The sequence below is a fragment of the Coregonus lavaretus genome (genome assembly GCF_964263955.1).
Source record: "Coregonus lavaretus genome assembly, chromosome: 5".
Classification (NCBI taxonomy): domain Eukaryota; kingdom Metazoa; phylum Chordata; class Actinopteri; order Salmoniformes; family Salmonidae; genus Coregonus; species Coregonus lavaretus.
The window spans coordinates 32,480,587-32,624,765 of NC_139992.1; the positions used below are offsets into that span (position 1 = coordinate 32,480,587).

Here is a 144,179-nt window from a genome sequence, read left to right on the forward strand (position 1 = left end):
ATGTGTAAGAAGAGACACTTAATTACCGTATTATGATTTTAGACCCATATGTTTGTTAATACCCATATTGACAGAGAGAAGTGTGACACCACTGCATTTGTGTGAGAATTGATTGATGAGACAAACAGAGAAGAGGAAAAAATGTAGACCAGGCTAAATTGCATTCAAACAATTTTTTAAGATGTGATTGCGAGGTTGGGTAAGTGTTTGCGCGCACCTGTGTGTGTGAGAGAGAGAGAGGGAGAGAGGGGCCGATGGAGGGAGGGAGGGAGAGCCAGAGGGAGGTAGAGAGGGGGAGTGGGGAGAGGGAGAGGGAGAAATAAATGGTAATAAAGCTGGTTTTGTGGAGGGAATCTAAATGAAGCATTGAAACAAAAGATCTGTCTGCAGTTGGGTTTGTGGGAAAATCTAACAGCTTATTCAAGTCCAAAGACTGTGTGTGTGTGTGTGTGTGTGTGTGTGTGTGTGTGTGTGTGTGTGTGTGTATGTGTGTTTGTGCACGTGTGTGTGAGACTGAGCCAATAATAATAGGTAAGTCCATTTTTGCATTATTTACATCAATATTTACATTATTCACAGTTATTTAATTATGGGGGTTTGCATGATAAAATGTCTTATCAATTATGATGTTTGGATCAAAATGACAAAAAGTATTGCACGTACAGTTTTTGGCATTATTACATTGGTATAAACATGTCCAGACTTCAATCAGTACTTTAAAATACATTTACATTTGCATGAAATTCTGGAAGTAAATATATTTTTTAAATAGAAAATAAAAAGTTGTATTCGTTTTATAATATAATATTATAAATTTGAAGTGTTAGCCTTTGCACATTCTTTACGTTTACTTACCGTACTCTCACATAGTTTAGCATCGACTTGTTATAAACAAACTGTACACACTTTACGACATAACTGTATATTATATTGGATGGTCAACATTTGAAATAGGTGCAACATTTCAGGTGTGTATGTGTCCATACACATTCCAGCTCTATCCTAATGAACTGTTATTTTAGTAAAATTTAGACGATCTAATTTGAACAGGTGGAATATAAAAACAACTTTAGTGCGTTAATTTGACAAATTATATTACCTCATTATATATCATTAAAACCATGCGTTTCTAGTTTGTCTAAAGACATTATGTTGACTTGTGTTCATCTATATAGATTTGTTTTATGTTTCTGCTATGGTGATCTAATAAAAGTTTTGCCCTGTTATTTCAGTCATAATACATTACCCTTTATGATTAGAAATAACCTCAGTTATGAAGGTCATAGATAAGCAAATCAGGATATAAATCAGGATACAGCCAGAGGAAAGTCAGAATAACAGACATATTTCTATTCAAGTTTTAAATAGACATTTACAGTAATAACCCATACGATCTGTGAACTTCGGTATGTGGGCCAAAATAGCAATGCTCAATACAGAAAGTTATTTTCTGGACAGAGAGACCAGAGAGAGAGCGAGCGTTTACTTTGTGGAGCCGCTTGCGTTTGATGCCACTCGGGCCAGTAACTGTCTTGATATACTGTAGTCCATTTTGGTACAGTATTCTGAGGCCTGATCACTTCAGCATATGGGAACTCAGTCTTAATTATATATTTGAGCAGAGGTCCGGGGAAGCATAGGCCTGGGAGTGCTCCTGTATCAGTCAACGTGAAGTGAACTTCCACTGGGCAGACGAACTATATACAAACTAAATGCTAGTTTTTACTAAATCAAACAGTAATAGATTTCCTCTGTATTTGACCTATGTTGCTCTTATTTAGTTGCATTTCTGTGCCAAGTTCTATTTGCTACATTACTGTAAGCATTTGTTTCTGTGTTTGTGGTTTGCTTGATGAGCCTTATTGTACTTTCAGACTTTTTTGCAGGTTGATTGGATCTGGGGCGATGTGTAGAGACGGAACAGACCCTGGATTAAAGGTGAAATTATGTTTAATTTAAATAGCATATTCTTGGTTCTCAAGCTTATTAAGGTACAGTTTATATTGGTTTGGTATTTGGTTTGCTTTTCATTGTATGATTTCCATTGTACACTAAGTAAAATCAATGACACTATGCAGCTCTTTGGTTTAGCCTGAAATGAAAAGCATCTCGCCTCGTTTTTCAGTAGCCTGCAGTTACACAAAGTTAGTCAAATGTTTATGGTGCAGTTGTTTGTTTTGAATGCACCCTCGCACTCACAGTATGAGAGAAAAAATATCAGCTAGTAGACTGTGGTTACAGTAATGTTAGTGATCTGTACAGTACAGTAGAAGCTGCTCATACCCTGAATCTGCCAAAGAAATCAGTGAAAGAGGGAAAGTAAATCCAGTACCTCAAACGTCAGATGAAGATGAAGAGACAGCGGACTGCGGTTGGCACCCTGAGAAACAGTAGACAGTGCACCACAGTGGGTTGGCACCCTGAACTACACAAAGTCCCTATTGTCAGTGGGTGCACTGCAGACAGCACTCAATAGACCTACATGGCCTACGGCTCCAGTCCTGGGGGAAAGCGCCACCTGTTGGCCGTTTTGTAATATACAGCAGATTGACTTGGCTAGTTCTAGAATCATGCTTGTGTGATGAGTAACCTTGCCTTAGACCTGTAGACTTGTGTTAGCTCCCTTAGTGAATGCCCAGCCTTTAGCTCAGTAGGCTAACAGAGTCTTTTGGCATGCTGGAGACCCAGGTTCGAACCCCGGCCATTCAATATTAGTGTCACATGTTCAAAACATTTCCACTAAAATGGCCTGCCCTTCTGCACCCTGAAGAATGATGTCTGTAAAGGGAAATTGATGATGTGACATTAGAAATAGTACAATATTTGGGCTGTGAGTTTTGAGTTTTCTGAGAGTGTCCTTACCCTCAGTGGAGTCGTGAAGTTCAGCCATGGTTCAGCTCCTCTTCTCTACAATGGAAAATGAATCCGCTCCATTCATATAAGTCAAAATGAAAGCCACAGACTGTGGAGTGGCGGCTTCGTCTCGCTGGCCTAGCGGGAGGTTGCACAAAGCTAGAGGCAGAGCCAGGGTCTTGAAAGTGTGACACCTAAAGTTACACCTCCACATATTAGTATAACCCTGTTAGTATAGTATAATGTGCAGTTTCCTCGACACAGACCAAGCCTAGTCCTGATTTAAAAAGCATTGTCAATGGAGAATCTCTACTGAAATATCTTTTTAGTTCAGGACTGTGCTTAATGTGTCCAGGAAACCGAACCAATATAACCTAATACAGATACATATTATAATCTATTAGTATAATAGTGTAACCCTATTAGCTAATATGGTCTCACCCATCCAGGTTGGAATAGGAGGAGTAGCATTGGACTGACAGTGGATTGCTACGGAGGGGTACACTGTAACTGTGCCAAACAATGTTAGAAACAGTGGTACAGTCTATTGACTTCAATTGCCATGGGGTTGTGTCCAAACATTAGATTGGTCTCAGCTAAAGAAGGCATCTCAGGACACTGGCTGAGTGTGACAATGTGATTTCTCTTCTGAGTCAAAGCCCTGTTGTCAGTTACATTGATAACTTATACACTGAGTGTACAAAACATTAAGAACACCTTCTTAATGTTGAGTTGAGTTGACCCCCCCCGCTCCCTTTTGCCCTTAGAACAGCCTCAATTCGTCGGACATGGACTCTACAAGGTGTCGTAAGCGTTCCATAGGGATGCTGGCACATGTTGACTCCAATGACAGTTGTGTCAAGTTGGCTGGATGTCCTTTGAGTGGTGGACGATTCTTGATACACACGGGAAACTGTTGAGCGTGAAAAACGCAGCAGCGTTGCAGTTCTTGACACAAACTGGCGTGCCTGGCACCTACTATCATACCCCATTCGAAGGCACTTAAGTATTTTGTCTTGCCTATTCACCCTCTGAATGGCACACATACACAATCCATGTCTCAATTGTCTCAAGGCTTAAAAATTCTTATTTAACCTGTTTCCTCCCCTTCATCTGATTGAAGTGGATTTAACAAGTGGCATCAATAAGGGATCATAGCTTTCACCTGGTCAGTCTATGTCATGGAAAGAGCAGGTGTTCTTAATGTTTTGTACAGTCAGTGTACATTGATGCAGACTGTTAAGATACATTGACACAAATAATTTAACTCCAAGCAACACTGTTTCATCCCACCCCTGTGTAAAATGGGCCGCGGTTTACTTGACAAAGAGATCTGCGCCATGGGAATTATTTCAGCAACACATCAATCACTTATTCAAGTGATTCCGTATTGATTTAAATAACCTATCCTCAGAGACTGATGGACAGGGAGTACTGGATTTGTGTGGCATTTATGTGATCCCTGTCCTCCTATAAAATAGCCACAAGCTGATGTGAGAGAATGTGTGTGTGTGTGTGTGTGTAAATCGCGACTGTGTGTCAATCTCACTCCTCCTGAGGCCTGTGACTCACCTTTGTGGTTGTGACTCCCCCATCTCCCCGTCTCCCCATTCTGAGGTAAACCACAGTGCTGCCCACAGCCTATGTCACAGAGAAAACTCCCAGCGTTAACCACAACCTTTCACCTCTCGTCTCACCCTCTCCACACCCACAACACTAAACCACTACCACATTTAATACCTCCCTACTTGAGTCACTTGATAGTCTCCTAATAGTAACTCTCTAAAATGGCCTTGATTTGTCACTGTTACCTTTAAAAATCTTTATAATATAGACAAACACTCTTGATTTGAGTCTTGGAAGTATCACTTGCTTTTCAGCTTCACAGTGACATCAACAACATAAATAGAACATATCCCAATAGCTCTAATATGTAATTATATGTAGTCCTATGATTGAAAACATTATCAAAAACATTTCATGTTAACTGTGTTAAATGTGCCAACATGTGAGGCTTAAGTAATTTAGCTGTGTGGAACAGAGATATCGGACCCTGGTCTGGTCTGGTCTGCCTGGCTAAACTATAATCAAGGGCCTGGTTAATAATGTAGCAAGACAACAACACAGCAGGTGAAAGCTGTCCACTCAAGTAGCTGTTGTTAACACACTCTCCTCTTTTGGTCTTACAGATGGTGTGAACCTGAGATGGGTCAAGGAGGAACAGGAGGCAAAATATGAGGTTGACACATTGCACGCGCTGTGTGTGTGCGTGCTATTCACCTTTTCATGTCTGAGCTCTCACAAGGATCACTTTAAGGACATTTACATTTACATTTAAGTCATTTAGCAGACGCTCTTATCCAGAGCGACTTACAAATTGGTGCATTCAACTTAGGATAGCCAGTGGGACAACCACATCTTGATCACAGTAGGTACACTTCTTCAAACAAGCAGCTGTGAGCAAAGTCAGTGCAATCAGGGACAACTACATCTCGATCACAATAAGTACATTTCTTTAAACAAGTCAGTGCTAGCAGGTGAAATAAGTCAGGTGTTAGTTTAGACCAAAGACAGTGGTAGTAAAGGGGGGGTAGAATGATTACTATTAAACTATTCCAGGTATTCCTTAAAGAGGTAGGGTTTCAAGTGTCTCTGGAAGGTGGTCAGTGACTCCGCTGTCCTGGCGTCGTGGGGGAGCTTGTTCCAACATTGGGGTGCCAGAGCAGCGAATAGCTTTGACTGGGCTGAGCGGGAACTGTGCTTCCATAGAGGTAGGGGGGCTAGCAGGTCAGAGGTGGATGAACGTAGTGCCCTCGTTTGAGTGTAGGGTCTGATCAGAGCCTGAAGGTAAGGAGGTGCCGTTCCCCTCACAGTTCCGTAGGCAAGCACCATGGTTTTGTAGTAGATGCGAGCTTCAACTGGAAGCCAGTGGAGTGTGCGGAGGAGCGGGGTGACGTGAGAGAACTTGGGAAGGTTGAATACCAGACGGGCTGCAGCGTTCTGGATAAGTTGCAGGGGTTTAATGGCACAGGCAGGGAGCCCAGCCAACAGCGAGTTGCAGTAATCCAGACGGGAGATGACAAGTGCCTGGATTAGGACCTGTGCCGCTTTCTGTGTAAGGTAGGGTCATACTCTGTGAATGTTGTAGAGCATGAACCTGCAGGATCGGGTCACCGCTTTGATGTTAGCAGAGAACGACAGGGTGTCGTCCAGGGTCACGCCAAGGTTCTTTGCACTCTGGGAGGAGGACACAATGGAGTTGTGATGGCGAGATCATGGAGCGGGTAGTCCTTCCCCGGGAGGAAGAGCAGCTCCGTCTTGCCGAGGTTCAGCTTGAGGTGGTGATCCGACATCCACACTGATATGTCTGCCAGACATGCAGAGATGCGATTCGCCACCTGGTTATCAGAAGGGGGAAAGGAGAAAATTAATTGTGTGTCGTCTCTAAATTTCTAGCCTCTGCCTCTAACCCTAGGAAGCTCATTTACCACCTTCTCCTTCCTGCTGAATCCTCCTCCTCCTCCCCCTCCCTCCTCCCTCTCTGTGGATGACTTCGTCAACCATTTTGAAAAGAAGGTTGACGACATCCGATCCTCATTTATTAAGTCAAATTACACCGCTGGTCCTGCTCACACTGTCCTACCCTATGCTTTGACTTCTTTCTCCCCTCTCTCTCCAGATGAAATCTTGCGACTTGTGACTGTCGGCCACCCAACAACCTGCCCGCTTGACCCTATCCCCTCATCTCTTCTCCAGACCATTTCCGGAGACCTTCTCCCTTACCTCACCTCGCTCATCAACTCATCCTTGACCGCTGGCCATGTCCCTTCCGTCTTCAAGACAGCGAGAGTTGCACCCCTCCTCAAAAAACCTACACTCGATCCCTCCGATGTCAACAACTACAGACCAGTATCCCTTCTTTCTTTTCTCTCCAAAACTCTTGAGCGTGCCGTCTCTAGCCAACTCTCCTGCCATCTCTCTCAGAATGACCTTCTTGATCCAAATCAGTCAGGTTTCAAGACTGGTCATTCAACTGAGACTGCTCTACTCTGTGTCACGGAGGCTGTCCGCACTGCTAAAGCTAACTCTCTCTCCTCTGCTCTTATCCTTCTAGACCTATCTGCTGCCTTTGATACTGTGAACCACCCTCTCTGAGTTGGGCATCTCCGGCGCTGCTCATTCTTTGATTGCGTCCTACCTGACAGGTCGCTCCTACCAGGTGGCGTGGCGAGAATCTGTCTCCGCACCACGTGCTCTCACCACTGGTGTCCCCCAGGGCTCAGTTCTAGGCCCTCTCCTATTCTCTCTATACACCATGTCACTTGGCTCTGTCATATCCTCACATGGTCTCTCCTATCATTGCTATGCAGACGACACACAACTAATTTTCTCCTTTCCCCCTTCTGATAACCAGGTGGCGAATCGCATCTCTGCATGTCTGGCAGACATATCAGTGTGGATGTCGGATCACCACCTCAAGCTGAACCTCGGCAAGACGGAGCTGCTCGCTCCATGATCTCGCCATCACGGTTGACAACTCCATTGTGTCCTCCTCCCAGAGTGCAAAGAACCTGGACAACACCCTGTCGTTCTCCGCTAATATCAAAGCGGTGACCCGATCCTGCAGGTTCATGCTCTACAACATTCGCAGAGTACAACCCTACCTTACACAGAAAGCGGCACAGGTCCTAATCCAGGCATTTGTCATCTCCCGTCTGGATTACTGCAACTCGCTGTTGGCTGGGCTCCCTGCCTGTGCCATTAAACCCCTACAACTTATCCAGAATGCTGCAGCCCGTCTGGTGTTCAACCTTCCCAAGTTCTCTCATGTCACCCCGCTCCTCCGCACACTCCACTTGCTTCCAGTTGAGGCTCGCATCTACTACAAGACCATGGTGCTTGCCTACGAAGCTGTGAGGGGAACGGCACCTCCTTACCTTCAGGCTCTGATCAGACCCTACACCCAAACGAGGGCACTACGTTCATCCACCTCTGGCCTGCTAGCCCCCCTATCTCTACGGAAGCACAGTTCCCGCTCAGCCCAGTCAAAGCTATTCGCTGCTCTGGCACCCCAATGGTGGGACAAGCTCCAACACGACGCCAGGACAGCAGAGTCAATGACCACCTTCCGGAGACACTTGAAACCCTACCTCTTTAAGGAATACTTGGAATAGTATAAAAATAATCCTTCTACCCCCCCCTCCCACACCCCCTCATAAAAAAAATAATAATAATAAAAACAAAAAAAGTGGTTGTCCCACTGGCTATCATAAGTATAATGCACCAATTTGTAAGTCGCTCTGTATAAGAGCATCTGCTAAATGACGTAAATGTAAATGTCTGCGTAGCAATGATAGGAGAGACCATGTGAGGATATGACAGAGCCAAGTGACTTGGTGTATAGAGAGAATAGGAAAGGGCCTAGAACTGAGCCCTGGGGGACACCAGTGGTGAGAGCACGTGGTGCGGAGACAGATTCTCGCCACGCCACCTGGTAGGAGCGACCTGTCAGGTAGGACGCAATCCAAGAGTGAGCAGCGCCGGAGATGCCCAACTCGGAGAGGGTGGAGAGGAGGATCTGATGGTTCACAGTATCAAAGGCAGCAGATAGGTCTAGAAGGATAAGAGCAGAGGAGAGAGAGTTAGCTTTGGCAGTGCGGAGAGCCTCCGTGACACAGAGAAGAGCAGTCTCAGTTGAATGACCAGTCTTGAAACCTGACTGGTTAGGATCAAGAAGGTCATTCTGAGGGAGATAGCAGGAGAGTTGGCTAGAGACGGCACGCTCAAGAGTTTTGGAGAGAATAGAAAGAAGGGATACTGGTCTGTAGTTGTTGACATCGGAGGGATCGAGTGTAGGTTTTTTGAGGAGGGGTGCAACTCTCGCCCTCTTGAAGACGGAAGGGACATAGCCAGCGGTCAAGGATGAGTTGATGAGCGAGGTGAGGTAAGGCAGAAGGTCTCTGGAAATGGTCTGGAGAAGAGAGGAGGGGATAGGGTGAAGCGGGCAGGTTGTTGGGCGGCCGGGACGTCACAAGTCGCAAGATTTCATCTGGAAGGACCACTACGACTGTTCGTCAGAGACAAACCAACTGTCCTTTGGTGTGAGGTAGTAGGTTGTATAGTTTTAGGGTCCCACCCAAGCTGTCAGATGACTATACAACATACTGTCTTTCCTGAAGTGGCTGTAATATCATCACAGACTCTCCACGTGAAGAACCCTCGGCAAAAGCTGCAATGAAAATATACCTTTCGTGCATTCATTATTCCCATTATTACAATATTATTACATAATTGTATTATTATCCATTCTATATTTGAACAGGAAATGAGATTTCACTTCAGGTTAATTCACATTTTCTGGTTGGACTCCATCTAACCAACTGGTCAACTGGACTGTGCCTGGTCGATGGTTCATGGTGTTCGCACAGGGTGAGGTAGTAGGTTGTGTGGTTTCAGGGTTGTGATTTTGCCCCATCGGGAGTTAACTGTACAACCTACTGCCTTCCCTGAAGGGCAGCAACACAACACTACGAGCATGGCCACAATGGAGCTCACTGTCTACTGTGCTGTTTTTAAGTGGAGCGCAAAGTAAAGAAGGTAAGCTATCTCAAATGGCCTTGGTACTACTGCACAACATGTGCTAAACAGAGTATTTTATGTCTTGGAATTTGGAAATAGGCCTATTGTTTATCTACCTTCAATTTTGTAATAATCCATACTGTACTAAAAGTCATAATAAAAAGTGAATAGTCTTAGTCACGTGTGTCGATTCCTTTTGGTTGTCAATATTTGGAAGTATATAGTTATGCATGTTCCTAGAAATACTGTATGTGGCCATTTCTTATCCTGGACATGAAGAATGAAACATCTGCTTGGAGGATGGATCAATCAATACATTAAGAAGAATACATGTCAGGATACAAATAAATGTAAAACAAGGCCAACATTTTGTAATGTTGTCTTTGAAAGCTGCAGGGTTTGTGTCCCCTCTTTCTTCCCATCCAGATGCCATGGCATTTATAGCTTTTATGGTAAATAAAATATGCACACAGCCAGCCCAGACAGCCATTAGCCAGTGTATAGGGCAGTCCTCAGTCACAGATGCCCATGTCACTGCTCCAGAATTTACGACTGTCGGCTGGCACAGGCACACACAGTCCCAGACAGACAGAAGGAAACACGGCCGCAGGGGGAAATGAGGGTTTGAAGACTGCATTTTCTGTACAAGGACACAACATCTCCAACAGCACCCCATAACTATTTTAACTGTGTTTATTTATTAAATGTGAATGAAGTGAGTTCACGGGATGATTAGTTAATTGACAATGTCAATGACTTGCATAGTTGGTAACAACACTAAGTGGAGCCATAGATCATTGTATTTTCTTCAGTCAGGCAAGTTTTCCTTCCGCAATGATTTTACAGACTGAATGAAAATACATTTGTAGAGGTATATAGAAGTAAATTCAGCCATTGCAGCCCAAAAGAGACATCCATAATGATATGGTCAGGAAGCAAACTGGGTGCATTTTTGGAATGACCAGACTATACCAACAAGCAATTGTTGAGAGAAAGTTAAAAAGTGGACAGTCACTGTAGCCTATTGTCTGCTCCAGTTCATTTATAGTACAGTACACTTGCCATCGTGGAGATTATATATTTAGTTTATGTCCACATCTCAGTGGTTTTCTGTCTTTTTTTCTTTAAAGCTTATTTTAAGATTGACTGACATAGTTGACAGTGAATGAATGGCAGTCTAAAAACATGTTGGGCTATTCATGGAACATTTGGAAATGTCATACAGACACTTCACATTCATACATACACTGACTCCTCTTTCATTTGCTAACATGCGTTGCATGTGGCTTGATGGCTACTTGGCCTTCATCTGTCATTGTGCTTTTAAATTGAACAAGACATATTCCCTATTGTATTATTTTCTATTCAATTGCATATTGGACAGTGTTTTGCAATGCATTTAGTAGTGGGTGAAGGATTCTTTCTGTGAAAAGTTCACTTGGGGTTGATGAAACTGTAGGATAAATGAAAAGCTTTGGCATGTCTCTGTGGAGCTGGCCAGCGGGCATTCTCAAATCTCAATTATTGCGGTTTAACGATAGGTTTTTAATCAAATGGAAATCTCAACTGTGTGGAAGGGGTGTCTCTCACTGAGACCTGATTTCCTACTCACTGAAACCATAGGTGTGTCAGGAGGTGTGTGCTTCTCCGGAGCTGTATTACCGCATCATTTCCGAAAGGGAGTGTGATGGTTTTGACAGAGAGTACAGTAGTTTTGACAGAGTCAGTGGTGGACAGCACAGACGTATTTGTATCTTAGGGAATATATACACCGCCCCCTCCGATTTCAGTTCTGACAGTTGTATTCAGCACGCTTTGCAACCATATGGCGACTTTGGATTGGACAGTCATCGTTTAGGTATAAACCCTCTCTCTTACTAAACAATGTTGTTATGTAATATTGTGATAATAGAAAATGATCAAAGGCCTACTCATGATATACTGTTTGGATGAAGGAATTAAAAACGGCATGCTTTTAACCTCATTCTGATCGATTTAGATCAATATTTGTCTTTGGTGTCGTGTTGAATTATAAAATTAAACATTAGTCAGTTAAATTGGAAAGTAGAGAAGAAGGCAAAAATGAGAAACTTAATACAAACAATTTTCTTTCCTTTTAAAACGTATTCCTGTGTTCTGCATTGTAGAATTCCCCATCTAATAGGCTAAAAAGCATCAGTTCTGCTTAAGATGTTTATATTGTCACGTACACCGGATAGGTGCAGTGAAATTCGTTTTACAGGGTCAGCCATAGTAGTACGGCTCCACTGGAGCAAATAAGGGTTAAGTGCCTTGCTCGGCACATCGACAGATTTTTTATCTTGTTGACTCAGTTATTCAAACCAGCGACCTTTTGGTTACTGGCCAAACATGCTAACTGCTAGACTACCTGCCACCATCTTAGAGTTTGGCAATGGGGTGGATATCTGGTTACAATACCTTACATACAGTAGCCTAGGCTAAACTATATTCCTATAAAAAGTTGGCCTAATGCAAATGGTATTTACTGTACAAAGCATGCATTCATCGTTCTCAGAATGCCAGTGGTGTGACGGGAAACATTCCCAACCACTTCCTTGCGTACACCTGTTTTTGTCATAGTCTGGTAGCCTTGCAGGCTCTGTGTTTGTGTTTTGACTACTAGGCTACACAGACTATTTTCTTCGATGGAGCGGGTAAGTAAGGTTACTGTATCGTATCTGAAGATTATGCCTTTGTTAAATGTTTTTCATGACGAAATGGAATGTTGGTTGTTCAGGCCAAAGGGGGGATGTTTTATGATGTTATTTGAAATGTGCCGCTTGGAGGGTGACGCCCGAGGGGAGACTGGTGATTGGCCAGAAGAGGGAGTAGCCCCTCCCTTTGCATTGTTTATAAATAGGAGTTAAACGATGAGACGACAGAACGGCCATAACAATCTGGGAGGCGTTCTCCAGGCAACGCGTGTCTGTGAATTTATGCTGTAACCTCGTGGTATGAATAAAAACTTCTGACACGATGCAGCATAACGGACTTTTTGTTCATCAGCAATATTACCACCATTCATCATATACGACATAATGGCGCCCAACGTGGGGCATGGGTTTGCGTCTCCTCTTTGTTTCAGTCAACCGCCGGCCTAACTCTCTCTGAAGCATGGCCGAAAAAGGGTGAGTGTGTTCTTACCGCTTCGGAGTTTGTTAGATTGGATATGACTTGTGTACATTGAAGGGATGTTCCATATGACCTGGCCTCAGGTGGTGTTTGTTGCTGGTCGACTGAAGTCTGCTAAATTTATTTCATCGGAAACGACAGTTAATTGGAATTTAGAGCATTAAACGGTAGGATTTAAGTATTGAACGTGTATAATTCATTGGTAACGGGTGACAATGGGTTAGTAGAGAATAAAGGTTGGAAGACGTCTGCACCATTAGGGCACCGGGGGATCTGGAAAAGCCCTCGAATCGAGGCGATTCATAGGAATGGGCCATAAAATCCTTGCAACGCGTTATGTGGTGTATGGTTAATTCAGGGAATTATTAAGCTGGACGGATTATATGTATGTTATATACTCATCGTATGGTTGACGAACTATAATGCTTGGGGTAACCTCTCTATGATTATCCAGAACTTACGGCAACACAAAGTTAGAAGGAGATATTATTGATAATCATGGAAAATGATTGGGCCACGGTGCAGGGTGTTCATTGGTATAGCTAGTAGGCCACAGTTGGCTAGAGGCTGAAGCTAAGGCTTGATTGTTTCAGGCCACGTGGTACATCGTTGCTCAGGTTAATCGTTGTAAGGATAAAGTGGGAATCATGCTATGGTGTACCTTAGGCTAAGCTAAAGGCTAATGCTACAGGTTAATTGTGTTGTGTGCTACATGCTAACGGATATCCTTAGAGATTCCGTTGCGACGGGTGAAAGTCTCTTAAACTTGTTTATGTGTTTGTAAGTCAGGTTATATTTTTTGTGAGCGCTGGTAAATGTTGTTTGATTATAAGGGGAAATGGGAAGTTACAGCTGGCTGTTATTCTTTCTGTTTGGGGAGAGAGAAGAGAGAATCTTTCTTCCACGGTGAAATTGTATTGAGGAATGGGTATGCGCATGCGTTTAATTTTGCGACACTACAGTACCAAACGTGGGAGTTGGAGTTTATGGCACGAGATTAGGGAACGTTTTGTTTTACGGCACCATGAGGGGATGCTGAGACTCAAGTATGAGGTTAAAATGATATTTGCGCATGCGTGATTTTACGGGGTTAAAAACTACAACATGTGGTTATGTGCTAAGCCTACAAAGCACGGCATTATGGGTAAGGGTCATAGGTCCCATGTGACGCGGCAAGGGATAATAGTCACAGAATAAGAGAGATTTTGGGGAAAAATCTCTTAGGTGTTAAACGGTTGTTGTTCGAACGGGAAACTATTTGGCGAGATGTGGTAAAGTTATAAATCAAATATATGTTGACGGAGTATAATTAATTAAATTAAAAGACGATTAAAATTAAATGAAATGGTTTGGAGCGATCTATTTAGTAAATGATATTTGCGCATGCGTGGGATTCTGCAAAACAACACATTGGTTAAACTGCAGGGGGAGACAGAGGAACCCAGACGACGGAACAAATAGGCCCAGGGAGAGTTTAACACGAATCTTATAAGTTTATAAACGGCGGTGGGTTAAGATGAAACTTGTTTTGGGACCTATTAAATTTATAAATTAAATATATGTTGACGAAGTATAATGCATTGAATGTGGATAACTTGATTAATTGCATAAACTGCTGAAATCTTGTGTGTTTCTATGTTTTTTGAAATATGAGAGGAACATGGAATGGCGAGACGAGAGAGAGGAGGGGTGACGTCACATGACGTGACATCACATGATGCAGGAGAGGATCGGATCAGGCTAGTACACAAAATCATCCTAACCAGATATGTGATGTTATGACAATTTTACATCGGCTTGGCAAATACTATTTCATTAAAAATTGCATTTTGGAGGCTATGTGCATCACTGGGGTTTAATTACAGATGTGTTGGGAATCCAGGATGGATTGAGGATTCTTCTGTAAATTTATGATAATTAGAGCTAATGGAGCAAGGGGTTATGGGAATTGGAGTATTGTAGTATTGAAGGTTAGGCTTTGTTTATGGGTATTTTAGTCTGAAGATTACTAACTTGCATTTACTTGCATTTGATGGGTTGTGGTAATATACTCAACACTAATTGATAAATTGGTGATATAGGAATAAAAAATTGGTTTTAAATTATTCATAATTTTTAATTGAGTTTTTAATGGGTTTTTATTTTTAATTAAAGGGTTTTTGAATAAGGCATTTAATTGAATGTTTTTAATATTCATATTTTATTTTATTTAATTTTTTTTTGGGAGGAGAAAAAAAAAAAAAATTATTTTTTTTATTTTTTTTGAAGGTTGTTAGGGTTATATTAATAATTTAAGGGGGGAAGCCTATATAACTTATACAGTCTAGAATAAGATAGTTCACAATAAAGGAATATAAAAGGGTGTTACAATGGGGAAAAAGATATCAGGACTATGAGAGTCATTTCACGGGTGGAAATAGGGGTAATCCTTTAATTAAAGTGTTGCTAGGTTATCCGGCAAGTGAAACAAAAGTTGCCCTTCATTCTCAAACAAAAATTGATAAAATATGTCAGCGATAAGATAGGTTTAAAAAGTAGAGCTTAGGGATGTTTATTCTCAGCTTACAATGATCATCTAGCAGGGTGATTATGGCATCAGAGATGAAGATGAATACGAGCAGAAACAACGATGAAGATGAATTCAGAAGACTGAAGAAAATGGGATGTCTGGGAACTTAAGGAGATGAGGAGGATGAAGATGAGTGATTGAGAGAGGTCATGGGTGGATATGACTCTGATCAGAAGGAAGTGGCAAGAGAGGAAAGAAGGATACTGGAGACTTGATCTCTGATGAAAGTTGAACGAAGGAGACAAGAGATTCGAGTTCTGATGAAGAAAGTGATGAAGATTTGGAGATTAAAGGTGTTGTATGTTCAAGAGGATTTTATCCTACAATGACTGGCAAAGAAGAAATAGGAGATATAGACCGAGGCGTATCAGGCCTGGAGGAAGAGACGACTTTGGGAGAGGTAAGGGAGCTAGAGGAACAGCTCGAGACGCTGAAGATATAGAAGAGACAAGGAGAAAACCTGCGGAGAACATTTTTAATCCCAAGAATTGAAGAAGAACACATTGAGGTCAAAAAGAGCCCACTAGTAAGAAGATGATGGAAGATGATATTTCGAGGACAGAACTTGGAACTAAGGTTGAAGAATACTGATATGTCAACGATGAGAAGAACCGGACGAAGAAAACTCAAGCAAATACAACTTATAACTGGTGGTGGAGAAGAAGAAAATAAGTGTTGGTTATGAAGAATCAGAGTGAATCAAATCAACAATCACTGTTACAGCTTCAACTGAACAATATCAAAGGCAATTGTACCAGCCAAGGGGGGACCAGATGTTCCATATCGATCGCCAGTTTCTGGACAGACAAAGAATTTGAGAGGGAGAAGAACAAAGAAGGAGGAATATTTCAGCTACACTTTCAGCAACTTTCAGAAGACTAGTATAATTATGGACAGATTGGGTACTTTACCTGTTCATGCAACAAGTTAGGAGGAAGAACGGAGAACATTTTTAAGGAAGATGAAGGAGAAAGTGAAGATCACCTGTTCTAGAAGAGATGAAGGGGGGTGCATTGCTGAGAGCATCGATTAGAGAAGAAGAGGAAATAGCTAACAGTTGAAACAACTGACCATTAGAAGTGATAGTGAATAGGGGAAAAACTTATCGGGGTTCAGTCTAAAAAGGTTAAACATATCACTCTGTAAAATAAACTAATTAGGTTAGGATAGGGATTGGAAGTAGTAAAATAGTTTAATTACTCTTAGGGAATCAATTGAGCTCTGCTATAAAAGTCAAAGAGGAAGTAAAAGAGACATACTAATATTAGAAGATGCTGTTATGGCAGTGTTGGGAAGAGATGCATGGTGTAAATTGAAGTATTCAATCAGAGGCCCAATAGACGACTGACTGTCTGGGAGACTATTTTAAGAAGTAGGGTTTTTGGGGAGTCATTTGCTTAAAAGATAAATATCATAGGAAGGATGATAATGTATTAGATTGCCTGTTAGACAATCTGTCTGGGAAAAAACTTAATAGGGGTGACTGTTATTTTGGGTTACATTCTTACACTAAGAGATTTGAGGTTAGGCTAAAAGGTGTTTAGTCGGTTTTGCCAAGTCTGTGTGTAATGAGTCAGAAGCAGGTGGGGAACTTTCCCAATCACATATTCTAAAAATTTGGTGGTAAGAGATTTTGTCAATAGATCAGGGGAAAAGGTTTTAAATGTTATGAGAGAAAAGATTAGATTAAAATAAGTTAGGGGTAGGCTAGGTTGAAGGGACTCTGAGACAGTAAGCTAAGTTTCAAAGTTAGTAGTAAGACAGAGAGAGAACAGTAATGAATGACACTGTCCAGTAGGGAGATCAAGGTCATTATAGGTGTATTTTGTTATAATCAGGAGGTTTAAAGTTTAGAGGTAGAACTGAAAGGGGGAAAAAGTGACACTAGGGGTGATAGATGGAAGTACAAGGAAGGAGTTCAAAGTCTTATGGGAAAACTAGGAGTAAATAAGGACATTAACACTTCAGTTTATTAGAACAACAGGGAGAAGCAATTTAACTCTTTCAACATTGATAGGTATTAAAGTCATAAACATATTGCATTTGATTATAAGGGAACCAGTACAGCACCAATTTTAGGGGGAAAAATACTTATTAGGGTTTAAGATGGGGACGTTTCTCTCATATGGTGAGATAAATATGGAGAATAAGTATTGTTATCAGGACCAGGAGTAGAAGGAGGTATAGTTTGGAATAGGGTTAGGAGTGACTGTTCACTTATGTTGCGTAATATTATAGAGAAAGGTTAGGGAGAATATATGTGTACTTATTTAGGGCAAGCATTAGAATTTGTTTCGGTTAGGAATTATTGGTTAAAGGGCAATGTAATTCATAAAGTAACGCTTATAATGGAAGATTTGAAGTCTGTGGAAGTTTTCACAGTCATTGAGGGAGTTCAGGAGGAGTAGAACTGAATGGACAGTAGTCACTCCAACAGTAGATAATACACAGAGGATAATGGGAAATTTTGCACTAGAAGTAATTAGGGTTGATACAGCAGCTAAATCAACTACTTTAAGGGTAACTTTGGAAGGGATTAATGATACTATGGCAATAGCAAATATAGGAGTAGGATACTGACAACAATTGTTCTGAAATTAAAGAGGTAGCAAGAGGGACTCAGGAGGTTATGGTACGAATGGGGTTAAAATAGAGCAGATAGAAACAATATAGATTAATCTGAAATGGAGAATAGAGATTCATCATGGAAGCTGCAGTATGGGGTCTTTTGATTTTGATGACAGAGGGGGGGGGCATCTGATCAGTGCTGCTCGTTCCTCTGTTGTGAAAATTAGAGATAGATTAACTCATTCTGTAGGGTCAGTGAGGAATCTTGAGGGTTGATGTCTGTTGGGGATGCCAGCCCAAGACGTGTTAGACGGTCGCGCGGCCTCTGACGGGTGTGGGTAAATGTTATGCTTTGTCATGACTGTGGTATCGGCAACAGTCATTGACCGATAAAATAATGTAGTTGTCAGACCAGTAGGGTTTAAGTGTTCTTGGGTGAAAAGATTACCCTATGAGCATTGGTTAGAGGGAAAGTAAAATCAGGTAATTGCAAACCCTGAAGTATTCAGGTGAAATATTGAGGGCTAAAAGTTGTGTTTGTTCTAATAAAACATATGAGGTAAGGGGTATGTTTATGGAAAGATCAGATTGGGATGTTAGATGATAACTTTGGATAAGCATGACCTTAAGGGTAGTAATGACAAATAATAGGTTACTTTTTATATATCAGGTAGTAAGAAGAGCAGGACTTTGATGGTTAAAAGATTAGCTTTTGACTGACAATGTGACTATGGGAATTTTAGAGGATAAGGGGAAATTATGATAGAGTATATTCTTACCCTATGGGGGATAGGATGTTGTTACAGGTCAACGTTGAAGATTCCATATGAGGTTTTACCATTATAAGAGGGATAGCATTGGACACAGCTAAATCTAGGGTTAAAAGGGTGACATTACATTTACATTTCAGTCATTTAGCAGACACATGGCGACATGTCATAGTCTTCAAGCCTATCATTGAAGAATAAGTTTAAGGGAGAAGGGGGGACTTCATTCATGGTATGGTGTAACATTTGGGAAGATAATATTGATAAATATTAGTGTATTCCTGTGAGTCCAGATAGTTTAGATAATATAAGGGAAGCATTTGAAAGGATTTGGTTGCAAGATTAATTAGGCCAGTAGGGGCAGTGATGGGTCAGATTCTAGTAGTTTAAGCTTTGATAACACTGTGTGATGTTTGTACTGACTTTTGAGAAAGTTATGAGATTGAGATAGGTTGGAGAAGTGGTGCCTGGAGACAACACTCAGATGCCGGTGTTGACTGTTCCGGATCTGGACGAAGACGGACGAGGGGGTCTAGATGGACTACTGAATGGATAAATATCATTTTGGATTATTTTATGATTTTTCAAATTGGTTTTTCAATATTAGTATGATTTTTAGTGTGATTTATGAATCAAAGGGGGGAATGGATAATGTGATTCATGCATCATTTATGTATCATTTTTTTAAATTCTTAGGTGAAATGGAGGTTTAATTTGAAAGTGGTTGTTTTGCAAAGGATACTGTTTGGTCGTTTATTTTCTTGTCATTCCAGAAGCATGTGGGAGAAGCATGTGGAGATTGGAATACTCAAACAAAGACAATATGACTGGAGGAGAGGAAACAAGGATGGTGTGGCTGATTCCATCATCAACAAGTCCATTGGAAGAGGACACTACAGGAAGAGGAAGTGTAGTGGACTACATTCCAGTGTCTGCAATGAAATATAGACATATTTGATGTGTAATACATAATTGTGTCATATTCTTAGGTATTGATTTTAGTAGAATTATGTTTGATGTTATTGAATGCAGATGAGGATCGTAGATGCTTTTGTTTATTTCGATGGGGTTAGGGACAGAATGTTTAAGCAGGGAGAGATTCCCTTTCAGGTCCTATGGGTTGACCAGCCTGAGAGTGGATATTTATGGATAGGATTTTGTTTACATGGGTATTTAATTACATCATAGTTTCAAATGCATTTACATGAGTTATGAGGTTATCTGGAGTACCGACGGTGGTTGCCTGGGGCAGAGGGACGGTGAGAGAATTTTACTGTCTTGATTGATATGGATGGATGGCTGCTGGACAGTTTTTCGCTCTCACACTCCATAGAGATTTCTTCATGGGTCATAGTAATGTATTCACACTTCATAAACAGGTATTTCATAGAAAGGTATTTACACTCTAGAGGAGAATGTTTTTGGGTTTAAGGTTAAGAATATTCAATGAGATAAATGGTTAATAGTCATAATCTTATTCTGTTTGTTTTCGAGACGTTTATTTCGTCTCGAAAGGGGGGAATATCGTATCTGAAGATTATGCCTTTGTTAAATGTTTTTCATGACGAAATGGAATGTTGGTTGTTCAGGCCAAAGGGGGGATGTTTTATGATGTTATTTGAAATGTGCCGCTTGGAGGGTGACGCCCGAGGGGAGACTGGTGATTGGCCAGAAGAGGGAGTAGCCCCTCCCTTTGCATTGTTTATAAATAGGAGTTAAACGATGAGACGACAGAACGGCCATAACAATCTGGGAGGCGTTCTCCAGGCAACGCGTGTCTGTGAATTTATGCTGTAACCTCGTGGTATGAATAAAAACTTCTGACACGATGCAGCATAACGGACTTTTTGTTCATCAGCAATATTACCACCATTCATCATATACGACAACTGTATAGAAGACTTTTGACCTAAATGAAAGGTAATTGGTTTTAGCATACCTGATTCAGTTAATCTAGATCCTGATGACTACAGTATGTGCAGGTGTCTGGTTTACGTTGTAGTCATTTAGCAAACGCTTTTATCCAGAGCGACTTACAGTTGTGAGTACATACATTTGCATACTTTTTTAGTACTGGTCCCCCATGGGAATTGAACCCACAATCCTGGTGTTGCAAGCACCATGCTCTACAAACTGAGCTACACGAGACCATGGTTACCTTCTGTTAAAACAGGACAAGACAGTACTATGGCCCCACTGAACAAAAATATAAACGCAGCATGCAACAATTTCAAAGATTTTACTGAGTTACAGTTCCTATAAGGAAATCAGTAAATTGAACTAAATTAATTAGGCCCTAATCTATGGATTTCACATGACTGGGAATACATGCATCTGTTGGTCACAGATACCTTATAAAAAGGTAGGGGCGTGGATCAGAAAACCAATCAGTATCTGGTGTGACCACTATTTGCCTCATGCAGCGCGACACATCTCCTTTCGCATGGAGTCTATCAGGCTGTTGGGTGACATGTCTGATGAGTATGCAGGCCATGAAAGAGCTGGGACATTTTCAGCTTCCAGGAATTGTGTACAGATCCTTGCGACATGAGGTGATGGCGGCGGATGAATGGCACGACAATGGGCCTCAGGAACTCATCACGGTATCCCTGTGCATTCAAATTGCCATTGATAAAGTGCAATTGTGTTCATTGTCTGTACCTTATGCCTGCCTATACCATAACCACTGGGCACTCTGTTCACAACGTTGACATCAGCAAACCGCTCGCCCACACAACTCCATACATGCTGTCTGCCATCTGCCCGGCACAGTTCAAATCAGGATTCATCCGTGAAGAGCACACTTCTCCATCGTGCCAGTGGCTATCGAAAGTTAGCATTTGCCTACTGAAGTCAGTTACAACGCCAAACTGCAGTCAGGTCAAGACCCTGGTATTTGTATTTATTAGTGATCCCCAAGGCAGCAGCTACTCTTCCTGTGGTCCAGACACGTTAAGGCATTATATATACACTACCGTTCAAAAGTTTGGGGTCACTTAGAAATGTCCTTGTTTTCAAAAGAAAAGCAATTTTGTCCATTAAAATAACATCAAATTGATCAGAAATACAGTGTAGACATTGTTAATGTTGTAAATGGCTACTGTAGCTGAAAACGGCTGATTTTTTATGGAATATCTACATAGGCGTACAGAGGCCCATTATCAGCAACCATCAGTCCTGTGTTCCAATGGCACATTGTGTTTGCTAATCCAAGTTTATCATTTAAAAAAGCTAATTGATCATTAGAAAACCCTTTTGTAATTATGTTAGCACAGCTAAAAACTGTTGTGCTGATTAAAGAAGCAATAAAACTGGCCTTCTTGAGACTAGTTGAGTATCTGGAGCATCAACAATTGTGGGTTCGATTACAGGCTCAAAATGGCCAGAAACAAATAACTTTCTTCTGAAACTCATCAGTCTATTCTTGTTCTGAGAAATGAAGGCTATTCCATGCGAGAAATTGCCAAGAAACTGAAGATCTCGTACAACGCTGTGTACTACTCCCTTCACAGAACAGCGCAAACTGGCTCTAACTAGAATATAAAGAGGAGTGGGAGGCCCCGGTGCACAACTGAGCAAGAGGACAAATACATTAGAGTGTCTAGTTTGAGAAACAGGCGCCTCACAGGTCCTCAACTGGCAGCTTCATGTGATGAGGTGTGAATGAAGGAGTCAGGCACAGGAGGTAAAACACCGAAGTCCAGAGTTTATTCCGTTTACATAAATAAAACGCACCAAGCGTCAAAACGAAACTATCACAAGGGAAATATTCCACCTTGGCAATAACAAATGGAAGAGTAGCTCAACCGAGCTACTCGCTCTCACAATGAAACAATCACTCACAAAGACACAGGGAACAGATTGAACAGTTATACACATACTAATTAGGGGAATGAGCACCAGGTGTGTGTGATTGACAAGACAAGACATGACAAGTGGAGTGATGAGAATGGGGTCGGCAGTAGCTAGTAAGCCGGTGACGACGAACGCCGAAACCTGCCCGAACAAGGAGGGGAGGCAGCCTCGGCGGAAGTCGTGACGCTTCATTAAATAGTACCCGCAAAACACCAGTCTCAACGTCAACAGTGAAGAGGCGACTCCGGGATGCTGCCCTTCTAGTCAAAGTTGCAAAGAAAAAGCCATATCTCAGACTACCCATCTTAATCTTTTATTTTTATTGGCCAGTCTGAGATATGTATTTTTCTTTGCAACTTTGTCTAGAAGGTCAGCATCCCGGAGTCGCCTCTTCACTGTTGACGTTGAGACTGGTGTTTTGAAGGGTACTATTTAATGAAGCTGCCTATTTAATGAACACCCTCTGTGTTATGTTAGACACATAACTCTTTATCCACAATATAGCAGGGGGTGTAAAGCTATAACACATACGTTTTTCCACCAGCAGACTATGATCAATAATATCAAAAGCCACACTGAAGTCTAACAAAACAGCTCCCACAATATTTTAATCATCAATTTCTCAACCAATCATCAGACATTTATAAGCGTGCTGAAAGTCTGTTGTCAATTTGTTTACTGTAAAATAGCATTGTATCTGGTCAAACACAATTTTTCCAAAAGTTTACTAAGGGTTGGTAACAGGCTGATTGGTCTGCTATTTGAGCCAATAAAGGGAGCTTTAATATTCTTGGGTAGCGGAATGACTTTTGCTTCCCTCCAGGCCTGAGGGCACACACTTTCTAGTAGGCTTAGATTGAAGATATGGCAAATAGGAGTGGCAAGATCGTCCGCTATTATCCTCAGTAATTTTCCATCCAAGTTGTCAGACCCCAGTGGCTTGTCATTGTTGATAGACAACAATAATGTTTTTACCTCTTCCACACTCACTTTACGTAATTCAAAATGACAATGCTTATCTTTCATAATTTAGTCAGTTATACTTGGATGTGTATTGTCTGCGTTTGTTGCTGGCATGTCATGCCTAAGTTTGCTAATCTTGCCAATTTAAAAATTATTAAAGTAGTTGGCAATATCAGTGGGTTTTGTGATGAATGAGCCATGCTTATTAGTAACTGGAATAAGCAATTTCATAAATGTGTCAAGTGAAGCATCTGGTTGCTCCACATTACACAACACAGCCCAGCAAATATTCTTTACATCATCAACATAGGAATCACTACAAAACTTATTGTATGACCTCTTATACACTATATTAGGTCCAGTCTTTGGAACTTTGGTTTCCTAGATATGGCTTGTGATCACTACATCTGATGGATCTGGATACTGTTTTAAAGCAAATTTCTGCAGCATTAGTAACGTGATCAATACATGTTAAGGATTTCATTCCTATGCTGTTTGTAACTACCCTGGTAGGTTGACTGATAACCTGAACCAGGTTGCAGGCACTAGTTACAGTTTGAAGCTTTTTCTTGAGTGGGCAGCTTGATGAAAGCCAGTCAATATTTAAATCACCCAGAAAATATATCTCTCTGTTGATATCACATACATTATCAAGCATTTCACACATATTATCCAGATACTGACTGTTAGCACTTGGTGGTCTATAGCAGCTTCCCACAAGAATGGGCTTTAGGTGAGGCAGATGAACCTGTAGCCTTATTACTTCAACAGTATTTAACATGAGATCCTCTCTAAGCTTTACAAGAATGTGGTTCTGAATATAGACCGCAACACGCCCCCATTGGCATTTCTGTCTTTTCTGTAGATGTTATAACCATGTATTGCTACCTTTGTATAATCAAAGGTATTATCTAAGTGAGTTTCAGAGATATAAATATAAATGTAATCTGTTACTAGCAAGTTATTGATTTCATGAACCTTTTTTCTTAGGCTACATATGTTAATGTGGGCTATTTTTAGCACTTTCCTGGGATGTTTGATTGTTTTTATTGCTTTACTGGGATGCTTATCGGAAGTAGACATGCTCATGTTATTTATATTTGAGCTGATAGTGCAGTTTCAGCTGCACACAGTGGACTTCCTACTAGGACACACCACTTCAGTGCTAACCGTATATCTCTGGTTCATAGGCACATGATTACTGCATACAATAGCTGTAGGATCAACAGAGGCATTCTGAGCAGTTAAAGGGACATAAATTAGGTTACTTACACTGTGTCTGCCAACGCCTGTGGGATAATGTACATTTGCTGCAGCATTATGATAATTTAGCGACACAATGGTAGGGATTAACTGACCTGGGCTTGAGTCATAATAAATCACTGTCTCAACGCAACCTTGAAATGCGTGGACAGAGTCCAGGAGTCAAAATGATTTGGATGAACTCCATCATTCCTGTAGAGCATTTTCTGTTTCAAGAAGGTGTCAAAGTTATCTATAAAAGTGATTCCAACAGAGCTAGGATGACAAGAACGGAAATGAACTTCCCTTAGACGGTTTCTGACAGTTTTTGCAGAAATGTATCGGTTGTGCAAACCCACAGTTTCATCAGCTGTCTGGGTGGCCCCCACGGGGGGCCAGTATGAAAAATGTATGCATTCACTAATTGTAAGTTGCTCTTGATAAGAGCGTCTGCTAAATTACTAAAATGTCAATTGGGTCACAAAAAAATGTGGCTGGCCTCAGACGATCCCGCAGGTGAAGAAGCCGGATGTGGAGGTCCTGGGCTGGCGTGGTTAAACGTGATCTGCGGTTGTGACGCCAGTTGGACCTAAAACAACGTTGGAGGCGTTGTAGGTTTTACTTGTAGAATAGTAGAGTTTCGTAACAGAATTACGTAAAAATCTCCCTCAGTTTTTTATGTGACCAAGTTTTCCAAAAACTCAAAAGATGTCTGCAGAAAGAAAATATGTTTTGGTTATTGAACAACAGTAAGTGAAATGGATTAACACCTGGTAACAGAATGACATCATGGGTCCCTGATCTGTACTATACAGAAATGCATTATTATGAATATTTGATGTATTTATTGTGATGTATCCTGAATAGGTACACAAAGGTAGAAAATGCTATATCATCCTTTACATGTTTGGGTATTATCCCCCCCCCCCCCCCCCCCCAGTACAGAACAGCACATCACAGCAGAGTACAGTTCATTCAGTACAGTATACACTGAGTGTACAAAACATTAGGAACACCTGCTCTTTCCAAGACAGACTGACCAGGTGAAAGCTAGGATCCCTTATTGATGTCACTTGTTAAATCCACTTCAATCGTTTTTCACGGTCAACAGTTTCCCGTGTGTATCAACAATGCTCATCAATGACATCTAGCCAACTTGACATAACTGTTGGAAGTATTGGAGTCAACATGGGCCAGCATCCCTGTGGAACGCTTTCGAGACCTTGTAGAGTCCATGCCCCGACGAATTGAGGCTGTTCTGAGGGCAAAAGGGGGTGCAACTCAATATTAGGAAGGTGTTCCTAATGTTCTGTACACTCTGTGTAGTTTAGTACAGTACAATATAATAAAGTACATTATACTGTACTCTACTCTAGTGTGCTGTACTGTACAGTACTGTAATGTACTTTACTGTACTAAACTCTACTCTAATGTACAATACTGTACTGTACTGACCTGTACTCTACTTTTCTTTACTGTACTGTTCTGTAATGTGCTGTCCAAACTTTTGAAACATAGACAGCTATGATTGTTCAGATTTGGACTGACCAAATTTCAACTACTTGTTACTACGTCCAGTGTCGGTCAGTGCTCAGTGGTTGAGGACGCTGCCCACTGGCCACAGACGTCAATTCAACGTTTATTCCACATTGATTCAACGTCAAATGACGTGGAAACAACGTTGATTCAACCAGTGTGTGCCCAGTGGGTGGTTACAGTAAATGGAAAGAGAGGGGGCTCATGGGTAGGTGTCAGTAAAACTTTCATTAAAGTTCACAGAAATTACTATATATCTTAAAGATATGTGGGACACTAGGAAATATTTCTTAAACTTACAGAAGGCAAACAATTCTTCAAAATGTTCATATTAGATGGCACATTATTGTGTTTTGATGTATTTCTAATACCTTTAAAACAGTTTTCTGGTAGAAGTTTTCTAAGAGGACAGATGTGAACAGTTGGTTAATTGACTGTAGCTGTTGTTTCAGTCTCAGTTTTGGACAGAGCTCAGATGAGTTGGGTAAAGAGTTTGGGATTGAGCGTCTCGGTAGATTTACTTGGAAATGTGCTGTTGCTGGGAACCTCTGTGTCTGTCTGTATCAATCAGTGTTTGGAAAGATCATTAGTCATACTATGATCTACAATCATTGGTTGTAGCAAGAAAGTGGATGCTGTACCAGTAACTTTATCTAAAAGGTCTATAGCTAACAAATCTACCATAACAAGACTTAGATACAACTGCCTATTGTGATCAACATCTGACAAGACTTGCAGTAAACTGTCTCTTGTTTTCTTGATCAATTGCTGATCAATAACGATGAACCAAAGAACCCTAGACAGTATTATATGTCCAGAATATACCAACAGCTGCCTGCATACCTTCAAGGGTCATTGCAGGACGAAGTGTTAGCTACAGAAGGGGGATATTCACCCACAGTGCTATAATGTCTCCGGCAGGTGTTTCCAATCACAGAGTGAAGAGAGGCAGCTGTGTGTGTTTGAATTAGTCAGATCTAGTCCCACACAGTGGAACCACACATAGATAAATATATAGACATCTCTCTCTGTACAGAGTAACGGGCCATGGGGTATAGAGTTACCAACTCCACAGGATGGAACTTCACTGGAACTAGGCTACATAACAGAACCTGGAGGTGTGTTAGTCAGTGAGAAGGTCTGTGTGTGTATGTGTGTGTTTATACAGTATGTGCGTTGCGTTGCTTGCGTGTTAGTTTGTTGGGAGTTTGGGGTGGAACTTCACTGGAACTAGGGCTGTAGGAGACACGCACACATAACCTCTAATGTCCTTCTCACATTCCTGAATGGACATAAAAATACACACGTCCTCTGTAATAAGAGTGAGACGAGCTGACCCAAATTCCTGAAGTCTCTATCGCAAAAAGTCTGCTATAGACTTATTATATACAATACCTCTGATGAACAAGGGCAGAGGAATTTTATCAGGGAAATATACCACCACACACTCAAGGCTTGTGTCAAACAAAATGGTGTCAGGGAATTCATTGTAATTACACATAAACAAAGTAGGTAGCCTACTTCATGACAGTTACAGTGTATTTATGGCCTAATTTCCTTTCTCTGAAGTTCTAGAGATTCCTATCTCTCATATGATTTATATTTCCCATTTGCTTGCTGGAAGTCTTGCAATTCACTATATAATAGACTACCTGTACATACAGTTTAGATTACTTATAGTGCTTTCAACCTGGTCTCCATTCCTTTCTATTGTTTCGTTGTGTAGACACCCTCACACCAAATTCCTAGATGATATATATATATTATTTTTACATTTACAGTCATTTGGCAGACGCTCTCATCCAGAGCAACTTACAGGAGCATTTGGGGTTAAGTGCCTTGCTCAAGGGCACATCGACAGATTTTTCACCTAGTCGGCTCGGGGATTAGAACCAGCGACCTTTCGGTTACTGGCACAACGCTCTGCCGCCCCATTATTATTTAAGGATTATTTGGAATTGTACAAATTTGCAGCTAGAAAGCTGAAATGCAGCATACACAGGCCTACGTAAGTAAGTAAAAAAAAATACTTTAAATAAAAAGAGATATATTACAGTTAAGCAGCATTAAGCAGTCTCACAAAGTAAGGCATCGGGCTGTTGTAGTATCTGTCAGTCCAAGTAGGGGGAAGGTTCAGTTTGTGACTGGATCGGGTAGATCTGCCACTGACATGGCCTCTCGTCTGAGGCAGCCATTTGCAAGCTTCTGGGCAAAGGATCTGCCGAGGTGGGTGCAAACCCAGGTCATTGCAAACACAAGGACTGCAAACCCAGGTCATTGCATGCAGTCACAGGAGGTATAGGTGGGGCCCATGATGATTTTGGTTGCACTACGGAGTGCATGCCTGTGAGGGCTGCAAGGTGAGTGTATAGTAGATACTCAGACTCGGACACAGACATACTAGACAGAGACAGAGACAGAGACAGAGACAGAGACAGAGACAGAGACAGAGACAGAGACAGAGACACAACCATACAGTACACTAGACCTATAGGTCACTCAAAGACTTTTGTGAAATACTTGAGCTGTGCTTGATTCAGCTTGCCGGGTACGCTAGTCACAAAACTTTTAAGGCCCTGTGCAGCCAAAAATGTGATTTTCCTGTGTTTTTTATACACACACACACACACAAGTAATTTCGATGGTAATTTTAGGTAACAGTAAAAAACACAGGAAAATCACCTTTTGAGCACTAGTGGGTGCATAATATTGTTGTTTCTGGCTAATTAACATATTCTGAGGTGTGCCTTGTAAGGGGCTATATTTGTTGCACCTGTGAGTGAAAATGCTGTACCAATTTAACTCCTATGTGGTTATAGTGTCCCATGAAATTTAAAGGTACTACACGTATGATTGTTTTTTTAAAAATTGCATTGTAATTTCAGAATTTCCATAATATCTCTGCAGTGATAGTGGAATGATAGTGTTTCACAGTATTACTTACCTGCCTGTGTTGTGATTGGCTGTGATATTCACCTATTGATTTCTCGCGGCCGGAGTGACATCTGTTGTCAAAATGGGAAAGCTGTTTTGACTTTGTGGCTTTGTTATCTAATGTAAATCGGGTCAAACAGCCAATGTAGAAATCACTCTGACATTTCCTTATTGCTAAAATTGTACACTGTGCGCTCAATTTCAGTTTATGTGAGAAAACAAGCATTGAATAGTGTAGGGAATCATTGTACCATCTAAATCACTGTGATACAGTGCCTTGCAAAAGTATTCATCCCCCTTGGCGTTTTTCCTATTTTGTTGCATTACAACCTGTAATTTAATTGGATTTTTATTTGGATTTCATGTAATGGACATACACAAAATAGTCCAAATTGGTGAAGTGAAATGAAAAGAAAAACTTGTTTCAAAAAATTCTAAAAAATAAATAACGGAAAAGTGGTGCATGCATATGTATTCACCCCCTTTGCTATGAAGCCCCTAAATAAGATCTGGTGCAACCAATTACATTCAGAAGTCATATAATTAGTTAAATAAAGTCCCCCTGTGTGCAATCTAAGTGTCACATGATCTGTCACATGATCTCAGTATATATACACCTGTTCTGAAAGGCCCCAGAGACTGCAACACCACTAAGCAAGGGGCACCACCAAGCAAGCGGCACCATGAAGACCAAGGAGCGCTCCAAACAGGTCAGGGACAAAGTTGTGGGGAAGTACAGATCAGGGTTGGGTTATAAAAAATATATATAACATTTACATAAGTATTCAGACCCTTTACTCAGTACTTTGTTGAAGCACCTGTGGTAGCGATTACAGCCTCGAGTCTTCGTGGGTATGACGCTACAAGCTTGGCACACCTGTATTTGGGGAGTTTCTCCCATTCTTCTCCGCAGATCCTCTCAAGCTCTGTGAGGTTGGATGGGGAGCGTTGCTGTGCAGCTATCTTCAGGTCTCTCGAGAGATATTAGATCGGGTTCAAGTCTGGGCTCTGGCTGGGCCACTCAAGGACATTCAGACTTGTTCCGAAGCCACTCCTGCGTTGTCTTGGCTGTGTGCTTAGGGTCGTTGTCCTGTTGGAAGATGAACATTCGCCCCAGTCTGAGGTCCTGAGCCCTCTGGAGCAGGTTTTCATCAAGGATCTCTCTGTACTTTGCTCTGTTCATCTTTGCCTTGATCCTGACTAGTCTCCTAGTCCATGCCGCTGAAAAACATCCCCACAGCATGATGCTGCCACCACCATGCTTCATCTTAGGGATCGTGCCAGGTTTCCTCCAGACGAAATGCTTGGCATTCAGGCCAAAGAGTTCAATATTGGTTTCATCAGACCAGAGAATCTTATTTCTCATGGTCTGAGAGTCTTTAGGTGCCTTTTGGCAAACTCCAAGCAGGCTGTCATGTGCCTTTTACTGAGGAATGGCTTCCGTCTGGCCTGATTGGTGAGGTGCTGCAGAGATGGTTGTCCTTCTGCAAGTTTCTCCCATCTCCACAAAGGAACTCTGGAGCTCTGTCAGAGTGACCTTCGGGTTCTTGGTCACCTCCCTGACCAAGGCACTTCTCCCCCAATTTCTCAGTTTGGCCAGGCGGCCAGCTCTAGGAAGTGTCTTGGTGTTTCGAAACTTCTTCCATTTAAGAATGATGGAGGCCACTGTGTTCTTGGGGACCTTCACGCTGCAGACATTTTTTGGTACCCTTCCACAGATCTGTGCCTCAACACAATCCTGTCTCGGCGCTCTACAGACAATTTCTTCGACCTCATGACTTGGTTTTTGCTCTGACATGCACTGTCAACTGTGGGACCTTATATAAACAGGTGTGTGCCTTTCTAAATCATGTCCAATCAATTGAATTTACCACAGGTGGACTCCAATCAAGTTGTAGAAACATCTCAAGGATGATCAATGTAAACAGGATGCACCTGAGCTCTTTTTCGAGTCTCATAGCAATGGGTCTGAATACCTACAGTGAGGGAAAAAAGTATTTGATCCCCTGCTGATTTTGTACGTTTGCCCACTGACAAAGACATGATCAGTCAATAATTTTAATGGTAGGTTTATTTGAACAGTGAGAGACAGAATAACAACAAAAAAAATCAAGAAAAACGCATGTCAAAAATTTTATAAATTGATTTGCATTTTAATGAGGGAAATAAGTATTTGACCACTCTGCAAAACATGACTTAGTACTTGGTGGCAAAACCCTTGTTGGCAATCACAGAGGTCAGACGTTTCTTGTAGTTGGCCACCAGGTTTGCACAGATCTCAGGAGGGATTTTGTCCCACTCCTCTTTGCAGATCTTCTCCAAGTCATTAAGGTTTCGAGCCTGACGTTTGGCAACTCGAACCTTCAGCTCCCTCCACAGATGTTCTATGGGATTAAGGTCTGGAGACTGGCTAGGCCACTCCAGGACCTTAATGTGCTTCTTCTTGAGCCACTCCTTTGTTGCCTTGGCCATGTGTTATGGGTCATTGTCATGCTGGAATACCCATCCACGACCCATTTTCAATGCCCTGGCTGAGGGAAGGAGGTTCTCACCCAAGATTTGACGGTACATGGCCCCATCCATCGTCCCTTTGATGCGTTGAAGTTGTCCTGTCCCCTTAGCAGAAAAACACCCCTAAAGCATAATGTTTCCACCTCCATGTTTGACGGTGGGGATGGTGTTCTTGGGGTCATAGGCAGCATTCCTCATCCTCCAAACACGGCGAGTTGAGTTGATGCCAAAGAGCTCCATTTTGGTCTCATCTGACCACAACACTTTCACCCAGTTCTCCTCTGAATCATTCAGATGTTCATTGGCAAACTTCAGACAGGCCTGTATATGTGCTTTCTTGAGCAGGGGGACCTTGCGGGCGCTGCAGGATTTCAGTCCTTCACGGCTTAGTGTGTTACCAATTGTTTTCTTGGTGACTATGGTCCCAGCTGCCTTGAGATCATTGACAAATCCTCCTGTGTAGTTCTGGGCTGATTCCTCACCATTCTCATGATCATTGCAACTCCACGAGGTGAGATCTTGCATGGAGCCCCAGGCCGAGGGAGATTGACAGTTATTTTGTGTTTCTTCCATTTGCAAATAATCACACCAACTGTTGTCACCTTCTCACCAAGCTGCTTGGCGATGGTTTTGTAGCCCATTCCAGCCTTGTGTAGGTCTACAATCTTGTCCCTGACATCCTTGGAGAGCTCTTTGGAGAGCTCTTTGGTCTTTGGTCTTGTCTCCTGAGTGGCGCAGTGGTCTAAGGCACTGCATTGCAGTGTTAACTGTGCCACTAGAGATCCTGGTTCGAATCCAGGCTCTGTCGCAGCCGGCCGCGACCGGGAGACTCATGGGCGGCGCACAATTGGCCCAGCGTCGTCCAGGGTAGGGGAGGGAATGGCCGGCAGGGATGTAGCTCAGTTGATAGAGCATAAACGCCAGGGTTGTGGGTTTGATTCCCACGGGGGGCCAGTATAAAAAAAAGATGTATTCACTAACTGTAAGTCGCTCTGGATAAGAGCGTCTGCTAAATGACTAATATGTAATATGTTGGCCATGGTGGAGAGTTTGAAATCTGATTGATTGATTGCTTCTGCGGACAGGTGTCTTTTATACAGGTAACAAACTGAGATTAGGAGCACTCCCTTTAAGAGTGTGTTCCTAATCTCAGCTCGTTACCTGTATAAAAGACACCTGGGAGCCAGAAATCTTTCTGATTGAGAGGGGGTCAAATACTTATTTCCCTCATTAAAATGCAAATCAATGTATAAAATTTTTGACATGCGTTTTTCTGGATTTTTTTTTTGTTATTCTGTCTCTCACTGTTCAAATAAACCTACCATTAAAATTATAGACTGATCATTTCTTTGTCAGCGGGCAAACGTACAAAATCAGCAGGGGATCAAATACTTTTTTCCCTCACTGTATGTAAATAAGGTATTTCTGTTTTTCTTTTTAATACATTTGTAAAAATTTCTATAAACCTGTTTTCACTTTGTCATTATGGGGTATTGTGTGTAGATTGATGAGGAATTTTGGTAATTTAGTAGATTTTAGAATAAGGCTGTAACGTAACACAATGTGGAATAAGTCAAGGGGTCTCAATACTTTCAGAAGACACTGTATATATACAGGGGTGCAACTTTGGTTTTATAGAAGTGGGGGAGGGGGGAATAATAAATATACACTACCAGTCAAAAGTTTGGACACACCTACTTTTTTGTACTTTTTTGTTTTTCTTAATTTTGTACTATTTTCTACATTGTAGAATAGTAGTGAAGACATCAAACCTATGAAATAACACATGGAATCATGTAATTTAGTAACCAAAAAAGTGTTAAACAAATCAAAATATATTTTATATTTGAGTTTCTTCAATGTAGCCACCCTTTGCCTTGATGATAGCTTTGCACACTCTTGGCATTCTCTCAACCAGCTTCATGAGCTAGTCAACTGGAATGCATTTCAATTAACAGGTGTGTCTTGCTAAAAGTTAATTTGTGGAATTTCTTTCCTTTTTAATGTGTTTGAGCCAATCAGTTCTGTTGTGACAAGGTAGGGGTGGTATACAGAAGATATAAAGTTTCTTCAAGTGTAGTAGCAAAAACCATCAAGCGCTATGATGAAACTGGCCTCATGAGGACCGGCACAGGAAAGGAAGACCCAAAGTTACCTCTGCTGCAGAGGATCAGTTTATTAGAGTTACCAGCCTCAGAAGTTTCAGCCAAATAAATGCTTCACAGAGTTCAAGTAACAGACACATCTCAACATCAACTGTTCAGAGGAGACTGCGTGAATCAGGCCTTCATGGTCGAATTGCTGCAAAGAAACCACAACTAAAGAAGAAGAAGAAGAGACCTGCTTGGGCCAAGAAACGCGCGCAATGGACATTAGACCGGTGGAAATTTGTCCTTTGGTTTGGAGTCCAAATTGGAGATTTTTGGTTCCAACCGCTGTGTCTTTGTGAGACGCTGTGTGGGTGAACGGATGATCTCGGCATGTATATTTCCCACCGTAAAGCATGGAGGAGGAGGTGTTATGGTGTGGGGGTGCTTTGCTGGTGACACTGTCTGTGATTTTTTTAGAATTCAAGGCACACTTAACCAGCATGGCTACCACAGTATTCTACAGCGATACACCATCCCATCTGGTTTGGGCTTAGTGGGACTATTATTTGTTTTTCAACAGGACAATGACCCAACACACCTCCAGGCTGTGTAAGGGCTATTTTACCAAGAAGGAGAGTGATGGAGTGCTGCATCAGATGACCTGGCCTCCACAATCCCCCGACCTCAACCCAATTGAGTTGGTTTGGGATGAGTCGGACTGCAGAGTGAAGGAAAAGCTCAGCATATGTGGGAACTCCTTCAAGACTGCTGGAAAAGCATTTCAGGTGAAGCTGGTAGAGAGAATGCCAAGAGTGTGCAAAGCTGTCATCAAGACAAAGGGTGGCTATTTGAAGATTCTCAAATATAAAATATACTTTGATTTGTTTAACACTTTTTTGTTTCCTACATGATTCCATATATGTTATTTCATAGTTTTTATGTCTTCACTATTATTCTACAATGTAAAAAAAATAAGAAAAACCCTTGAATGAGTAGGTGTGTCCAAACTTTGGACTGGTAGTGTATATAGACTGTGTGTGTATGTGCTAGGGCTTTTCCTCCCTATGTTTGTTTTTGAGTAATCCTTCCTCGCTGAAGGATTGATACCCCAGCTGGGGATCCTTCTGCAGATATGTTATCTTCTTTGGCTCTTTGCAGGAGGGAGAAGAGAGGGCTCTTTTAATGCAGGAAACCACAATTTCCCAATGATTATATTGTCTGGTTTTGTCCTCTTTTCTCTCTTCTGTATTGTCCTATTAAATATTTGTACAGGTGGGACAAAGAGTTTTCCTGACGATGTGGTCTGACCAGGAAAAGTACACACAAAAAAAGTGATAGTTAGTACCAAGAAATTCTTCTTCATTTTGTCCCTGTAGGGGAACCCTTTTTTGGGCTATGGAGAAACTTTTCATATTGGTTCTTTGAATGCTAAATGTAATGTCAAAATTTTGATTTCCGCCTAAATAGACATACCCAAAAGTAAATATTTATAATGAGGGCCGTAAACAATACCTAGTAATGCTTATACTACCAGAAATATTAAAATCTAATCTTTCTGGTATGAAATAGTTATAAATTGCTGAGGTTTAGTCACTTTTGAGGACACAAGCTCAAGTACACACTACAAATATGATGCAAATATGCAAATATGAAAAATATTTAATTTTTTCATATTCAACAAAAGTGTTGGAATAGGATTTGAAATGGTTCAACTACTTTCTGAATATAGTAACAATCAAATTATAAACGACTTACTATAATATTTCACCTTTCTAATAACTGTAAAATAAATATGAGCATACTTAGTGACAGTTCAAAATTGGCACCATTTCATTTTACTGATGATAGAGCATTTTATGTCCAGCGTCCTCTGAGTGACCCACAGACACCATTTAAATGCCTGCTGACTCGTTACAACTTCAGCTTTAAGCACGAGGTGATTTCATCGTCCTTCTGTGATCAAGAGAAAGTGGTCTTGTTTAAATTCTACAAAATGATATTTTAAAAAATTATGTTGAGAGCTCTAAATCCATCGGAGAACATCACAGCGAGATGAGACGGCGTTTGCTGCAATTGCCAGTCACCCGTAACATATGCCGTATTGTAAGTGGAGCTGCGAGGTTCACAGCCAGGGCAATTCGATCCTTTGTCTGGATAGGCCAGAAAATATGACATGTCGCTCCCTATGCAAATTAGGTGTCCGATTTCACAAATCTTGGGATTTGAACTCACAACCTCCTGGTTGACAGCGACCTGAATTTCCTGCTACACCACCAGGTCTGTGGGTATGATAGAGAATAGAACCCATAGACATTCTGTCATTTGTCCCTATTGGGGAACCCTTCTGGGTGCAATGTAGAACGCTTTGATTTTTTTGAACCCTCACACAAGGAATCCTAGGTGAGTTCTTTGTTTTGCCCCTGTAGGTGAACCCAATTGGGTTCTACGTAGAACCCTCTCATGAAGAACCGTCTGGTTCCATGGTTTTATCATTTGTCCCTATGGGGGAACTCTTTTGAGTTCCATTTAGAACCCTCTCATGAAGAACTCTCTGGTTCCAGGTAGAACCAATGATAGGTTCTACAGTTATACTTATGGCACACTGTTACGAAACCAATAACTAGCCTACTGATTTTGCTGCACTCGTTAGGTCTAGGGATCTTAGGCCTAGCTACATGGTCTGTAACCTGATTTGATATGTGCATTAATGTTAAAAGTATATATACAAAAAGGAAAACTACAAACAGGCATGCCCAAACGTAACATTCAAAATCAAATGAAAGGCCTCATGGCCACCAAACAAACCAGCAGCCTCATGGCACTCCCAAATGGCACACTGACTGATGACCACTTAATTGGCAGCTCTTGTCCTTATCAAGGCTTGGCAGCATAGCACTTGGACATGGTTACTGCTGCCCTCTGGGGAATGGAGTGTGGAAGTGGTAGTGAGCTGTAGTGTGCCATCTAACCTACCTAACCTATTCCATAACACACACACTGTTAGGTACTCACATGGTACTGGTCGGCACCTTTAACGGTATATGTGCGCAAAATCTAGTATAATGGTAAATTTTTCAACCCAATATATTCAATATACACTGAGTATACAAGACTGACCAGGTGAAAGCTATGATCCCTTATTCATGTCACTTGTTAAATCCACTTCAATCAGTGTAGATGAAGGGGAGGAGACAGGTTAAAGAAGGATTTTTAAGCCTTGAGACAATTGAGACATGGATTGTGTATGTGTGTGCCATTCAGAGGGTGAATGGGCAATACAAAATATTTAAGTGCCTTTGAACAGAGTATTATAGTAGGCGCCAGGCGCACCGGTTTGTGCCACTCAATATTAGGAAGGTGTTCTAATGTTTGGTATACACAGTGTAAGGTACAATCATAACTGCACTTTGAAATGTAGGTGGGGTCAATGTGCTGGCGGGGGCTCATTAGCATATTTGGGGGCATGGTCTAAATATGTTGTATTTGTGCCAACCATTAGTGGAAGTGTTGTACCAGTTTAAGTTGTTTTATCATTACCAGTTCTACAGTCTTTGTAAGAGTGTGTGACAATAAAACGCTGCACTGTTAAGAGGTTACGGTGCATTTTTCAGGAACTTAATGGCAGTTGGTCACCAGGAAGTTCATGTTTATTTTTCAATAATATACTCACGTCGCCCCGCTCCTCCGCACACTCCACTGGCTTCCAGTTGAAGCTCGCATCTGCTACAAGACCATGGTGCTTGCCTACGGAGCTGTGAGGGGAACGGCACCTCCGTACCTTCAGGCTCTGATCAGTCCCTACACCCAAACGAGGGCACTGCGTTCATCCACCTCTGGCCTGCTGGCTCCCCTACCTCTGCGGAAGCATAGTTCCCGCTCAGCCCAGTCAAAACTGTTCGCTGCTCTGGCACCCCAATGGTGGAACAAGCTCCCTCACGACGCCAGGACAGCGGAGTCACTCACCACCTTCCGGAGACATTTGAAACCCCACCTCTTTAAGGAATACCTGGGATAGGATAAAGTAATCCTTCTACCCCCACCCCCCCCTTTACTCCAGCCCCCCCCCCCCCCCCAAAAAAAAAAACAACAACAACATTGTAATGTGGTTATCCCACTGGCTATAAGGTGAATGCACCTATTTGTAAGTCGCTCTGGATAAGAGCGTCTGCTAAATGACGTAAATGTAAATGTAAATGTAAAATAACTTCACTGTGGCTGATCTCTGCAATGCTCACTGACCTGGCAGGATGGTCACTTTGCTGTCAACCAATAGGTTGAGGTGAGGCTGAGTCCCAAGTATGTTCACCACAAAGAATGCTTAGTAGCTGTCAACTAATGTTAAGCTATCTTGTAATAACAAAAGTAAAGTTATTGGCAGCTAGTTAGAAATTAGGCAAACTATTAGATTTTGTGAAAAAAAGAAATCAGCCAAGACCTTAGAAATAAAATTGTAGACCTCCTTGGGAGCAATTTCCAAACGCCTGAAGGTACCACGTTCATCTGTACAAACAATAGTACGCAAGTATAAACCTCATGGGACCACGCAGCCGTCATACTGCTCAGGAAGGAGACATGTTCTGTCTCCTAGAGATGAAAGTACTTTGGTGCGAAAAGTGCAAATCAATCCCAGAACAACAGCAAAGGACCTTGTGAAGATGCTGGAGGAAACAGGTACAAAAGTATCTATATAAAATGAGTCCTATATCAACATAATCTGAAAGGCCGCTCAGCAAGGAAGAAGCCACTGCTCCAAAACCGCCATAAAAAAAGACAGACTACGGCTTGCAACTGCACATGGGGACAAAGATCGTACTTTTTGGAGAAATGTCCTCTGGTCTGATGAAACAAAAATAGAACTGTTTGGCCATAATGACCATCATTATGTTTGGAGGAAAAAGGGGAACGCTTGTAAGCCGAAGAACACCATCCCAACCGTGAAGCATGGGGGTGGCAGCATGCTGTGGGGGTGCTTTGCTGCAGGAGGGACTGGTGCACTTCACAAAATAGATGGCATCCCGAGGAAGGAAAATTATGTGGATATATTGAAGCTTGTGGAAGGCTACCTGAAACGTTTGACCCAAGTTAAACAATTTAAAGGCAATGCTACCAAATTCTAATTGAGTGTATGTAAACTCCTGACCCACTGGGAATGTGATGAAATAAATAAAAGCTGAAATAAATCATTCTCTCTATTATTATACTGACATTTCACATTCTTAAAATAAAATGGTGATCCTAACTGACCTAAGGCAGGGAATTTTTACTACGATTAAATGTCAGGAATTGTGAAAAGCTGAGTTTAAATGTATTTGGCTAAGGTGTATGTAAACTTCCGACTTCAACTGTATTTCCGCTTGCTCAAACCATTTTTCGGGGGGGGGGGGGGGGGGGGGGGGGGGGGATATCAAGTATGGTATAGCTGCAGACAGTGTGTTAATTATTTCATCCCACTTCCCTCGACCTTCCTCTGTTTTCTTATTCTAAATTTTTTTACAGAAATAAACACCAATACAGCCTGTATATCTTGATTAGATAAGTATCCACCCTGAGTCAATACATGTTAGAATCACCTTTGGCAGCTATTACAGCTGTGAGTCTTTCTGGCTAAGTCTCTAAGAGTTTTGCACACCTGGATTGTACAATATTTGTACATTATTATTTTTAAGATTCTTCAACCTCTGTCAAGTTGGTTGTTGATCATGGCTAGACAGCCATTTTCAAGTCTTGCCATAGATTTTCAAGCCGATTTAAGTCAAAACTGTAACTAGGCCACTCAGGAACATTCAATGTCATCTTGGTAAGCAACTCCAGTGTATATTTGCCCTTGTGTTTTAGGTAATTGTCCTGCTGAAAGGTGAATTTGTCTCCAAGTGTCTGTTGGAAAGCAGACTGAACCAAGTTTTCCTCTAGGATTTTGCCTCTGCTTAGCTCTATTCTGTTTCTTTTTATCTAAAATGACCTAGTCCTTGCCGATGACAAGCATACCCATACCATGATGCAGCCACCACCATGCTTAAAAATATGAAGATTGGTACTCAGTCATGTGTTGTGTTGGATTTGCCCTAAACATAACACTTTGTATTAAGGATAAAAAGTAAATTTTAATAACTTTTGTGCCTTATTGCAAACAGGATGCATGTTTTGGAATGTTTGTTATTCTGTACAGGCTTCCTTCTTTTCAAGCTGTCATTTATGTATTGTGGAGTAACTACAATGTTGTTGATCCATCCTCAGGTATCTCCTATCACAGCCATTAAACTGTGTAACTGTTTTAAAATCACCATTGGCCTCATGGAGAAATCCTGGAGCGGTTTCCTTATTTTCCGGCAACTGAGTTAGGAAGTGCGCCTGTATCTTTGTAGTGACTGGGTGGATTGATACACCTTCCAAAGTGTAATTAATAACTACACCATGCTCAAAGGGATATTTCAATGTCCGCTTTTTTTTACCCATCTACCAATAGGTGCCCTTTGCGAACCATTGGAAAACCTACATGGTCTTTGTGGTTGAATCTGTGCTTGAAATTCACTGATCGACTGATGGACCTTAGTCATTTAAAAATCATGTTAAACACTATTATTGCACACAGAGTGAGTCCATGCAACTTATTATGTGACTTGTTAAGGACATTTTTATTAATTAACTTATTTTGACTTGCCATAACAAAAGGCTTGAATACTTATTGACTCAAGACATTTCAACTTTTCATTTTCAAATAATTTGTAAACATTTATAAAAACATAATTCCACTTTGACATGATGGGGTAGATCAGTGACACAAATTCAGGCTGTAACACAAAAAAAGGTGGAAAAAGTCAAGGGGTTTGAATACTTCTGAAGGCACTGTATATGGCCTGCGCTACACGCATATGACAATAATCAGATGTTTATTGTGTTCATTCAAGTTTTTACCGTTATCTTTTTCACACATACACAGACAATTCTCCAGTGTTACATCAACACTGAGTGTTAAATTGAACACTGGTCCCGTGTCTATTCGGGTCCACACTTTTCAGTGTTAAATTAACACACTGCTTTGTGTAAAGACTTATTTGCATATTTGCCAGAGTGCCTTGCCTTTCGAGTGAATTGTAGTTACCACCCATGACTGTATTTGTTAGTGACAGAGACATGGTTGTTGCATTCGTCCATTTTTTTGTCTTGTGGCCTTCACCAAGTTAGATCCCTAAGTGAATGTTATTATTAAAATTACATTATTTAACGTAATGCTACACATATTTCGTAAGGCCTTATTTTGAGGACCTAGTTTGTTTTACCTTAATACAGTGTCCTGAAACTCAATATCAGGCTTACTGTCAAGCCTCCACCCGCTCCCCCTCTCCAGCGCTCGACTTCGCCGGTCTACGAACCACTGGTCCTGGCACAATCATTACGCACACCTGGACCTCCTTATGACCTTGATTACTCTCCCTTTAATTAGCCCTCAGTAGCCTCAGTCATCATGCAGTATTGGTTATGTCTCGTTCAGTACGCTTCTCCTGTTTTGTTTATCTGCCTATTATTATTATTAAATGTACCTTCTGCACTTGCTTCCTGACTCCCAGCGATAACGATACACCTACAAGTTACATTATGGTGTCTTGCAAAGTGATGTGTAATTTCTATTGGAATCCAGTCAGAGTGGGGATATTCAACATTAGACATTTTTATTCACCTGCAACTTGCATTCAAAATGACTGCCGGGTTGGGAAGACTAAGATATGAGACTACCTAAAGCATCTAAACTGGAACAACCATTTCCGTAACGGGTGCAACAAGTCCAAGTAACAGATTGGATTAGTTTAGAAAAATTGATGTTATTTATATTTCAGTAGCATAACATTAATTATTAAATCAATGTACATGCAAAAACATAGATATTGAAACAAACAAAAATCAACCTGCAATAGAGCATGCTGGGTAATATGAAAATGATAGGTGTGGTTTTGGTTTAACACTGGTTATTAACACCAACACTGGGGTTATTTTACACCAATGAGAGTTAATTTAACACCTGAATCAACACTAGAAATGTTACCCAAAAAAAATCAACACTAGGGAAAACTGGCCAATTGGCCGTGTATGATCTGGAGGACTACACTTGATGGCATGCTATGCGGAGGGGATGATACATAGCCACGTGCATTTTAGCAATTACTAAGTGTACTTGAATATGTATGGCCTAAGGCCTGATAAATATCTGATCTTGTGTCCAGCACTTATGGTCCTGGTTACCAAAATACTACTTCAGTAAAAGTCTAAAAGCATTTGGTTTAAAATATACTTAAGTATCAAAAGTAAATCTAATTGCTAAAATATACTTAAGTATCAAAAGTTAAAGTTAAAGTATACATAATTTCAAATTCCTTATATTAATCAAACCAGATGGCACAATTTTCTTGTTTTTTAAATTTACGGATAGCCAGGGGCACTCTCCAACACTCAGACATAATTTACAAACAAAGCACCCCCTAAAAAAAATAATAATAACAATAATAATAATAATAATTTTAAAAATGAAAAAGCATTCGTGTTTAGTGAGTCCGCCAGATCAGAGGCAGTACGGATGACCAGGGATTTTCTCTTGATAAGTGCGTGAATTGGACCATTTCTTGGACCGTGTCCTGCTAAGCATTCAAAATGTAACAAGTACTTTTGGGTGTCAGAGAAAATGTATGGAGTAAAAAGTACATTATTTTCTTTAGGAATGTAGTGAAGTAAAAGTTGTCAAAAATATAAATAGTAAAGTAAAGTACAGATACCAAAAAAAAACTACTTAAGTAGTACTTTAAAGTGACCAATCAGGACTCTTCTTTTCATAGTGCAGGTCAGGAGGATAATCTTGGTTCTACCAGGAAGTCGTCTTCATATAGAAATGGTTAAAGGTCCAATGCAGCTGTTTTTATCTCAATATCAAATCATTTCTGGGTAACAATTAAGTACCTTACTGTGATTGTTTTCAATTAAAATTGGCAAAAATAAACCAAAATAGCTTCTTAGCAAAGAGCAATTTCTCAAGCAAGAATTTTGCTAGTACTGTCCAAAAAAATCTAAAATGTGATTTTCCTGTGTTTTATATATATTTCCACACTATGAGGTTGGAATAGTACTGTGAAATTGTGAAAATTATGATAATGCCCTTTGAGTGTAAGAGCTGTTTGAAAAGACCGCCTGAAATTTCAGCCTGTTTCACAAATCACCTAGCAACCATACCAGCTTTAATTTGAGGGTATTGTCATACATATCGGGTGAACCGTTTAGAAATGAATGCACTTTTTGTACATAGTCCCCCATTTTAGGGGACCAAAAGTATTTGGTCCCATATTCCTAGCATGCAATGATTACATCAAGCTTGTGACTAAACCAACTTGTTGCATGCATTTGCTGTTTGTTTTGGTTGTGTTTCAGATTATTTTGTGCCCAATAGAAATGAATGGTAAATAATGTATTGTCATTTTGGAGTCACTTTTATTGTAAATAAGAACAAAATATGTTTCTTAACACTTCTACATTAATGTGAATGCTACCATTATTACGGAGAGTCCTAAATTAATCGTTAATAATGATGAGTGACAAAGTTACAGATGCACAAATACAATATATATATACAAAGTATGTGGATACCCCTTCAAATTAGTGGATTCAGCTATTTCAGCCATACTTGTTGCTGACAGGTGTATAAAATTGAGCACACAGCCATGCAATCTCCATAGACAAACATTGGTAGTAGAATGGCCTTACTGAAGAGCTCAGTGACTTTCAACGTGGCACCGTCATAGGATGCCACCTTTCCAAAAAGTCAGTTTGTCAAATTTCTGCCCTGCTAGAGCTGCCCCGTCAACTGTAAGTGCTGTTATTGTGAAGTGGAAACGTCTTGGAGCAACAACGGCCCAGCCGCGAAGTGGTAGGCCACACAGGCTCACAGAATGGGACTGCCAAGTGCTGAAGCGCGTACCGCATAAAAATCGTCTTTCCTCGGTTGCAACACTCACTACCGAGTTCCAAACTTCCATTGAACTCTGGAGCAGTGGAAACACGTTCTCTGGATTGATGAATCACGCTTTACCATCTGGCAGTGTGATGGACGAATCTGGTTTGGCGGATGCCAGGAGAACGCTACCTGCCCCAACGCATAGTAACAACTGTAAAGTTTGGTGGAGGAGAAATAATGGTCTGGGGCTGATTTTCATGGTTTGGGCTAGGCCCCTTAGTTCCAGTGAAGGTCAATCTTAACGGTACAGCATACAATTACATTCTAGATGATTCTGTGCTTACAACTTTGTGGCAACAGTTTGGGGAAGGCCCTTTCCTGTCTAAGCATGACAATGCCCCCGTGCACAAAGCGAGGTCCATACAGAAATGGTTTGTCGAGATCGGTGTGGAAGAACTTGACTGGCCTGCACAGAGCCCTGACCTCAACCCCATCAAACATCTTGGGGGTATGATACACTACATGACCAAAAGTATGTGGACACCTGCTCGTCGAACATCTAATTTCAAAATCATCGGCATTAATATGGAGTTGGTCCCCCCTTTGCTGCTATAACAGCCTTCACTCTTCTGGGAAGGCTTTCCACTAGATGTTGGAACATTGTTGTGGGGTCTTGCTTCCATTCAGCCGCTAATGCTCTTGTGACTGAATGCAAGCAAGTCCCTGCAACAATTTTCCAACATCTAGTGGAATGCCTTCCCATTAGAGTGTTATAGCAGCAAAGGGGCGGATCAACGCCATATTAATGCCCATGATTTTGAAATGAGATGTTCGACGAGCAGGTGTCCACATACTTTTGGTCATGTAGTGTATCATACCCCCAAGAATACTAACCTCTCACCATTACAATAACAGGAGAGGTTAGCATACTATGTGCACAGTCTGCACTGTAACCTCATAGTCATTGTTTCATTCCAAATCCAAAGTGCTGGAGTACAGAGCCAAAACAACAACAAAATTGTCACGGTCTAATGCTTTTGGAGCTCACTGTATAGCAACATAAAATTCAGTGCTGTCTAATTTGAGTATAATGAAGCCTGTTTCTTCGTGATGTTTTATGTTCTCAGATACAGAGAGCTGTGAAACCCTGTCTGCAGATGAAGAGGTCCCAATGAATGTCCCAAGAGAATAAGGATACGTCCTTGTATACCATGGGTTACATGTTAGCAAATGTTGTAAACATAAATACAGCCTTAGAAGTCACACACAATGTATAAACCTATTACATTTGGAGCAGGCCAACCCTGCTGGGTGTGCAGGCTTCTGTTCCAGCCCAGCACTAACACACCTGATTCAATTAGTTGATAATCAAGTGTGCTATTGCTAGGCTGGAATAGAAGTCTGCTCACCAAGTAAACACCAAGTAAACTATTTTCAGCAGACTTAACATGTGTAAATATTTGTATGAACATAACAAGATCCAACAACTGAGACATAAACTGAACAAGTTCCACAGACATGTGACTAACAGAAATTGAATAATGTGTCCCTGAACTAACGGGGGGTCAAAATCAAAAGTAACAGTCAGTATCTGGTGTGGCCACCAGCTGCATTAAGTACTGCAGTGAATCTCCTCCTCATGGACTGCACCAGATTTGCCAGTTCTTGCTGTGAGATGTTACCCCACTCTTCCACCAAGGCACCTGCAAGTTTCCAGACATTTCTGGGGGGAATGGCCCTAGCCCTCACCCTCCGATCCAACAGGTCCCAGACGTGCTCAATGGGATTGAGATCCGGGCTCTTCGCTGGCCATGGCAGAACACTGACATTCCTGTCATGCAGGAAATCACACACAGAATGAGCAGTATGGCTGGTGGCATTGTCATGCCGGAGGGTCATGTCAGGATGAGCCTACAGGAAGGGTACCACATGAGGGAGGAGGATGTCTTCCCTGTAACGCACAGCGTTGAGATTGCCTGCAATGACAACAATCTCAGTCCGATGATGCTGTGACCCTCCACCTCCAAATCGATCCCGCTCCAGAGTACATTCCTTCGACGATAAACGCGAATCCGACCATCACCCCTGGTGCGACAAAACCGTGACTCGTCAGTGAAGAGCACTTTTTGCCAGTCCTGTCTGGTCCAGCGACGGTGGGTTTGTGCCCATAGCCGACGTTGTTGCCCTCAGTCCAGCCTCTCTCAGTCAATTGCAGACAGTCTGAGCACTGATGGAGGGATAGTGCATTCCTGGTGTAACTCGGGCAGTTGTTGTTGCCTGTACCTGTCCCGCAGGTGTGATCTTCGGATGTACCGATCCTGTGCAGGTGTTGTTACACATGGTCTGCCACTACGAGGACGATCAGCTGTCCGTCCTGTCTCCCTGTAGCGCTGTCTTAGGCGTCTCACAGTTCGGACATTGCAATTTATTGCCCTGGCCACATCTGCAGTCCTCATGCCTACTTGCAGCATGCAAGATGAGCAGGGACCCTGGGCATCTTTCTTTTGGTGTTTTTCAGAGTCAGTAGAAAGGCCTCTTTAGGGTGGGTTGTACCAACATGGTTTAAATAAATCTAGGATTAGAGCTAATCTAGGTTTAAAGTGAAAACTAAATTTAGATTAGAGGAAGGATTTAATTTAACTAGGATTAATTTAAAACCTAGGTTTAAAATTTGGTGCAACAAGATTAATAGATAAACCTTGATTGAACCCAGTTTAAGAGTTAATCCATGTTGGTGCAACCCACCCTTAGTGTCCTATATTTTCATAACTGTGATCTTAATTGCCTACCTTCTGTAAGCTGTTAGTGTCTTAACGACCGTTCCACAGGTGCATGCTCATTAATTGTTTATGGTTCATTGAACAAGCATGGGAAACAGTGTTTAAACCCTTTACAATGAAAATCTGTGAAGTTATTTGGATTTTTACAAATTATCTTTGAAAGACAGGGTCCTGAAAAAGGGACATTTCTTTTTTGCTGAGTTTAGATCAGGAATCAGTGGAGCGAGGTTGGCCACCTCTGGTATTCACTTTTTTTCCCACCTGAAATTATCCTTTAGTAATAATGGCCTACTTGTTACTAAGCTGTCTAACCTTTACATATGATTAATCACCGATGACAATCCTGCAAAAAAAAGGGGAAGGGAATATATCTCTAATTGGTCAGTGTTTCTGTGTTGTATTCTCAAATGAACATTACCTTTTTGTTAAGTTGTAAGCTCCCCAATTAGTTTTATTTGATTGTCACTCTCTCAGGACAGCAGTGGTTTCCAACTCCGGTCCTTGACTACCCCCAACAGCACACATTTTTGTTGTAGCCCCAGACAAACATACCAGATTAAACTAATTGAGGGCCTGATGATTAGTTGACATGTTTAATCAGGTGTTCTTGTCTGGGGCTACAATAACAATGTGTACTGTCGGAAGTACTCAGGGACCGGAGTTGGGAACTATTGGCCTACAGTATGAAGCAGAGAATAGCTTAACTCACATTGTTTACATCTTGTTGAGCTATAGGTTCTCAATTTAAAAACAGTACGAGTAGACAGTCTATATGAGGCTAATCATTATACTAGATTTTGTACATGCCTTGTGCTGACATGAAATTTGTTTAGTGCAAATCCAAACCTTGTAATCTAGGTAGTGAAATGTCTGAAAGCAGGAGATGATGGGATCCTTAGCTTAAAACATACACACAACTACCAAGTTCAATGCCAGATACTTTTCTCCCAGAAGGTCTGAGGCACTTCAAAGCAAATCAAATCAAATCTTGGAGTTGCCACGGTGATAATGAAGATGGTTTGCCTAGGACTACCACAACATTGTCTATGCTAAATGTGTTATTATTTGACCCTGCTGGTCATCTATGAACGTTTGAACTTCTTGAAGAACAAGCTGGCCTTAATGGCCATATACTGTTATAATCTCCACCAGGCACAGCCAGAAGAGGCCACCCCTCAGAGCCTGGTTCCTCTCTAGGTATCTTCCTAGGTTCCTGCCTTTCTAGGGAGTTTTTCCTAACCACCGTGCTTCTTCATCTGCATTGCTTGCTGTTTGGGGTTTTAGGCTGGGTTTCTGCATAGCACTTTGTGACACCTGCTGATGTCAAAAGGGCTTTATAAATACATTTGATTGATTGATTTAAATTGTAAATGAAACAATAATAAGGCTATAAGAGATACATTTTATTCAATTGGGCAAGGCAAAGCAGAGATGACACACACAATACTTTTCATTTCACCCATACAACAATATAGCCCATTATTAAAGTACATTATGTTTACAATATCATAAACAATAGTCTTTTACATTTTCCAAATTACATTTGATATATTCATACATCAATAAATTACTGTGAAACTCTTTCTGTTTAATCAGCAGTTATTGCTACATCCTTCATTTGGTTTAAGGGGGCACTTTTGTCATGATGACAAGGTGAAGGTGCTCTCTACTCAAATAGCACAACAGAATCATTCAGATTGACCAAGGCACAGCATATGACAACCATTTTGTTTAACTGAAGGATGTCTCCTTCCATATCTGGAAAAGGAAGAAGTAGTATAATTAGAAACTGATGCTGCTGCAGCATTGTCATCTTCACAGTGGGAATCCAGTTGACATGGGTGTCTTGATAGAGGTCAGCTGGTGAACCTACAGTACATACCCAATGAAAAGCACACCTGATGTTAGAATATCACTTCAGGTCACCTATACCATCAGCACTCTTGATTGTTTGGTTGTTTTTAATTCATTCAGGTCTTTTAGTGTCATATTAAATCTATTGTTGGGCTGGAACAACAAATAGTCAACACAGCAGGTTGTCCTATCCCATTGAGGCCTTTGTTCTATGCTGTAATACCCATACATTTTCCCTTTTTATTACTAAAGTTCTCAACAAATTATAATTGGGTCAGTGCCACTGGAGTTTATTTGTACAGTAATATTCTCCTCCAGGCTAGATGGATGTCATATTGTACAATTTGTGTCTCGCCTTTTGGTAGGCCTAGATTAGATGGTTGCATTCAAGACAAGGTTATTTTTAATTGATCTATTTGTCAGTGTCAGCAGAGTAGGCCTAGGCTACCCCGTGATTTGTCGTATTAAAAAAGATTCTGCTGTCTCCAGTCATACACAGTGCCTTCGAAAGTATTCAGACCCCTTGACTTTTTCCACATTTTGTTACGTTACAGCCTTATTCTAAAATGGATTTTTTTGTAAAATATTCTCAGCAATCTACACACAATACCCCATAATGACAAATCGAAAACAGTTTAGAAATTTTAGCAAATGTATAAAAAAAAAAACTGAAATACCATATTTACATAAGAATTCAGACCCTATGAGACTCGAAATTGATCATCCTTGAGATGTTTCTACAACTTAATTGGAGTCCACCTGTGGTAAATTCAATTGATTGGACATGATTTAGAAAGACCCACAGTTGACAGTGCATGTCAGAACAAAATCCAAGCCATGTGTAATGAATACTCAGGGAGAAAAAGGTGTAAATTCATGCGCAGCGTGCGGCACATGTTTATTTCGCCTTCGCAGAAGGCAGGAATCGTGGTCACAAGCAGGCAATGGTCATACACCAGTAGGCAAACAGGCAGGTGAATCAAAACTAGGACTGAAGGCTATAACTGGTTCTCACAAATGAGCTAGGAAAAGGCTTAGTAGAGTCAAAACTAACAATACCTCACAAGGCACAAACAGAATGAACTGAACTAAATAAGGAGCTGATGAGACCAGGTGAGTAACTAACACAGGTGAATCAATGAACAAAAATGAAAGACAGGGCTACGTTCAAGAACACAAAGAAACAGGGCTACGTTCAAGAACAGAACGTTGACTAAGAAAATAAATTCAGAACATTACACCATGAGGTCGAAGGAATTGTCCGTATAACTCTGAGATAGGATTATGTCGAGGCACAGATCTGGGGAAGGGTACCAAAAAATGTCTGCAGCATTGAAGGTCCCCAAGAACACAGTGGCCTCCATCATCCTTAAATGGAAGGAACCACCAACACTCTTGGAACCACCAACACTCTTCCTAGAGCTGGCCGCCGGCCAAACTGAGCAATCGGGGGAGACGGGCCTTGGTCAGGGAGGTGACTAAGAACCCGATGGTCACTCTGACAGAGCACTAGAGTTCCTCTGTGGAGATGGGAGTGTGGTGGCCGAACAACAATGCTGCAATGTTGACAAGGAATCCGCTGACACTGTACTTTGATTATAAAGGTTTATTATATCAAAAGATTTCAGCATCAATTTACAGATTTCTGCAGAATCTGGAGAGCAACTAACCCAATCTCAAATATGATCACTCTCCTCGTCCCTTTGTTCAAACATGGTATATATCCTATGTAACATAAAATGGCGTGTTTTGAATAGACCAATCCCTGGCCTCCACATATCCGCATGTCCACTGTTTTAGGGGGCCCCTATAGTAACACTTTCCAGATGTTTCAGCAAAGCAAAGTAGAGTTCATTTAACCAACAATATGAAAACCTCAGCCAAAGCTATAAATGTTCAGATACTACATATTTCCCCCCTTCGAGACTAATTAAGTCTCGAAAACAAAAAGAATAGGATTATGACAAATCTTGTGTAACTTTAGCAATAAAACCAAGTTTATGGAGTGTGAACAAATTTTTATGGAGCGTAAGAGCGAAAAATCTGTCTGGCAGCTTTCTTTCCAAATATCCATCAATCAATCAAGACAGTAAAATTCTCTCACGGCCCCTCTGCCCCAGGCGACCACCTAAGTACTCCAGATCAATTTATAAATCTTTATCAATGCATTTTAAGCTATGGTGCAATCAAATACACATGAAAGCCTCAGAAAACAAAATACCATCAAAAACCCATCCACATTCAGGCTGGTCGACCCATCGGACCCTCCTGTGGATTCTCTCTGTCCCTGCCTAGACCCAATATCCCTAAGTGTCAAAGAAAAACCCAAAACATCTGACGTCCCCACATGTACCCAACAACAGAAAACATCATTCTTCAAAAAGTTAATACAGAAAGAATATGACACAAATTATGTATTACACATGCAAATATGTATATATATATATATATCATTGCAGACACTGGAATGTAGTCCACTACACTGCAGCTCCTCAGCAGTGTCGACTTTCAATGCAACATCGATGATGGAATCTGAACATTTCCACACCTTCCTTGTTCAACTTCCTCCAGTCCATTCATATTGTCCATGTTTGAGTATTTGAATCCCACTCTACACATTCCCCATATGCTTCTGGAAGAAAAGAAAACACCAACCAGTATCTTTTGCAAAGCAACACATGAAAATTAAAACATCAATATCAAAATAATATATAAAAATGATACATATATAAATGAATCACATTCCATTTTCCCCCTTTGATTCATAAGAAAACACTAAATATCACAACAATATGCTAAGAAATGTGAAAATTATCGCACAATAAGATATTCAAAATTTCCTAGAGTTACTTCAACCCTAGTTTTCATAACGTTTTGGTCTGACTTTTTTCCCAATTTTTGAAAAATCAATTTCACTGATTTATCCACAAAACTCTTTCCCATTATCTGAGGATATTCGATCGGGAAATCCCCACCTGCTTATGACTTCTTTACACAAAAACTTGGCAACCAACTGAGCTTCTTTTCGCTTGGTTGGACATGCCTCCACCCATCGTGAAAATCTATCTACAACCACCAGCATATATCTTTTCCCTTCAATTGGTTTTATCATATCAACAAAGTCGATAACCAACTCATGCATAGGACCTCTCGGTGTTGGAATGTAACCAGGAAGAACAGTCACACCCCTGCAAACATTATTTTTCAGACAGATTGTGCACCTGCCTATGACATAGTCAACCTTTTCAAGCAAATATGGTGCCCAAAAACCATACTCCTTTGTGATCTTTCTCCTAACCTCCACACTTGCAACATTAGCTAACCCATGTGCTTCCTGAATCATCAGACCTAATAGGTCTAGAGGCGGTACTATCAACCCCTCATGGTTTCTCCAAAGACCCATAGCATCTTTGACAGCACCTCGGTCTAGCCATAACAGTTTGTCAATCGTAGAAGCAGCTTCCTGCATCAAAATCACATCCTTAAGCGTAATTTTGTCTTCCAAGTCCACTCCATGAGTGACCAGAAAAACCTTGCCCAATTTGTCCACTCCTGTGACGGCTTTTGCAGCTTCATCAACAGCTTTGTTCCCTTGTGTGACTTTTGACACATCGGTTTTATGAGCTGCACACTTAGCTATCGCTATCTCTTTAGGCTTCATCATAGCATGCAACAGTTTCATTATTTGCGCATGATGTTGTATCGGAGAACCATCCGTTTTCTTAAACCCTCGACCTTTCCACACTGCTCCAAACAAATGACATACACTATGTGCATATGCAGAATCAGTATATATTGTTACTCGCTTTCCTTCTGCTAACAAACACACTTCTGTTAACCCCACAAGTTCAGCAAGTTGTGCGAACGCAGGCTGTGGTATTACTTCAGCCTTTTCAACAACAAATCCAATTCCTTGGGCTTTAACTACTGCATAGCCAGCACACAATTTATCTCCCACACGATAACAAGACCCATCAGTCCAATACTCCAGGTCTGCCTCACATAATGGAAGGGCTTGCAAATCTGATCTAAGCCTCAAGTATTTCTCTGCTTCTTGAACACAATCATGTGGCTCACCATCCTCTGAGGTTGGCAAATTCTCGGCTGTATTCACCATATCACACCTCACTAGAGTGACATCTTCCTGCTCTAAGCGCCTATGATAGTCTCTGAGCCTAGTCATAGTCAATGTATATTTCAGATTTCTGAGACTATGATGGGTAAGGATTGTTACTGGGTAACCCATCGTAACAGATGATGCTTTGTCATACATTAAATATACTCCCACCATTGCTCTATAGCACAGTGGTAGTCCTAGTTCTACTTCTGAATAGGCAGTAGAGTAGTAGGAAATAGGTTGAGGATTCGTCCCTGTACCTGTCAGCTGACAAAGAACTGCACAAGCATATTTACCTCCAGTAGAAGTAGACACATATAGCAAGAAATTCTTAGAGTAGTCTGGTAGTGTGAGTGCCGGTGCCTCTTGTAACTTCTGTTTGATCGTTTCAAATGCTACAAAGCCTTCCTGTGTCCAGGAAAGATTGCTATGGAGTTGACCATTCCCAGTATCCTTAACCATAGCTCTCAAAGGTAACCGTTTCTTTTGGCACTTCTACCAGACAACCGTCTGGCGTACATTTTATTGTACAATTCAATCTACACAATGCATCTATTCCCAACAATGCAATAGGTGTATGTTCCTATACCAGTATGGGTATTGTAGTTTTCTGATTTTTATAGCAGAGCTCAATTGGTTCTGTAAGAGGAATCAGCTGTTTCACTCCCTCAAATCCAATTGTCCGAATCAGTTGATTGGACATAGGAAGATGTGTAGCATCTTCAGGCCGAACACAGGTAAAAGCAGCTCCGCTATCCGCCATCACTTCCAATGGTCGGTTGTTAACTTTCACCTCAATTGTTGGATCTTTTTCCGGTCCTGATGCTATCAGCTGACACCCCCCTTTCGGATCTTCTGGGCACCTCTAGAATCCTGGCTCCGGGCCCCTAAAAGGGTTCACCGGTCCTCCAAATGATCTTGACTGGCCCCTGTATCTTCCTCTGAAATTTCCTCTGGTGTTTCCTCCTGGCCCATTACACTCACGGCCAAAGTGACCAACCTGTCCACAATTATAACACACTTCTGAAGATTGCTGGAAGTATGGATTAAATCTTCCTCCTCTTCCTCTTCCTAAACCTTCTCGTCCTCTTCCTCTCCAATTCTGTGTCTGTCCGGAAACTGGCTGTGGATATGAAACAACTGATCCCACTAGTGGTGGCTAGGACAATTGCAGTTGGAACTGGTTCGGTTGAAGCTGTAGCAGTGATTGTTGATTTGATGAACACTGATTCTGCATAACCAAAGCCTATTTCTTCTCCTTCTTCTTATTCTCCACCAGTTGTATTTGATTGAGTTTTCTGAGAGTTTCTTGGTCCTGTTTTTTCTGGTTGTGTTCCTTTTTCCTGTATAGATCCACTTGATGGGCTGTATGATCTGTATAGACACCTTTTGCCATGCTTCCAAGTCCAACCACCTCTGCCAGTTTGCTCCTTACTGGTGAGGGCAGCCCCATCTGCAATTTAGCTCGCAAAATTGACTGCTCTATTTGACTCACATCTGGATCATTTCTGGTAATATTTCTCCACACTTGATGAGCTCTTGACACATAGGCTCTCAGATTTTCTTGTTGTCCTAGGGGGTCAATCAGAATGTTGTCAGGATGCACATTTGTTGGAAACGTATCTTTCAGTGCTCTCCACAACCTATTTCTACTTGCAGCTAACAACTCAGGATCATTCACCGCAGTCCCCATACAGTGGGGAAAAAAAGTATTTAGTCAGCCACCAATTGTGCAAGTTCTCCCACTTAAAAAGATGAGAGAGGCCTGTCATTTTCATCATAGGTACACGTCAACTATGACAGACAAAATGAGGAAAAAAATCCAGAAAATCACATTGTAGGATTTTTTATGAATTTATTTGCAAATTATGGTGGAAAATAAGTATTTGGTCAATAACAAAAGTTTCTCAATACTTTGTTATATACCCTTTGTTGGCAATGACTTAGGTCAAACGTTTTCTGTAAGTCTTCACAAGGTTTTCACACACTGTTGCTGGTATTTTGGCCCATTCCTCCATGCAGATCTCCTCTAGAGCAATGATGTTTTGGGGCTGTCGCTGGGCAACACGGACTTCCAACTCCCTCCAAAGATTTTCTATGGGGTTGAGATCTGGAGACTGGCTAGGCCACTCCAGAACCTTGAAATGCTTCTTACGAAGCCACTCCTTTGTTGCCCGGGCGGTGTGTTTGGGATCATTGTCATGCTGCAAGACCCAGCCACGTTTCATCTTCAATGTCCTTGCTGATGGAAGGATGTTTTCACTCAAAATCTCACAATACATGTCCCCATTCATTCTTTCCTTTACACGGATCAGTCGTCCTGGTCCCTTTGCAGAAAAACAGCCCCAAAGCATGATGTTTCCACCCCCATGCTTCACAGTAGGTATGGTGTTCTTTGGATGCAACTCAGCATTCTTTGTCCTCCAAACACGACGAGTTGAGTTTTTACCAAAAAGTTAAATTTTGGTTTCATCTGACCATATGACATTCTCCCAATCCTCTTCTGGATCATCCAAATGCACTCTAGCAAACTTCAGACGGGCCTGGACATGTACTGGCTTAAGCAGGGGGACACGTCTGGCACTGCAGGATTTGAGTCCCTGGCGGCGTAGTGTGTTACTGATGGTAGGCTTTGTTACTTTGGTCCCAGCTCTCTGCAGGTCATTCACTAGGTCCCCCCATGTGGTTCTGGGATTTTTGCTCACCGTTCTTGTGATCATTTTGACCCCACGGGGTGAGATCTTGCGTGGCGCCCCAGATCGAGGAAGATTATCAGTGGTCTTGTATGTCTTCCATTTCCTAATAATTGCTCCCACAGTTGATTTCTTCAAACCAAGCTGCTTACCTATTGCAGATTCAGTCTTCCAAGCCTGGTGCAGGTCTACAATTTTGTTTCTGGTGTCCTTTGACAGCTCTTTGGTCTTGGCCATAGTGGAGTTTGGAGTGTGACTGTTTGAGGTTGTGGACAGGTGTCTTTTATACTGATAACAAGTTCAAACAGGTGCCATTAATACAGGTAACGAGTGGAGGACAGAGGAGCCTCTTAAAGAAGAAGTTACAGGTCTGTGAGAGCCAGAAATCTTGCTTGTTTGTAGGTGACCAAATACTTATTTTCCACCATAATTTGCAAATAAATTCATCAAAAATCCTACAATGTGATTTTCTGGAGAAAAAAATGCTCAATTTGTCTGTCATAGTTGACATGTACCTATGATGAAAATTACAGGCCTCTCTCATCTTTTTAAGTGGGAGAACTTGCACAATTGGTGGCTGACTAAATACCTTTTTTCCCCACTGTATATCTATTAAGTCCAGCTCTCTGAAACTACCTCATCCCTATATTGTTATTTATTTTGCTCTTTTGCACCCCAGTATCTCTATTTGCACATAATCTCTTGCACATCTAGCATTCCAGTGTTAATACTATTGTAATTATTTTGCACTATAGCCTATTTATTGCCTTACCTCCATAACTTGCTACATTTGCACACACTGTCAATTTATTTTCTGTTGTATTTTTTGACTTTATGTTTTTTTACCCCATATGTAACTCTGTGTTGTTTTTATCGCACTGCTTGCTTTATCTTGGCCAGGTCGCAGTTGTAAATGAGAACTTGTTCTCAACTGGCTTACCTGGTTAAATAAAGGTGAAATAAAATAAAAATAATAAAAAATGTCTTCCATATCTGGAATCCCAAGGAGATTAGCCAAAAGTCTCTTAATGTCTCCTATGGCAGACTGTGTTCCCACCATCATTTCTTCCAACTTTGAAATCCTAGGATATGCTCCATCTTGAAGAGTAGGCAGCTTCTCAAGTACAGTATATCTGACATATCGGTATCCTGCAAAGGCTTATACTCCAGGTTCTGTCCTCGAATTATCACTGGCATCATCTTCTTACTTCTGCTCCCTTTTCTTGTCCGCAATGTATATTTCCTCTCCAATTTTGGGGGATTATTTTTTCAGCAGTTTTTCCTTCTGTATCTTCAGCTTCTTGAGTTGTTCTTCCAATTCTCTTACTTCTTCTAAATTATTAGCCTTATCCAAGCATGATATGCATCGATCCATATCTCTTTCTATTTCTTCTGTGCTAGTCATTGTAGGATAAAATCCTCTTGAACATGAAGCACCGTTAATCTCCAAATTTTCATCGCTGTCTCCATCTTCACTTTCATCAGAGATCGAATCTCCTGTATCCTTCTTCTTCCAACTTCCATCACCCCTTCTTTCCGCTCTGGCCAACCTCCGTCTGATCACAGGGTCATATCCACCCATGATCTCTTCTGAATCCCTCTGATCATCATCATCATCATCAAATTCCATCCTCCTGAACCTCACTCTACCCTTAGTTTCCAGACATGTCATTTTCTTCTTACTTTTGGAGTTTGGATTCATCTTTATCGTAGTTTCTGCTTGTCCTCTCTCTATTATTCGTTCATCTTCATCTCTGATGCAATAATCACCCTCCTGAATGATCACTGGAAGTTGAGGATAGACGTCCTTAAACTCTACTTCTTCCTCGTAAGGTGGGGGTCTTTTTGCTGAATCCTTATGTGAGAAAGGTGTATTGACTTCTGCCATTAGTTTTTCTGTTACCTTCGCCTCTTTTGCCATTTTCTCTATACCTCTGTCTCTTTTATCTTTTCTATCTTTTATCAGTTTTTGTCCCTCATTTTAAAACAACTTAAGAACACCCAGCTCTCTTTGTCTCTTTTCTTTACGCTGTTCCCCTTTTTTCCCCTTCTTTTGATCTGCCTTATATGTGGACACAAGCATTTGCATTATTTTAATTACGTCTGGGTTAAGAGTCCCTTCCACTGGCCATGGTTGTTCAATGTCAGGCCAAGGTTTATGCCATTTTTCAGATAACCTTGCAATACCATTAACTAAAGGGTTATTATTTTGTACTACATCAACAGGAGTAATTACTTTCATAATTTTGATGTCCTTTTTCCGCATTGTAACAACTATTTTATATTCCTTTATTGTGAATTATTTTATTATTATTAATATTATTTTAAACTAATTAATTTGTAAACCAAAAAATACTTTAAGCTATGTAGCTTATCATTCCCTCCTATTTTTTATTTTTATTTTTATTTTTTCTACCAAATTATTGATTAGTGGCAATCTTACCACATCCGATAAAGAAAAGTAAAGGAAACTAGTCAACTTCAGAGCAATCAAAAAAGAAAGACCTGTAATCCAGCAACACTACAGCACCCACAAACCAATTGCTTAATAAGCACCCAATCACCTTAATTTTACAGAATAATCTCAGTGCTGGATTTCCAACACAACTCTAATCAAAACAACCCATGCACAAAAAAAATTACTCCAATGTGCAATTCTCAATTACATCAATTGATCAGTCTGCTGCCAAGTCCCTGCCAAATGGTCACAACATGAAATACTTTAGGCATACACAAACAGATAAATGCCCTTCATCTATAATATCCTATAAGGGAAAGTAAGTTTGTGGATAGAACAGTACTGGCCTTAATTGGACTGGATCCGGGACAGCCCACGCTGTCGCGTGACGCACTGGTCAGCACCTCCTCTCTCTTTGTCTCCTCCTTCTCGTCTCTCACACCACAGGAGAACAAAAGAAACAGACAAGAATTTAGTCTTTTATCTACTCACTGGGTTATTTCAACCATACAATACCCTTTTAGACATACCTATGTTCACATTCGCGCTAAGAAATAAGCAAACAGCTTAACTCAGGAATATTATAAATAGTGCAATAACAATTTTTTTTTTTTTTTTTTTTTTTTTTTAATCCGTCAACATAGCTCTCATTTATAAATTCAATGAATCTCAATCAAATAGTTTCATATTTAAGCAACAGCCGCTTTAACAAACAGAATACTTTATTTGTGTGTACTCAAAATCTCCCCCTTTCTTTTTTCAGCTATAAGTCTGCGTGTCCAAGCAACTCAGTGCAGGCAGGGCAGTGGCATATTCGCTCTGTGCAACTGTAAACCCTTAGAGCTCCACACATGCGCAGTTCATTTATTAGTGCGACTTCAAGGTGAGAGGAGCGCTCCCGCAAGTAACTTTTCTCTAAGTCAAACAGCAGACAGACCAGCTGTCCCTCCGTTCTTTCCAACAAACCACACCTACCACACAGACAACAGCAACACCGAACAAAACGCACAAACCAACACAAAACATAAAACACAAATCCTACTTCGAAGTTTCTTAACTTTACTTTAGTCTATTTTCTCTCCTCTTTCTTCTCCCATTCTACTCCAATCTGCAGATTCATAGCCATTTTCTTATCCATTACAAATCCTCTCTATACAATCATAACATCCTCCCGGGGGCTCATAGATTTTAACAAATTTGAAAACGTTCTCTCAAATGGAGACTCATAAGGTTTTAACCGTAATTAACAGATTTCCTTACAAAAAACTAAAACCCTGTTCTCAACCAAAACATATATATGTATATATATCTAACATAAAATCTTATCATAGTATGAGTCGAGCATATAACTCTCTGCACAATCCACACAGCTCAAACACAGCAGAGACATCTTTCTTTTGCGCACACACACACTCTCTTTCCCTCACACACACATGAAAACTATTCAATCAACAAGAATGCATCCATTCATACGGTCCCAAAAGCATGCTTCCGCCGCTCCTATTCCTTATTTTTCTTCCTACATTTTTGCTACCTTGAGTTGCAGATATTCAATGAGAGGCTATTTCGGACATATACCTCGTCAACTATATACCGAGAGGTAACATACAATTGAATGTGTATTCTACAACCTCACAGTCCCTTGGACTGACCCGAAAATCCACCTAGTGACTTTCCAGGATTTGTGGCCCATCTAATGATCGCCTCATTTTCCGTAGATCAGCGACGTCCTATTTAGTATACCTTTTTCCTTAGTTCCTTGTCTTATTCCTTTATTTTATTCATTTTCCCTTTAATTTTATTCAAGCCAATTTTCCCTGGGCCCAGTGTTATCAATTCCTTTTTTCCTTAGATCTTGTATTATATTCACACTCCCCCCTGTTTGCGTTGTTTCCAACGCAAACAAATTTAGAAATTTAGAACGGAAACTCATCACACAGCAAACAGCACGGCACACACACTGGTCCTTCACGGTGCGTCCCCCCAACGCACACACAGTCACACGAACTGACCAGCGCCCAAAGTTGAGAGAAAGCTCACCCTTATCTGCCGGACTCTGGAGCGAGAGTCAGCTCGGAGCCCATGATGGAACGCTGAAATAGACGCAACCCGTCCCAAAATCCTCGTCGCCAATTTCTGTGGTGGCCGAACAACGATGCTGCAATGCTGTGTTGACAAGGAATCCGCTGACACTGTACTTTGATTATAAAGGTTTATTATATCAAAAGATTTCAGCATCAATTTACAGATTTCTGCAGAATCTGGAGAGCAACTAACCCAATCTCAAATATGATCACTCTCCTCGTCCCTTTGTTCAAACATGGTATATATCCTATGTAACATAAAATGGCGTGTTTTGAATAGACCAATCCCTGGCCTCCACATATCCCCATGTCCACTGTTTTAGGGGGCCCCTATAGTAACACTTTCCAGATGTTTCAGCAAAGCAAAGTAGAGTTCATTTAACCAACAATATGAAAACCTCAGCCAAAGCTATAAATGTTCAGATACTACAGGAGAAACTTCCAGAAGGACAACCATCTCTTCAGCACTCCACCAATCAGGCCTTTATGGTAGAGTGGCCGGACGGAAACCACCCCTCAGTAAAAGGCACATGACACACCTAAAGACTCTCAGACCATGAGAATCAAGATTCTCTGGTCTGATGAAACCAAGATTGAACTCTTTGGCCTGAATGCCAAGCGTCACGTCTGGAGGAAAACTGGCATCATCCCTATGGTGAAGCATGGTGGTGGCAGTATCGTGCTGTGGGGATATTTTTAAGCGGTAGGGACTGGGAGACTAGTCAGGATCGAGGCAAAGATGAATGGAGCAAAGTACAGAGAGATCCTTGAAAATCTGCTCCAAAGCGCTCAGGACCTGAGACTGGGGCGAAGGTTCACCTTCCAACAGGACAACGACCCTAATCACACAGCCAAGACAACGCAGGAGTGGCTTCGGGACAAGTGTCAATGTCCTTGAGTGGCCCAGCCAGAGCCTGGACTTGAACCCGATCTAACATCTCTGGAGAGACCTGAAATAGCTGTGCTGCAACGCTTCCCATCCAACCTGACAGAGCTTGAGAGGATCTGCAGAGAAGAATGTGAAAAACTCCCCAAATACAGGTGTGCCAAGCTTGTAGCGTCATACCCAAGAAGACTCAATGCTGTAATTGCTGCCAAAGGTGCGTCAACAAAGTACTGAGGAAAGGATCTGAATACTTGTGTAAATGTTTTATTTCCCTTTTAAATTTTTTATACATTTGCAAAAATGTCTAAAAAGCTGTTTTTGTTTTGTCATTATGGGGTATTGTGTGTAGATTGATGAGGAAAAAAAACGACTTAATCAATTTTAGAATAAGGTTGTAACGTAACAATGTGGAAAACGTCAAGGGGTCTAAATACATTTTCCGAAGGCACTATATATACAAAGTACCCCTTCAAATTAGTGGATTCTGCTATTTCAGGCACACCCTTTGCTGACAGGTGTATAAAATCGAGCACACAGCCATGCAATCTCCATAGACAAACATTGGCAGTAGAATGGCCTTACTGAAGAGCTCAGTGACTTTCAACGTGGCACCATCATAGGATGCCACCTTTCCAACAGTCAGTTCGTCAAATTTCTGCCCTGCTAGAGCTACCCCGTCAACTGTAAGTGCTGTTATTGTGAAGTGGAAATGTCTAGGAGCAACAATGGCTTAGCCGCGAAGTGATAGGCCACACAAGCTCACAGAATGGGACCGCCGAGTGCTGAAGTGCGTAAAAATCGTCTGTCCTCGGTTGCAACACTCACTACCGAGTTCCAAACTGCCACTGGTAGCAACTTCAGCACAATAACTGTTCGTCGGGAGGTTCTTGAAATGGGTTTCCATGGCCGAGCTGCCACACAGAAGCCTAATATCACCATGTGCAATGCCAAATGTCGGCTGGAGATGTGTAAAGCTTGCCGCCATTGGACTCTGGAGCAGTTGAAACGCATTCTCTGGAGTGATGAATCATCCTTCACCATCTGGCAGTCCGAAGGACGAATCTGGGTTTGGCAGATGCCAAGAGAACTCTACCTGCCCAAATGCATAGTGGAATAATGGTCTGGGGCTGTTTTTCATGGTTCGGGCTAGGCCCCTTAGTTCCAGTGAAGATACATCTTAATCCTACAGCATACAATGACATTCTAGATGATTCTGTGCTTCCAACTTTGTGGCAACAGTTTTGGGAAGGCCCTTTCATGTTTCAGCATGACAATGCCACCGTGCACTAAGTGAGGTCCATACAGAAATGGTTTATCAAGATCGGTGTGGAAGAACTTGACTGGCCTGCACAGAGCCCTGACCTCAACCCGATCAAATACCTTTGGGATTAATTTGAAGGCTGACTGCGAGCCAGGGTCTGTGCCCGACCTCACTAATGCTCTTGCAGAAATGTTCCAACATCTAGTGGAAAGCCTTCCCAGAAGAGTGGAGGCTGTTATAGCAGCAAAGGGGGACCAACTCCATATTAATGCCCATTATTTTGGAATGAGATGTTCGACAAGCAGGTGTCCACATACTTTTGGTCATGTAGTGTATAAAGTGTAGTAAAATTGCATGAAATGTGTTTATCAAAGGCCACATTTTCCCTTGCAAAGGAAAGCAAAGTTTCTGATATAGCCTATAGGCCTATGCCACTACGCACTCAGCCATGCACAGTGATTAGATTGAGTTATATTAATAGCCTAATAAATTATGACTATCCAATCTACTCATCACATTAGGAATAATAGGCTTACATTAGGTAAAAACAATTGGTGACAAAATTGCTTCCCAAAACTTGAAACTCACGCGCTGCCTATGAGAGAGATGCATGCTAATAGTTAGACTACAAGTTATTTAGCTAGCTGGTTGTTGGCTAACTTAGTCCCGGTGTCTTTCCTGCCTCGTTAGAGCAGCTAAATACTGCACAGAAATTGACCATTGTGATGAATCAACTAGTTTTAGGCACTGTTATCGTGCAGCTTGGGGTAACCACTCAGCTGTTTTTGTCAGAGGATTGATGCGGTGGTCTTCTAACATGGCTGCCAGGAGGTGTCCTACGTGACCTGGCAACCCTCTATAAGAAAGAGTTCAAAATCGCTCTGCCAATAACAGCTAGTTTTCAGTTTTTCCCTCCCCATACAGACAGTGCTAGCAAAATTATTTTTTGAGAAATTGTTCTAAGAAGCTATTTGTTTCTTTTGACCATTTTAATTTAAAACAATCAAAGTAAGGTACTTAATTGTTACCCATAAATAATTTGATACTGAGATAAAAATGGCTGCATTGGACCTTTAAAAATAGGCAATATGGTGATCAGTTGACTCTAAAAAGTTTGTACTGTTTGTTTCTGTTATCCACATTTTAAAGTACTATCTTTGTCTTTCTGACAGGGATTCTTCAGAAGGACCATCAGACTGAAGTTGGAATATGACAAGTGTGACCGACACTGTAAAATACAGAAGAAGAACCGCAACAAGTGCCCAATACTGTCGCTTCCACAAGTGCCTTGCTGTGGGCATGTCCAACAACGGTAAGAACTTAGTCAGTCCCTGAGTGTCCCAGTATATAATAGTAGTATAATAGTATATAAAATAGTAGCGTAATAAAGCTCGCTAGACCACCCGAGAGGTGGGGCAAGTACTGGATTGAGCAGAATAGCGTGACACTGCCACCACCTTTGTTTGACTGGTATGGTCCAGCTTCAGAGGATAGGACACACCAAAACTCAACACAAAAATAGCAAACAATTATTTTTATTAACTACACAATTTCATAAGGCATGAAATGCTAGGCGACCTACTAAATTCCCGCAGTCTCTGTAACCCAATCAGAAGTGCTGCAATGACCCAAAGAAGGTGTAAGGCACACAGGCTATTAAGTGCGATAACCTGCTAAAAAGTGACGCTACACACACACTAGTAAGGTATATGGTTAAGGAGACCTGAACATCCAAGGTTCTACTACTACTTCACTGCAAACCTGGCCTAGCCCAATGAAATGCAATTGTACAAACATGCAAATTCACTTTGAGCTACGTCTGCAATCCCTGTTCTGTTCTGTTTAACAAGACTAGACCAATGAAAGAGGACCTAGACATAACATTGAACATTTAAATGTAACATTTAAAAACACTTAGCTCTCCTAGCTGACGGACCACCCATGGGGTCTGGGCGTGTGCACCACTGTTGGGCTGGTCGGAGTGGCAGACTGGCAGTGGATATGTATTCAACGTGCACTGAAAAGGCTACAAACCGGACAAGAATAACAACTAGGCTATACTCGGATTCAGGTTGATCGCCGTTGTCATGACTCTCCCTGGGTGTGGATCAAAGGCCTCACATCAGCTTGGCAAATGGCCGACAACAACCAGACCCTCTTACCCACAGGGGGGCTGTGCCGGTCTTGACACCTTAATACTGCCATAAATTAGAGACGAGGAGAATCTATCTCTAGCATTCTAGTATGGTGAAAGGAATGCCTTTGTTTCAGATACTTTTTGCCGCCCAAGAACTTCAACATCCAACAATGAACATTGGGACAATATATTTCAACATCCAAACATTGGGATTGATGAGAAATGGAATATGGAAAATTAATGTCTATTTTGTGATGTCATTAAAATGGTATAAAGGCATTATAACGAAAACATTGTGACTTGAAGAGCTTTTACACTGTGGATATCAGGTTTACATCCTTTACCTTGTGTAGAAAATATCAAGGAGGAAGACAATGTTTTCGTGAAGATAGGAATGTGATTTTAGCTTTCTAACAAAATCATAGTGATAATAATACTTTTGCCTCATAACTAGCCACGCCCGAGGGAGCTCAGAGAGCTTGTCAGGATGACGGAAATGCCCCTCTTTACCAGAGTGCCTAAAAGATTGAGACAAGAATTATCAAATCAGACTAGACGGACCTCAAGCTGCAGCTTTTGTCCATATTAGTCCCGACCCTGAAAATCAACACGAGGTGAAGATGACAAAGTTGCCTCCACTAACAATCACACTCAGACAATCAGAGAGGGGGCAAATTATTGTGGCCCTGGTGGCACAAAATAATCAAAGGTCTGACTGCACGGAGATGCTTGGGAAAAATGGTTACTAACAGGGGACCAGAGTGTTTGTGTCTCAGTGGAAGAGGGTGGATCTGATCTCCATCACCTAGGACTTGACATAGATTAATCAAATCTCACATTGTTGTCAATTTTTGCTCAATCTTGCATGCTTTCTCAAACAGCTGTAACTGTATATGCATTCATAAATCAGGTCCTTTCTTGAGTTGGGCTCTGGGATGTAACAACCGTTGAGCATCTGATCTTATTGTTGATTGTGGAGGAAAGGGGTTGAGTGTGTTAGAGTATGTGCGTGTGTGTGTCTATCCCACATCTGTTGCAAGGGGGTAAGGATGTTAGGGAGAACATAGGATGAACCACAATAATTGTTTGCTAAAATAATAATTGCTTGACAAAAATGTAATGTAATACAATGGCAATCCGGGTTATAGGTAACAATCCTACGCATGAACTGCTGACATTATTACGCATATTAATTGATAATGATGGAAATTAAGATATGCAAGATATTTGAATTTGAAATATACTTCTGAATTTGAAATATACTTCTCCCATGGGCAAAAAAACTCAAAGGGGGTGATGATATTAATTAACAGTAATTTCGATCCGAATGTGCAAATTGTCCAAACAGATCCGCAAGGTAAATTGATTATTTTAAATATGTTATTGGACCATAAACAGATATGGCTCATTAACCTTTATCGACCAAATAATGATGATCCACACTTCTTTGACAATATATATAATAAATCATAAACCCTGCAAGCAATACAATACTTTATTATTATGTGGGAGATTATAATACAGTTTTAAATAGCTCAATGGACCATAAAGGAAATCACACTACAAACTATCACCCTCATGCTCTTAAGGAAATTGTGAATGTCATGGATACATTAGAACTAGTAGATATATGGAGGCTTAAATATCCTGATCTAGTGAGATGTGGCAGAGACTCAATCAAGCTTGTCGTTTTTAATTCTTTCTTATGTCATTCTCGTTGGCACTAAAAGTTTAAAAAGTGTTGATAGGGGACAGAATGCGGTCGGACCATCATATAACTGGCATATACATTACTCTTCAACAATTTCCACAGAAATTTTATCAAAGCCTATTGGACGATAACTTGTTTTTAACTAGGACAGAGCAATTTACAACTGATTTTTTCCCGACATAACATAGGTACAGCAAATCCCCTTATTCTATGGGACACTTTTAAATGTGCCTTTAGAGGCCATGCAATTCAGTACTCATCTCGAAAAAACAAATAATGCAACAAATACTGTGGTTAAAATCGAATATACTAATTGATAAAAAACCATTATAAAAAATGTTTTTAAAAGGTATAATCTTCATAAATGATATCATAGGTAGGACTGGTGGAGTTATGTCGCACATGCAGCTAACAAAAACATATGGAAATGTCTGCTCTACCCAAAATTACAACCAAATAATTGCAGCATTACCGCAAAAATGGAAGAGGAAAGTGGAAGGGGGAAAAAGTAAGGAACTTGTCTGTCGGCCCTGCATTAAAGAACATAATTGGTTAAAGAAAATTGTGATAAATAAAAAAGTATACCAGTTTAATTTAAGGACCAAAGGATTGACAGCCGTCCCATATAGATTGCAAAATAGTTGGGAAGTGTCACGCCCTGACATAGAGATCTCTAGTTGGTTTGGTCAGGGTGTGAATATCTATGTGTAGATCTATGTTATCAATATCTATGATGGCCGGGTGTGGTTCCCAATCAGAGGCAGCTGTCGATTGTTGTCTCTGATTGGGGATCATACTTAGGTAGCCATTTTGCCTACCTATGTTGTGGGATCTTGTTTCAGTTTGGCTTGTTGGATGTTTAGCCTTTTGAACTTCACGTTACATTGCTTTTGTTGTTTTGTCGGTGTTTAATATAATAAACGACTATGTACGCATACCATGCTGCACCTTGGTCCAATCCTTTACACAACGAACGTGACAGAAGATCCCACCACCAACGGACCAAGCAGCGTGGCCAGGCGGAGCAAACATGCTGGACACAGGTGGGGAAGACATTTTGGACATGGGAGGAGATATTAGCTGGTAAAGGACCCTGGGCGAAGGAAGAAGCCCAGGCAGGAGAGGCTCAACGGCGACGCCGAAGGTGCCGACGACGAATGAGGCCCGAGAGGCAACCCCAAGAAAATGTTTTGGGGGGGCACACGGGGTGGTCGACGAAGCAGCAGGAGGCCGTGAAAAGGCTGACTGTGGAGGAGGAGGAGGCCGCTATAGTAGAGGCCCTCCAAGACCTGCAGCTCAGCAGTCAGAGAGGAGACCACCACATTGCGGGGGCTGTTAGCTCAGAGGGAGCAGGTGTTCTCCCTTCAGAGGGAGGCACTACAGGAGGCTCACAGGGAGAAGGAGTCAGTGGATGCACTGAGAGAGGAGTTGGCCAGGCAACAGGAGGAGCTGAGAGAGGAGTTAACCCTTCAGCAGCAGAGAGCTCAGTACTTAGAGCAGAGGCTGGCGAAGCCAGGTTGCAGAGCAGAGCCAGCTCCCCGCACTCGCTTTGAGGAGCGTGTGACCGTGCAGGCATCAGGCTATGCGCCGGCGTTGCGCACTGTGCCGCCAGGGCACCTTCACAGACCCGTGGTGCGGGTTTCCAGTCCGGTACGGCCCGTGCCTGCTCCTCGCACCAAACCAGTGGTGCGTGTTTCCAGTCCGGTACGGCCCGTGCCTGCTCCTTGCACCAAACCAGTGGTGCGTGTCTCCAGTCCGGCACGGCCCGTGCCTGCTCCTCGCACAAGACTAGTGGTGCGTGTCCCCAGCCCGGTACGGTCCAGTCCAGGGTCAGAGCAGTCCACTCTACCGGTGCCTAATCTAGCTCCGGTCAGCTGCTCCACTCCAGTGCCAGAGAAGTCCGCTACACCGGTGCACAGTCCAGCTCCGGTCAGCTGCTCCACTCCAGTGCCAGAGCAGTCCGCTCCACCGATGCCTAGTCCAGCTCCGGTCAGCTGCTCCACTCCTATGCCAGAGCAGTCCACTCCACCGGTCTAGTCCAGAGCCAGAGCAGTCCGCTCCACCGGGATCCAGTTCAGCTCCGTTCAGCGGCTCCACTCCAGTGCCAGAGCAGTCCGCTCCACCGGTGCCCAGTACGGGTCCGGTCGTCGACTCTCCCACACCAGGGTCCAGACAGGACTTGATGCATCGCGGGAGGACTGCAGAGCCAGAACCAGACGTCAACCCCTCTCCAGGGTCGGGGCCTCCCACACCAGGGTCCAGACAGGGCTTGGTGTATCATGGGAGGACTGAGAGGGGAAGCATCGCGCCGGGGTCCAGACCGGACCAGGTGTGCAACGGGGAGCCAGAAGAGGAGAGGACAGTAAAGGGTGACGTCGCGCCCGGAGCCGGAGCCGCCACCGAGGCTAAATGCCCACCCGGACCCTCCCCTAATGAGTCAGTTTTGCGGCCGGAGTCCGGACCTTTGGGGTGGGGGATACTGTCACGCCCTGACATAGAGATCTCTAGTTGATTTGGTCAGGTTGTGAATATATATGTGTAGATCTATGTTATCTATATCTATGTTGGCCGGGTGTGGTTCCCAATCAGATGCAGCTGTCGATCGTTGTCTCTGATTGGGGATCATACTTAGGTAGCCATTTTGCCTACCTATGTTGTGGGATCTTGTTTCAGTTTGGCTTGTTGGATGTTTAGCCTTTTGAACTTCACGTTACGTTGCTTTTGTTGTTTTGTCGGTGTTTAATATAATAAACGATTATGTACACATGCCACGCTGCACCTTGGTCCTTTACACAACGAACGTGACAGGAAGAGATTTTTGACGTACCGATTCCATGGCATAGTGTTTATGAACTGATACGCAAAACGACGCCAGATTCAAAACTTAGAATCTTTCAATTTAAATTATTATACAAAATTCTTGCTACCAATATAATTATATTTATATGGGGGATACAATCTTCCCAGCTCTGCAGATTTTGCTGCGAAGAGACAGAATCATTAGATCATTTGGTTTGGTACAGTCCATTTGTAGCTTGTTTTTGGACACAGGTCCAGGAATGGCTAAAGGATTGCAATATTTACCTGGAGCTAACCCTGCAGATAGCACTACTGGGTGATCTGAAAAGTCATAGTCAAACGATCAATAATATAATAATACTTTTAGCAAAAAAAAATATTTTCAAATGACAATCTGTAGAAACAATGAGAATAGAAGGGTTCAGAACTTTTGTAAAACATCACAGTACAGTTGAAAAATATATGGCAAATAGAAATCCAATATGGATGGTGTTAAGAGATAGATGGGTTGTGTTGAATGGAGTTGAAGGATGGGACTAATAACAACTAACAACAACTAATAACAAGATAACTCATGTAAAGCATACTGTGTGCATAATAAGTATATAGGTTATAGGTTGAGAGCTTTTGTGAAAGAGCACAGTTAGAAAGATATGGCATATAGAAGCAAACCGGATGGACATCATGAAAATGATCGGAGAGGTTGAGGGTAGAGGAAGTTCAGGAGTAAAAAAATAAATAATAGAATTATTGTAAAATTGACTGTGTCCATAAAATATACATAGTATGTATAAACTGGAAGTAGAGGCCTAAGCATTGTTGTTCACTAGTTTACTCCAATTAGGGAAGGGGTGGTGGGGTTGGAAAATAATAAAGGGAAATATATTTGAATAAATTATATGTATATATGTATGTATATGTATTTATATGTATGTATGTGTATATGCATGTGTAAGTATGTATATATATATATTTGCGAGAAGAAAAAAAACATACAGTGAGGGAAAAAAGTATTTGATCCCCTGCTGATTTTGTACGCTTGCCCACTGACAAAGAAATGATCAGTCTATAATTTTAATGGTAGGTTTATTTGAACAGTGAGAGACAGAATAACAACAAAAAAATCCAGAAAAACGCATGTCAAAAATGTTATAAATTTATTTGCATTTTAATGAGGGAAATATGTATTTGACCCCTCTGCAAAACATGACTTAGTACTTGGTGGCAAAACCCTTGTTGGCAATCACAGAGGTCAGACGTTTCTTGTAGTTGGCCACCAGGTTTGCACACATCTCAGAAGGGAATTTGTCCCACTCCTCTTTGCCGATCTTCTCCAAGTCATTAAGGTTTCGAAGCTGATGTTTGGCAACTTGAACCTTCAGCTCCCTCCACAGATATCCTATGGGATTAAGGTCTGGAGACTGGCTAGGCCACTCCAGGACCTTAATGTGCTTCTTCTTGAGCCACTCCTTTGTTGCCTTGGCCGTGTGTTTTGGGTCATTGTCATGCTGGAATACCCATCCACGACCCATTTTCAATGCCCTGGCTGAGGGAAGGAGGTTCTCACCCAAGATTTGACGGTACATGGCCCCGTCCATCGTCCCTTTGATGCGGTGAAGTTGACCTGTCCCCTTAGCAGAAAAACACCCCCAAAGCATAATGTTTCCACCTCCATGTTTGACGGTGGGGATGGTGTTCTTGGGGTCATAGGCAGCATTCCTCCTCCTCCAAACACGGTGAGTTGAGTTGATGCCAAAGAGCTCCATTTTGGTCTCATCTGACCACAACACTTTCACCCAGTTCTCCTCTGAATCATTCAGATGTTCATTGGCAAACTTCAGACGGGCATGTATATGTGCTTTCTTGAGCAGGGGGACCATGCGGGCACTGCAGGATTTCAGTCCTTCACGGCGTAGTGTGTTACCAATTGTTTTCTTGGTGATTATGGTCCCAGCTGCCTTGAGATCATTGACAAGATCCTCCCGTGTAGTTCTGGGCTGATTCCTCACCGTTCTCATGATCATTGCAACTCCACAAGGTGAGATCTTGCATGGAGCCCCAGGCCGTGGGAGATTCACAGTTCTTTTGTGTTTCTTCCATTTGCGGATAATCGCACCAACTGTTGTCACCTTCTCACCAAGCTGCTTGGCGATGGTCTTGTAGCCCATTCCAGCCTTGTGTAGGTCTACAATTTTGTCCCCGACATCCTTGGAGAGCTCTTTGGTCTTGGCCATGGTGGAAAGTTTGGAATCTGATTGATTGCTTCTGTGGACAGGTGTCTTTTATACAGGTAACAAGCTGAGATTAGGACCACTCCCTTTAAGAATGTGCTCCTAATCTCAGCTCGTTACCTGTATAAAAGACACCTGGGAGCCAGAAATCTTTCTGATTGAGAGGGGGTCAAATACTTATTTCCCTCATTAAAATGCAAATCAATTTATAATATTTTTGACATGCATTTTTCTGGATTTTTTTGTTGTTATTCTGTCTCTCACTGTTCAAATAAACCTACCATTAAAATTATAGACGGATCATTTCTTTGTCAGTGGGCAAACTTACAAAATCAACAGTGGATCAAATACGTTTTTCCCTCACTATATGGGGGATTGGAAGTGATGCAGACAATTACATTGATGGAATTACAATCTATCTGCATTATTAAAGCTGATCTACCCCCTATAAAAAAAGAAAATAAAGAAAATAAATCAATGTTACGGCTGAGTAGCTGTTCTAAGTACTGTATCTAAGAAGGTGAATTTAAGTGGGACCATCCTGTTACTCTCTTCAAGCCATCATCTACTACACTTCTCTCATCACCCCACAGGGGATCATCGACATGGCTGATTAGCCGTCCTCAGAAGACCACTTCCGGAACGAGTGAAAGTAAACAGACTAAGAAGAAGGACATTGTGACCACTTGTGGACAATCTGAGCCTTACATCTAAAAGGCCATCCGAAAGAGAAGGCCCAATCGACCCCTTCCCACAAAGGCCTGGGTCCAACAGAGATACACGATGAAGACCTCCAACACGTAAATACATGCATTGCGTTTCTTCCCAAACGGGCGGCAGTTCGGGGCAAAGTATTAGGATTACTGTGAGCGTAGGTCCATGTGTATCCAAATGTTTTCTATCTCTCTCTCTCTTTAACTCGCCATCTTTTGTAACAAGTGTCATATTTTGTTAGTCCACTAGGGACCCGTTTTCATTGTATTAAGTTTCTAATCCCTACCTATACGGTGTATGTGTTTTTGTGTATCTTGTTTTATCATTTTTTATTAGTTAGTAAATAAATAATGAAATAAATGTGTGTGGTATGGAATGATCAGTAAGAACCGGGTTCGTGCAGACTTAAAGAGTCTACGACTTTCAGAATGAGACTGATATGAGGTAAATTATTAATAAATGACTGTTAATTGATAAGAGATATCTAGATATCTTTAGAGTTAATTCGGGAAATGGTAACTCGTTAAACAACTTTTCCCGTGGTGCCCCAAATTCCAAATGAGTTAATTGTTACATGACTCATTTAATCTAGTAACAATTAAACATAGTAGGTAATTATTCGATACATAATAGTCATCACAATAATGACAGTCACGTCACGACACCGTAGGTTTTAGTCTGATTAATTACATAGAATAGAGGAGTGCACTACACTCGTGACGCGCTCTGTTTACAAACACTGATAAAGCTGTGATGGAAAATCTTATGTTTGTGCTTTTCTCGTAACCAATTTCTGTGTTCTTTGTTTGTGCTTTTCTAATAACCCATTTCTGTGTTCATGCAAGTGACCGATTGAATAAATCCTCACTATCAGTATCAGTATGCAATTTGTCAATATGCCCAGACTCTTGTTTTGAGAATGAAAGATATCTCAGTTTCAAGGTCTCAGCTTAGAGAGAAGAAGCCTTGTGAGGTATCGGTCTGTCACATGTGTCATGACTCTCTCCTTGGTGAGGATCAAAGGTGCCAGATCAGCTTGGCAAATGGCTGACAGATAGCCAGGTTCATTCGTCTACAACAGCAACACGTGCAAAACGACTACGCTAAACTTGCCACGGCTTTGAAAATAGAATTCTGTGGTTCTGCAACTCACAAACACGACAGCTCGCTGGCTAACACTGTCAAATAAGCTCGGAATGAACACCCACAATCTTACTATCATTGGTCTATTCACTGAAACAGAAATGGATTAGCTATTACTATTCAAACAAATGTTTCTGTTGAACATGTATGCCACCTTCATTACCTACTTGGGTCCTACAGCCCACGTTGGTTTGCCAATCTTAGACCTGAGAGAGCTTGCGAGCACAGCTTTTGAGACATCAAAAGTGCGCAACGCTAAGAGCCCTGTAATCTCGGGTTTGAAGATTGATCAGGAGCACCAGTCCAGTTAGAGGGTGCGTTATCAGGTATTGAAGCGTTGAGTTATGACGCACAACAACGGTTTCTACCGTGAGACCACGATACCAATACCCACCGCAGTCGAAATAACTGTAAAGTACATCGTAAAGTACGTTACCTGATCGTTACATTCCTACACCCAACCCACACAACGTGTCAGAGCACAAAACACAGACCGAAGCACTCTAGAAGTTCTACTAAGAGAAGTACTAAAGTGAGAAAAATTTGAGAAAAGGGAAAAAGTTAAGTCACTATGACTAGATATGGAATTGCCGGACAACAGGTCCGCCAGAATTAACACCCTTAGCAAGGACGTAAACAATCAAATGACTCCTGCTCTCACTCGAGACCCTATCCAGGGCCAACTCGATCAAGAAACAAGCCCACAGGCTTTGTCTATAGATTCTGATACAAATGTTGTGAATCAAAAGGTCAAAAACATCGCAATAGCCAATTCCACTCTAACCCTGATAAGTCGATCTGTCTTCTCCATGAACACATATGACACATCACGTAGTTGCGAACAACCACTCCACTTCGTGGGGAATATGACCACAAAACGCAACTCAAACAGCCCATACCTGGAAACAGTCCTGGAGGACTGCTTAACCTGTCTTGCGCTAATTGATTCGGGCTCAACAATGTCGCTCACCTCTCAAACATTGTTAAATTATCTCAAAATGGCTTTGAACCCAGCTGAACGTTGGTTAAAAATGGAATAATGCGACATTAAACTTTGAGGTGTCACTCAGACTACCTCGCCTCTCACATTGAGACTCATGCTGAAACTACACTTCCAAGACGAATCGCTTGTTCACCCTGTGTACGTTACCAGCCTTGAAAGTGAACCCCTGCTACTCGGAGCAGACTTGATGGATCGTTTGATTCGACTGGTGGATTAGAAAACAAACCAAGTATGGTCACAGGTAACCATGCCGTCTCCACTGACCACACTGTCTTCTCCGAATGCTAGCTGCAACACAGTAATTCACGAGGGGTATCTATCGAAAGAACCCCTTCGGAAAAAGATGTTTCGATACCTCTTGGTGCAGAATCTGACCCAAGGAGATATTACGATATCTCGACACAGTCAATCAGCAAACCTGATTGACCATTCATTTCATGATTTCGAGCCTGCGTCGAGACTACGTGCAACACTGTATGAGGCCGTCCGATCAGGAAACAAATCTAGTTGTAAACTTCCCCATGAGAACACAGAGGAGCGGAAAAGCCCCTCGATGGGGATAACCTTAGAACACATCTGAGATATTACTGAGGTGTACCACACTGGTTGTAAAAGAAGTCCAGTGGAATGTCCACCTCTGAAACAAATGGCAACAATAATCATTCCTTGCCATGTGTAGTTTCAACTACAATGCAACTAGTAAAATGCTCTAATCATGTGTTCCGGTAGGATAACATTTCAGAATAAATCGGTAGGATAACTGGTCCCCTTGGGTACCAGTACCAATACCAGCAACAGTTAGTTCAGCCACACTCAGTAAGAAGGTTAGAGACCTAACAAGTCGAATTGCCCTTGATTACAGCGACAGAGGAGTTAGTAGACACTCAGATTGCATCACGTGGAAGGGAATCTCCCAAAACATTATTCTGATGGTTAACACACAATCATTCTAAAAAATAAATAACGGAAAAGTGGTGCGTGCATTTGTATTCACTCCCTTTGCTATGAAAACCCTAAATAAGATATGTTGCAACCAATTACCTTCAGAAGTCACATAATTAGTTAAATAAAGTCCACCTGTGTGCAATCTAAGTGTCACATGATCTGTCACATGATCTCAGTATATATACACAGGTTCTGAAAGGACCAGAGACTGCAACACCACTAAGCAAGGGGCACCACCAAGCAAGCGGCACCATGAAGACCAAGGAGCTCTCCAAACAGGTCAGGGACAAAGTTGTGGGGAAGTACAGATCAGAGTTGGGTTATAAACAAATATCCGAAACTTTGAACATCCCACGGAGCACCATTAAATCCATTATTAGAAAATGGAAAGAATATGGCAACACAACAAACCTGCCAAGAGAGGGCCGCCCACCAAAACTCATGGACCAGGCAAGGAGGGCATTAATCATAGGGGCAACAAAGAGACCAAAGATAACCCTGAAGGAGCTGCAAAGCTCCACAGCAGAGATTGGAGTATCTGTCCATAGGACCACATTAAGCCATACACTCCACAGAGCTGGGCTTTACGGAAGAGTGGCCAGAAAAAAGCCATTGCTTAAAGAAAAAAATAAGTAAACATGTTTGGTGTTCGCCAAAAGGCATGTGGGAGACTCCCCAAACATATGGAAGAAGGTACTCTGGTCAAATGATATTTTTGGCCATCAAGGAAAATGCTGTGTCTGGCGCAAACCCAACACCTCTCATCACCCCAAGAACACCATCCCCACAGTGAAGCATGGCGGTGGCAGCATCATGCTGCAGGGATGTTTTTAATCGGCAGGACTGGGAATCTGGTCAGATTTGAAGGAATGATGGATGGCGCTAAATACAGGGAAATTCTTGAGGGAAACCTGTTTCAGTCTTCCAGAGATTTGAGACTGGGACGGAGGTTCACCTTCCAGCAGGACAATGACCCTAAGCATACTGCTAAAGCAACACTTGAGTGGTTTAAGGGGAAACATTTAAATGTCTTGGAATGGTCTAGTCAAAGCCCAGACCTCAATCCAATTGAGAATCTGTGGTATGACTTAAAGATTGCTGTACACCAGCGGAACCCATCCAACTTGAAGGAGCTGGAGCAGTTTTGCCTTGAAGAATGGGCAAAAATCCCAGTGGCTAGATGTGCCAAGCTCATAGAGACATACCCCAAGAGACTTGCAGCTGTAATTACTGCAAAAGGTGGCGCTACAAAGTATTTACTTGGGGGGGTGAATAGTTATGCACGCTCAAGTTTTCTGTTTTTTTGGTCTTATTTCTTGTTTGTTTCACAATAAAAAATATTTTGCATCTTCAAAGTGGTAGGCATGTTGTGTAAATCAAATGATACAACCCCCCCAAAAACCGCTAAGTAGGAATGCCTTAGATATGACATTAGACACAATGCCATGATAGAGTCATTTAGCCAAGACCGTGGACGTATATAGAATACAGTCCAATTAAATGATTTAAGGTGTGGTAACTATATTTTGTATATGATTTGTTTGTGTTTTCGTTCATTTTTACTTTCATTTTCTTTGACTTAGGAAGTGATAGTGCCACAACAAGTTCCCCATTCTTCTTGGGGAATAAATGTAATGATGTATTTCGTGAGTGGTGTGCATTGTTAACATCTGCCTAAGTTACTGCCCAGATCTACCAGCCTGGACGACCGGACGACGGGTCCGGAACGGCGATTCCCAACCCAGACATCCCCTGCCCATTCTTGTGGTGGTCTGCAGCTTGCAGAAACCCTACCAGGGTAAACCACCAGAGGGGAAGCGCAACGATGATCCACAACCAGGACATCCCGTGGTCATTTTTATGGTGGGTTGCACCTTGCAGAATCCTTCCAAGGTTGAACCAACCAGAGGGGGACTGTCATGACTCTCTCCTTGGTGAGGATCAAAGGTGCCAGATCAGCTTGGCAAATGACTGACAGATAGCCAGACCCCTCTCTCTCCCACAGGAGAGGAGAAGGGGGAGTTGGGCTGGTTTTATGACTTAACAGCGGGTCATAAATAGTTTGCAGAAAAGGACTCCTTTTGGTCTCTAGTATGGGAAGAATTAGATTTTCTTTGTTCCAGAGACTTTTGCAGAGACGTCGAAAAAGTAAACACTGGAACAATATTCCTAACATCCGAATGTTTGGAATGGTCAGTGGGGATCTAAAGAATAATCATGTCATATTGTTTATTATTTTGTGATGTAATTAAAAATTGTATGAACCAAATACTGTAACTTAGGAAGGACAGCCCCTTTATCTGTCATATTTCCATCCGATATGTTGTCTATGTGATATGAAAATGGATTAAACTATTTTTGTTAAGATAGGAATGTGATATTAGGAGTCATAAGAGATAACTTCTAATCATATCATTTGCACAGGAACTAGCCACGCCCCAAGTGCCATCAGAGATTGTGTCAGCAAGTAGGAACGCCCCTTTTACCAAGAGGGCATAAAGGCCTGAAAGACAAATTAACATTAGACAGGAAGCGTGGAGATGTGGCTACATGGCTTAAAATTGTTAGACCATAAAGACCAGAAAACATGAGAGTGGCGACTGCACCTTTAGAATGGTTAGAACTTTGAATGAGAAAGACCAGCCGACGTGAACCGCGAGCTCACGTTACAAATGGTTGAACCTCTACAGACCAGCCGACGTGCAGTGGGAGCTGAACGTTACAAATGGTTGACACTCTAAGACCAGGAAACGTGAGACTGTAGTCCATACGTTTGAAATGGTGAAACTCTGAAACTCTTGTCGTATCGAGTAAATGCTGGCAATTATTGCTGATGAACAAAGGAGTCCGCTCATACTGAACCTGGATCATAAGATTTATTCATATCACAAGCTTTCAGCATGAGTTACAGACTTGCAGGGTCTGGAGAGCAGTGTCCTCGAATTCTAATGGCTGCTCTGACTTCTACTTCGTCCTGCATATACTTATAAACAATGCAAACAGATGGGTTGCTCCCTCTTCTGGCCAATCACCAGTCTCCCCTGGGGCGTCACCCCACAACTGGCTACTTTTGACCTAACATAAACAACATTCCATTTCTTCATGAAAAACATTTAACAAAGACATAATCCTAATACACTACATTTCCCCCCTTCGAGACTAACTAAAAGTCTCGAAAACAAACAAAATAGGATTATGACCAGTAACAATTTATCTTATTGAGTATCTTTAACATTAAACCAAAAACATTCTCCTCTAGAGTGTAAATACCTTTCTATGAAATATGAATAAATGTTTATGAAGTGTGAATACATTACTATGAAATATGAACAAATCTTTATGGAGTGTGAGAGCGAAAAACTGTCCGGCAACCTTCGTTCCAAATCCATCCATCAATCAAGACAGTAAAATTCTCTCACGGTCCCTCTGCCCCAGGCAACCACCTAGGTACTCCCGATAAACTCATAAATCCCTATCAATGCATTTGAAACTATGATGCAATTAAATACACATGTAAGCCCCTGCAAACAAAACACTATCCAAAAAATGTCCACTCTAAGGCTGGTCAACCCATTGGACCCTACAGTGGACCTCTCCCTGCCTAGACTCCCTGTCCCTAAGCATCAACGAAATAAACAAAAACATCTAAGATCCCCACATGTATTCAATAACATCAAATATCATTCTACAAAAATTAATACCTAAGACTATGACCCAAATTATGTATTACACATGCAAATATGTCTATATTTCATTGCAGACACTGGAATGTAGTCCACTACACTTCATCTCCTCCGTAGTCTCCTCTTCCAATGTATTGTTGATGATGGAATCGGAATCTTTCCACACCCTCCTTGTTTCATCTCCTCCAGTCATTGTCCTTTCATATTGTCCTTGTTTGAGTATTTCAATCTCCACATATTCCCCCAAATGCTTCTGGAAGAAAAGAAAAGACCAAACAGTATCTTTTGCAAAACAACACTTTCAAATTAAACATCAATATCAACTAAGAATATAAAAATTATATATAAATGATTTATGAATCAATATAAATGATAGAATAATGAACTAGGATAATTATTCATTCATACACTTCCCCCCTTTGATTCATAAAATCATACTAAAATCACCCTAATATTGAAATTTTTTTTAAAAATTATCAAATGATCAAAAAGGATCTTTATCCATTAATACTCCATCCAGACCCCCTTGTCCATCTTCATCCAGATCAGGAACAGTCAACAACGGCATCTGAGTGTTGTCTCCAGGCATCACTCTCCAACCTATCTCAATATCATAGCTTTCTCAAAGGTCAGTAACAAATTACAAACCTCACACACAGTGCCAACAAAACTGCTATTAAAATGTAATCCATCACTGCTCCTACTGGCCTACCTGATCTTGCAACCAAGTCTTCGCTGACCATCCAGCTCCTTCAGATCTACCAAATGCATCCCTTATATTCTTCAATGCATATATAACCCTAGTGATAATATCTTAACTATCTGGACTCAAAGTATAACTAATATTATCAATATGATCTTCCCAAATATTACACCATACCATGGAAAACGTCCCCCCTTCTCCCTTAGATTTATCCTTCAATGATAGGCTTGAAGACTATGACATGTCGCCATGTCTCTTTTCACCCTATTTTCAACCCTAGATTTATCTGTGTCCGGTGGGACCCCTCTTTTAATGGTAGAAACCTCATATGGAAGCTTCAACGTTGACATGTAACAACATCTTATCCATCCATAGGGTAAGAATATATATGCTTTATCACCACAAACCCTCAAAATATCTCTAAAATTCCCAATAGTCACATTGTCAGGCAAAAGCTAATCTTTTAACCCTCAAAGTCCTGCTCTTCTTACTAACTGGAACATATAAAGTAACATATTTCTCATTACTACCCTTAAGGTCATGCATACCCAAAGTTATCATATAATCATCACAATCTGATATTCCCATAAACATACCCCTTACATCATATGTTTTATTAGAACAAAAACAACTTTTAGCCCTCAAGGGTTTCACCTCCAATGCTTCAGGGTTCGCTGTTACCTGATTTTTCTTCCCATTTAACAAATTCCCATAGGGTAATTCATTTAACCAAGAACACCTAAACCTAGGCTTAAACAAATGTTTTGACAACGACATTATTTTATCTGTTTACTGATCATTGTTGCTGATACAACAGTCATGACAAAGCATAAGATTGACACATACTTGATAGAGATCGAACCCCACGTCTCTGGTGCTGGAATTCTCAACAGACATGGACCCTCAAGATTCCTCACTGATATTACAGAATGAGCTGCTGGAACCAAAGATTCCTACCTGCCCATCTATCTCTAATTTTCACAACAGAAGAATCAAACCCATCCATTTAGTTTCTCTCTTCCCTAACGAGCGGTACTGATCAGATACCTCTCCTTGTCTGTCATTAAAATCAAAGACCTCATCCTGTACCTCCATGATAGTATCCTTCACTATTTCAGATGAATCTATATTGACTCTCTATCCGTATCATAAACCCCTGAGTCTCTCTTGCTACCTCCTTTAATTTCAGAAAAGTTGTTGTCGGTGTCGGTGTCATACTTCCTACATTTGCTATTGCCATCGTATCATTAATCCCTTCCAAAGTTACCATTAAAGTAGTTGATTTAGTTGATGTATTAACACTCTTAACTACTTCTAGCGGGAAAGTTACCGATATCCTCTGTGTATTATCTACTGTTGGAGTGACTACTGTAATCTACTCCTCCTGAACTCCTTTGGTGACTGTGGAAGCTTCAACAGATTTCACATCTTCCATTTTAAGCGTCACTTTACGAATTACATAGCCTTTTAACCAATAATTCTTAACCAGAACAAATTTTAATGCTTGCACTAGATAAGTACACATATATTCTCCCTGATCTTTCTCAGTAACATTACGCAAAATAAATGAACAATCACTCATAACCCTCTTCCACATCATATCGTTGTACAAAATATACTTCCTTTGACTAGGTGCAACAGCTTCTACTTCTGGTCCTGATAACAATACTTCTTCTCCATAATTATCTCTCCATGTGGGAGGAACGTCCCCATCCTAACCCTAATAACAGTCTTTTCCTCTAAAATTGGTGCTGGAGCTATTGCTTCCCTTATAATCAAATGCGATATATTTATGGCTTTAATAACTATCAATGTTGAAAGAGTTAAATTGCTTCTCACTGTTGTTTTAATAGACTGACGTGTTAATGTCCTTATTGTTACTTCATCTAGTTTCCCCAAAGCTTTGAACTCTTTACTTGTACTTCCATCTATTACCACTAGTGTCAAATGACGTAAATGTAACTTATATTCACTCTCTCTTCCTACTCTAAACCCTCACTTTCAAACTTTTGATTATAAAAAATACACCTATAATTACCTTGATCTCCCTGCTGGGAACTGTAAATATAGATACTCAATCACCCTCAATCTTCTCTCTCTCTTACTACTAACTTTGAAACTTAGCTTACTGTCTTAGAGTTCCTTCAACCTAGTTCTCCTAACTTATTTTAATCTAATCTTTTCTCCTAACCTTTAAAAACCTTTTCCACTGATTTATTCACAAAATCCCTTTACCACCAAATGTTTAGGATATGTGATTGGGAAGTCCCCCTGCTTCTGACTTCTTTACACACAGACTTGGCAAACGACTAAACACCTTTTAGCCTAGCCTGAAATCTCTTGGTGTAAGAATGTAACCCAGAATAACAGTCACCCCTTTTAACTTTATTTTTCAGACAGATTGTCTAATAGGCAGTCTAATAGATTATCATCCTTCCTATGATATTATCTTTTTAAGCAAATATGATTCCCAAAAACCCTACTTTTTAAAATCTTCTACCAGACAGCCGTCTAGTGTACATCTTATTGTACAGTTCAATTTACACAATGCATCTCTTTCCAACAATGCAATAGGTATATGTTCTAATATTAGTATGTCTATTTTAATTTCTCTTTGATTTTTATAGCAGAGCTCAATTGGTTCCTTAAGAGTAATTAGCTGTTTTACTACCTCAAATCCCTATCCTAATTAGTTAATTTTACATAGTGAGATGTTTAACCTCTTTAGGCTGAACGCAGATAAGTTTTTCCACTATTCACCATTATTTCTCATAGTCCTTTGTTTTCACTTCAATTGTTAGATATTTTCTCTTCTTCTCTAATCGGTGCTATCAGCTGACACCCCCCAGGTGATCTTCACTTGCTCCTTTATCTTCCTTAGAAATGTCCTCTGTTGTTTCCTCCTGACTTATTGCACTCACAGGTAAAGTGACCAACCTGTCCATAATTATAACAGTCTTCTGAAAGTTGCTGGAAGTGTAGCTGAAATCTTCCTCCTCCTTCTAAGCCTTCTCGTCCTCTTCCTCTCCAATTCTGTGTCTGTCCAGAAACTGGCTGTGGATATGGAACACCTGGTACCCCCCTTGGTGGCTGGTACAATTGCGGTTGGCCTTGTTCAGTTGAAGCTGTAACAGTGATTGTTGATTTGGTTCACTCTGATTCTTCATAACCAAAGCTTCTCTTCTCCACCAGTTGTATGATTGAGTTTTCTGAGAGTTTCTTGATCCTGTTCTTTCTTGCTGTTGACATATCAGGATTCTTCAAAAGCTTATATTCTAAGTTCTGTCCTCGAAATATCATCTTCCATCATCTTCTTACTATTGGCCTTTCCTTGACCTCAATGTATTATTCTTCTCCTCCAATTCTTGGGATTATTTTCTCAGCAGGTTTTCTCCTTCTGTATCTTCTCTTCTTGAGTTGTTCATTCAGTTGTGTTACTTCTTCTAAACTATTCGCTTTATCCAGGCATGATAAGCATCGGTCTATATCTCCTTCTATTTCTTCTGTGCCAATCATTGTTGAATAAAATCCTCTTGAACATAAAGCACCTTTAATCTCTAAGTCTTCATCTTCCCGAACCTCATTCTTCTCTTAGTTTCCAGACCTCTGGGTTTTTTCTTACTTCTGGAGTTTTGGATTCATCTTTCTGGTCGTTTCTGCTTGTCCTCTATCTATTATTCGTTCATCTTCATCTCTGATGCAATAATCACCCTGCTGGATGATCACTGGAAGCTGAGGATAAACATCCCTAAGCTCTACTTCCTTCTCATAAGGTGGGGGTGTTTTTGCTGAATCCGTATGTGAGAAAGGTGTACTAACTTCTGCCATTAGTTTTTCTGTCACATTCTCTATACCTTTGTTTATCTTATCGCTGGAATCTTTTATCAGTTTTTGTTTGAGAATGAAGGGCAACTTTTGTTTCATTTGCCGGATAACCTAACACTACTTTAGTTAAAGGATTACTATTTTGTACTATATCAACCGGTGTAATGACTTTCATAGCCTTGATGTCGTTTTTCCCCATTGTAACAACCCTTTTATATTCCTTTATTGTGAATTATTTTATTTTAGACTATATAGCCTATGGCTTCCCCCCTTTAATTATTAATATAAACCTAAACAACAAAAAAAATCAATCAACCAAAAATCAATCAACCAAAATATGAATATGAAAAAATTCAATTAATTTTTTTTTTCAAAAACCATTTCTAATTAAAATAAAAAATCAATTAAAAAATCAATTAAAAATTATGAATAATTAAAACCAATTTTTATTTCTATATCCTATCTTACCAATTTATCAATTAGTGGCTATCTTACCACAACCCATCAAATGCAAGTAGTCAACTTCAGACTACAATACTAAAAACAAAGCCTTCTAACCTTACAACACTACAATTCCCATAAACCCCCTTGCTCTATAAGCACCTAATTATCTTAATTTTACAGAATAATGTCAGTCCTTGATTCCCAACACAATTCCAATCAAACCCAAGTGATGCCAGAGACTCTAAAATGCAATTTTTAATGAATCAGTATTTGCCAAGCCTATGTGAAATTGTCATAACATCAAATATCCTGTAGGGGAAGATTTTGTAACCAGACCAGTACCAAACCCTTTTTGAGTTGATCCTCTGTCGCGTCACGTGACGTGATGTATACGTCAGCACCCCCTCTCTTTCTCTCTCCATTGTTCCTCTCATATGACAAAAGAACAGAGACACAGGAAAAGATTTTAGTAGTTAATGCAATACTGAGTTACTTCAACCATATTCAATATTCCCCCACTCACATTCGCGCTAAGACTTAACTCAGGACTAAATAGATCGCTCAAAAACATTTTTATTTTATTTTAATCCGTCATTTAATTAAATTCATTATAATCCGTTAACATATATCTAATTTATAAATTCACTACATCTCAACAAATAGTTTCATTTTCAAACAACAGCCGTTTAAACTAGAAGATCTAATTCATTTTCAAATCTTTCCTCTTTGTTCCCTCGTCTGTGTTTCTCTGTCTCCCCCTGCAGCCCAGTCTAGTAAAATCCCTACGCATGCGCGATACATTCAAAAATACTTTTTCACCGTGGAAGGGAGTTTAACAGTCCTGCTGTACCTCCGTTTTCCCCTCATAGTCAACAACATTTAACAGCGCTCACAAAACATAGAACCTGAATTACACACACACACAAACATAATTTAAGAGGCTTTATCCCATCGCAATGGGACCTCTAAGGACACCCGTTAGCATGTAGCACGCAACACAATTAGCATTTAGCCTTAGCATTAGCCTTTATGTACAATGTGGCCTGAACCAGCATTTAGCATTAGCATTAGCATTAGCCTTTAGCTAACTGTGGCCTACCCCACACAACAAGCATCCTGCACTGCCCTTTACTTTTGACTTATTTTCCTACCGTTTGTGCTACCGTGGATTTAATGACAATCTACCGAGAAATTACACCCAAGCGGACCCCCCGTCGGATGAAAGTCGAGCAATAATCACAAATCAGATAAATTCCATCAACCCGAGTTTTCTTTAAAACACACCGACTGCACATTCTAACGCGCAACCGGATTTGTCGGCCCATTCTAAATGGCCCCCCTGGGGTCTTACGCGGTACAGTGCTCTAATGTATGCACATATCTGCCTTAATTGTACATCTGCCATATCTGCCGTTAATCCCTACCATCGATTGCTCTAAAATTCCAAGCCTACTCTCCCCCCTTTTGCCCTGTCTACCAGTGCAACAATTGATAATGATTAGCCAGACCCCCGTTCTCAGCAATAACGCCACACGAGGCACATTTCGGTCGTAATGGTACATTCCTCCAGTGTACACAAGTAGTATCCAAACTAACAACCTCCAAAGCTTGTGAGAAAAAACTCACCCTTTTCTGGCCATGACTTCAGAACGAGTTAGCTTGGCGGCTACGAATGAAGCAAAGAAGATTTGCAGACCAGCCCCACGTTGGGCGCCATTTGTCGTATCGAGTAAATGCTGGCAATTATTGCTGATGAACAAAGGAGTCCGCTCATACTGAACCTGGATCATAAGATTTATTCATATCACAAGCTTTCAGCATGAGTTACAGACTTGCAGGGTCTGGAGAGCAGTGTCCTCGAATTCTAATGGCTGCTCTGACTTCTACTTCGTCCTGCATATACTTATAAACAATGCAAACAGATGGGTTGCTCCCTCTTCTGGCCAATCACCAGTCTCCCCTGGGGCGTCACCCCACAACTGGCTACTTTTGACCTAACATAAACAACATTCCATTTCTTCATGAAAAACATTTAACAAAGACATAATCCTAATACACTACACTCTCAATCTCTACACGAGAAGAAGACCATGCACTAGACCTTATCATATCAGTCTGCAGCTGTACATGTAAAGTAGTCTAGAACATTCACTAAAGACACGAGTTGGGAAGGACAATCCCATCTCAGACAACCGTAGGTACATCTGAAGTATCTATTCTAACGAACACTCCATTCAAAGACAAACCGAGTCTCACCGAAGTGGGATAGACACTCAAACCCTTTTTGAGAAAGTGGTTAAACAGAGAGACAACGATCAAGGACAGCTACGCGTAAATATGCATTGCATTTCTTATCCGAATGAGCGGTGTTTTCCAAATGTAACAACGATAAGTTGAATCTCTGGAGTTGTCTCTCCATTTCACTCTCTTTCTATTGACCCCTCCCATTTTGATAACCTATACCGTGTGTGTGTGTTTACGTATTATGTGTTATTATTTAGTTAGTTAGTAAATAAATAATTAAGCCAATTTGTGTATTGATAATTCATCAATAAGGTTAGGGTTCTTGCAGGTTCAAGGATTATGCGACGTTCAGAATGAGACTGATGAGGAACTGATTTAATTAGTGACTGTTATAAATATATATATATATAAGAGTTTAAGTCGGGAGATGGAAACTCGTTAAACAACTTCTTCCGTGGTGCCCCAAATTCCTAATGAGTTAATTGTTACATGATTAATTTAATCGAATGACAATTAAACATAGTTAGTTGATTTGATAAATAACAGTCCACATTAATGCATGTCACGTCAGGGCACATGCATGAACCAGCATTGGTTGGTCACATGAATGAAGCAAACGTTAATGATGAATTAATTATGAATGATAAGTAAGCTAAATCATGCAAATATAACTTGTTTGCAGTATATAAGAGAAATAACGGGACTGCCCAGGTAGAGCTCATGACAGACGTTCACTATGGTGCATCAAGTTTGTTGGAACCTCTCCAGTTAACTGTTAATAAAAAATTATTCATTTAAGATTGACTTCGAGTGTCCCATGTGTAGAATTTCCACGACAAAGCTTAGCCAATTAATTTGCATGTCCAACAACACGCTACAAAACAGTCTGTTCCCAAAAGCCGGGGAGATGACTCACACTCCTAGCAACCCCAATATCTTATCTGGTTTTCCAAATTCACCCTCACTACCTGTCTTCGTTGCCGGCTGTCCTATCCAGCAGCAAACGACAACTTCCCTCCGTTAAAGCGGTCTACAGACAATACGCAAACAGGGCCGACGGAGCGTAGTGCAGTGTTGCAATGTCGTTTTTCATCACAAAAGGGGTGGCTCCGTCAATCGGCGCAGTTTTTTTCCTACCTGGAAATTGAGACCCAACTTAACATTCCTTGCGAAGAGTGAGGGGCAGTATTGAGTGAGTTTTGCAACGTCTGTCCCGCCCCTGTGTCTACATCCCATATTTTCCGGTTTCCCTTAAACACAGAAGAGATGGACGTTCTGCTACTTCGCTTCTACTACTTGCAAGCTTCCTTTTATGTGCTTTTTATTTTGAGATTTGCTAAACGCAATTATGTCTGTCCAGTTTGGACAGACATAATTCTAACTAATTGGATTAGATTAGAAACATGTATGTTATTTATCTTTGTGTATCATAATATTAATCAATCAATGTACATACAAAAATACAGATATTAAAAACTATTCAAAAAAATCTACCTGCAGTAGAGCATGCTAGGAAATGTGATAATCATTACAGTTATTTTACAGTAATTTAGAGGTAATGGGCTGCCAGTAAGTTACTGTAAACGAAACAGTTTTATGGTATCAATGCCGCTACTGTAATCCATTGACAGTACCATTACTGGTACTGTAATCTATTGTAAGGGGAGAGTGAGTTGTTTGAATTTAGGCTAAGTGATGGTACAATTTGACTAATTTCCACAAGGGGCCTGCGTTTTACATGTAGCTCCTATTTTGTGTGTGCTTGGTTTACTTTTAACAAAGTTATTTATTTGTATGATGTGCCGTTCTAATTGTATATTTTTTCTTTAATATAAAACAGCATTGCCACAAAGAAAGCAATGTATATAAACTAACAAAACAGGTACCAATTAACTAAGACTAAAATATTACATGTATATAATAATAATTAGCAAAAACGTTTTTCTCTCTTGCTCCAGAGGATGAGCTTTGATTTTGTTACCCGTGTGCTTTTTGTGTGGCATTCTTTTTGATTGGTAAGTGAACTGCTACTGTGTTTTACATAGCTTTTTTTACGGTAATGTCCAAAATACATCCAATATTTCCAGTCTGTTAAATTTTACAGTGTACTACTAGTCATTGACTGCTCACTGGCGCCCCTCTCTGGCAGCCTATATCATGCACAACATTTAGGACATGTTTCCCAGACCCAGATTAAGCCTAGAGTTGGGTTAAAACACACTTTCAATTAAGATTTTTTTATTGAGAATGATTTTTAATCATGGACTAGGTTTAATCTGGATCCAGGAAACCGGTCCAGAATGTGTAATATACTATACATTACCAAACTATGCTTACAACACTGTATTATGTACGAACTAGGTTAGTCTTTCTCTCTTCTCTTCTTTCCGGCAGCCTTTTGTCATCCACGACATGGAGACACTCCAGCTGGCTGAGCGAATGGCATGGCTGGTGGGTGGAGGAGAAGGAGGTGGTGTAGGCCCAGATGGAGTAGGATCTGGGCCCGAGGAGCTCCAGGAGAGGGAGGCAGAGGCAGAGGCCAGGCTGTTCCACTGCTCCCAATGCTTCTTTGTGGAGACTGTGACGGAGCTTACAGAATTCGCCAAGTCCGTACCAGGCTTCCAGTGCCTGGACCTGAATGACCAAGTGGGTGACCAGTGTTAGGATTTTGTAGAACTTTATGAATGTGCAATGTGTGGTTCATGTTATGTTGTGTATATTGTATCATATTCCTTGTGAAATGTCTGTTGTTGTTTTTATGGATGAGTCTTCTACAAAAACAATTTCCGCCTGAGAATAGTTTTCTACTACTTCTACTAATATAATCTACATTTTCTTCTACTCTGCAGGTGACTCTGTTGAAGTACGGGGTGTATGAGGCCCTCTTCACCCTCCTGGCCTCCTGTATGAACAAAGATGGCGTCCTGGTGGCGAGCGGAGGAGGGTTCATTACCCGGGAGTTCCTCAAGAGTCTATGGTGGCCCTTCAGCGACATGATGGAGCCCAAGTTCCAGTTCGCCATGAGGTTGAACTCTTTAGCGTTGGACGACAGTGACTTGGCGCTGTTTGTGGCCACTATCATCTGCTGTGGAGGTCCAAGACAAAACACAGACCCTTTTGACTATGGTGCAGCTATGGCGGATGCATAGCCAGGCCAGTGCAGTACACTGTAAAAAAAAAATATATATATATAGTATTTGGATCAAACTAAAAAAATTGCTTCAACTGGTTACCATTAAATGAGTTTGGTTATTGAAAATATATTTCACAGCGGATTAGATGGTACAATGATTCTCTACACTGTACATCGCTTGTATTGAATTTTAGCACCCAGGAAATGGCAGAGCGATTTCTGCATTTTATACCTTAAACCTAATAAATAAAAAATACAAACTAATATTTCCTGTAAATATACCCCCTTTTTTTTATCTCGCTCCAATTCTATTTTTCACTTTGTAACTACCTATCCAAATTACTTCAACTTGGTTATAAGCAATTCAATCAATTCCCCACAAATCAAGATATTACAGCGGTTCAACAACATGAAATAGTGATTCCAAACTGATCTTTGGAGTCTTCAACAGAACAATCACATTTATTGGCCACAATATTGTAGCCAAATGATACCACCTTAACAATGGAAGCCTTAAACAGGCTTCTTAATGCCACGTACAATTATGCAAGTATTATAGATTCAATGCAGGCAGTGTACAAACACAAAACCATGAACTGGTGAATACAACAGAACAGATGAACTTGAATGACATCCACGGGTGACAAAAAATAATTGCTTTAAAGTCACGCCCCAAATAAGCCACGCCTTCCTCTTCTGATAGGTTGACGCCACTTCACTGCCCCATCGCTATGCAATGTGCATCTGCTTGTGTTGAAAGACATTTAGGAACTTTCATTCAATTTAAAACACCACATTGAACTGTCAATACATTGTTTGACTTCAAAAAATCTGAAAAGGTTAAACAAACCTAAGTCTATACCAATCAAACCAGATGAACTTTCATAGTGTATCACATGCACTTATGCATGTAGAGATGATAGATATTATATTTAAGTGATGAATACAGTAGACCATATTCACTAGAATGACATTCACTCTGACGGGTGCGCAAAAATAACATCCTGAAAGACCCCAATAAACCATGACTCCAACTCTTCCAATAGTGTGCAACTGCAGCCCGCAATTCAGGGCATTCCTGCTAGGAGGTCAAAAGGGAAATAAAAGTATTATCTGAGTTTTTTCACCCCCGCCTAGAGGAGTCCTCCTTGCTAGCTAGCAGAAGTGATGCCCGTAGCCAGTGTCCTTCGCTCCCGCCTGCCGAACTCCTTCCCTCACTGTTGTTAACGGAACTGCGGAAAACAGTTCCCGACTGGTGGGGCAAAGACACGGTCTACCGGTTGCCCCCGCCTCCCGCAAGCACAGCAGACAAGAGGCTAGAGCGACACTGTGCGTTAGCTAGCTTGCTAGTTAGCACACAGCATCGCTCCCGCCTGCTGGGTACCGGAGAAAGAAGTGCCCGACAGCCGGGGGCGAAGAACACTGTCTACCGGTCGTACCCGCCTTCTGTTAGTACAGCAGGTGTGAGGCTAGGGCGAAACCGTGTACTAGCTAGCTTGACAGTTAGTGACAGCGTGTGCTAGCTAGCTTGCTAGTTAGCTAGCACACGGTGTTGCATCCCGCCTGCTGAGTACCGGAGAAAAATGTGCCCAACAGTCAGGGGGTAAGGCCACTGTCTACCGGTTGTTCCCGTTAGCACAGCAGATGGGAGGCTAGGGTGACACTGTGTGCTAGCTTGCTCGTCAACTACCTAGCACACGGTTTCGCCTCTGCGTACCAGGAGAAAACCGTGCCCGACAGCCGGGGGCGAAGAACACTGTCTACCGGTCGTCCCCGCCTCCTGTTAGCACAGCAGATGGGAGGCTAGGGCGAACCGTGTACTAGCTAGCTTGATAGTTAGTGACAGCGTGTGCTAGCTAGCTTGCTAGTTAGCTAGCACACGGTGTTGCCTCCCGTCTGCTGTGTACCTCGTTAGGACTAGCTGGCTAAGCTACAGTGGGGGAAAAAAGTATTTAGTCAGCCACCAATTGTGCAAGTTCTCCCACTTAAAAAGATGAGAGAGGCCTGTAATTTTCATCATAGGTACACGTCAACTATGACAGACAAATTGAGAAAGAAAAATGCAGGAAATTACATTGTAGGATTTTTTTATGAATTTATTTGCAAATTATGGTGGAAAATAAGTATTTGGTCACCTACAAACAAGCAAGATTTCTGGCTCTCACAGTCCTGTAACTTCTTCTTTAAGAGGCTCCTCTGTCCTCCACTCGTTACCTGTATTAATGGCACCTGTTTGAACGTGTTATCAGTATAAAAGACACCTGTCCACAACCTCAAACAGTCACACTCCAAACTCCACTATGGCCAAGAACAAAGAGCTGTCAAAGGACACCAGAAACAAAATTGTAGACCTGCACCAGGCTGGGAAGACTGAATCTGCAATAGATAAGCAGCTTGGTTTGAAGAAATCAACTGTGGGAGCAACTATTAGGAAATGGAAGACATACAAGACCACTGATAATCTCCCTCGATCTGGGGCTCCACGCAAGATCTCACCCCGTGGGGTCAAAATGATCACAAGAACGGTGAGCAAAAATCCCAGAACCACACGGGGGGACCTAGTGAATAACCTGCAGAGAGCTGGGACCAAAGTCACAAAGCCTACCATCAGTAACACACTACGCCGCCAGGGACTCAAATCCTGCAGTGCCAGACGTGTCCCCCTGCTTAAGCCAGTACATGTCCAGGCCCGTCTGAAGTTTGCTAGAGTGCATTTGGATGATCCAGAAGAGGATTGGGAGAATGTCATATGGTCAGATGAAACCAAAATAGAACTTTTTGGTAAAAACTCAACTCGTCGTGTTTGGAGGACAAAGAATACTGAGTTGCATCCAAATAACACCATACCTACTGTGAAGCATTGGGGTGGAAACATCATGCTTTGGGGCTGTTTTTCTGCAAAGGGACCAGGACGACTGATCCGTGTAAAGGAAATAATGAATGGGGCCATGTATCGTGAGATTTTGAGTGAAAACCTCCTTCCATCAGCAAGGGCATTGAAGATGAAACGTGGCTGGGTCTTTCAGTATGACAATGATCCCAAACACACCGCCCGGGCAACGAAGGAGTGGCTTCGTAAGAAGCATTTCAAGGTCCTGGTGTGGCCTAGCCAGTCTCCAGATCTCAACCCCATAGAAAATCTTTGGAGGGAGTTGAAAGTCCGTGTTGCCCAGCGACAGCCCCAAAACATCACTGCTCTAGAGGAGATCTGCATGGAGGAATGGGCCAAAATACCAGCAACAGTGTGTGAAAACCTTGTGAAGACTTACAGAAAACGTTTGACCTGTGTCATTGCCAACAAATGGTATATAACAAAGTATTGAGAAACTTTTGTTATTGACCAAATACTTATTTTCCACCATAATTTGCAAATAAATTCATTAAAAATCCTACAATGTGATTTCTTGTATATTTTTTTCTCATTTTGTCTGTCATAGTTGACGTGTACCTATGATGAAAATTACAGGACACTCTCATCTTTTTAAGTGGGAGAACTTGCACAATTGGTGGCTGACTAAATACTTTTTTTCCCCACTGTAGCACACAGTGTCCTTTGCTCCCGCCTGCCAACCACCTGCTCTCGCCATTGATAACAGAACTACGGAAAACAGTGCCCGACAGGCGGGGGCGAAGGACACTGTCTACCGGTGTATGTTAGCTAGCCGTTGTCACCCCCCACCCCTTGTTCTGTGGGGTTTATCGGTGGCTGGCATCCAACGCTATTGTGCATTAATACCACCTACTGTACTGGAGCTCTCCCAGCCTGTCCAAACTTAAAAATTGACCAATAGAAGTATAATATAAAGAGAGGTTCCTGCAAATGCAGGAATGCCCACATGCAGGAACGGCTCGAATGCGGGCCGCAATTGCACCCTTCTCAACTCTTCAAATAGGCTGCCGCCACTACATTGCCCCCACAGCTATTCAATGCGCATGTACATGAGGTATGGAAAGTAATTTATAAGCTTTCATTCAAATAAAAAAATCACATTGATCTGTCAAATAAAGAAAAACCCTGGAATGAGTAGGTGTGTCCAAACTTTTGACTGGTACTGTATAACCTCTCACATATAGCATCATATAATATTAACTCCTGCAGAATAATGCATTTCTTGCAATAACATTATACAACAAATGTTTAATTTTGTCTCGGGAACAGTGGAGAAATATGATTTCTTTCTTTCAGCATCTCTTGAGAAAATGCGAATGCACGTGTAATGTGTTATCTTAGACACAGTTATGCAAGCAGACAGTATTTCAACCACATAAAAAATGCACCCAAGACGAACTGAAGACTTATCATAAACATCTTTTTTAATCAGCTTTTCATTTCCTTAAAACCGGTTAAACTGATGACATTTGGACAGGACCAATCTTTCCACTGATTTGGAGTTATTGCTTTTTTCCCCAGGTCCCTAAACGAAACAGACAATGTTACCGGTGTTAACTAGATTACTAATGCATTCATTCTATCGATGTAAGACATTATTCTGGTGATCCCTATTGTATTTAGTCTTCTAGGGGCAACAAGTTAGGCTATGACAGAAGAGAAGTTGCATGTACAGTTGAAGTCGGAAGTTTACATACACTTAGGTTGGAGTCATTAAAACTCGTTTTTCAACCACTCCACAAATTTCTAGTTAACAAACTATAGTTTTGGCAAGTCGGTTAGGACATCTACTTTGTGCATGACACAAGTACATTTTTCCAACAACTGTTTACAGACAGATTATTTCACTTATAATTCACTGTATCACAATTCCAGTGGGTCAGAAGTTTACATACACTAAGTTGACTGTGCCTTTAAACAGCTTGGAAAATTCCAGAAAATGATGTCATGGCTGTAGAAGCTTCTGATAGGCTAATTGACATCATTTGAGTCAATTGGAGGTGTACCTGTGGATGTATTTCAAGGCCTACCTTCAAACTCAGTGCCTCTTTGTTTGACATCATGGGAAAATCTAAAGAAATCAGCTAAGACCTCAGAAAAACAATTGTAGACCTCCACAAGTCTGGTTCATCCTTGGAAGCAATTTCCAAATGCCTGAAGGTACCACGTTCATCTGTACAAACAATAGTACGCAAGTATAAACACCATGGGACCACGCAGCCGTCATACCGCTCAGGAAGGAGACGCGTTCTGTCTCCTAGAGATTAACGTACTTTGGTGCGAAAAGTGCAAATCAATCCCAGAACAACAGCAAAGGACCTTGTGAAGATGCTGGAGGAAACAGGTACCAAAGTATATATATCCACAGTAAAACTAGTCCTATATCGACATAACCTGAAAGGCTGCTCAGCAAGAAAGAAGCCACTGCTCCTAAACCGCCATAAAAAAGCCAGACTACGGTTTGCAACTGCACATGGGGACAAAGATCGTACTTTTTGGAGAAATGTCCTTTGGTCTGATGAAACAAAAATAGAACTGTTTGGCCATAATGACCATCGTTATGTTTGGAGGAAAAAGGGGAACGCTTGCAAGCCGAAGAACACCATCCCAACCGTGAAGCATGGGGGTGGCAGCATCATGCTGTGGGGGTGCTTTGCTGCAGGAGGGACAGGTGCACTTCACAAAATAGATGGCATCATGAGGAAGGAAAATTATGTGGATATATTGAAGCAACATCTCAAGACATCAATCAGGAAGTTAAAGCTTGGTCGCAAATGGGTCTTCCAAATGAACAATGACCCCAAGCATACTTCCAAAGTTGTGGCAAAATGGCTTAAGGACAACAAAGTCAAGGTATTGGAGTGGCCATCACAAAGCCCTGACCTCAATCCTATAGAAAATTTGTGGGCAGAACTGAAAAAGCGTGTGCGAGCAAGGAGGCCTACAAACCTGACTCAGTTACACCAGCTCTGTCAGGAGGAATGGGCCAAAATTCACCCAACTTGTTATGGGAAGCTTGTGGAAGGCTACCTGAAATGTTTGACCCAAGTATACCAAATACTAATTGAGTGTATGTAAACTTCCGACTTCAACTGTATCTAAATATACACTGCTCAAAAAAATATAGGGAACACTAAAATAACACATCCTAGATCTGAATGAATGAAATAATCTTATTAAATACTTTTTTCTTTACATAGTTGAATGTGCTGACAACAAAATCACACAAAAATTATCAATGGAAATCAAATGTATCAACCCATGGAGGTCTGTATTTGGAGTCACCCTCAAAATGAAAGTGGAAAACCACACTACAGGCTGATCCAACTTTGATGTAATGTCCTTAAAACAAGTCAAAATGAGGCTCAGTAGTGTGTGTGGCCTCCACGTGCCTGTATGACCTCCCTACAATGCCTGGGCATGCTCCTGATGAGGTGGTCTCCTGAGGGATCTCCTGGAATCTCCTGGATCTCCTGGACTAATGCATCCGCCAACTCCTGGACAGTCTGTGGTGCAACGTGGCGTTGGTGGATGGAGCGAGACATGATGTCCCAGATGTGCTCAATTGGATTCAGGTCTGGGGAACGGGCGGGCCAGTCCATAGCATCAATGCCTTCCTCTTGCAGGAACTGCTGACACACTCCAGCCACATGAGGTCTAGCATTGTCTTGCATTAGGAGGAACCCAGGGCCAACCGCACCAGCATATGGTCTCACAAGGGGTCTGAGGATCTCATCTCGGTACCTAATGGCAGTCAGGCTACCTCTGGCGAGCACATGGAGGGCTGTGCGGCCCCCCAAAGAAATGCCACCCCACACCATGACTGACCCACCACCAAACCGGTCATGCTGGAGGATGTTGCAGGCAGCAGAACGTTCTCCACGGCGTCTCCATACTCTGTCACGTCTGTCACATGTGCTCAGTGTGAACCTGCTTTCATCTGTGAAGAGCACAGGGCGCCAGTGGCGAATTTGCCAATCTTGGTGTTCTCTGGCAAATGCCAAACATCCTGCACGGTGTTGGGCTGTAAGCACAACCCCCACCTGTGGACGTCGGGCCCTCATACCACCCTCATGGAGTCTGTTTCTGACCGTTTGAGCAGACACATGCACATTTGTGGCCTGCTGGAGGTCATTTTGCAGGGCTCTGGCAGTGCTCCTCCTGCTCCTCCTTGCACAAAGGCGGAGGTAGCAGTCCTGCTGCTGGGTTGTTGCCCTCCTACGGCCTCCTCCACGTCTCCTGATGTACTGGCCTGTCTCCTGGTAGCGCCTCCATGCTCTGGACACTACACTGACAGACACAGCAAACCTTCTTGCCACAGCTCGCATTGATGTGCCATCCTGGATGAGCTGCACTACCTGAGCCACTTGTGTGGGTTGTAGACTCCGTCTCATGCTACCACTAGAGTGAAAGCACCGCCAGCATTCAAAAGTGACCAAAACATCAGCCAGGAAGCATAGGAACTGAGAAGTGGTCTGTGGTCACCACCTGCAAAACCAGTCCTTTATTGGGGGTGTCTTGCTAATTGCCTATAATTTCCACCTGTTGTTTATTTTATTTGCACAACAGCATGTGAAATTTATTGTCAGTGTTGCTTCCTAAGTGGACAGTTTGATTTCACAGAAGTGTGATTGACTTGGAGTTACATTGTGTTGTTTAAGTGTTCCCTTTATTTTTTTGAGCAGTGTAGTTGACCAACAAATGGCATACCAAATGTCGGAAAGTATGATATGGCTTACCAAATGTTGGAAATTATAAGGAGAAATATAGTAGTGAAAGTAGTCAGTAGACTATGTGGTCCAGAACGGAATATATGCGAAATAAATTATGGTGAAATTATGGTGGATCGAATTGCGCAGGTTGCCTACTTTTTGAGTGATTTGTTTGACAATCAGATGAAACATAACACAACACCCATAATATGCGAAACTGAGCCTGCGCAGACCATGAAAAACAATGGTAAATGGTATAAGATGTTTACATGTCCACCCACCCCACCCCAACCCAACCCCCTATTTTACGCTGCTGCTGCTCTGTTGATTATTTATGCATAGTCACTTTAACTCTACCTACATGAACATATTACCTCATTTACCTCGACTAACAGGTGCCCCCGCACATTGACTCTGTACCGGTACCCCCTGTATATAGCCTCCTTACTGTTATTTTATTTTACTGCTGCTCTTTAATGATTTTTTACTGCATTGTTGGTTAAGGGCTTGTAAGTAAGCATTTCACTGTAAGGTCTACACCTGTTGTATTCGGTGCATGTGGCAAATAACATTTGATTTGATTTGATATCCCAGGCATTTTATTTGGGTTTCTCATAACCGGGAAACAAGCTTTTTCGGGTTATTGTAAACGGGATAGGATGTTTATATGCGTCAACTCAAAAACAGAATACTTGAGTATCCCGAATAATAACGGGATATCGGTGTGAATGTAAAAGTTGTCATAGTAGTCGATCATCTCTTGTTGTCATCTCTTCTTTCCCCCTCTCCTCAGACCGTCCAGGGCTGGTGAATGTGTCTAATGTAGAGCAGCTCCAGGAGAGCGTCGTCCTGGCTGTCCGGCTCCACATACTGGCGAACCACCCCGATGACACCTTCCTGTTACCCAAACTGCTGCAGAAACTGGCCTACCTGCGGGAGCTGGTCACAGAGCATGCTCAGTTGGTCCAGGAGATCGAGAAGACGGAGGACACGTCTCTGCATCCAATACTGCAGGAGATCTACAGAGACATGTACTGAGAAGGCGGGGGGATGAAGATGAAGATAACTTGTGGGACTGTGCTGGAATGGACTAGCTAGGAGGGGACGGGTTGGGTTGTGCTGGACTAGGTTGTGTTGGGCTAAAATGGACTGTGTTGGACTTGGCTGGTCTGGACCAGTGAAAATAATCTGTGCTGCTGTGTGGCTCAGGAGAGGTGCCTGGATGATCCCAGGTGCAAATGCATGGAGCCAATCTTCTAGCTAATTCATGTTAATAGAAATAACAGTATATGTGTATCCTTCTACATTGTGTTCACCAGCAATTGATCCCCAAATGAATACGGATATTTTAACAACCACTTATTGTACTGTACAATGGTAATATCCAGGGACTCAGAAAATGAGATATATTACTGTCATAAGGGCAGATAATGTCAGCATTTCTTTTTAACCATAAACAAATCCAAGTCTCTGTTAAGCTCCTTGATACTTTATTTTGTAAATATTTAAGGAATTTGAGAGTAAAGGTGAAAGGGACACCTGTATAAAAACAATGTATCCTTATCTCGTGCATTTGCGTGACCCTCAGTTTTTTCCAATGTGTCTCTTTATATACCACTATCAAAATAAATATGTTGCTCATACCATATTCACATAATCCATCATAAACTACCTGGCAGTTTAGCGTTATGTTTTTAACGTAATAAAGTACACTGTGTGTTTTAAACTCTACCATATCATATCTACACTATATTCTAATATTCTAATTTTATTATGACAATATGCAGTATAAGGATTTATTGTGTCCAGTTAATGATATCAATTAGGTCCTCTTCTCTATACCTCCCTGTGTATTTGTAGTAATAATGGTTGGTAAATTCAGGTCAGGATGAGCCGCTGACTGTCCATTGCCTTAGTGCATTCAGTGACATAGCTAGCTACAATAGATCTCATTAACTTGAAAATAATGTTTTTTCTCAAGTAGTGTTGAAATACTGTACATTTGATCATCTTTTGCGGTTGTGCAGTGATTTGCTAGCCAAGGTCTGAGGGAAACTGCTGGGAGACATTGTGATGTACACCTACAATTTGGTGGAGTTATCAACTGTGTTGTTCAGTCATGTGAATTAATCATAATTTTAAATGAATTATGTAGAATGTTTCCATTTTAAAAAGTCAATTTAATTGTCTTAGTTTGAATGTAAAGTAGCACTTTGAATGTCATTAATATATTAATATATTTGTCTACTACAGGAATCAGCTAACTGAAAAATATGTACTCCTTTTGGATATAGACGGTTGACCATAATGAAAGTTGACCGCAAAGTACAGAAGGCATACATTATTTGACCTCTGGATGCAGCATTATCACTCCAGTCCACTACGTGGTGGTAGAACCGTGCTGTTGCATACGTCCCACAAATGAAGAAAACAAACCAGGAAGTAGAACCACGCTCACATTCACAACAATGGAGTCAAGCACAGATGGGGTTCATCAAAATATGTTTACTTGCCATTTGTGCAGTTTATCTACACCATTCACATACTACGGACAGAAGCCACCCAATACCAGGGCTATTGTGTGAGTAAAATATTGATAACACTAGCGTCGTAGCGAGGTGTGTGAACTCAAGATTTGCTCACGCTTACTGGTTAACATGGAATGCAATGCAGTTGGTCCCTGGCTAGTGGCTTCTCTCGAGTCTAGTGGAGTCTCTAGTGGCCCTAGCTAGCTGACTTCTAGTGTTGTCTATGCCTATGTTAACTGTCAACTGATGAGGTGTAAAGTAAACCTTTCAGAAGGTTGTAACGTTAGCTCTTGCATTTACTCATCATGTTTTTGTTTCTGTCCATCAGCTTGTTGGAAGAGTGTTTTGTGACCAAGGACCCGTTCAGTCCAGACCGAGAGAGGTTCCTTATACTGGGATCCAACTGCAGTTTGTGCCACATCACAGTTTGTGTTGGAACGGTACGTTGTTTGCTCATATTGCCGAAAATAATGAACATGAAATGGCTGAAATCTGCTGTCTCATCATACAATGTATGATGTAAATGTCATAACCTAGAAAGGAATATCCAGTTATTTTCTTTTTACTTAGTCACCCTTACGGAAAAAAATACATTTCAATATAATTATCATCACGTAAAATGTATTTCAAATAAATTTTGATACATTTGAAACTGTACATCTTTGCTAAAATGCATGTAATGCCTTAAAATGTATTCCAGATATGCATGTACATACACTATATATACAAAAGTATGTGGACACCCCTTCAAATGAGTGGATTCGTCTATTTCAGGCACACCCTTTGCTGACAGGTGTATAAAATCAAGCACACAGCCATGCAATCTCCATACACAAACATTGGCAGTAGAATGGCCTTACTGAAGAGCTCAGTGACATTCAATGTGGCACCGTCATAGGATGCCACCTTTCCAACAAGTCAGTTCGTCAAATATCTGCCCTGCTAGAGCTGCCCCGGTCAACTGTAAGTGCTGTTATTGTGAAGTGGAAACTTCTAGGATCAACAACGGCTCAGCCGCAAAGTGGTAAGCCACACAAGCTCACAGAACGGGACCGCCGAGTGCTGAAGCGCGTAGCACGTAAAAATCGTCTGTCCTCAATTGCAACACTCACTACTGAGTTCCAAACTGCCTCTGGAAGCAACGTGAGCACAATAACTGTTTGTCGGGAGCTTAAAGAAATGGGTTTCCATGGACGAGCAGCCTCACTCAAGCCTAAGATCACCATGCGCAATGCCAATTGTTGCTGGATCGGCTGGGGTGGTGGAAAGCTCGCCGCCATTGGACTCTGGAGCAGTGGAAACGCGTTCTCTAGAGTGATTAATCACAATCTGGAAGTCCGATGGATGAATCTGGGTTTGGTGGATGCCAGGAGAACGCTACCTGTCCCAATGCATAGTGCCAACTGTAAAGTTTGGTGGAGGAGGAATAATGGTCTGGGGCTGTTTTTCATGGTTTGGGCTAGGCCCCTTTGTTCCAGTGAAGGTAAATATTAATGCTACAGCGTTAAAATTACATTCTAGACAATTCTGTGCTTTTAACTTTGTGGCAACAGTTTGGGGAAGGCCCTTTCCTGTTTCAGCATGACAATGCCCCCATGCACAAAGCGAGGTCCATACAGAAATAGTTTGTCGAGATCCTTGTGGAAGAACTTAACTGGCCTGCACAGAGCCCTGACCTCCACCCCATCGAACACATTTGGGATGAATTGGAACGCCGACTGCGAGCCAGGGCCTAATCGCCCAACATCAGTGCCGACCTCTCTAATGCTCTTGTGGCTGAATGGAAGCAAGTCCCCGTAGCAATGTTACAACATCTAGTGGAAAGCCTTCCCAGAAGAGTGGAGGCTGATATAGCAGCAAAGGGGGGACCAACTCCATATTAATGCCCATGATTTTGGAATGAGATGTTCGACGAGCAGGTATCCACATACTTTTGGTCATGTAGTGTACATTTGCATCTTTGCTAAAATGCATGTAATGCCCTGACAATATTCCAGAAATGCATGGCTATGATATCTAGTCTACACCCACCAAGCCAAAACTTTGGCAGTGATATAATTGAAATTGTGATGGTGAGTAAAAAAAAAAACGTTTGATTTCATCTAATTTTAACATTCTGTCATAAAGAGCACATGTTCAATTTAATAGAAAACACATTTTCCCATCTCCAGAGAGAGAGAGGGGGGGGGGGGAAATGATTGTAAGTGCCCCTCTTAAGCTTAATTAAATACTAATCAAATCAAATGTATTTGTCACATGTGCCGAATACAACAGGTTACCGTGAAATGCTTACTTACAAGCCCTTAACCAACAATGCAGTTCAAGAAATAGAGTTAAGAAAATATTTACTAAATAAACTAAAGTAAACAATAAAAAGTAACACAATAAAACAATAACGAGGCTATATACTGTGGGTACCGGTACCGAGTCAATGTGCGGGGGTACAGGTTAGTCGAGGTAGTTTGTACATGTAGGTTGGGGTAAAGTGGCTATGCATAGATAGTAAACAGCGAGTAGCAGCGGGGTGTCAATGTAAACAGTCTGGAGGTAGAATCAAATCAAATCAAATTTTATTGGTCACATGCGCCGAATACAACAGGTGCAGACATTACAGTGAAATGCTTACTTACAGCCCTTAACCAACAGTGCATTTATTTTAAACAAAAAAGTAAAAATAAAACAACAACAACAAAAAAAGTGTTGAGAAAAAAAAGAGCAGAAGTAAAATAAAGTGACAGTAGGGAGGCTATATATACAGGGGGGTACCGTTGCAGAGTCAATGTGCGGGGGCACCGGCTAGTTGAGGTAGTTGAGGTAATATGTACATGTGGGTAGAGTTAAAGTGACTATGCATAAATACTTAACAGAGTAGCAGCAGCGTAAAAAGGATGGGGTGGGGGGGCAGTGCAAATAGTCCGGGTAGCCATGATTAGCTGTTCAGGAGTCTTATGGCTTGGGGGTAGAAGCTGTTGAGAAGTCTTTTGGACCTAGACTTGGCACTCCGGTACCGCTTGCCGTGCGGTAGCAGAGAGAACAGTCTATGACTAGGGTGGCTGGAGTCTTTGACAATTTTGAGGGCCTTCCTCTGACACCGCCTGGTATAGAGGTCCTGGATGGCAGGAAGCTTTGCCCCAGTGATGTACTGGGCCGTACGCACTACCCTCTGTAGTGCCTTGCGGTCGGAGGCCAAGCAGTTGCCATACCAGGCGGTGATGCAACCAGTCAGGATGCTCTCGATGGTGCAGCTGTAGAATTTTTTGAGGATCTGAGGACCCATGCCAAATCTTTTTAGTCTCCTGAGGGGGAATAGGCTTTGTCGTGCCCTCTTCACGACTGTCTTGGTGTGTTTGGACCATGATAGTTCGTTGGTGATGTGGACACCAAAGAACTTGAAGCTCTCAACCTGTTCCACTACAGCCCCGTCGATGAGAATGGGGGCGTGCTCAGTCCTCTTTTTTTTCCTGTAGTCCACAATCATCTCCTTTGTCTTGGTCACGTTGAGGGAGAGGTTGTTGTCCTGGCACCACACGGCCAGATCTCTGACCTCCTCCCTATAGGCTGTCTCATCGTTGTCGGTGATCAGGCCTACCACTGTTGTGTCGTCGGCAAACTTAATGATGGTGTTGGAGTCGTGCCTGGCCATGCAGTCATGGGTGAACAGAGAGTACAGGAGGGGACTGAGCACGCACCCCTGAGGGGCCCCCGTGTTGAGGATCAGTGTGGCAGATGAAGCAGTGTGGCAGATGAAGCTGTTAAGGAGCCTTTTGGACCTAGACTTGGCACTCCGGTACCGCTTGCCGTGTGGTAGCAGAGAGAACAGTCTATGACTTGGGTGACTGGAATCTTTCACAATTTTTTGGGCCTTCCTCTGACACCGCCTAGTATATAGGTCCTGGATGGCAGGAAGCTTGGCCCGAGTGATGTATTGGGCCATACGTGCTAGGCTGTTTTTATTATTTTAATTTGAGTTTTTATCGATTTTAAAGAAAAACAATACATTGTACAACACTCCACAATATGTCAACGTCTAGGTCTTGTGCTTCCAATTAGATGTACAGTATTGTACTGCTGGATGGTGCATGGTTAGCTGTGTTATGGTACGTTCGTAACCACATCTGGGGGAAAATCCACTTGAATGGCCTTCCAAGTAGTTAATTACTAGTTAAATCAGCCATGAATTCCCTTGTGACAGGGGGAATGGAAACGTGTTGTGGGCAACAGGGAGGGGCAATTGTTACAACATTTCTAGCCTGTTTATCTATGGGTAATAGGGTTGACGTGTTGTGACGGTTGATGTGTTATGCTCGACCCGCTCAGTTGTTCACCAGAAAATGGCCAAAAAGAATAGAACCAGCTCACCTGCTTTTACACTATGATTTGACTATTAGATGTTCAATGTTTCTTTTGAAATAGATATTTTAAAAGGGAATAGTTTCACCATATTAAAACAAGAGTTCAGTTCACGTAACAGGGTTGACCTTAAAATGAGGGACAGATGTAAATGAATCACAATCACATAAAATAAATAATAAATGAATCACAGTCACATAAAATAAATAATAATCTTCAGAAATAACTTTGTCAAAGCAATGAAATAACAAAGGCTTTACAATGATGGTGAAAACTTGGAATATTTATGGGGGTTAGTGGGTAAAATCTTCCTAGAAATCACAGAAGACGCACGGAGGGACATGTCAAAATGCAGAATTTGAGCACTTTAGCAAGTTTCTTTTCATATTGAAAATCAGATTTATTGAATTCCCCATGTTGTCTATATTAAAGGGTACGTCATTTCATATAAGAGGCTTTTAAAATTCAATATTCGTGCTTAATTTCTACTTAACATATCAAAGGGAGCAAAAGGCACTCATTTTCGTGGAACAACCCAGTACACGTTAAGTTCTGCCCGTTGGATATTGTTTGCAATGCTCTCGTCAAGTTCATTTGTTAATTTTTTCATATGCACATGAAGGACATGGAGTCACTACACTAATGTATCATATTTGTAGTCATTTTTGTAGTAATTTAAACGCATGTTAGTGCTTTTGGTACGTGTCAAGTACAATAAAAATGCATTTAGAAAAACTATATTGTAGCGGCGGCAGCCTATTAGAAGAGTTGGAAGTGTAGCTTGTTGGGGGCGTGGCTTGTCGTAGTGCTTTTTGGCCTCCTGTGAGACGGATTGTCATGCCAGTGTTATGTTCTGTTCTGTGATTAAAAGTTAAACTTGTATACTGCCAGTTCTACAGTCTTAATGAGACTGGCATAAGTGCATGTGATACCAAAGAGCCTACTGAAGTTTCATTGTGAAGCCAGTGACCATGTTGTTACAATATGATTTGGACAATTATTTATTTGCGAAAAACTTTATTTAAAGAATATACACTGCTCAAAAAAATAAAGGGAACACTAAAATAACACATCCTAGATCTGAATGAATGAAATAATGTTATTAAATACTTTTTTCTTTACATAGTCAAAAATGATGAATGGAAATCAAATGTATCAACCCATGGAGGTCTGGATTTGGAGTCACCCTCAAAATTAAAGTGGAAAACCACACTACAGGCTGATCCAACTTTGATGTAATGTCCTTAAAACAAGTCAAAATGAGGCTCAGTAGTGTGTGTGGCCTCCACGTGCCTGTATGACCTCCCTACAACGCCTGGGCATGCTCCTGATGAGGTGGCGGATGGTCTCCTGAGGGATCTCCTCCCAGACCTGGACTAAAGCATCCGCCAACTCCTGGACAGTCTGTGGTGGATGGAGCGAGACATGATGTCCCAGATGTGCTCAATTGGATTCAGGTCTGGGGAACGGGCGGGCCAGTCCATAGCATCAATGCCTTCCTCTTGCAGGAACTGCTGACACACTCCAGCCACATGAGGTCTAGCATGGTCTTGCATTAGGAGGAACCCAGGGCCAACCGCACCAGCATATGGTCTCACAAGGGGTCTGAGGATCTCATCTGGCAGTCAGGCTACCTCTGGCGAGCACATGGAGGGCTGTGCGGCCCCCCAAAGAAATGCCACCCCACCCCACACCATGACTGACTCACCGCCAAACCGGTCATGCTGGAGGATGTTGCAGGCAGCAGAACGTTCTCCACGGCGTCTCCAGACTCTGTCACGTCTGTCACGTGCTCAGTGTGAACCTGCTTTCATCTGTGAAGAGCACAGGGCGCCAGTGGCGAATTTGCCAATCTTGGTGTTCTCTGGCAAATGCCAAACGTCCTGCACGGTGTTGGGCTGTAAGCACAACCCCCACCTGTGGACGTCGGGCCCTCATACCACCCTCATGGAGTTTGTTTCTGACCGTTTGAGCAGACACATGCACATTTGTGGCCTGCTGGAGGTCATTTTGCAGGGCTCTGGCAGTGCTCCTCCTGCTCCTCCTTGCACAAAGGCGGAGGTAGCGGTCCTGCTGCTGGGTTGTTGCCCTCCTACGGCCTCCTCCACGTCTCCTGATGTACTGGCCTGTCTCCTGGTAGCGCCTCCATGCTCTGGACACTACGCTGACAGACACAGCAAACCTTCTTGCCACAGCTCGCATTGATGTGCCATCCTGGATGAGCTGCACTACCTGAGCCACTTGTGTGGGTTGTAGACTCTGTCTCATGCTACCACTAGAGTGAAAGCACTGCCAGCATTCAAAAGTGACCAAAACATCAGCCAGGAAGCATAGGAACTGAGAAGTGGTCTATGGTCACCACCTGCAAAACCAGTCCTTTATTGGGGGTGTCTTGCTAATTGCCTATAATTTCCACCTGTTGTTTATTCCATTTGCACAACAGCATGTGAAATTTATTGTCAATCAGTGTTGCTTCCTAAGTGGACAGTTTGATTTCAAAGAAGTGTGATTGACTTGGAGTTACATTGTGTTGTTTAAGTGTTCCCTTTATTTTTTGGAGCAGTGTATTTCTTACAAATACATTTAAATGCATGTTGGAATATATTTGACAAAACATTTTCAAATATATTTTAATATATACAGTACCAGTCAAAAGTTTGGACACACCTACTCATTCCAAAGCTTTCATCAAGGCAAAGGTTGGCTATTTGAAGAATCTCAAATATAACATATATTTTGATTTGTTTAACACTTTTTTGGTTACTACATGATTCCATATGTGTTATTTCATAGTTTTGATGTCTTCACTATTATTCTACAATGTAGAAAATAGTAAAAATAAAGAAAAACCCTTGAATGAGTAGGTGTGTCCAAACATTTGACTGGTACTGTATGTGTGTGTATTATCTGGCAAATGTTTAATATTACACATGTATCCCAAAAAATTTAGCAAAAAAATATTTTTTCCCCCCCATAAGACCACATACAGTGGGGAAAAAAAGTATTTAGTCAGCCACCAATTGTGCAAGTTCTCCCACTCCCAAAAAGATGAGAGAGGCCTTTAATTTTCATCATAGGTACACGTCAACTATGACAGACAAAATGAGGAAAAAAAATCCAGAAAATCACATTGTAGGATTTTTAATGAATTTATTTGCAAATTATGGTGGAAAATAAGTATTTGGTCAATAACAAAAGTTTCTCAATACTTTGTTATATACCCTTTGTTGGCAATGACACACGTCAAACGTTTTCTGTAAGTCTTCACAAGGTTTTCACACACTGTTGCTGGTATTTTGGCCCATTCCTACATGCAGATCTCCTCTAGCGCAGTGATGTTTTGGGGCTGTCGCTGGGCAACACAGACTTTCAACTCCCTCCAAAGATTTTCTATGGGGTTGAGATCTGGAGACTGGCTAGGCCACTCCAGGACCTTGCAATGCTTCTTACGAAGCCACTCCTTCGTTGCCCGGGCGGTGTGTTTGGGATCATTGTCATGCTGAAAGACCCAGCCACGTTTCATCTTCAATGCCCTTGCTGATGGAAGGAGGTTTTCACTCAAAATCTCACGATACATGGCCCCATTCATTCTTTCCTTTACACAGATCAGTCGTCCTGGTCCCTTTGCAGAAAAACAGCCCCAAAGCATGATGTTTCCACCCCCATGCTTCACAGTAGGTATGGTGTTCTTTGGATGCAACTCAGCATTCTTTGTCCTCCAAACACGACGAGTTGAGTTTTTACCAAAAAGTTCTATTTTGGTTTCATCTGACTATATGACATTCTCCCAATCCTCTTCTGGATCATCCAAATGCACTCTAGCAAACTTCAGACGGGCCTGGACATGTACTGGCTTAAGCAGTGGGACACGTCTTACACTGCAGGATTTGAGTCCCTGGCGGCGTAGTGTGTTACTGATGGTAGGCTTTGTTACTTTGGTCCCAGCTCTCTGCAGGTCATTCACTAGGTCCCCCCGTGTGGTTCTGGGATTTTTGCTCACCGTTCTTGTGATCATTTTGACCCCACGGGGTGAGATCTGGCGTGGAGCCCCAGATCGAGGGAGATTATCAGTGGTCTTGTATGTCTTCCATTTCCTAATAATTGCTCCCACAGTTGATTTCTTCAAACCAAGCTGCTTACCTATTGCAGATTCAGTCTTCCCAGCCTGGTGCAGGTCTACAATTTTGTTTCTGGTGTCCTTTGACAGCTCTTTGGTCTTGGCCATAGTGGAGTTTGGAGTGTGACTGTTTGAGGTTGTGGACAGGTGTCTTTTATACTGATAACAAGTTCAAACAGGTGCCATTAATACAGGTAACGAGTGGAGGACAGAGGAGCCTCTTAAAGAAGAAGTTACAGGTCTGTGAAAGCCAGAAATCTTGCTTGTTTGTAGGTGACCAAATACTTATTTTCCACCATAATTTGCAAATAAATTCATTAAAAATCCTACAATGTGATTTTCTGGGAAAAAAAATCTCAATTTCTCTGTCATAGTTGACGTGTACATATGATGAAAATTACAGGCCTCTCTCATCTTTTTAAGTGGGAGAACTTGCACAATTGGTGGCTGACTAAATACTTTTTTCCCCCACTGTACAGTATCGTCCAGAGGGGTTCTGTTACACTATTGGGGTATTCATTACGCCGATTCTGTTGCAAAACCTTTCTTAAATGGAACGGAAATGGGAGGGACCTACTTCAATTTGCTCTGTTTGCTTACGTTTGGTTCTTAAACAGTAAACGGTTTCCGTAATGAATATTCCTCTGGGATGTATTCATTACACCGATTATGTTGCAAAATGTTTAGTCTGTTGCAAAAAAGTTTCCCCACAGTGAAGGTTAGCTGCTTCCCCAATCAAAAGCCCTGGATTAACAGAGGTTGGCGCTAAGATCAAGGACAGGGCTACTACACACAGGGCTATCGCAGACAACCCTGAGGCTACGGCTGAGGACAGGAACAAGTACAAGAAGTCCCGCTACTACCTCTGAAGAGTCATCAAACTAGCAAATTGACAATATAGGAATAAGGTGGAATCATATTACACAGGCTCCGCCGTCCGCCGCATGTAGCAGGGGCTACAGTCTATTACGGATGACTAAGAAAGACCCAGCCGTGATCTGCCCAACAATGCCTCTCTTCCAGACGAACGCAATGCATTTTATGCGCGCTTTGACAATAACAACATCGGCCCATGCATGAGGGCCCTCACCGATCCAGAGGACTGGGTGATCTCGGTCTACGAGGCTGAAGTGAGTAAGGTCTTTAATCTGGTCAACACTCGCAAGGCTGTAGGGCTTGACGGTATTCCAGGGCGCGTTCTCAGAGCATGTGCAGATCATCTGGCAGGCAGATTCACGGTAATTTACAACCTCTCCTTGTCTCAGTCTGTAATCCCCACGTCTTAAGATGACTACCCTCATTCCTGTTCCCAAGAACTCTAAGGCTTCATGCCATAATGACTACTGCCCTGTAGCACTCACATCTGTAATAATAATATAATAATAATATGCCATTTTAGCAGACGCTTTTATCCAAAGCGACTTACAGTCATGCATGCATACATTTTTTTTGTGTATGGGTGGTCCCGGGGATCGAACCCACTACCTTGGCGTTACAAGCGCCGTGCTCTACCAGCTGAGCTACAGAGGACCACATCATGAAGTGCTTTGACAGGCTGGTTAATGGCTGTGATCAGAGAAAACTGAGGATGGATCAACAACATTGTAGTTACTCTACAATACTAACCTAATTGGCAGAATGAAAAGAAGGAAGCCTGTACAGAATAACAAATATTCTAAAACATGCATCCTGACTGCAACAAGGCATTGAAGTAATAATGTAAACAATGTGGCAAAGCAATTAACTTTTTGTCCTGAATACAAAGTGTTATTTTAGGGGCAAATCCAATACAACACATTACTGAGTACCACTCTCCATATTTTCAAGCATAGTGGTGGCTGCATCATGTTATGGGTATGCTTGTAATTGTTAAGGACTGGGGAGTTTTTCAGGATAAAAAATAAACTTAATGGAGGCAAAATCCTAGAGGAAAAGCTGGTTCAGTCTGCTTTCCACCAGACACTGGGAGATGAATTCACCTTTCAGCAGGACAATAACCTAAAACACAAGGCCAAATCTACACTGGAGTTGCTTACCAAGAAGACAGTGAATGTTCCTGAGTGTCCGAGTTACAGTTTATGGCAAGACTTGAACATGGTTGTCCAGCAATGATCAATAACCAGTTTAACAGACCTTGAAGAATTTTGAAAATAATAATTGGCAAATATTTTAGAGACTTACCCAGAAGGACTCACAGCTGTAATTGCTGCCAAAGGTGATTATAACATGTATTGACTCGGGGTGTGAATACTTACATAAATGAGATATTTCTGTATTTCATTTTCAATAAATTTGCAAAACTATCTAAAAATATGTTTTTACTTTGTCATTATGGGGTAGTGTGTGTAGATGGGTGAGAAATACATATATTTCAACCATTTTGAATGCAGGCTGTAACACAACAAACTGTGGAATAAGTCAAGGGGAAGGAATACTTTCTGAAGGCACTGTAGCTTCTTACTTTCTTGTGTTTTTGTTCTGACGTATGTCATTTTTAGTGCTATATTGAGCATTGTTGGGTTTGGAGCTTGCAAGAAAGGCATTTCACTGTACTTGACATGCACTTGACATGAAAACTTTAAACTTGAAAAAGGTTTGCAACAGAAACCGTTTAAGGCCGATTTATACCCTATGGAAATGGACTCTATGGAGCGTGTTGCAATATTGTTTTTTGTCACAAAAGCTCCGGCATTAAAGTTTTTTTTTCTACCTGGAAATTGAGACCCGACATATTATTCTTGCGAAGACTGAGGTGCAGTATTGAGTGAGTTTTGCAACAGAAGTGTGTCAACATCCCATCTTTTCCGGTATCCCTTCTGGTATAAACACGGAAACAATGTTGGACGTTCTACTACTTCTTTGCTACTACTTGCTATTCTACGTGCAAGCTTCCTTTTTGTGCTTTTATTTTGACATTTGCTACACGCAATTATGTCTCTGCCCAGTTTTGAGGAGCGTCTGTGCGAACTGGTGAGACAATACGAGCACCTCTTCAATGCGGTTGTATTCGGACAATCACGCAAAAGACAACAGCTGGAGGGAGATATCATGAAATTTGAACACCAATATCAAAGAAACATGGAGAAAGATTCGGGACTGGTATGTTATCAATCTGAAAAGGGTGAAGGAGACGAGGAGTGGGACTGCCGCCGGTGTGCGAGTCCCGCCGATTGTGCGACAACTGGATTGGCTTCGTGTTTACGTAAAACATAATCAGACAGACACCAATATGCCATTGCAGCAGCGGTGGACCGACCCAACCCATCTGCTGCTAACCCTGATGAACTGAACTGACCTGACCTGGGTCCTGCAGTAGCCTCATCTCCCCCTCTGGAGCCTAGCAGGCTAGGCTATGGGTCGTAAACTGGCCCGGTACACCTCTGGCCCTCGCCAAACCTATTGGTTGTTAGGGGACATGGTTGCCACACAATACCCCATAATGACAAAGCGAAAACAGGTTTTTAGAAAAATCGTTTTTTACAGTAATATCTTATTTACATAAGTATTCAGACCCTTTACTCAGTACTTTGTTGAAGCAACATTGGCAGTGATTACAGCCTCGAGTCTTCTTGGGTATGATGCTACAAGCTTGGCACACCTGTATTTGGGGAGTGTCTCCCATTCTTCTCTGCAGATCCTCTCAAGCTCTGTCAGGTTGGATGGGGAGCGTCGCTGCACAGCTATTTTCAGGTCTCTCCAGAGATGTTAGATCGGGTTCAAGTCCGAGCTCTGGCTGGGCCACTCAAGGACGTTCAGAAACTTTCCGAGTGCACTGTATAAGCTGGAAGTAGAAGCCTAAGTGTAGGTAAAAATTTATGCACACATGACTGTAAGTCGCTTTGGATAAAAGCGTCTGCTAAATGGCATATTATTATTATTTTATTATTATAAGTGTTGTTGTCCATTAGTTTACTTCAATTAGGGGAGGGGTTAGGGGAAAATAATAAAGGAACATTTATTTAAGAAATATATAATTTTTTAAACAAAAAATATATGTGGGGGATTGGAAATTATGCAGACAATTACAATGATGGAAGCCCCAATCTATCACTAATATTATAGCTGATCTACCCCAAAACATTAAAATAAAGTGCTATTTAATGGCCTGGAAATGATATGAAAGCTTTGCCCATGATGCAAAGTAAAGTGTGAATAAGCTGGTGTGAATATGAGGGGTAGCCCAGTGCCTGTGTTTTTAATGGAAATGATTGATGTATTCTCCATCATCCCCTCTTGTAGCGTTCAGTGTACGATCGTGCCGTTTTCTGTCGTTTTTTATTTATTTTCTCCTCCTGAGTAATAAGAGCAGTTCAAGCTCTTGCTGTTCAAGCTCTAGCAATTTTATTCATAGAGAGACATGTTTGCTTCTGCTTCTGTGGCTAAAAGGTAGCGTCAAAAGAAAACACTAGACTAGCCAGACATGTAGCTAGCTAGCTAGTATTTGTAAACAAAATACCATATAACACGGGATCTGGAAGTTCAAATGTTATCGCTAGCTACAGTCAGAGTGCCTCGGACCCTCTTGCTTGGTAAGCTATTCTGGCCCAAGACCCCAGGACTTCCTCTCTGGGTGGAATGCAACGATGATGTGGACAAAAGTGTGCGCTGCCACCCAAAAAAAACAACTCTGCCCTTGCACATGCATGCATGTTGATCGACGGAGTAAAGCTCGTAGCAACCTACTCCAAACAGAAAACATTCTGCAACAAAAACAAGAGTTTCTATTGAATAAATTCAGGTAGGTCCCTCTCCATTTTGTTCCGTTTGCTCTGTTTGGTTCTTAAACGGCAAACAGTTTCCGTTGCAAGATGTAATGAATACACCTCTGGGGTGTAATCTTTAGTCCAAATAGTTGCAAACTGAAAAAGTTTTGCAACAAAAACAAAAGTTTCTATTGGACAAGTTCAGGTAGGTCCCTCCCCGTTTCGTCCTGTTTGCTTAGTTCCTAGTGAATAAACCACAGGTTCTGCATGCCATAACTTCATGGCAGGGATAGTGTGCTTGCTTAATGTGTTTGTTAATATTTTTGTTTCTCTTCTTCCAGGGCTGCAGCCTTTTCTACACCAAGCGATTCTGCATGCAGTGTGTGAACAAACACTTGGACCAGTTCCCCCCTCACATTCAAGCTGAGCTCGCCAAGAAGAAGCAGCCATCAAAGACAGGTGTTTCATGATTTCTGCAAGAGACACATTAAAGACTCTGGAGGTACTCTGGATGTACTTCAGGAAGGAAAATCTCTAGCCTTTCAATTAGGAAATGTCTTTCGGGGTTGTGGCCAGCCTGCTTGCCTTGGGATCAGGTGACCCGGGTAGTGTTCCCACTTAGGGCGATATTCTCTCCTGTCGGTCACTTGTGATATACCCCTCTGGGATAGACACGTTTCTGTTTTGGGAGAAATGGTTGGAACTGAACATAACTTCTGGGCCATATAAGGGATTCTAGTTGATGTCATATATAGTTTCACCACTAGATGTCAGTAAAGACTTATTACCAGACTGAAAATGACAGTTCATTTTTTAATCTTTATTTAACTAGGCAAGTCAGTTAAGAACAAATTCTTATTTACAATGACGGCCTACACCGGCCAAACCCGGACGACGCTGGGCCAATTGTGCGCCGCCCTATGGGACTCCCAATCACGGCCGGTTGTGATACAGCCTGGAATCGAACCAGGGGGTCTGTAGTGACGCCTCAAGCACTGAGATGCAGTGCCTTAGACCGCTGCGCCACTCGGGAGCCCATTACATCACTCATTCACAGCAGCTGAGTCCCAACGTCAAAATATATAATGTACCTTGTTTAATATTTCAGTATATCATGGAAAAATTGTACAATATGTTGAAAATACATATACTACCAGAATTACGTGTAGTTTGCACTTTATGAAATATGCTTCGCCCAAGCAGTGATAGTAACACTATTTTTCTATGGATGACCTCAATGTTTATAAAACAAGATACGTTGACTTGTTGACCTTGCAGAGTAAATGAGAACTCTCTGGTCCTAAAGAACATTTGGTGGATGCCTCCCAAATGGCACCCTATTCCCAATTTAGACTAGTGCACTACATTGACCAAAGCCGCATGGGCCCTGGTCGAAGGTAGTGCACTAAATAGGGAATAGGGAGCCATTTTGGACAAAATCTCAATTGCATGTGTCCCAGTGAGGGAACTCCAAGTACATATGCAATTGTAACCACTAAACTACAGTGATAGTCAAGATTGTGTCAAAGTCAGTTGGCAATAGGCTAGCTGCCATCTATGATGGAAGGTATTTAACACTGAGGAGGCAGATTTAAAAAGCACAAACAAAATGGTGTCCCCTGTAGCTCAGTTGGTAGAGCATGGCGCTTGCAACGCCAGGGTTGTGGGTTCGTTTCCCACGGGGGGCCAGTATGAAAATGTATGCACTCACTAACTGTAAGTCGCTCTGGATAAGAGCGTCTGCTAAATGACTAAAATGTAAAAATGTAAATGGTGATATTGGAGACGTTGAACCCTGAACCCAACATTGCCAAATGCAGGACAGGTATAATTCCACAGAACCCTTCCCTATCTCTCCCCACTCTTTCGGGAGACAATTCCAAACAAAAATCTCCTACCCTTTCTCCAAAAATTGACACAAAGTGTCATTCTATGACTGTTCATAGGAGACTGCCATCCACTTTCTTTTGTCATAAACCAATAAAATATAGGTGCATAAAGAATAATACAAATATTACTTTATTCAATTACCTAGACTATTACTAGGTTATTACTTTAGACATGGCCACTTATTAATAACTAAAAAAAAATATTAAATGTTTATTATCATAATGGGTTGATCTGTTTAAATTCTAAAAATACAATATTCCTACAGCCACGTTCACCTTTAAGAATTAAATACGGGTGGTTCCATGTTCTTAAACCAATGAAGCTCATTTTCTGTTTGAATAGCCTTACCTGTCATCTTTTCCCCACACAAGTAGTTCCTCTCTAACGCCATATTGGGTACAGCCAGCGAGAGGAAGAGACTCCGTAGAAAAACATCTGTCTCCCTCCAGCAGGGGGCTGTTTTCGTTGGTTCGCCCACCAAGCAAGGCGTTTTTTATGGCAGTCAATGAGAATGTCGAATTTGGTCAACAAAACAATTAATGGCTTATTTGCTAAGTGAGGTTTATTTGATCGAATATAAGTTTCGTAATGCTTAAGTTGTTACGAGTGCACTGATATAAGAAAGACACGTGACATCCCGGCAACTTTAAGTTAAAACACTTTATATTGGAGTTGTCTCGAGATGGCTATGCATATTAATGAAATGAGGCTAATAGCATAGCACCTCTCCCCATTCAGTACAGGCGGTTGACGTCAACAACCCATTTAAAAATGATTACAATAATGAGATGTATTCACCAATCCAAAGAAAGGATAGGCGGGAGCTAGACAGCCCGCCGTGCCGATTTGTGGGCAACGACTCCTATTGTTAGGGCGGAGAGACTGGTACAGCACAGACGACTAGGTTGTTTTCTTCCATTTGACTACGGAACTAAAATAACTAAGCCTTCACTAGACGGGCAGATTGTTTTTCGCTTGGAGGGGGAATCACGTTCGCAGTTTTACGGATCCTGATCATGCGTCTCTAACTTGTGATCCAGGTCGCATATTTAAAAGGAATACTTTTTTTTAAAAATATAAACCGTCGCGACTTAAGGTCGTTTTCATTTGTGAAACGAAATGTCAAATGTTAGTCTTTCGAATGGGAGTCCGACGTTGGAAAGGGTGGATCCGCGTCCGACGGATCACACGAAGCCCCCGATTCGCAGAAATCTTTTCGGATCGGTGGATCACGACGAATTTAGGAGGGAGTGTTTGGTTCAAATGAAAGAGCTGGAGAAGGCTTCTATTGACAAATGGAATTATGATTTCCTAAACGACGAGCCCCTTCCCCAGGGAGATTATAAATGGGAACCCATGAAAAGCAGTGACCTGCCTGACTTTTACACCAGACCGCCTCACAAGCGAGTCTGGTCCTCTGGAAATGTGGACCATAACGGGAATCATGATTACCGAGTCCGACCGAGCTGTCCTGCGAACGGGGCTGAGCTATCCGAGGAGACCGAGAAGAGCGAGAGGCAGGCGGATTGTCACCACTCTCACAACGGGGCAAGGAAAAGACCTGCAAATCCAGGTAAATGATGCAGTTTTGAAAATGGACTTGAGGATTTTAGAGTTAACCAATCTACAACAATTCAGCCAGTCTCCTTCGCACAAAAAATGGCACAGTCGAATTCAATTGTTACAATCTGCGAGATTGTTTAACAATTCTGCGTCACTGCACTGATTCAATGTCGCAGAAAGCCTATACGTTGTACCGCGCACCTCTAGATTCCGTCGATACTTATTTTCTTTCCAGAAAGACGCTTTGTGTGTCAGGCTATTAAACGCTTTCATTTCTTCCTCGTCTTGAGTTTTCAATGTTTGTTCTGCTCTGGACTAATGAATAGCATGATTATATAACCACTTGGCTGTTTAGCTTGATGATAGACTTAATTTCTGAACTATTCAACAGAGCGGGAAATGAGCTTGTGGACGAAAAACAGTTTACTGACATGTCTTTAAATTGTTTTTTTAAATCAGAACCCCAAAGTACAAGTACAAGTAAAAAGTTGCATTCCAGTGAAGAGGATGAAGTTGTGTCAAAGTCAGTAGAGCAGACACCCAGCAAAAACGATTCCAGGACACATGAACACTAATACCAAGGTAAGAACTTCATCATCATGCATTTCGAATGTAAACTGTCAAGTGAGTGTAAAATGACGTGTGAATGACAACCTCTGAGTAATGTTGTTTGTTCATGTTGAATTAGAATGTCCTGGAGCATAACCCGTTTGTTCTAATAACCTTATTATAAACATGAGCATTTCAGTTGTGAAGCCTATGTTGGATTTTAAACGTGAAGCCTTATTAGTGAGATGTTCAAAAAGGGTTAAAAAGTGTAGATGACACACTTTGGTAAACGCCCCAGCTATCTGGTCTAATATTAACTTAAGCAAGCCTAGTTCAAGTGCAGAACAGTAGTAACAAGTCATCAGCAGGCTTTGCATGAGGAAGGGTTGTTTTCAAGAGAATGAGCTCTGCAAGCTGCTGCTCTCTCTGCAGCAGTCTGTCTTGAGTGACATGTTGACATTTAATGTACGCTTTTGCACCGTTTGCTTGCTTCAACAGAATACACAATGCATGATACTGGACAACTAAACTGTCTTTACTATGCATGTGTTATAACCTTCGGGCTATGTGCCCATAACCCCTTCTGTGAACAGAGCTAATATGAATTTGTTTTCCCCACAGCGCTGAGAAGTCCTCCTTTTTTATTGAATACTGTACTTCAGGACCTGAAGAAGAGACGAGCGATAGAAGAGGAGACAGGATACAAAATGGCCTGCCTTTAGGAGGGAGGGAGGCTGTGCAAGCACTGAATATTTACACTTACGTTTTGGCACTCAATTTAATCCAATCGCCTCAAAAGCAGAAAATGTAGCAGTGTGCAAAAATGGGATGTTTTTCCCTTTTTGCTCAGTTTTATTTTTACTACGTATGTTTAATATGTATCACATAAAACGTAATATTATTATGTTGATAAAATAAGTGTCTTGAAGAATTGCTGTGCAGTTTTCAAAAATATATTGTTTGTTTGTAAAAGTGGTCATATGATATCCTTGTTCAGGTATAAATGATAGTTATAAATGCAGATTATTTCTAAGTCAGGGTTTTTGAGAGTATCTCATCAAAGAATCAGTTGTTTCTATTTTATGGCTTTATGCAGTGTTCAGTGGTAGTACATAGTGTGAAGGCCTATTATTCAAAAGCTGGTCATTAGGGTTGGGGTCAATTCTATTTCAATTGATGAAGTAAACTGAAAGTCAGATTCCAATCCAATTTTCCTCAATGCTTTTCAATGAGCGAAAATATTTTGCATTTTAGTTTACTTCCTGAATTGACTGAATTTGAATGTAATTGACCCAATGCTACGCTAAGGTCATACTGTCAATCAGAAGGACTTCTATGTTACATGACCTAACTAGATAAAAGTTTACATGCAAATAATATATTATTATTACGTTTTCCTACTGCGAAAGGGAAATATCCTGCCAAAGTTTCAACATTTGTCTTTATTTTTTGGGGGAAATTATTAAATGAGTAGGGCTTATTCACGGCATAGTTAGACATTATTGGTAAAAGTTAGAATATATGAGTTCCCATTTTGCAGTATTAATTATTATTATTATGCCGCCCTAAAATCAGTTTGTTTCCTTTAACGTATTCATAATGTGGTCCAGTTTGACCAGAGTAGCCTACACTCTCAGATGTGTTGTAACCACCTGGCACTTTGCAAACATAAATATGTGAATCAACAATTTGCCTCTTATTGTGTGTTGAATTCATGTTGAGCATGACATGGCACTATATAGACCACACAAAGGAAATAATGATCATCTTTGAGGAGGACAGACAGATAAAAGTTACACTGCATGTACAGTATGTCTGTGTAAAACTTTGAAGTGTACCTTTTGTATATTTCCTTGTAAAAATTATAGTAACTTATTTCTGTTCAGGTTTTTGTGGTTGTATGGATATCCAAAGTGGCATTTCTTGTGCATTGTTATGTAAATACTTAAAAAAATGTTTTTGGATACAAAAGGTTGCTAAACTGAGCCTAATTAAAAATATACCTGTATATTTTGTATTGTTTCTCTGAAACCGGCAATCATTTGATAAAACAATAATATTGGGTTAAATAAAAAATGACTTATTATTTTCAGTTGCATATTATGTGCACATTCATTTTCCTCCATATGTCAACTTTGTCAGAGTATGCTATACATTGTTTAATTAGGCTATAGTGTTCCAGGGCCAACCTCAGCAGTAGGCTAGTAAAGGTATTAGTTATGAGATATGTTTGATAATGTGTAAAAACACGTATAGACTAGTCACCCAGAAATTATAATTGCGCAGCAGGACATGAGCCCAAGGGGTCCTTATTTGAAAGGACGACGACTAGTTGCAACTTTTGATCCATGCATAATGCTACAATTGCAAAAATGCATGACGTTACTGTTTGAGTGAAGATATTCTTTAGAATTGAAATCGCCATAGATTCGAAATCATCGGACTTCAATTACATGTAACTCGCGCTGCAGAGAGAGAAGGTAACCAACCTAGTTTGTAATGTGCAAACTAAACTAGTGTGTCTAGGTACTTTACAACCATTGCAATATAGACACTTCTCATGTGGTATCAAAACAATTAGGCACAACTCGCACTATTACACATCTTGGGCTGATTTACGCGGCATTCTCTCTTTTGGAGTTTGCACCGACTCTCGACTTAAAAACAACATGCATAGTCAGGGCACATCCTGTACTATGGAACGGGTGAAAAAAATATGTTATTGACACTCGCTTTCTCCAATCAGGCACGCAATAAGAAAAGCACACCACTTATGACAGCCACTTAGGTTGGCTTTCACTGCAGCCAGATTTGAACGGAGTTAACTTAGGTCAGGACAGCATGTTCTTTTCGAGGAGCACACCCCCAAGTACTTTCATTGGCTGGCCAGACTGGAGTGCCTCTTCTTGCTCATACAAACAGGAGTAGTACAGTGTAAAATGTGAATAGAACTGTGTCTGTGATGACCTCCTTTTGCAGTGAAAGAAAGCAAAAGATATGAGGAAGAAAACAACAACAGTGATGTGTGCATATAGAAATGAGGAAAAACAACTTCAGGTTGGACAGACACATGGAGGAATATAATAGATTAGTTTACAGCACAGTTATACCACCTGTGTGTGTAGTGTACATACATGTAATGCCCGGATCATATTCTGCAATAGCTAATTAATAGTTGTTCTGTATTGGTACATTTATCCAATATTTAGTGGTACTGTCAAATGTTTATGGAGTGAAAATGGTCTAAATAGGAATGGCAGACATTGCATACAGTAGGGTACTGTAGTAATGAGTTTACACTGTCTGACCTTGTAGTAGGCTGTAGTAAAAAGACGACCACATCCCTCAGTTGTTATTGTTGTTGATGCCGAATTTCTAGGAAGCCACTGTGGTGGAGGCCGTTCACATACTTCTGGTTAATCTGAGTTTGATGACTTCAATTCAAGCTAAAAACAAGTGCTTATTTAAAGTAGTAGTGTGTATGGTATATCTCTTTTCAGAAGAAGAAAGAAACAACGTTTCTTGGAATTATTACTCACTCTTCACTACAATGTTGCTACTATGCCAGATTGGACTACATAACTATTAGCATGAACAAGAGTGTAAAATACCTCACTATTCATATAGGAGCTGTCCTTTTTTTCTGTTGAATTGGAAAACATTAAAAAAAAGTCCTTGACTGAAAACCCTAACCCAGTCCCACCCAACTGTAAAGGACTGTATCCCATGGAGCATACTGCTACATACAATATAGTCCAGCAACAATCTGTGACTGTTATTACTCATTTGGCTATATTGTGATTATACAGTTACCTCAAATGCACTGTTTCTCCCATAGAGCAGGTTTTATTTTCATGCCAAAATGACTCATGAAACAATAATGAACTGTGATAAAAGATATGGGAGCTACTAGTGTTTTCCTCTAAGTGACAATACTCCAGTTCATCTGAAATACCCATTTCCTTTACATTTTCTCAATTAACCACTACCGCTTGTCAGGGCAAAAAGCCCTGTGTAAGGTTTTTGGCCTACAGTAAGCGAGAAACAAACCATTTAATGGTAAAGGGAATTACTACACATTTATTGTGTAATTAACAAGTATCACATCCTTTCCTCAGCTACTGGATAAGACATCTTATAGATGGACAAATTAATATGGCCTACTGTACAATGCAGCCACATTATTAAACCCCACTGTGTGTTACTCCTTTGATGACTGTCAGTTGTCAGCAAACAAGCCCATTACTCTTATTGAAATTACATTTAGTTTTGATGGTCTCTTTTGAGATCTTCTATTGACTAGAGGTAGATTAGCTAGGCCAAATCAATCTTTGAAGTGATTCAACATTTCATAGAGTAGACAACCAGAGTCATGCACATTCAGGTGGTTACAATTATGTTTGCCCGGTGTGCACATAAAGGCAAAGTAGCTAATAATCCCAGCACCAGATGTTTGAGTTCATATCAGATCGAACTGAATGGCACTCAGAGCTCAATATCAACAGACAGAGCTCATTGGAAATGGAAGGTCAGCTATTGTTGGGGTTATTCTTGATGGAGAGGGAAACTACTGTGCAGCAGCCAAAATGTTTAGGTGGTGTGCATGTGTGTGTGGGTGCGTGCGTGCATGTGTTTGACTCAACTCAACTGACAGAAAGGGAGGTTAATGAGTTACACACCAGATGAGATGATATCATCATTTTTAAAGGACCCAGCGTGTACTGCCAGGTATGACTTCAAGCACAGGGTAGTTAGGTAGTGTGTGTGAGTGAGGGTATGTGTGTTTTTTTCCACGTGTGTGTGTGTGCGTGTGTGTAAAGTTGACAATTCCCCTCATACTGACCTCTTCATTGATATGGCTTTGTTAGCACACACCACCCCAAAATCTCCCCTCAGTGACCCTCTGTCCATTACCTAGTAATAAGAGGTGTAGGGTTTTAATCAATTTCAGCTCACAGAGGTGTGCGTGTGCACATGTTTGTATGAGTTGTCTGAGCCCATTCCCAACTCATTCAAAGCCAAACACCAACCACATTTCTGTAGTACGTGAATTAGCAGAGGCCTAATTTCTACAACAGATAATGAGAAGAGAAAAGTATAGTAAAAATCAGAAATGTTGGAGCTGGCACTATTAACAGACGATTAGCAGAGGCCCAAAAAACATGAGCTCATATTCTGGCATCTCCACTGGGAAAAAGGAACAAGCTTAGCTTATGAATGTTCTTATTTTATTCTGGAAATGCAACTCGCCCATCTGTTTTGTGTTGTTATTAATTTAACAGATTTTTTACGAGGGTGAATTAACTCTTTTATTTTCCACCTCTCTCTCTGCCCAACAGTCATGTACTCTGGCACTACTCCCCTGGCACATTATGAGCCTGTGTCAGAGAGCAGGCCTGGGTTCAAATACTATTTGAAATCTTTCAAATACTTTCAGCATTTGCCTGGAAGTACCGGTTGGGCGGCGTGTGCACATCTGGGACTTTTCTATTGGTTCCATTGCAACAGGCAAGCTCAGTGAAGCACCAATAAAGTATTAACTGTAAGTCGCTCTGGATAAGAGCGTCTGCTAAATGACTAAAATGTAAATGTAAATGTAAAATAGTATTTGAACCCAGGTCTGTCAGTGAGTGAGTGAGTGAGTGGGAGTCAGTGGGAGGGAAATTGAGGCCCTGGCTAAGACTCCCTCAGCCCAGGTTGGGCCAAGACGTGCCCAGCTTCAGTGCAGGATGTAAACAAGGGGACGTGCCAATGTGGACTTTTTATACATCTTGGCTCCTTGACACATGGCGTCTTCCTGTGTGAACTCATAGACACACTGGATGGAGTGCAACATGTGTGTTTTTGGTTTGCTCAGAGCAAGTGAGCATGCTGCGCTGTGCTCGTAGGTTCGACCCCACTATGTTACTCCCCCCCATCGTCTCCCCCTTCCTCCCCTCTGTCTCTCCCTTCCTCACCCCCTAGTGTATCACGTCTTTGATTTCTTTCATCTTGCCCTGAGGGGGTTAATGACATACTTGTGCTCGGCAGGGAAAGAGAAAAAGAAAAACCAACATGGTTTGAATAAGGCACCAATCAACTGCTGAGGTGACCCGTGCGCCTGCTAATAACTAGGGGGCATGTCTGTTTGCCTCATACATCAGTGCACAACCAGCTGGAGGATGGCACGCGCCGCCAGAGAGAGGCAGGACAGCAACTCAATCTCACTTGCTGTGTGCCTGCCTTTCACAATGCAGAGAAAACACTTTGACTGGCTATGATATTATTACCCAAGGCACATAGAGCATTCAATGGGATTAGTAAATAATAGATGGTTATGGTATTGCAGAAGCACACACATATAGTATTTAGTAATGGCATCGTACTGTATGGGTTTTCTCTCAGTGTCACTCCTCACTTTACAGTTACCGTTACTCTCCTGATTCCAACATATACTTACCTCTCTGATCTAAAGATAACCATACATCATCATTTAGTCTAGTATTTGTTAATCCTGGTTCTGGGGACCCAAAGTGGTGCACCTTTTAGTTTTTGCTCTAGCACTATACACCTGATTCCACTAATCAACTCATCATCAAACCTTTGATTAGAGGAATCAGGTGTGTAGTGCTAAGGAAAAAACAAAAATGTGCACCCTTTTTTGAAAGAAGGTTGAGTCTAACTTTCTGTATTTCTGCACATGTCTCTGTGTGGTTCTGGAATGTAATATAATGTATGCCATTTAGCAGATGCTTTTATCCAAAGCAACTTACAGTCATGCGTGCATACATTTTATGTATGGGTGACCCCGGAAATCGAACCCACATTCCTGGCGTTGCAAGCGCCATGCTCTACCAACTGAGCCACACAGGACCACCCATCATTCCAAAGTAGAACTCCCCTGATTCTAAAGGAGAATTGCTCTCTATTCTGTTAGGTTCCTGAGTGGAATGTCCGACTGCAGGACAGGTGTGTGGCTACAGGAAATATCCCAGTTCAGAGGTCAGAGGGAGGTCAAACTAACCTTGTCAAATCTGTGTGATTGGTCTTCCTTGGGGTGTGATGGCAGGCCACGGCCCAATCAGGGGCCAAGTGCTAGAAGGTCAGAGGTCCACGTGTATCCGATCTATGATACTAAGACCTGCAGAGAGAATGTTTAAAGGCACAATCCTGAGTCCATGTTTCAGCCCAACAGCAGTCACGCCATTTAGTTTAGTATGCATGTACCACTGAACGGCAGAAATTGATAATGCGTTTTAGTAGATAATAATCTGGAGAGGTGTGGTGATAGACTGAGGAGGGAGAAACGTGCCTTCTAGTATGGACATTATGGATAACATCCTGAGGCTGGATAAGTTGGTGAAGTCACTTTCAGGGCAAGATTGTGGTGCAGTAGGAGGAGTAAAAACCCAACTGGGATTTCTGGAAAACCTGGGAATTTTGGGAAAGTTACCGGATTTTTGCAACCCTACCTAAGTCTGTGTGTTTCAGGCCAACAGCAGCCTGCAAGATGGTCAAGATGGTGGTGCAGCGAGAGGAGTAAACATTCAGGAAATACACTGTAGTTGTGATCATTTAGGCTGAATCGGTCAGGGGATGATATAAGTGTAATCAGGGTGATAGCAAGCATGAGGCAACTATACACATGCGCAAGCAACTATACAGAGGTGATGGAGTTGTTCCTGCCTACAGGATGTAAAACAGTGCAGCTGGATTAAAATGGATTGAACAGGTTTAGGCTAGAAGTTATTTTGACCTGACGAAGATCCTTGGGGATCGAAATGTTGTCAATAAAGGTGGTAATTGGGAGCATATTCAGGGTGCGGGCCTTTCTGTTCTTTTCAAGTATACTTCATTAACCCAGCACCTACGTTTTTTAAGAATGTGCTTATGACCACAAACCTTTCTTAGGCTAGAAGTTGCCCTTAGACTCATTTATAGAGAGAAAGTGAGGTGAAGTTGTATTCTTCAAAAAGAAGGGAGATAGAATATTTCAATTGTTTAACTGATCAGTGACCAGTTGTAAATCTTACAGACTGCACCTTTACATTTCTTTCAGCATCAACAGAGTCTGTTAACTCCTCCACACAAAAGTCAAGACACATGCCCCTGTTTGCATCTTCCACATCAGATGGGGCACCAGTCACACATCAGACCTCACCTGTGTGTGTGTGTGTGTGTGAGAGAGAGAGAAAAGGAATAGTTACCTATTTGAACAGTGAGAGACAGAATAACAACAACAAAAATACAGAAAAACGCATGTCAAAAATGTTATAAATTGATTTTCATTTTAATGAGGGAAATAAGTATTTGACCCCCTCTCATTCAGAAAGTTTTCTGGCTCCCAGATGTCTTTTATACAGGTAACGAGCTGAGATTAGGAGCACACTCTTAAAGGGAGTGCTCCTAATCTCAGCTTGTTACCTGTATAAAAGACACCTGTCCACAGAAGCAATCAATCAATCAGATTCCAAACTCTGCACCATGGCCAAGACCAAAGAGCTCTCCAAGGATGTCAGGGACAAGATTGTAGACCTACACAACGCTGGAATGGGTTACAAGACCATCGCCAAGCAGCTTGGTGAGAAGGTGACAACAGTTGGTGCGATTATTCGCAAATGGAAGAAACACAAAATAACTGTCAATCTCCCTTGGCCTGGGGCTCCATGCAAGATCTCACCTCGTGGAGTTGCAATGATCATGAGATCGGTGAGGAATCAGCCCAGAACTACACGGGAGGATCTTGTCAATGATCTCAAGGCGGGTGGGACCATAGTCACCAAGAAAACAATTGGTAACACACTACGCCGTGAAGGACTGAAATCCTGCAGTGCCCGCAAGGTCCCCCTGCTCAAGAAAGCACATATACAGGTCCGTCTGAAGTTTGCCAATGAACATCTGAATGATTCAGAGGAGAACTGGGTGAAAGTGCTGTGGTCAGATGAGATCAAAATCGAGCTCTTTGCCATCAACTCGACTCGCCGTGTTTGGAGGAGGAGGAATGCTGCCTATGACCCCAAGAACACCATCCCCACCGTCAAACATGGAGGTGGAAACATTATGCTTTGGGGGTGTATAGGGGACAGGACAACTTCACCGCATCAAAGGGGCGATGGACGGGTCCATGTACCGTCAAATCTTGGGTGAGAACCTCCTTCCCTCAGCCAGGGCATTGAAAATGGGTCGTGGATGGGTATTCCAGCATGACAATGACCCAAAACACACGGCCAAGGCAACAAAGGAGTGGCTGAAGAAGAAGCACATTAAGGTCCTGGAGTGGCCTAGCCAGTCTCCAGACCTTAATCCCATAGAAAATCTGTGCAGGGAGCTGAAGATTCGAGTTGCCAAACGTCAGCCTCGAAACCTTAATGACTTGGAGAAGATCTGCAAAGAGGAGTGGGACAAAATCCCTCCTGAGATGTGTGCAAACCTGGTGGCCAACTACAAGTAACGTCTGACCTCTGTGATTGCCAACCAGGGTTTTGCCACCAAGTACTGAGTCATGTTTTGTAGAGGGGTCAAATACTTATTTCCCTCATTAGAATGCAAATCAATTTATAACATTTTTGACATGCATTTCTATGGATTTTGTTGTTGTTATTCTGTCTCTTACTGTTCAAATAAACCTACCATTAAAATTATAGACTGATCATGTCTTTGTCAGTGGTCAAACGTACAAAATCAGCAGGGGATCAAATACTTTTTTCCCTCACTGTACATATAACAGAAAAAAACACTGTCTGTCTCATTTCAACCACAAGACAAATGACACATCCAGCAGCACGCTCTAAAAGTTTAAATTGAAAAATAAGTTAACACAAGGCTCAAACCAACCATTTACCTTGCATAACATTTGACATAAAACCTCTATCTAATGTATAAATAGGGATTATAGAGTAAAATAACTTTCTGATTTTCTTTTTGTAATGTTCTATTGAGATTATAAAATGCATAAAGCAATGGCAACGGGGCCTTTGGTCTACATTTAAACCTATGTCTGCGTCCCAAATTACACCCTCTTTCCTATATAGTGCACTACTTTTGACCAGGAACCATAGGGCACTATATAAGGAATAGGGTGCCGTTTGGGACACACACCATGGGTCCGTTTTATGACCCATCATAAGGCACGCCACATACGATAAGATGGAGGTAGTAGTTAATGATTAAACACAATGTTATGGTGTGATAACAGAAGGACAAAGAGTACCCTAGCCCTACACACAAACCAAGCTAATTTTTGGAAAAGAGATATAGCTAGAGGTTCTTTTCAGAACTGAGTATAAATAAATACACTCACTTAAAACGGAACAGGGAAGAGATTCCAGAGGATTCAATTAGTTCTAGAATGCAGAGTCAGCATTTTCTTTTTGTAGATTGGCATACAGAGTCAGTCATATTAGAAGCAATACTTTTTAAATTAAGCTAGTAAGGTTTTAGGGAGAGTAAGATGATCCTACATCTGTGCGTACAGTATGTGAGCAACTTCAAACTGGAGGAAAATCAGAACCCTAGTTTGCAGGCCTTGTGCCTCTGTCTCTCTCTGCTGCTGATCCTAGCCTTTCACTCATATTGCCCTCTCTTGGAGCCCAGAGGAGATTGTGGTTCAACATAATACCACAGTTCTCTAAATACTACACGACACATGAATGATATATCATTATTACATAGAGGAGTGATGAGGGCATTCTTTGGAATAAATACCTTATCTGTGGGCTGGGCTCATAATGGGGCATAATTATGATAGGCCTGAGATTGTATACTCATATCATCATCATCATCATCATCATCCCATTCATATGGCTTCACTGCTGGATTCACTGTGCAAACAAGGGTGGTGGTTTCGGCTGTGTTGTGTACTGGGATAGGTAGATGACTGGCTAAATAGAGAGGAGAAGATAACTGAAACCGCAGTCTCTTTCTCTCTCTTTCTCTCTATACAGTGCATTCGGAAAGTATTCAGACTCCTTCCCTTTTTCCACATTTTGTTACGTTACAGCCTTATTCTAAAATGGATTAAATATAACAATTTTCCTCATCAATCTTTACACAATACCCCATAATGACAAAGCGAAAACAGATTTTAGACATTTTTGCAAATTGATTAAAAATAAAAAACTGAAATACCTTATTTATGTAAGTATTTCCCTTTGCTATGAAACTCGAAATTGAGCTCAGGTGCATCCTGTTTCAATTGATCATCCTTGAGATGTTTCTACAACTTGATTGGAGTCCGCTTGTGGTAAATTCAATTGATTGGAAGGCACACACCTGTCTATATAAGGTCCCACAGTTGACAGTGCATGTCAGAGCAAAAACCAAGCCATGAGGTCGAAGGAATTGTCCTTCCGAGACATGATTGTGTCGAGGCACAGATCTGGGGAAGGGTACCCCAACATTTCTGCAGCACTGAAGGTCCCCAAGAACACAGTGGCCTCAATCATTCTTAACTGGAAGAAGTTTGGAACCACCAAGACTCTTCCTAGAGCTGGCCACCCGGCCAAACTGAACAATCAGGGGAGAAGGGCCTTGGTCAGGGAGGTGACCAAGAACCCGATGGTCACTCTGACAGAGCTCCAGAGTTCCTCTGTGGAGATGGGAGAACCTTCCAGAAGGACAACCATCTCTGCAGCACTCCACCAATCAGGCCTTTATGGTAGAGTGGCCAGACGGAATCCTCTCCTCAGTAAAAGGCACATGACAGCCCGCTTGGAGTTTGCCAAAGGCACCTAAAGGACTCTCAGACGATGAGAAACAAGATGATCTGGTCTGATGAAACCAAGATTGAACTCTTTGGCCTGAATGCCAAGCGTCAAATCTGGAGGAAACCTGCCACCAACCCTACGGTGAAGCATGGTGGTGGCAGCATCATGCTGTGGGGATGTTTTTCAGCGGCAGGGACTGGGAGACTAGTCAGGATCGAGGGAAAGATTAACGGAGCAAAGTACAGAGAGAACCTTGATGAAAACCTGCTCCAGAGCACTCAGGACCTCAGACTGGGGCGACGGTTCACCTTCAAAAAGGACAACGACCCTAAGCACAAAGCCAAGACAAAGCAGGAGTGGCTTCTGAATGTCCTTGAGTGGCCCAACCAGAGCCCGGACTTGAACCCGATTGAACATCTCTGGAGAGACCTGAAAATAGCTGAGCAGCGATGCTCCCCATCCAACCTGAAAGAGCTTGAGAGGATCTGCAGAAAATAATGGGAGAAACTCTCCAAATACAGGTGTGCCATGCTTGTAGCGTCATACCCAAGAAGACTCGAGGCTGTAATCGCTGCCAAAGGTGCTTCAACAATGTACTGAGGAAAGGGTCTGAATACTTATGTAAATGTGATATTTCAGTTTTATATTTTTAATACATTGCAAAAATGTCTTAAAACCTGTTTTTACTTCGTGATTATGGGGTGTAGACAGATGAGAAAAAATTTCATCCATTTTAGAATAAGGCTGTAACGTAACGAAATGTGGAAAAAGTCAAGGAGACTGAATACTTTCTGAATGCACTGTATATCTCTGTTTATCTCTCCCTCTGTCTCTCTCTCTCTCTCTCTCTCTCTCTCTCTCTCTCTCTCTCGCTCGCTGTCTCTCTCTCTCTGTCTCTCTCTCTCTCTCTTTACACAGGGTAGTAGGGCAGAGCAGGGAGTTGGCTTGGCTGCCAGACAGACAGAAAAAATACTACCAACTTGTGGAATGTCTTGGCATCCTCAGATAGAGAGTTGAGCTTCATTCATTACCCAGAATAAAAATCCCTTGGCTTTGTGCCAGGAGCTCCGAATCAAACAGAACACAATGGGGAAACCTTGAACACATAACCACGAAAACCATACATTTAATTGTCACTCTCTATGTGTTGGGTCCCTATCTCATTCTCTCGTTCCCTCTCCACAAGCTTTTAACAAATCATATTTCTACAACTTCATTGCCATGTAAAACCACCAATTTTTCTAACATTTTGTATCAACATAACACACAAATTGGAGCATGTCAAATAGAGAGATACAGTGAGGGAAACAATTATTTGATCCCCTGCTGATTTTGTACGTTTGCCCACTGACAAAGAAATGATCAGTCTATAATTTTAATGGTAGGTTTATTTGAACAGTGAGAGACAGAATAACAACAAAAAAATCCAGAAAAACGCATGTCAAAAATATTATAAATTGATTTGCATTTTAATGAGGGAAATAAGTATTTGACCCCCTCTCAATCAGAAAGATTTCTGGCTCCCAGGTGTCTTTTATACAGGTAACGAGCTGAGATTAGGAGCACACTCTTAAAGGAAGTGCTCCTAATCTCAGTTTGTTACCTGTATAAAAGACACCTGTCCACAGAAGCAATCAATCAATCAGATTCCAAACTCTCCACCATGGCCAAGACCAAAGAGCTCTCCAAGGATGTCAGGGACAAGATTGTAGACCTACACAAGGCTGTAATGGGCTACAAGACCATCGCCAAGCAGCTTGTTGAGAAGGTGACAATAGTTGGTGCGATTATTCGCAAATGGAAGTAACACAAAAGAACTGTCAATCTCCCTCGGTCTGGGGCTCCATGCAAGATCTCACCTCGTGGAGTTGCAATGATCATGAGAACGGCAATCAATATGTGAATTCATTGCCCCCCATTTATCCTCAGAGTTCGTACTGCTTGGTGACCTAAATTGGGATATGCTTAATACCCCGGCCATCCTACAATCCAAACTAGATGCCCTCAACCTCACGCAAATTATCAACGAACCTACCAGGTACAACCCTAAATCCGTAAACATGGGTCCCCTCATAGATATCATCCTGACTAACATACCCTCTAAATACACCTCAGCTGTCTTCAACCAGGATCTCAGCGATCACTGCCTTATTGCTTGCGTCCGAAACGGGTCCGCGATCAAACGACCACCCCTCATCACTGTCAAACGCTCCCTAAAACACTTTAGCGAGCAGGCCTTCCTAATTGACCTGGCCCAGGTATCCTGGATGGATATAGATCTCATTCCGTCAGTAGAGGATGCCTGGTTGTTCCTTAAAAGTAATTTCCTCTCAATCTTAAATAAACATGCCCCATTCAAAAAATACAGAACTAAGAACCGATATAGCCCCTGGTTCTCCTCAGACTTGACTGCCCTTGACCAGCACAAAAACATCCTGTGGCGTACTGCATTAGCATCAAATAGCCCCCGCGATATGCAACTTTTCAGGGAAGTTAGGAACCAATATACACAAGCAGTCAGGAAAGCAAAGGCTAACTTTTTCAAAAAGAAATTTGCATCCTGTAGCACTAACTCCAAAAAGTTTTGGGACACTGTAAAGTCCATGGAGAATAAGAGCACTTCCTCCCAGTTGCCCACTGCACTGAGGCTAGGAAACACTATCACCACCGATAAATCTACAATAATCGAGAATTTCAACAAGCATTTTGCTACAGCTGGCCATGCTTTCCATCTGGCTACCACTACCCCGGCCACCAACTCTGCACCCTCCGCTGCAACTTGCCCATGCCCCCCCCGCTTCTCCTGACACTCTAGATCCAAACTGCTACAGACCTATATCCATCCTGCCCTGCCTTTCGAAAGTATTTGAAAGCCAAGTTAACAAACAGATCACCGACCATTTCGAATACCACCGTACCTTCTCCGCTATGCAATCCGGTTTCCGAGCTGGTCATGGGTGCACTTCAGCCACGCTCAAGGTCCTAAACGATATTATAACCGCGATTGATAATAGACAGTACTGTGCAGCCATTTTCATCGACCTGGCCAAGGCTTTCGACTCTGTCAACCACCGCATTCTTATTGGCAGACTAAATAGCCTTGGTTTCTCAAATGACTGCCTCGCCCGGTTCACCAACTACTTCTCAGATAGAGTTCAGTGTGTCAAATCGGAGGGCCTGTTGTCTGGACCTATGGCAGTCTCTATGGGGGTGCCACAGGGTTCAATTCTTGGGCCGACACTTTTCTCCGTGTATATCAATGATGTCGCTCTTGCTGCTGGTGACTCTCAGATCCACCTCTACGCAGACGACACCATTTTGTATACATCTGGCCCTTCATTGGACACTGTGTTAACAAACCTCCAAACGAGCTTCAATGCCATACAACACTCCTTCAGTAGCCTCCAACTGCTCTTAAACACTAGTAAAACTAAATGCATGCTTTTCAATCGAACGCTGCTGGCACCCGCCCACCCGACTAGAATCACCACTCTCGACGGGTCTGACCTAGAGTATGTGGACAACTACAAATACCTAGGTGTCTGGTTAGACTGTAAACTCTCCTTCCAGACTCACATAAAGAATCTCCAATCCAAAGTTAAATCTAGAATCGGCTTCCTATTTCGCAACAAAGCCTCCTTCACTCATGCTGCCAAACATGCCCTCGTAAAACTGACTATCCTACCGATCCTTGACTTCGGCGATGTCATTTACAAAATCGCCTCCAACACTCTACTCAGCAAATTGGATGTAGTCTATCACAGTGCCATCCGTTTTGTCTCCAAATCCCCATACACTACCCACCACTGTGACCTGTACGCTCTTGTTGGCTGGTCCTCACTACATGTTCGTCGTCAAACCCACTGGCTCCAGGCCATCTATAAATCACTGCTAGGCAAATCCCCGCCTTATCTTAGCTCATTGGTCACCATAGCAGTACCCACCCGTAGTCTGCGCTCCAGCAGGTATATCTCACTGGTCATTCCCAAAGCCAACACCTCCTTTGGCCGCCATTCCTTCCAGTTCTCTGCTGCCAATGACTGGAACGAATTGCAAAAATCTCTGAAGCTGGAGACTCTTATCTCCCTCACTAACTTTAAGCATCAGTTGTCAGAGCACCTTACCGATCACTGCACCTGTACACAGCCCATCTGAAATTAGCCCACCCAACTACCTCATCCCTATATTGTTATTTGTTTTGCTCTTTTGCACCCCAGTATCTCTATTTGCACATAATCTCTTGCACATCTAGCATTCCAGTGTTAATACTATTGTAATTATTTTTGCACTATAGCCTATTTATTGCCTTACCTCCATAACTTGCTACATTTGCACACACTGTATATATATTTTCTGTTGTATTTTTGACTTTATGTTTTTTTTACCCCATATGTAACTCTGTGTTGTTTTTATTGCACTGCTTTGCTTTATCTTGGCCAGGTCGCAGTTGTAAATGAGAACCTGTTCTCAACTGGCTTACCTGGTTAAATAAAGGTGAAATAAAATAAAAATAAATAAAAAAACGGTGAGGAATCAGCCCAGAACTACACGGGAGGATCTTGTCAATGATCTCAAGACAGCTGGGACCATAGTCACCAAGAAACCAATTGGTAACACACTACGCCATGAAGGACTGAAATCCTGCAGCGCCCGCAAGGTCCCCCTGCTCAAGAAAGCACATATACAGGCCAGTCTGAAGTTTGCCAATGAACATGTGAATGATTCAGAGGAGAACTGGGTGAAAGTGTTGTGGTCAGATTAGACCAAAATGGAGCTCTTTGGCATTAACTCAACTCGCCGTGTTTGGAGGAGGAGGAATGCTGCCTATGACCCCAAGAACACCATCCCCACCGTCAAACATGGAGGTGGAAACATTATGCTTTGGGTGTGTTTTTCTGCTAAGGGGACAGGCCAACTTCACAGCATCAAAGGGACGATGGACGGGGCCATGTACCGTCAAATCCTGGGTGAGAACCTCCTTCCCTCAGCCAGGGCATTGAAAATGGGTCGTGGGTGGGTATTCCAGCATGACAATGACCCAAAACACACGGCCAAGGCAACAAAGGAGTGGCTGAAGAAGAAGCACATTAAGGTCCTGGAGTGGCCTAGCCAGTCTCCAGACCTTAATCCCATAGAAAATCTTTGGAGGGAGCTGAAGGTTCGAGTTGCCAAACGTCAGCCTCGAAACCTTAATGACTTGGAGAAGATCTGCAAAGAGGAGTGGGACAAAATCCCTCCTGAGATGTGTGCAATCCTGGTGGCCAACTACAAGAAACGTCTGACCTCTGTGATTGCCAACAAGGGTTTTGCAACTAAGTACTATGTCATGTTTTGCAGAGGGGTCAAATACTTATTTCCCTCATTAAAATGCAAATCAATTTATAACATTTTTGACATGCGCTTTTCTGGATTTCTTTGTTGTTATTCTGTCTCTCACTGTTCAAATAAACCTACCATTAACATTATAGACTGATCATGTCTTTGTCAGTGGGCAAACATACAAAATCAGCAGGGGATCAAATACTTTTTTCCCTCACTGACTTTAGTTCATTTCCATATAAGTTTATACTGGTCCAGTCATTGGGCCGTAGAGGTGGAGGTCAGATAATGAATGGTCTGGTCAGAGAAACAGTTTAGTTAAAGTGGCCTGAATGAATCATCCCTTCTGCCCCGAGGACAATGTTTCCTCATTGGGGCATTCTACAAAAGCAGGGAGGTGTGTTAACCGCAGTTCTTTAATGTCCAGTCCTGCAGGCCAAGAATCCCCCCACACGGAAAATGGACAATGGGCCGGTCCACTTCAAACACCAGGGAGCAACAAGGTCCTTGTAATAATGTTTAATGTTCCCCCTCCCTCCCTTAGGTTGACCCTGTACCCTCTGTTGGGCACTGACCCATGAGTGTAGATTTAAATATATACTGTATCTTTCTAATGAAGGCATTATCTGTGATGCCTACAGCGTGTACCTTTTAAGTGTGATAACTTCCCTAACATTATTAGCACTTGTAAAGTGCTATATGTTAAAAATAATACGTTTATTTAAAGTATGTTTTTATATTGACACTGTCCAAGAGAATGCCACCTTTTGGTGGGACTTTGCCTTCAGCATCACGTGGTTTTAGATCAAAAAGATAGTGTACTAATTCTGTACTCTCTAAAAAATATATGTTTACATTTGTTCTTAAAGGCAGGGTTCTAGCCTTTTGTTGGCCCTAAGCGAGATTTGGTTGGGGGGCAAAAACGTTTCAGTGAAAAGGTTTTGAAGTCAATTTACTGCAATCCTACACATGGGTCGGAGAGAAAATTGTGCAATTTTACAACAAATTGCCATGGGGCAGAGAGAAATAACTGATATGAATTGATATTTTCTGTGCCAATGCCGTGTATTTCCACTATGATATGACGTGCTAATACTTTTCAATTTACGTTTCTTTTCAGGGCTGGGTTTTATTTGAATGTTACCATCCACTAGCATGGGATTGTTTATTAATCAGAAACACATACAAAGTTCTTCCTCTTCGCGAGTCGTGACTGAGCTGCACAATATAATAGATAATCTTTGGCTGAGCCAAACAGCTTTTTGGCCGCCTGAGCCATGGAGAAAATTTAAATAAGGGGTGCAAACGTGTGTATTTGCACCTACACTTTTTTACCAACTAATTATCATAATCCATTGGATAATTTGTCAAGTTATACTTATTTTTTAGCTAGTCTGTATATATAAAAAATATATATATGATAATTTCATAAATTGTAAAATTGCATATGATATTATTGCATTTTGGAACCCCTCTCCCCCCATCGCCCCAAGATGAATGTTTTTATTTTATTATTATTATTATTTGTATATATATTTTATTTTTATTTTATTTTAGGGGGTAGATCAGCTTTAAGATGAATGGTTTTGACCACGCTCCACTGCTTTGATTTGTGCAGCTAGAAATCACAAGTGTCTATCCTATAATGAAAAGGTACCCGCGAAAGAAAAGTCCACAAACTTGTTAATCTATTTTGTGCTGCTGTTACATTTGTATTGGTGTTTAGTTTCGTTTCTGATGCGCTCAGGGTGTTGTTACATATCATTTGCAGCGTGCATCATGAGCAATGTCATTGTAGCCTATAATTTCACTTCCCCTAGCTGTGAGAACCATGGCATGAGCACGGGTTGACTTGGCATTCCTGTAGCACAGCTAAATATGGCCTGCCAGCAGCCTATCAAAAGTTTCACCGTGTCCATTACAATGTAGAAAAACTAGTCTCTAGTTAAAACCATTAAATAGTTAGGCTATCCATATTACCGGAGCTTCATCTTATTCTTTCTATTTCAATGGCGGAATTCTAGGGCTGTGACGATACCAGTATTGCAATATTTTTTCCATGGCAAAAATGAAAACACGAAGCAGTCCAAAACTCTTTGGTCCTTTAAAAATCTGCTGTATGTAAAATATTGTGTGCAATAGCTAGGAAAATAAATGAATATGATTCTGGATGACAAGATAATGATGTTTGTTTCCAACATTAAGGTGGTTTTCCTAAAGAATTTAAATCTGCTTCGTGTTTTGTTTCCTTGCCACGACACTAACGAGTATTGCGATATTGGTATCACACCGAACCTAGCGGATTTGCGGCCACAATTTATGGAACATGCCAAACCTTTGGAGATAACAATAGATGGCAAAGTCAAAGATACGGGTCCATCTGTGTTGAGGTTTCCCTGAATGCATATGACAAATACAGCTCCAAAACAAGCCATAGCCTAGCCAGTTGGCTAATGTTTTGAATACAGTGTAGCAACAACAGATAACATTAGCTAGCTAGATAAGGTTAGCATGCTAGCTAGCTACACTGACAGTGCCCTACTTTTTGTTATTTCGCCACTCCATGTGGAAATCACCACAACGTTCCCACCCCCAATTCGTGAATATATATTAGCAGCCTGCGTCATTCTTCGGAGGTGGAACCTAAATTAGAATCTTCGCTATAGTACAGGAATACATCAAAATAGGAGCGACATTGCCCTCTGGTGGGGGCCTTTAAAGCTAAATTCCTAACATTCTACGCATTTTGCCATGACTTATGCCATGTTAATATGATATCTGATTGAGAATGACTAACGCAATCAATGGGGGCCCCCTGTTTAGATAACTGGCTAGACTAACTACCAATCTAAACATTGAGCTGGCTAATTGTCAGCTAATTGAGTGACTGACATAACAAGAGAAAAACGCTGATGCACAACCAAATTTTGAAATTGCACCTGTTGTATTTTACTATTCTTACTCTCAAAAGTAAGTTGAGACCCTGACTGAGTTCCAAAAATGTTTGGGGTCGTGGGTTCCATAGCGGCCAGGGGCCCTAAGCGAACGCTTATGCCTGGAGCCGGCCCTTCTTAAAGGGGTACAAACACTTATATAACACTCCAATAAGGTACATCCTTTGAACATTTAGTTATAGGTACATCATTGCACTGTAGTTCATACCTCAGATAATACATTTCCACAGATACAAAAGTGTGCCTTTAGAAAAGGTGCATTTTGTCTTTATTGGGTACGACCACAGTGACAGAGCCATTTGTACCTTGAGAGGAAAAAATGTACCTCTACCATAGACCACTTAAACTGGTACAACACTTCCACTCACGGGTGGCCAAATATATCTACAGTGAGGGAAAAAAGTATTTGATCCCCTGCTGATTTTGTACGTTTGCTCACTGACAAAGACATGATCAGTCTATAATTTTAATGGTAGGTTTATTTGAACAGTGCGAGACAGAATAACAACAACATTTTCCAGAAAAATGTATGTCAAAAATGTTATAAATTGATTTGCATTTTAATGAGGGAAATAAGTATTTGACCCCCTCTCAATCAGAAAGATTTCTGGCTCCCAGGTGTCTTTTATACAGGTAACGAGCTGAGATGAGGAGCACACTCTTAAAGGAAGTGCTCCTAATCTCAGTTTGTTACCTGTATAAAAGACACCTGTCCACAGAAGCAATCAATCAATCAGATTCCAAACTCTCCACCATGGCCAAGACCAAAGAGCTCTCCAAGGATGTCAGGGACAAGATTGTGGTCCTCTGTAGCTCAGCTGGTAGAGCACGACGCTTGTAACGCCAAGGTAGTGGGTTCGATCCCCGGGACCACCCATACACAAAAAAAATTTATGCACGCATGACTGTAAGTCGCTTTGGATAAAAGCGTCTGCTAAATGGCATATTATTATTATTATTTATTATTATTGTAGACCTACACAAGGCTGTAATGGGCTACAAGACCATCGCCAAACAGCTTGTTGAGAAGGTGACAATAGTTGGTGCGATTATTCGCAAATGGAAGTAACACAAAAGAACTGTCAATCTCCCTCGGTCTGGGGCTCCATGCAAGATCTCACCTCGTGGAGTTGCAATGATCATGAGAACGGTGAGGAATCAGCCCAGAACTACACGGGAGGATCTTGTCAATGATCTCAAGACAGCTGGGACCATAGTCACCAAGAAACCAATTGGTAACACACTACGCCGTGAAGGACTGAAATCCTGCAGCGCCCGCAAGGTCCCCCTGCTCAAGAAAGCACATATACAGGCCAGTCTGAAGTTTGCCAATGAACATGTGAATGATTCAGAGGAGAACTGGGTGAAAGTGTTGTGCAAAACATATGTTCTATGGGATTAAGGTCTGGAGACTGGCTAGGCCACTCCAGGACCTTAATGTGCCTCTTCTTGAGCCACTCCTTTGTTGCCTTGGCCGTGTGTTTTGGGTCATTGTCATGCTAGAATACCCATCCACGACCTATTTTCAGTGCCCTGGCTGAGGAAAGGAGGTTCTCACCCAAGATTTGACGGTACATGGCCCTGTCCATCGTCCCTTTGATGCGGTGAAGTTGTCCTGTCCCCTTAGCAGAAAAACACCCCCAAAGCATCATGTTTCCACCTCCATGTTTGACGGTGGGGATGGTGTTCTTGGGGTCATAGGCAGCATTCCTCCTCCTCCAAACACGGCGAGTTGAGTTGATGCCAAAGAGCTCGATTTTGGTCTCATCTGACCACAACACTTTCACCCAGTTCTCCTCTGAATCATTCAGATGTTCATTGGCAAACTTCAGATGGCCCTGTATATGTGCTTTCTTGAGCAGGGGGACCTTGCGGGCGCTGCAGGATTTCAGTCCTTCATAGCGTAGTGTGTTACCAATTGTTTTCTTGGTGACTATGGTCCCAGCTGCCTTGAGATCATTGACAAGATCCTCCCGTGTTGTTCTGGGCTGATTCCTCACCGTTCTCATGATCATTGCAACTCCATGAGGTGAGAACTTGCATCGAGCCCCAGGACGAGGGAGATTGACAGTTATTTTGTGTTTCTTCCATTTGCGAATAATCGCACCAACTGTTGTCACCTTCTCACCAAGCTGCTTGGGGATGGTCTTGTAGCCCATTCCAGCCTTGTGTAGGTCTACAATCTTGTCCCTGACATCCTTGGAGAGCTCTTTGGTCTTGGCCATGGTGGAGAGTTTGGAATCTGATTGATTGATTGCTTCTGTGGACAGGTGTCTTTTATACAGGTAACAAACTGAGATTAGAAGCACTCCCTTTAAGAGTGTGCTCCTTATCTCAGCTCGTTACCTGTATAAAAGACACCTGGGAGCCAGAAATCTTTCTGATTGAGAGGGGGTCAAATACTTATTTCCCTCATTAAAATGCAAATAAATGTATAACATTTTTGACATGCGTTTTTCTGGATTTTTTTGTTGTTATTCTGTCTCTCACTGTTCAAATAAACCTACCATTAAAATTATAGACTGATCATTTCTTTGTCAGTGGGCAAACGTACAAAGTCAGCAGGGGATCAAATACTTTTTTCCCTCACTGTAACTGAAAGCCACACCTGCAATATAATTTCCCAGTGCGCCTTGCCTTTTTGAATTGTAAAGTTACCACCCATGACTGAATTTGTACATTTTCAGTCCTATGGCCTTCATCAAGTGAGTTCCTAGGCAAATGTTATCGTTAAGTTAATCTCTTTATGACAATAAATTACATATCTCATAAGGCCTTATTTTAAGGCCAAGTTTTACCCTAATACAGTAACCTTAAACTCATGGTTTTACAGGCCACATCAGGCCTACAAGTAGGGTTGCAAAATTCCAGCAAATGTTCAGATTTCCTTCCCATTTCCAGGAATCTTCAAATTTTGCAACCCTACCTACAAGTCACATTATGCTGGCTTGAAATGTGATGTGTAGTTCCTATTTGAATTCAGCCAGAGGATATTTACAGTTAGAATTTTCTTTCACCCGCAACCAATGTTCCCTCAAAATATCTGCTGAGCGCAAACTAGAAGGTTGTGAAAATTCTGTGCAACTTCCGGCTCGCGTTTACTGTGAACACTGAGGCTGTACCCACTTTAAGTTACAGTAGGCTACTGTGGCTATTTGATCATAATATAGGCCTACCAGAGTGGCCTACCATCAAAAACAATGGAAAAAGATGCATCCCATAACATTTTAACATGGAAATAGCTGTTCTATCATTAAGCCTACAGTAGCAGCCAATGTGTGGTGTTCAACGTAGGCCTATATTCCATGAGACTTTTGAAAAAGATGGCTTGAAATGCACACATTTTGTGCTCTTGTAGGAAGCAACCACTCCCCCATTGTTGACTAGAAATTAGCTATAACTGTGATAATAACTCACTAATTAGCAAAGAACATGAACTAATGTGCTCAGGTGGCTTCATGTACACTATATATACAAAAGTATGTGGACAGTCCTTCAAGTTAGTGGATTCGGCTATTTCAGCCACACCCATTGCTGACAGGTGTATAAAATCGAGCACACAGCCATGCAATCTCCATAGACAAACATTGGCAGTAGAATGGCCTTACTGATGAGCTCAGTGACTTTCAACGTGGCACCGTAATAGGATTCCAACTTTCCAACAAGTCAGTTCATCAAATTTCTGCCATGCTAGAGCTGCCCCAGATCAACTGTAAGTGCTGTTATTGTGAAGTGGAAACGTCTAGGAGCAACAACGGCTCAGTGGTAGGCCACACAAGCTCACAGAACGGGACCACAGAGTGCTGAAGCGCGCATTTAATAAAAATCGTCTATCCTCCGTTGCAAACTGCCTCTTGAAGCAACATCAGCACAAGAACTGTTAGTCGGGAGCTTCATGAAATGGGTTTCCATGGCTGAGCAGCCGCACACAAGCCTAAGATCACCATGCGCAATGCCAAGTGTCGGCTGGAGTGGTGTAAAGCTCGCCGCCATTGAACTCTGGAGCAGTGGAAACACGTTCTCTGGAGTGATGAATCACTCTTCACAATCTGGCAGTCCGACGGACTAATCTGTGTTTGGCGGATGCCAGGAGAACACTACCTGCCCCAATGCATAGTGCCAACTCTAAAGTTAGGTGGAGGAGGAATAATGGTCTGGGGCTGTTTTTCATGGTTCTTGCACAGAGCCCTAACCTCAACCCCATCGAACACCTTTGGAATGAATTGGAACACGGACTGCGAGCCAGACCTAATCTCCCAAAATCAGTGCCCAACCTCACTAATGCTCTTGTTTCTGAATCGAAGCAAGTCCCCGCAGCAATGTTCCAACATCTAATGGAAAGCCTTCCCAGAAGAGTGGAGGCTGTTATAGCAGCAAAGGGTGGACCAACTCCGTATTAATGCCCATGATTTTGTAATGAGATGTTCGACAGGCAGATGTCCACATACTTTTGGTCATGTAGTGTAGCTCTCGCTTTGATCTCAAAACAAGTGCATCTACTCACGACCGCTCATACACAGTCCAGTTCAAAGTGAATGGCACAGATCCATATATGGCAATGGCAATTTGCAGCTTTGATTGGTTATGGCGCACCGGTCTGTCTAGAGTATGGGCCTGAGTCGTGCTTGTCAATGTAATAGAATCCTACTCCAATGCACTCTGCCTACAATAAAATCTATTGCACAGTTAGTTTTGCATACTAAGTCTTGCATAGTTCATTTTGTGTCGGCATGTTACATTGAAATTGGCTAACATTGCATTGATTCGATCCCAATTCCCACAGTAGATCGAAACGTTAAAATGGAACAACTATTTCAGTAACAGGTGCAAAAAAATCAAACTAACTGATTGGATTTGTTTATACCAATGTATGTTATTTATCATTTTGTAGCATAAGATTAATCAATCAATCAATGTACATGCAAAAACACAGATATTAAAAACCATGAAAAAAAGAATATACCTTCAGTAGAGCATGCTGTGAAATATGATCATGATTATGGTACCACAGTGACAAAGCCGTTAGTTCCTTTTAAGTGCCAAAAATGCATTATTTTACCTTATTGGCTGGGGTAGGCCGTCATTGTAAATAAGAATTTGTTCTTAACTGACTTGCCTAGTTAAATAAAGGTCAAATAAATAAAATGGTGGGTATTGAGGGAACACAAAATATGTTTTTACCCTGGGAAACAGAAATGTACCTTCACCGCAGAGTTTGATGATTGTACCTTTATATTCAAAATATTGGGTACAAAAATGTAGCATTATGCTAGTTTATCCGCACATTTACCCTAAAAGGTACCGAACAGTACCAGTGAGATCACTATACCTCTTGTGTGTATTTTTATATTTTTGTACACCAGGGAACAATTTGCACCCTAACCATATCCTTATTTCTAAGAGTGTAGGACAAGATTGGAAAACCCCTTGATGCCCTTTAAATTGTGTTAAGATCTATTTGATTTGGGTTGGATTTATAGTTAATTCGATTTGAGCTACTAAACCAATTCAGATTTACATTTTTAAGATTCGGGTGCCGTTTTCAGCACTGTGGCACTACTGTAGGCCCTATATACTGTTTTGGCAACCACAGTTAGGTTGCTAAGCTATTTCAGATGCAGTAATGGCAGTACAATGAAAGTATACACCACTCCGTGTAGCCTTGTCTGTACGATGACTCCTTCCGTCTGTCCAAAACAATATTTGTATAAATAGAAAAAAATATGACAACACGAAGTAACTAAAAATGATTGGACATGATTTGGAAAGTTACACACCTGTCTATATAAAGTCCCACAGAGCAAAAACCAAGCGATGAGGTCGAAGGAATTGTCCGTAGAACTCAGAGAAAGGATTATGTCGAGGCACAGATCTGGGGAAGGTACCAAAGCATTTCTGCAGCATTGAAGGTCCCCAAGAACACATCATTCTTAAATGGAAGAAGTTTGGAACCACCAAGACTCTTCCTAGAGCTGGCCACCTGGCCAATATGAGCAATCGGGGGAAAAGGGCCTTGGTCAGGGAGGTGACCAAGAACCCGATGGTCACTCTGACAGAGCTCCAGAGTTCCTCTGTGGAGATGGGAGAACCTTCCAGAAGGACAACCATCTCTGCAGCACTCCACCAATCAGGCCTTTATGGTAGAGTGGCCAGATGGAAGCCACTCCTCAGTAAAAGGCACATGACAGCCCGCTTGGAGTTTGCCAACAGGCACCTAAAGGACTCTCAGACCATGAGAAACAAGATGATCTGGTCTGATGAAACCAAGATTGAACTCTTTGGCCTGAATGGCAAGCGTCACGTCTGGAGGAAACCTGGCACCATTCCTACGGTAAAGCATGGTGGTGGCAGCATCATGCTGTGGGGATGTTTTTCAGTGGCAGGGACTGGGAGACTAGTCAGGATCGAGGGAAAGATGAACGAAGAAAAGTACAGAGAGATCCTTAAAGAAAACATTTGCAAAACATTTTAAAAACTAGTTTCTGCTTTGTCGTAATGGGGTATTGTGTGTAGATTGATGAGAAAAACAACATTTAATAAATTGTAGAATAAGGCTGTAACGTAACAAAGTGTGGAAAAAGTCAAGGGGTCTGAATACTTTCTGAATGCACTGTATGTAAGGTCCACAGTTGACAGTGCATGTCAGAGCAAAAACCAAGCCATGTCGAAGGAATTGTCCGTAGAGCTCCGAGACAGGATTGTGTCAAGGCACAGATCTGGGGAAGGGTACAAAAAAATGTCTGCAGCATTGAAGGTCCCCAAGAACACAGTGCCCTCCATCATTTTTAAATGGAAGAAGTTTGGAACCACCAAGACTCTTCCTAGAGCTGGCCACCTGGCCAATATGAGCAATCGGGGGAGAAGGGCCTTGGTCAGGGCGGTGACCAAGAATCCGATGGTCACTCTGACAGAGCTCCAGAGTTCCTCTGTGGAGATGGGGGAAACTTCCAGAAGGACAACCATCTCTGCAGCACTCCACCAATCAGGCCTTTATGGTATAGTGGCCAGATGGAAGCCACTCCTCAATAAAAGGCACATGACAGCCCGCTTGGAGTTTGCCAACAGGCACCTAAAAGACTCTTGGATCCATGAGAAACAAGATTCTCTGGTCTGATGAAACCAAGATTGAACTCTTTGGCCTGAATGGCAAGCGTCACGTCTGGAGGAAACCTGGCACCATCCCTACGGTGAAGCATGGTGGTGGCAGCATCATGCTGTGGGGATGTTTTTCAGCTGCAGGGACTGGGAGACTATTCAGGATTGAGGGAAAGATGAATGGAGCAAAGTACAGAGAGATCCTTGATGAAAACCTGCTCCAGACCGCTCAGGACCTCAGACAGAGGCGAAGGTTCACCTTCCAACAAAACAACGACCCTAAGCACACAGCCAAGACAACGCTGGAGTGGCTTCAGGACAAGTCTGAATGTCCTTGAGTGGCCCAGCCAGAGCCCGGACTTGAACCTGATCGAACATCTCTGGAGAGAATAGAAAATAGTTGTGCAGCGACTTTCCCCATCCAACCTGACAGAGCTTGAGAGGATCTGCAGAGAAGAATGGGATAAACTTCCCAAATACAGATGTGCTAGACTTGTAGCGTCATACCCAAGAAGACTCGAGGCTGTAATCGCTGCCAAATGTGCTTCAACAAGTACTGAGTAAAGGGTCTGAATACTTATATAAATGTGATATATATGTATATATATACAGTGGGGAGAACAAGTATTTGATACCCTGCCGATTTTGCAGGTTTTCCTACATACAAAGCATGTAGAGGTCTGTAATTTTTATCATAGGCACACTTCAACTGTGAGAGACGGAATCTAAAACAAAAATCCAGAAAATCACATTGTATGATGACTTGGGTCAAACATTTCAGTTAGCCTTCCACAAGCTTCCAACAATAAGTTGGGTGAATTTTGGCCCATTCCTCCTGACAGAGCTGGTGTAACTGAGTCAGGTTTGTAGCACTCCTCCTCGCACACGCCTTTTCAGTTCTGCCCAGCCATTGAGGTCAGGGCTTTGTGATGGCCACTCCAATACCTTGACTTTGTTGTCCTTAAGCCATTTTGCCACAACTTTGGAAGTATGCTTGGTGTCATTGTCCATTTGGAAGAACCATTTGCGTCCAAGCTTTAACTTCCTGACTGATGTCTTGAATTATTGCTTCAATATATCCACATAATTTTCCTTCCTCATGATGCCATCTATTTTGTGAAGTGCAACAGTCCCTCCTGCAGCAAAACAGCATGATGCTGCCACCCATGTGCTTCACGGTTGGGATGGTGTTCTTCGGCTTGCAAGCGTTCCCCTTTTTCCTCCAAACATAACGATGGTCATTATGGCCAAACAGTTCTATTTTTGTTTCATCAAACCAGAGGACATTTCTTCAACAAGTACGATCTTTGTCCCCATGTGCAGTTGCAAACCGTAGTCTGGCTTTTTTATGGCGGTTTCGGAGCAGTGGCTTCTTCCTTGCTGAGCGGCCTTTCAGGTTATGTCGATATAGGACTTGTTTACTGTG

General features: G+C 41.8%; 2 protein-coding genes and 1 pseudogene across 3 annotated transcripts; all 3 read left to right on the plus strand.

Annotated features, from left to right (window-relative positions):
• The first annotated feature begins 28,412 nt into the window (after window positions 1-28,412).
• Window positions 28,413-97,039, plus strand: LOC311129233 (peroxisome proliferator-activated receptor alpha-like; annotated as a pseudogene). The gene is made up of 5 exons: window positions 28,413-28,445; window positions 62,857-63,007; window positions 87,661-87,912; window positions 88,116-88,359; window positions 96,795-97,039. The product of its transcript is annotated as a peroxisome proliferator-activated receptor alpha-like (transcript).
• A 1,406-nt stretch (window positions 97,040-98,445) lies between these two features.
• LOC311128890 (cysteine-rich DPF motif domain-containing protein 1-like) lies at window positions 98,446-112,990 on the plus strand. The gene is made up of 3 exons (XM_084161113.1): window positions 98,446-98,582; window positions 98,858-98,969; window positions 112,041-112,990. The coding sequence occupies exons 1-3, from the start codon at window positions 98,470-98,472 to the stop codon at window positions 112,167-112,169; spliced, it is 354 nt and encodes a 117-aa protein (XP_084017239.1). The 5' UTR covers window positions 98,446-98,469; the 3' UTR covers window positions 112,170-112,990.
• Window positions 112,991-114,515: 1,525 nt separating this feature from the next.
• LOC311128889 (cyclin-dependent kinase inhibitor 1B-like) lies at window positions 114,516-117,793 on the plus strand. The gene is made up of 3 exons (XM_084161112.1): window positions 114,516-115,162; window positions 115,612-115,734; window positions 116,323-117,793. The coding sequence occupies exons 1-2, from the start codon at window positions 114,709-114,711 to the stop codon at window positions 115,725-115,727; spliced, it is 570 nt and encodes a 189-aa protein (XP_084017238.1). The 5' UTR covers window positions 114,516-114,708; the 3' UTR covers window positions 115,728-115,734; window positions 116,323-117,793.
• Window positions 117,794-144,179: the final 26,386 nt, after the last annotated feature.

What these genes read in the sequence shown, in the direction of transcription:
- LOC311128890 (XM_084161113.1), top strand. Translation starts at nt 98,470, where the DNA reads ATGGAGTCAAGCACAGATGGGGTTCATCAAAATATGTTTACTTGCCAT. An exon ending in CCCAATACCAGGGCTATTGT is followed by an intron (nt 98,583 to 98,857) that starts GTGAGTAAAATA and finishes TCTGTCCATCAG; the next exon opens with CTTGTTGGAAGAGTGTTTTG. An exon ending in TCACAGTTTGTGTTGGAACG is followed by an intron (nt 98,970 to 112,040) that starts GTACGTTGTTTG and finishes CTCTTCTTCCAG; the next exon opens with GGCTGCAGCCTTTTCTACAC.
- LOC311128889 (XM_084161112.1), top strand. Translation starts at nt 114,709, where the DNA reads ATGTCAAATGTTAGTCTTTCGAATGGGAGTCCGACGTTGGAAAGGGTG. An exon ending in GAAAAGACCTGCAAATCCAG is followed by an intron (nt 115,163 to 115,611) that starts GTAAATGATGCA and finishes TTTTTAAATCAG; the next exon opens with AACCCCAAAGTACAAGTACA.